The sequence below is a fragment of the Quercus robur genome, chromosome 8 (genome assembly GCF_932294415.1).
Source record: "Quercus robur chromosome 8, dhQueRobu3.1, whole genome shotgun sequence".
Lineage (NCBI taxonomy): Eukaryota > Viridiplantae > Streptophyta > Magnoliopsida > Fagales > Fagaceae > Quercus > Quercus robur.
In genome coordinates, this window is record NC_065541.1 from 7,124,792 (window position 1) to 7,268,970 (window position 144,179).

The 144,179-nt window shown below is 37.1% G+C and overlaps 3 protein-coding genes and 2 pseudogenes across 7 annotated transcripts; all 5 read left to right on the forward strand.

Moving 5' to 3' along the window:
• Nucleotides 1–8,733: 8,733 nt before the first annotated feature.
• On the forward strand, nucleotides 8,734–79,572 carry LOC126694384 (ABC transporter C family member 3-like). Of its 3 annotated transcripts, XR_007645750.1 has the most exons (11): nucleotides 8,745–11,479; nucleotides 11,842–11,928; nucleotides 12,037–12,681; nucleotides 12,899–13,063; nucleotides 13,535–13,829; nucleotides 15,417–15,631; nucleotides 15,734–16,039; nucleotides 16,203–16,266; nucleotides 16,351–16,590; nucleotides 17,099–17,338; nucleotides 17,373–17,495. XR_007645750.1 is itself a non-coding variant. In XM_050390626.1 (10 exons), exons 1-10 carry the CDS (start codon nucleotides 9,113–9,115, stop codon nucleotides 79,264–79,266), a joined length of 4,497 nt encoding a protein of 1,498 aa, XP_050246583.1. In that variant the 5' UTR covers nucleotides 8,734–9,112; the 3' UTR covers nucleotides 79,267–79,572. The 3 variants fall into 3 exon arrangements, 2 of the variants coding, with proteins under 2 accessions (XP_050246583.1, XP_050246582.1); XM_050390626.1 differs by lacking the exons at nucleotides 16,203–16,266; nucleotides 16,351–16,590; nucleotides 17,099–17,338; nucleotides 17,373–17,495 and adding exons at nucleotides 78,240–78,303; nucleotides 78,387–78,626; nucleotides 79,154–79,572 and having other exon boundaries at nucleotides 8,734–11,479; XM_050390625.1 differs by having other exon boundaries at nucleotides 17,099–17,495.
• A 2,928-nt stretch (nucleotides 79,573–82,500) lies between these two features.
• On the forward strand, nucleotides 82,501–89,725 carry LOC126694385 (ABC transporter C family member 3-like; annotated as a pseudogene).
• Nucleotides 89,726–98,672: 8,947 nt separating this feature from the next.
• LOC126694386 (ABC transporter C family member 3-like) lies at nucleotides 98,673–106,630 on the forward strand (annotated as a pseudogene).
• Nucleotides 106,631–113,353: 6,723 nt separating this feature from the next.
• Nucleotides 113,354–119,687, forward strand: LOC126694381 (ABC transporter C family member 3-like). 3 transcript variants are annotated; one of them, XM_050390621.1, is made up of 10 exons: nucleotides 113,362–115,920; nucleotides 116,140–116,226; nucleotides 116,339–116,974; nucleotides 117,161–117,325; nucleotides 117,617–117,911; nucleotides 118,054–118,262; nucleotides 118,379–118,684; nucleotides 118,858–118,921; nucleotides 119,005–119,244; nucleotides 119,351–119,687. In XM_050390621.1, the coding sequence occupies exons 1-10, from the start codon at nucleotides 113,392–113,394 to the stop codon at nucleotides 119,458–119,460; spliced, it is 4,641 nt and encodes a 1,546-aa protein (XP_050246578.1). In that variant the 5' UTR covers nucleotides 113,362–113,391; the 3' UTR covers nucleotides 119,461–119,687. The 3 variants fall into 3 exon arrangements, 2 of the variants coding, with proteins under 2 accessions (XP_050246579.1, XP_050246578.1); XM_050390622.1 differs by lacking the exon at nucleotides 116,140–116,226 and having other exon boundaries at nucleotides 113,361–115,920; XR_007645749.1 differs by lacking the exons at nucleotides 118,054–118,262; nucleotides 119,005–119,244; nucleotides 119,351–119,687 and having other exon boundaries at nucleotides 113,354–115,920.
• Nucleotides 119,688–136,442: 16,755 nt separating this feature from the next.
• On the forward strand, nucleotides 136,443–141,180 carry LOC126694387 (receptor-like kinase TMK4). The gene is made up of 2 exons (XM_050390627.1): nucleotides 136,443–138,673; nucleotides 140,683–141,180. The coding sequence occupies exons 1-2, from the start codon at nucleotides 136,570–136,572 to the stop codon at nucleotides 141,117–141,119; spliced, it is 2,541 nt and encodes an 846-aa protein (XP_050246584.1). The 5' UTR covers nucleotides 136,443–136,569; the 3' UTR covers nucleotides 141,120–141,180.
• The last annotated feature ends 2,999 nt before the right edge of the window (nucleotides 141,181–144,179 follow it).

The following is a 144,179-nucleotide window of genomic DNA, read 5'->3' on the forward strand; positions in this document are numbered from 1 at the left end:
GCACTAAATTTATAAAATTTGAAAAGACTTCTCATCTTTGTAGAAAAGATTTTAATGAGGTAAAAACTGAAAAAGCTGATCTGTTAGTCAAACTAGACGAGAATACAAGGTTAGTTGAGACTCTTGTTGTGGAGAACATCTCATTAGAAGAGAAGGTCAAGAATCTTGAGATTGAGCTTAGTCAAGCTAAAACTCAAATAGAGAGGATGTCTAGTGCAAAGCTTGATGAGGTCTTAAGTGCTCAAAAGCCTAGTTCTGATAAGACTAGCTTAGGATATGCTGTCTCCTCCGGCCCCTCCTCTTCCACGGCTTCTAGATCAAGGATTGTCTCTGTGCCCTAATCTGAGAAAGGTGATAAAGGTATGAAATCTAAAAATAAATTTTCTAATTCTAAATCCTTTGTTAGGCCTCATGTTTGTCACCATTGTGATGTTTCTAAATACATTCGTCCTAATTGCTTTAAGTTGTATCCTCATAAGCAATTATCCAAACGGTCACAGGTTTCCTCTCAAGGACCTACACCTTTGTTTGGAGAGTTATTATAAGCTTTAAGCTTTTTAACTCAATTTCAGGAGAATTTTAATTTTTCTATGTCCTTTAGTAGACATACTAGGACACGAGCCTTTTCATCTTCATGACCAAAGACTCGTGCTGTGTGGGTGAGAAATGAGCCTAAGACTTAATTTTCTTTTCTGTTTGTCCTCTACTTGAATTCTTCTATCTAAAGTAGGACTCTTTTTGCTTGATTTCTTATCTATTTTTTGAAATCATGCTTTCATGCATCTGCATTTTTCTATCATGCCTTCATGCATCTGTATCTTTCTATCATGCCTTCATGTTGTTTTTCTATTTTTATTTGGTTGTTTAGTCTTTATTTTTTTGGTTTTCAAAATAAAAGAGAAAAATCAGAAAAAATACCAAAACAATGTGTTTGTGTACATTGTTACTTGTGTACCTTGGATGACCATTGAAACAAAGTTTTCTAAATTTTGTATTTTTTGTAACTTAGATGAGCATCTCTATGTACAACTAAGCAAGTGAGCTTTGTGGTTCGTGTTTGTGATGAGTAAGATTAAGTAATCTCTTGTACATAACACTCATATCACTCTTTTTTATGGGAAGGACTAGAAAATCCTAAGAGAAATGCATAAATAACCATCTCACCACTTTTACCCACCAATCATGAAATGACATTTGTATGCCTCGGCATAACAAAAGTGCAATGTCAAACGCTTAACATCATTGGGTATTTCTTTTCTCTCTACTATATGCCCATGCATGATTTGCTTAAAAGAAAAATATGTAAAGGAAAATAAAAAGCAAAAAGAATCAAAATGCTTTTAAATATGATTGCAAGCGTGTATTCTAGAAGATGTGGGAGTTATAGGATGTACCTCGAAGGTGATGGTCCCCATCAAACAGTTATGATTGTGTGCAAGTTAAAGTGGTTTTGTCATATCTCAAATCGTTATAACATGTATACACTTATGCAATCTTGTGATATTTTTCACACACAACACGCAATATTCTTTGCTACTCTTGATACATGTGCAGGTACAATGTGATTTGGCTATCACAAGGTTTTACATGTGTTAATGTATGCTCATTAAACTGTCTTGACTTATTTTTGAAATATAAAATTGGTTAGATTTGTTTAGTGTGTGTATGTGTTTTGGATCTAAATGTTTTACATTTTTTCTTGTTGAGAGATGTTTTTGAAAGCTTAAGATGTTGTTTAGATCCTTGGTTGAGTTGGATACTTGATTGCATTCATATCTGTGTTTTTTCCCTTCTTGAAAAACTGTTTTTAAACAATCTCGACAGCTCCTTGACACCTAGCTTATTTGTCAAGATCTTAAGCTGTTTCTTATCGTAATCTTGACACCTCTCGACAACTAGGTGGATCGATTGAGAAAGCTCCTGACCTCTCGATAACTTCTCGACAGTTGGTGGATCGATCGAGATCCTCTTGCATGCATTGTTTTTCACATGTTTTGCATCTTTCTTTTATCTTATCATCCATAGCATCTTGTTTCATTACATTCATACATTTATATGGATTCTTTGTGCCCCCTTGATCATCTTTATGTTTCTCGGGTGAAGCTTTATAGCATCTTATATCCTCTGTCAATCATGACAAAAAGGGGGAGAAATTGTGGATAATATGTGGTTTCTTTTTGAAGATTCTATATGTTAGGGGGAGAAATACATGCCTTTGTAAGGGGAAGATGTGTTTCATGTTGTTAGGGGGAGTGCTTACCTCTTTCTTCTTGTACATCGGTCTTGTGACCATGTTTACATACATTGTGATTATCTTTGAGATATAAATATATATATATATATATATATATAATGATGTATGTTTTCTTCGCCTACCTTTACATGTGTTGTTTCTTTTCCTTCTTTATACACATGGTTCTTATTACTTGTATGCAATCTATTATTTCTGTTTCACACAAAGATGCCTTAATGAGTTTTGTTTAAAGTGTTTCAGAAATACAGGTTATCAAATTCTTCTTGCCATAAACTCTCTTCTTGCAAAGTTTTTCAAGAGTTTGTGTTAGGATAGATTTTATTGTTTTCAACAAGTGAATATGATTTGGTTGATTTATGACTTCTCTCATATGTTCATTTGTTTGTTGTGGTTTTGTCACGAATTGCCAAAGGAGGGGATTGTTAGGACACATGTGATTCATGTGAGGAACATATGTCAATATTTATGTAATTGGCTAATTCTTTGACAAAACGCACTTTACTTGTAATTGGGTAGATCTAGAATGTGTTTAATACTTCAAGAAACATGTTATTCAAGTATAGTATTAAAGCTATGAAGATTAGACCAAGAAAAAAGTGAAGAAGGGTTCTTTATTAAAGCTGGACAGATAGCTTGACAATTGCTCGACAGATAGCTATCCATCGAGATTTAATGAATGAAGCTCGACAGATTCTCGATCGATCGAGGTATTTATCGAGGTTATGGGAATTCAGATTTTCAGATCTGATTTTCGGTCCATGCTTATGAATTTGTGTAGGCTTTCTTTTCTCAGAACCCTAGACCTATATAAGGCTTATTTTAAAGGTCATCACATAAGATAATACAAGGAGAATATATGCAAAAGATGACCGATGCCTTATTATCTCTGAAATAAGCTACTGTGTCTTTGCGCCTTAGGGTTTTGTAACCAAGTGCTTCTTGATCTTCATTGTTAATGAAGTGAAGAACTTTGCAGCCAAGAATCTTCTTCTAGTTGGTGATTAAGTCGCATACTGGGATCTGCGCAATTGGTTAATCACGTACTGGGATTCGTGCATTAAAGGGTGGCGTTCATATATTGAAGAGTTCAGAGGTTCTGAAACGGTAAAAGGTTTTTGCTGTGAATTTATCTACGGGGATTGTAAAGTCTAGGGACAAACGTTTTGTACTAGATCTGAAACTTCTCTTTTCTATAGTGGATTGCTTTTCGTGAAGGTTTCCCCCCAGGTTTTTTAATGTGAAATTAGTTTGTTTCATTGGGTTTCCTAGGTCATCATATCTTGTCTTATTTATTTTTCCGCTGCATGATTTTGATATGATATTGATGTTTGTTTGTTTTAACAAGTTTTATTCATAATAAATCTAATTAACAACTTGGGTTTAAAACTTGTTAATTCTATCAATCGGGGTCTAAATTTCCTAACAAATAACAAGGACTAAATTGAATGCTACTAAAATGTAAGGACTAAATTGACTGTGACTCCAAAATGTAGAGATTAAAATGATGTTTTTCCCTAAATATAATTAGAGAGTAAAATATAAGGCAGTGTTGATTACACGCCATGTATTACACACATCGTACACATATTTCATTTAATATATATTGTAAGGACTAGTTTTGGAGCCTGGGCACACCAAGAATAGTGGAAGCTATCCCAACAAGCCCAAAACAATAAATTTGTTAGAGAATAAATCTTACAAGCAAACTACTAAACTAAGTAAGTGGAGGCCTTAGATAGATTGGGTTCAAGATAATAGGATTAAACAAACAAATTGACAAAAATATCACTTCTCGTTTGGATCTGAGGATAAAATGTTCTCATATTGATCAAGTTTTTCTACCTACAAAGTGTTCTTCTCTCTTTCCTTTCTCTCTTTTCAAGATTGCATGCCAATTTTTTTATAAAGGTCATTTTCAGCCTTCCACCTGTTCAATTTCTAAGAAATCTCTTAGATGGTTGTCCCATTAAGGCCCTCCTGGAGGTAATAAAAAGAGCTGTGAGCTAGGAAGACACTGTTCAGGTGTCATTTCTCCATAAATGCGGCTAGTTCAATTGGTGCAGTACATTTAATGTAGTGGTGGCAATCACATTCCCAGATATTTCTCCTTTCCATTGCTACTACGGCTCTGCTACTTCACCTGAAACTTATCTTTCCAGAAGGGTTGACTTCCTAAAACACTCCTGATGTGCCTTTGTTCCTCAGGAACCTCGGTTACTACGTTAGTTTCCTCTTTTCTCCTCGACCTTCTGGCATATCTTTGCATGGACCTTTTAACCATCCTCTAGACATGGTTCATAACTAAAAAAATGTGCTTAAATTACTTGCCCTCACACACACACACACACACACATATATATATTATGTTCTTTAATTAAATTTAAACACGTGGTTGTATTGGTCAATAAAGTACATACAATGTTATCTCTTGCAAAGAAAAATAAATTCAAAATAACTGTGCTTAAAAAATAGTACTAGTCACATTCATAACTATTTTGTAATTGTAGTATAATGTATAATTTGTTCTCTAAAAGTTGTTCAAAATAATTTGTTCTCCCTAAAAATTAAAAAATTTCTAAAAGTATTTCATCTTTCTTTCTTTACCAATATATATATATATATATATATATATTTTGCTGAATAATCTCTACCAATATATTATTCTATTATTTTGGGTGTGTTTGATTGATATTATTTCTTTATAAGGTGGTTCATATTCTTTGAAATTACGTTATAGAGCACTTTTTTTTTTTTTTTTTGGTGCAACTAAACTTTTTATGTTTCAAATAAATCATTCAACTTACTCATTTTCTCAAATGAGATTATTATGATAGTAAAAAATCATAACAAAATTGCAGTTAATATTACTCAAATAATTAATAGATACACTCAAATGCATAGCCACTTTTTTTTTTTTTTTTTTTTATATATATATATATATATTCAAATTCTTACTTCCAAAATAGCTAAGTATTAACTCAAACAAAAATTAAACCAAAACTTTCCATTAAAAAAAAAAATCAAACCAAAACTATATGAGGGAGAGAGACTACTTGTGATGGAAAACTAAAAAATACAACACTAAAATGTAGTAACTCAAAATAGAGTTTTAAAAAATATAATGATTTATCAACCTAAAGTGGAGTTACAAAAAAGAATAAAAAATCAAGAGTCAGAGAGAGAATAACAAATTCATAGAAAATAAAATGAGAATAAAAAAAAAGTAAAAAAAAGAAAGAAATAAATACCAAATTATCCAAGTCATACTATATAATAGAATAACATTATATTCTTATATACTACCTTTATAATGCAATATGATAACATCTATGAAATCAAAGAAAAGAAAAATGATAACAACTTAAAAATACAAAACTAAATCACATCAACCTAAAGTAGAGTTTTAAAGAATACAAAAATTCATCAATCTAAAGTAGTGATACAAGAAAAATAAAAATAAAAATAAAAATAAAAAATACATAAAAAATGAAGAAAAAAATTTGAGAGAAATAATATTTTATGTGTGGGAAAACTATGCATAGGAGAGAGAATTGGAAATTTAAAGTAAGTTGATATGAATAAGAAGAGTAAAAAATAAAGGAAAATAAAGGGACAAAGGAAGAATGATAATGTAGTTAGTAATAGAGATATGAAAAGGTAAAAGGGAGGGGAAAAAGTTTGAAAAGTATAACAATAAGTTGAGATATTAATATGAAGAAAAATAGTTAAGAGAGAGAGAGAGAGAGAGAGAGAGAGAGAGAGAGAGAGAGAGAGAGAGAGAGAGAGAGAGAGAGTTGGAAGTAGATAAATGAGGTGTAAATGACCCAAAATATAACTAACTTTTACCCATTAGAGTCCAAAGAAAAAGTCATATAATATAATACATATATTTATAAAAGGAGGGCGTCCAATATTTTATAAGGGTTACATACAACTATACACACAACCGTAACTCACGATTATATATATATATATATATATAGGGTTAGGTTCAAGTTACACCTTGTGTAACTTTAAATAATGTTACATCACTCAATATTTTTTAATTAGATATGAATTTTGATAAATTCATCATTGGATTACATTATCTTCCTATATTCTTCATGCTTACAAAATTTAAAGATGATCAAAGATCAATAACCATGTTATCAATTAATTATTTAAATTTAAGTTTTTGTATTTTTAATTCTTTTTATTTATTTATTAATTTTCCAACTTATTGTTATACATTTACTAACTTTTTGCCTCTCGGTCCTTTTTACCTTTTCATCTTCCCACTATTATCTACCTTAATATTACTTTTCTTCTATCTCTTTATCATCCTTTATTTTTGACTTTTCTTATTCCTCTCTTCTTACTATAAATTTACAGTTCTCTTTTCCGTTCTATTAATAGTTTTTTCACACATAAAAGATTATTTCTCTCTCTCTCTCTCTCTCTCTCTCTCTCTCTCTAACATTTTCCACACAGAAAAGGTTATTTCTCTCTCACATTTTTTTTTATATTTTTCTTTTACCTCTATTTTAGGTTGATGAATTTTTGTATTATTTGTAATTCTATTTTGGGTTTATGTGATTAAGTTTTGTATTTTTAAGTTGTTATCTTTTTTTATTTTCTTTGATTTCATATATGTTTTCATATTGCATTATAAAGATAAGATAGTATATAAGAATATAATGTTATTTTATTACATAACATGACTTGGATAATTTGGTGTTAATTACTATATATATATATATATATATTTTATTTTTACTTATCATTTATTCTCATATTATTTTCTATAAATTCTTATTATTCCCTCTCACATTTTCTCTTGAAAAAGTGTTTATTCTCTTTCTCTTGACTTTTTATTCTTTCTTATAGCTCAACTTTGTATTGATGAATCATTGTGATTTTTTAAAACTCTAGTTTGGTTTCATACATTTTGGTGTTGTATTTTTTAGCTCTCTATCATAAGTAGTCTCTCTCTACAATAAAATTTAGAGAATAAATTATACATATGTTTTGATTATCATGATAATCTCTTTTAAGAGAATGAATCATTTATTTAAATAAAAATTATACATACATATATATATATATATATATATATATATATATATTTATTTTGCTTAAATGCATAATCAACCTTATGCAATTCATTTAAAAGTAACAATGTTAAAACAAATGAATAACTACCCTAAGGATTAGAATTGTATATTCATAATATTTATGTTTAGAGAGACTTTCACTTAAATTTAACCGTATCAAAGTGGACTAAAATGTGACTCAACAAAAGTATAGCAACAATAAATGCTATGCTTAAGATTTTAAATATTATGAGTTTGAGATATATAATATATATATATATAATAAATTTGGATTTAGATTAGATGATTTCAACCCAAACATGTATATGTAAGTGCACAAAAATAAATCAAAGTGGACCAAAATGAACTAAAGTGATCCAAATAGACCGAATTGGACCAAAGTGAACTGAATGGCCCAAATAGAGTTGAAGTAGATCAAAGTGGACAGAATGAACCGAATAGGACCAAAGTGAACAGAATATGACCAATGTGGACCAAATAGAGCCAATGTGGACTGAATGGACGAAATTGGACTAAAGTGGACTAAATATGACCGAATGGACCGAATAGAACCAAATAGAATTTTATTGGACAGAATGGACTACGTAGGAGCGGATAGGAGACCGAAGAGGACATAATGGACCGAATAGAACCAATGTGGACCGAATAAAACTTTTGAATATTTATCTTTTTTATTGCATTTTTAGGGCTCATAATTAATTCTAATTTCTAATGTCTATTTTAATATTTTATTTGTATTTTTTTTTTATCTCAAAACTAAAGAGTTTAGTCCAAATATAATAGAATTTCATAATTTACTACTCTAGAATTATGAAAAAAAAAAAAAAAGAATTTTTGAGCTAAACTTCAAAAGAAAACCTACAAAAAGAATTAATTTGAGGCCCAATTAGTCTAAATTGGACTAAAGGGGGACTAAGATTAACCGAGTGGACTGAATTGAACAGAAAAATAGACCGAATGGACCAAAGTAGACTTAAGTGGACTGAATAGATCGAGATTGTTTAATTTTTAGGGAGAACAAATTATCTTCAAAAAAATTTTAGAAAATAAATTATACATTATATTACAATTAAAAAATAATTTATTGATTCTCATGCATGGCGTTTATCTGTGACTAGTTATCATATTTGTGAATAATGAAATTGTATTTTTGGAAACATAATTTTACGAGTTAACTATCAATGCAGAATGCTATTTAAGAGATAACTGAAATGGGGTTTTAAAAAAAACACGATTTCGACCGCACCGTATGTGTAACTATCAATGCTATTTACCAATTTTACAGTTGGCCAAAGAAAAAGTCAAGTGGCCGGGAGGCGTTCTATAGTCTCCAGTTATGTCCAGTACAGCGATACAAATGAAAAGGTTTTGAGTCTTTTCCGGGACTCCAGGTTGATTTTTCTGTCTTTGCGTTTGTTTCTCTCTTTCATTTTATATCAATAAAAAAAAATTTCCTTTCGACCATAGAAAGAAAAAGAAAAGCTTTTTTTTCCCCCCCTCATTTTTGCCATTTCCTAAGCTTCTTTATCAAACACGATCAGACATGCATTTGAGTCGCTCTCCAACAACGTAGGAGTCTTTTGTCGCCACTTTTTACGATGAAAGCCGGCTTTATTTTCGCTCTATGTTTCAGACTCTCATTTGGGACTATAGTTTTATAAATATGATGAAATCTTTAAACTTTAACATAGATAGATATTGAATCCAACCAACACCCACAAAAGCTCCACCAAAACTGGAACTTGTTCAATTCTCAAAGCACGGTATGTCAATCTTGTTCTCACACAACTACTCTTTAATCATGTACTCAGGTACTGATTTTCACATGAAACCAGTTTTACTACGTGGGTTTTCTGGTTCTTTACACCTGCTTTTGTTATTTGTGTTGTTTATCAAGTTGGTATGCAATAAATTCAAAGTGGGTCATAGTGAAGGTCCAAAGGAAAGGTTTAAGAACATCAGGTGTTTGTACTATAAACAGGCTCAAATTTGTTGTTTGGGTGTTTCTGTGTTTAGTCTAGTGTTGTGCTTGTTGAATTACTTTTATTGGGATAGAAATGGTTGGTCTGATGAAGGGCTAGTGACCCTTTTGGATTTAGCGCTTAGAACACTGGCTTGGGGTACACTTTGTGTTTATTTGCGTACCCAATTGTTTAATTTAGGTGAATCAAAGTACCCTTTTTTATTGAAAGTTTGGTGGGGTTTCTTCCTCAGCATTTCTTGTTATTGTCTTGTTATAGATATTGTTCTTTATAGAGAACATGTTAGTTTACCAGTTCAAAATTTAGTTTCCGATGTCGTGTGTGTCATTTTGGGTTTGGTTTTCTGTTATGTGGGTTTTAGTGGGAAGAAGGGTGAAGATACCCTTCTTGAAGAACCTCTTTTAAATGGGGATTCTAATACCCGTAATGAAGTTGAGTCAAATAAGTCTAAGGGGAGTGAGAATGTAACCCCTTATTTGAATGCTGGATTTTTCAGCATTCTTACTTTTTCTTGGATGGGTCCTTTAATTGCAATTGGCAATAAGAAGACGTTAGACCTTGAGGATGTACCTCAACTTGGTCCTAGTGATAGTGTATTTGGGGCCTTTCCAACTTTTAAAAATAAGCTTGAGGCAGAGTGTGGTACAAGTAATGGAGTGACCACACTGAAGCTGGCAAAGTCATTAATCTACTCGGCATGGAAAGAGATTCTTTTAGCTGGCCTAAACGTGCTGACATTCTCACTGGCTTCCTATGTTGGACCATATCTTATTGAAACTTTTGTTCAATACCTCAATGGGCGGAGACAGTACAAGAATGAGGGCTATGTTCTGGTTTCAGTGTTCTTTGCTGCAAAACTTGTGGAATGCATCTCGCAGAGGCACTGGTTCTTTAGGGTGGCACAGGTTGGAATTAGGGTTCGATCAGTATTGATTGCATTGATTTATAATAAAGGTCTAACCCTTTCATGCCAGTCAAAGCAGGGCCACACTAGTGGAGAGATCATCAATTTCATGACTGTTGATGCTGACAGAGTTGCTGATTTCAGTTGGTATATACATGAAACTTGGATGATTCTTGTTCAAGTTGTTATTGCGATGTTACTTTTGTATAAAAATCTTGGGCTTGCTTCAATTGCGGCTTTGGTTGCAACCATACTTGTTATGTTGGCTAATGTTCCTTTGGGAAGATTACAAGAAAAGTTTCAGGACAAGTTAATGGAATCAAAGGACAAAAGGATGAAGGCAACATCTGAGATTTTAAGGAACATGAGGATTCTCAAGCTTCAAGGATGGGAAATGAAGTTTCTATCAAAAATCATGGAGCTCAGAGGGACAGAGGCGGGGTGGTTGAAGAAGTTTCTTTACACTTCGGCATTTACCAATTTTGTCTTCTGGGGTGCTCCTACATTTGTGTCCGTGGTCACTTTTGGTTCTTGTGTGTTGATGGGGATTCCACTTGAGTCGGGGAAGATCTTATCTGCACTTGCAACGTTTAGGATTCTTCAGGAGCCCATCTATAGTCTTCCTGATACAATCTCAATGATAGCTCAAACGAAAGTGTCCCTTGATCGAATTGTGTCCTTCCTTTGTCTTGATGACTTGCAGTCTGATGTGATAGAGAGGCTTCCAAGAGGTAGTTCTGATACAGCAATAGAGATTATTGACGGGAATTTTTGTTGGAATTCATCTTCGTCAAGTGCAACATTAAAAGATATAAATTTTAAAGTGCAACAAGGCATGAGGGTTGCTGTTTGTGGGACTGTTGGCTCAGGCAAGTCAAGTTTGCTTTCCTGTATCCTGGGAGAAGTACCTAAGATATCTGGGACTGTTAAGTTATGTGGGACAAAGGCATATGTTGCTCAGTCACCTTGGATACAGAGTGGCAAGATTGAAGAGAACATATTGTTTGGTATGGAGATGGAAAGAGAAAAGTATGAGAAGATCCTTGAAGCGTGTTCCTTGAAGAAGGACTTAGAAATTCTCCCATTTGGTGATCAAACAGTCATCGGTGAGAGAGGAATCAATTTGAGCGGTGGGCAGAAGCAAAGGATCCAAATTGCGCGTGCTTTGTACCAAGATGCTGATATCTATTTGTGTGATGATCCGTTTAGTGCAGTGGATGCTCATACAGGATCCCACCTGTTTAAGGTAATTTATTTTTCCTAATCTAATTCTATTATATTCAGTGTTAAATGATTTTCTACATTATTATGTATATATGGATGTCTTTTATTTTATTTTTTTTCATTTATAAGTTACACAAGAACCTAGTGGATTTTGAACCAACGACTTTACCCTCCTGCTGTTTTAATGTTAGAAGGAATTCCCATTTGAGCAGGACCTCAGTGACTGTTTTGTACATTAATTTATCGATTTACACACTTGAAGATTGGTTCTTGTGTGTGAGTTGAGGTACTTCAAAATCTATGCAATAGCATTTCCCTACGTTTGTTTTGTATTCTGTGGTGGTGCCTAAGTTCTTTTAAATTATATGCACTTCTATATGGCAGGAATGTTTGCTGGGACTTTTGGATTCAAAAACAATTGTTTATGTTACTCATCAAGTGGAGTTCTTACCTGCTGCTGATCTTATCTTGGTGAGCTATTCAAATTTAGTTTCCTTCCAGCCTTTAATTTATGAACTTTACTTGGATGGAATGTTCCCTTCTTTTCTTTCTGGGAGTTAACTTATAAGTTGTTGTTAGGTGATGAAAGATGGTAGGATTACTCAATCTGGAAAGTACAATGATATTCTCAATTCAGGAACTGATTTTATGGAACTCGTGGGAGCACATAAGGAAGCTTTTTCAGGACTTGATTTCACCATGGCTGGGTCGGTTTCTGGAAGTATGAGCAAGGAAGCTGGAAATCTGGACAGTACTAATTGGGTTGTGGAAAAACAAGAAGATAAAGATGTTCAAAATTGTAAAGAAGATGATGTAGTCAGTTCAAAAGGACAGATTATCCAAGAAGAAGAGAGGGAGAAAGGTGGAGTTGGGTTTTCAGTCTATTGGAAATTTATTACTATGGCATATGGAGGAAGTCTTGTGCCAATTATATTGCTGGCACAAGTTCTCTTTCAGACCCTTCAAATTGGTAGCAATTATTGGATGGCTTGGGCAACTCCTGTCTCAGAGGATGTGAAACCTTCAGTTGATAGCTCTACCCTAATGATTGTTTATGTTGCTTTGGCCATTGGAAGTTCTTTTTGTGTCCTTGTGAGATCCATGCTTCTTAGAACAGCTGGATACACTACTGCCAATCAACTCTTCAGCAAGATGCACTTCTGCATTTTCCGTGCCCCCATGTCATTTTTTGATTCCACTCCAAGTGGACGAATCCTAAGCAGAGTAAGTGGAAAAATGCTCGTGATTCTTCTTTGTTGGGTTCTTCACGCTTTGTTTCCAATATTTTATATATCTTTGTTCTTAAGCTTATGTAATGCTGCCGCTTCTTCTTATCCTCTCTCTCTCTCTCCGACACACACACACAGACATTAACATTTTTTTCAGATAAATATAATAGCTTTTAATATTTTGTCTAAATTAACAGTATGTTTCCTTGTAGGCTTCTACTGACCAAAGTGCAGTGGATTTGTCTATTCTAAATCAAATGGGGTCAGTTGCCTTCTCAATTATCCAGCTTCTTGGAATTATTGCTGTAATGTCTCAGGTTGCGTGGCAGGTTTTCATCATTTTTATCCCAGTTATTGCAACCTGCATCTGGTATCAGGTATACCTTTCTCAAAATATTGTCTTATGAATTCTGCTGAAAAATGGCCTAATCACATATCTTAGACGACATAAATGACATTACCATGTTATCATGTTACAATATTTTTTAATTTTTTTTTTTCTTCATTTTGTGCTTTTTATATGATATAAGCTTTTGTAGATTAAATGTAATAACTGTATGCAGACACTTGCTGTCATTTTTATATAAAATTTCTTGAAGTTGTTAGATAAATAATAACTTGTTGAAGAATTTTATTTTGTTAAGATAGATGTTGCCAAGTTGCTAGATTGTAGTGTATTTTGCTGTGCCCTTTTTACACTTTAATTTTTAGAATTTTTTTGTTAGAACTATGGAAAGACTACTAATTACAAGCATCCATCAAGCCCAACTCCTGTTGTAATATTACAGTGTATTGTTGTCATTTTTTCTTTTGAAGAGATTTGTTCACACAAACTTGTAATCATGCAGCAATATTACATACCTTCTGCACGAGAACTATCAAGATTAGTTGGAGTGTGCAAAGCTCCAGTGATACAACATTTTACTGAAACAATTTCAGGCGCAACAACCATCAGGAGCTTTGATGAAGAATCAAGATTTAGGGACACAAATATGAAACTGGCAGATGCAAATTCTCGGCCAAGATTCAATATTGCTGGTGCAATGGAGTGGTTGTGCTTCCGCTTGGATATGTTATCTTCCATAACATTTGCGTTCTCCTTGGTCTTTTTGATCTCTATACCAGAGGGAGTCATTGATCCAGGTTAGTAATTCCCATCTAGTGTCTTACTAACGGTCTGTTTGTAACTGTTTTTAAGGTAATGATGTGATTGTGGGAGTGTGACTACCTTTCACAGGCATTGATGGCCTTTCTTAAGACCCTTTTTCTTGGGATTTGGCTCCATGTTCAAAAGGATGTGGTTCATAATTGACTCAATAGAGTGGAATGGAATAGAATAGAATACATTTAGGCAAATGGAAAGGAATGGAAAAGAAAGTAAAGAAATGAAATTAAGTAATTTTGTTTGGAAGTTCTAAAATAAAGGAGTAGAAGGTAAGTAGCTTTATTTGAGAATAATATATAGAAAAATGAATGGGATCATTTAACCACAATATTACTAATAGAACCTTGTTCCAAAATAAGGGTTGAATATATAAGGGTATTTTGATAGTTCTAGTGAAAATTTCATTAAACCCCATTCCATTCACTCTAATTTCTCTCAATTTTGGGGGAATGTAAAATTGAGGTTTTGAGGTAATAGAGAGGAATGAGTGTTCCCTTCTACTTATTTCATTTCCTCCTACTAAAACTTCTAAACAATGGAATGGACTTTCCATTCTCCATTAAAGCTCCCAAACAAGTGAAATGAAGGAAAATTCTAAAATTGTTCTTTTCATTCCTTTCCATTCCATTCTTTTCCCTCATTCCAAACAACCTGTAAGACTACTGAATTATACTACATCAATTATCGAAAAAGATGTAAAATAACAAGTGGAAAGCAGCAAGTTGCAATTGAACTAAGGATTTGAGAGAACTACCAAATAACAAGTTTTCTGTAAGGCTAAGGGATTCAAAAATCTACCAGTCTACAAAGCTACCAATCTACCACTAGAAGTATGAGAAATAGTAAACTATTATTACACAAGATTTGAAGGATTTTATTCAACTATGAACTACAAATTTTCCATGAGTCTAATAATGCATCATAAATGACAGAGTAATGATTACAAACAGACTGCTTACTTGCATTAATCCCTTACACTAATTTCTAAACTAGAAATATAGGAAATAAGATAACAAGTGAGACATGTCTTCAATGAGTGAGTCATGCCCTTTCTTCATGAAAATCCCTCCTTTTATAGAGAAAAAGTTGTAGTTATTTCCAGTCAATAACTACCCAACAAAGCAAGGGAGTAGTTTATTCACTTCTTTGTGACTACCTTTCTTTTTCTCCATGTCTTCTACTTGAGTGACAAGTGGCTTCAAGTCTTCTATGTAATTAGCTGATGCGGGGAACCAAGATTTTATGTTTTAATTTGCAATTGATATTGTTTTTTAATTTGAATTTTGAATGTGGTTATTAATGTTGAGGGTTTTTAGGGATTTAAATTAGATGTTTTTCATATTGGTGTAATCCCCAAAACCCTATTTAACTAGTAGATTGTATTTATCATAACAGAAAGACTGACAAAACCCAAGACATAACTTGGTAGTAACATGGGCTGCAGTGTTACACTCTCTTTTGACCCAATAGAAAGAACAACAGGAAAAAGACTCAGTAAAACATAAAGTTACTCAAACAATAGTTTCTAATTGTTTTTTTTTTCTTTGCTTTCCTTTTCCCTGAAGGCATCGCGGGCTTATCTGTGACATATGGACTTACTCTAAACATGTTGCAAATGAGGGTAATATGGTTTCTTTGCCAAATGGAGAACAAAATTATATCAGTAGAAAGAATGTTTCAATACACTTGTATCCTAAGTGAGCCAGCTCTCGTGATAGAAGAAACTCAGCCAAATCATTCTTGGCCATTGCATGGAGAAGTTGATTTTCATGATCTTCAAGTTAGTTCTTTGCTATTTATCACCAAATAAAATCATACTATGTATAGGTTCATTTATGACCATGTTTTTTTGAGATGTATATCAACTAATCGTGCAATGTAGGTACGGTATGCCCCACACATGCCACTTGTATTACGTGGCCTCACATGTACTTTCCCTGGAGAAATGAAAACTGGCATTGTAGGGCGAACAGGTAGTGGTAAATCAACTCTCATACAAACACTTTTCCGGATTGTTGAACCTGCTGCGGGTCAGATAATGATAGATGGCATCAACATCTCCGTGCTTGGACTACATGATTTGCGATCTAGACTAAGCATTATCCCTCAGGATCCAACTATGTTTGAAGGGACTGTAAGAAGCAATCTGGATCCACTTGAAGAGTACACAGATGAACAAATTTGGGAGGTAGATTTGTTTCTTATTTGGTAATTGAAAGAATTCTCTTTTTATTACATTTTCCTCATAAATTAGGCATGCACTACTATTCGGATTTGTTGTCAATAGATGGGACCTGTTAATGCAATTTATATAAGTTTTAGTTATAATTTTTCCCCTTAAATTGTTTTAGGCTCTGGAGAAGAGTCAACTTGGAGATGAAGTTAGAAAGAAAGAGGGAAAATTGGATTCTACAGGTTCGTCTTTTGCAGCTTCTTATGTAAAATATTTTAGAGTTACGTTGTGGAAACATATTGCTTATATTCTTATGGACAACGCAGTTAGTGAGAATGGAGAAAATTGGAGTGTGGGTCAGAGGCAGCTGGTCTGCCTTGGCCGTGTGCTGCTTAAAAAAAGTAAGGTATTGGTGCTTGATGAAGCTACTGCATCGGTTGATACAGCTACAGATAATCTAATTCAGCAGACCCTCAGGCAACATTTTTCCAACTGTACAGTCATTACCATTGCACATCGGATAACTTCCGTTCTTGATAGTGACATGGTTCTGCTACTAAATAATGGTTGGTATGACCATACAATTTTAAATTACTCCTATAGCCTTTGCCTATTTAGTTCTTTCATGGTTAGAATGATTTCATTGTAATCCTATGGTGAGATAGAAAGGAATATGTGAAAGGGTTAGATATCATTCTAGAAACCAAATCCTTCAAAACTATAAAGGATTCCTTGAATTCACAAGAAAGACTGGAATCCACCAAAATAGAGACAATAAACTAACTGAACTTTTATTGATAAAATATGATTTTAATTGTCGTTTTATAGATTACAGCATTGAAAGCTTCCAAAAACTTATTTTCCTAGTAAAAACATTTTTATAGAAATTCTAAATCATGCATTTCATGATAGGGCTCTAATTTAACTAGAAAACCCTTAAAAATTATCTAAAATCAAGGAAATAAAACCCAACTAATATGACTTTGAAAATTACATAAAAATTTCAAAAAATTAAGAAATGATAAAAATGGACTCTATATTTTGTCTTAGAAGCTCTTCTTAATCTTTGTGTAGGGCTTATTGAGGAACATGATTCTCCAACAAGATTGCTTGAAAACAAATCATCATCTTTTGCTCAACTTGTAGCAGAGTACACTGTGAGGGCAAATTCGAGCTTTGGGAAGTAAAGTTGTTGAGATTATTTGTGATTTGTTTGACTCTGGCAACTTTGTTGACAATGACTAAAATTAAGTGTTTTTGTTGTCCTGTTTGAACTGTGAGAAGGATATCAGTGGGATTTAGGTGACCTAGCTAGTTAGTGATTACTTTAGTACATTTCAGATAGGAGATTGTAATAATGGTTTTTGACAAGAGTAACTAAGTTGTAACTTTTATGCTTGAAATGGCACTATATGTGTTTTTGGCATATTCTATCAACAAAGATTTGTCCAGCTCGTTAGGCTTAAGAGAATATATCTTTTATTTCTGTTCCTTCCCTTAGTATTCATCTTGTTGAATTTGTTAAAGTACTCTCAGTTAAGGTATCATCGAACCCACTGAAGTGAGTTTTATCTCCTGGGATAGAAATATTGGTTAACAATCAATAACTCAAGGAAGTGAGACTTAGGAACCAGACTGATTGGCCTTGTTGAGTCTTTACACGCATACACTCAAAATTTGGTGAAAAAAGCAACACCAAATGAGATTTAAAGGCATTAATCCTTCACCTCACCTCAATAAGAAAAATATAATTTTATCAAAATTCTAAAAACATTAGGTTGGAAATGTGACATAACTGTCAATGAAGCAACTCCTCTTTCAATATAGAACTCTACTCCTAAAGCATCACCAAAGAGGATTAAGTGGACAAAAGTGGACCTAACTAAAATAGACTAAATGGACCAAACTATACCAAATGGGACCGAAGTGGACTAGATGGACTAAACTGGACAAAAAATGGAAAGAGTGGACCGACGTGGACCAAATGGAGCAAAGTGGACCTAATGGACCTAATATACCGATGTAGACCAAAATAAACCGAATGGATCGAAATAGACTGGATGGACTGGAATGCTACATTGATGTGGTTTAACATGAGCATAGCAACAATAAATACTATGCTTAAACTTTTAGATATTATGTAGATTCCATATTTTGATGGCATATCATACACATAAGACTTGAAGATTTTTTTGCATATGCAAAAATTCCTAACAAGGTGCAACTTGTATCGTGAAAACTTGAAGGTGATGTAGCAATTTTTTTTTTTTTTTTTATAGATATTTTCAACTTATGGTGTTCATTCCTAATGATAACTCTTTATCATCAGACCACGATACCAATAATTTTTTGGTGTAGGCAGGGCACAAATCTCTTATTCAACTATTAGAGATTTTATCAGTTTAGCTAGCTGGAACTCACTTGTGATGCAGCAACTTGGTGGAACAATATACAATATTTTAGAATGCGAAGAGTTAAGTCTAGAATTTCCTTTTGCCTAGAATCAATGGATTGATGATTAATTTTTTCTTTCCTAGTGATTACAGCGAAACGTTATTTTATACAAGCACTTAACATATGCAAGAAAATTTATATAAAAGAAGTAATAATAAAGAATTGGACTCCCAATTATCCTAAAAAAAATATAAAAAGATTCAATTAAAAGTTAGTTTTAAAAAAAAAAATTGAAAAAAAAAAAACAAAAGGAATAACTTTTTTTATTTTATTTATTAACTCACAAATGCACACTTAATGGTTATGTGATTAAAATATAAGTGTATGGAAAAAAAAAATGCTCCCCTTGTGTATGTTTGGAAATGAATAGGTAATGAGATAAGAAAGTTAAAAGAAAAATATATTTTTCTATCCTTTCTTTTTGGTATGTGAAGCAGCGAAGGAAAGTAAAATTGAAAAAAAAAAATAATGCTATTTTTTTTTTTATAACTTTTAGGCCCTGATAAAATAGAGAAAGTGATGAAAGTTTATGGGCAAAAATGTAATTGACAGGCTATTTAAAGTCAAAAAAAAAAAAAAAAACACTAGACCCGGGCTAATTATTTTCCTTAACCTTCTCAATTTTCTCTTTTCTAATATGAACCAATCAGAGGAAACAAAAACTTTTCCTTCCTATTTCTTTCTCTTCCTTTCTCTTTTACTGGTTCCAAAAACAACCTTAACTTATAAAATAGTATGTATTTGTCAATTTATGAAGCACTTAAGTTATAATCCTTTAGACATCCATGAAACAACTTTTAGAAATGCTAAAAGGTATTTGCCAATAATTTTTATTATCAATACATATATTTCTACCAACCGCTTCAAAGGATTTTTAAGAAAAATGCCGAAAAACTTTTAACTTTGAATTAAAAAAAAAAAAAAAAAGGTAAAATTCAAAAATCATCCCTTAGATTTGGGCTAATACCAAGAACTACTAAAACTTTTTAAAAATATCCAATTTGCTCCATAATCAGAAACAATCCTTAACACTGTTTGAAAGTTTTATACTTTTCTAAGTCTTCTACTTCCTTCGAACAAGTAGTCTTGACATCATAGGTCTAACAATAGTTACATTATGAAAATTCTATCACAAGAGAGTGTCTAGGTACGTAGTCAATGGTGAACAAATTGGAACTAGAGATGAAGAAGGAAGCAGGAGTAGGGGAATTTTTAACTAGTTTCAAGCGACTTTTGTGCTTAGGGAACAAATTGGATATTTTTAAAAAGTTTTGGTAGGACTTGACACTAACCCAAAATCTCAGGGATAATTTTTGTATTTTATCCCCAAAAATTAAAGTTTTGAATTTGAGTAATGCGTTCAAAGTATTGCATGCTTTTGTGTTGGCATGCCTACTTGTCAAGATTGATCTATCAAAATTTTAGGCTTTCAAATAATATATTATATCTAATATCTAATAAAACATATTAAGCTAAAAACCTTGTAACTCAATGGTATTAGAATTGAGATTAATTGCCAATTCAATTTTTTTTTCTTCTTTGTCATATAATCTCTTTTCTAATATGAAGTGTAGATAAAGAGGTTTCTTCCTCTTTTATTCTATCGGTAAATGTTTTATCTTTTTCAATATTGAACGTGTTAGTTATGACATGATCCATATTCTTTTAAATCTGGTGGTTGTGTTTTTTTTTTTTTCCTTCATTACTTTCGTATTTTTGTTTCCAACTTCACTTTCAATCACCATTAGAAACTGAAAAAATTGTTTCATATTAATAATGCATTAAAAGATCTTCATATTCAAGATAACTAGTTCATATATATATATAGTTAATTATTTCTTTTCTTAACAAAAAAAATTTGGGTCTTTATAGAGATGCCTTCAATAGTTTAAGGTTTCTTTAACATTTTCATGTTTCAGTATATTTGCAGTTGACTTCTTGTTGAAGATCATTATATCTTATGATTCATATAATTAATCGAGGGACTTCGTTATCACCATGACTGTTCATTCCATCAAGTGTAATTTTACTAACTAAATTTTTCAAAGTCTTTTTAGTCTTTTTTTTTTATTATTATTGTTATTAAAAATCAAAATCAAAATCAAAGTTATGAAAGTTTTCTTAGTCTTTTATTATTATTATTATTTAAAAAAACAACTATCGTTACCAAATTGTTTTAAATTATTATTTCAAACTCAAATTATAAAGATAGTTGAACACTTGAACTATTTCACATTCGGTGATCTCCACTAAAGGGATAACTGCCTTTTTATAGGTTAAGAGAAAACAAAGATGACAAAAAGGCTAGTAGTTGTTGTTGTTGTTGTTTTTTTTTTTTTTTTTGCCAAAATGGATAGTTCTTTCTAGCTGACCGACTTTAATAAAATATCTATACTCTCACAAATTTTAATAAAATAACTTCATTATTGTGAGCTAGTATTAATTGTTACTTTGCCTTAAAAACATCGGTTAACTTTTTCCTTTCATCATTCTATAGTTTAGTTTGTATCAAAACAAGTGTAATATATATAGTATATATATACCACTCTTTTTTATGTATGTTTGTGAAACTTTCTTTTAAAAACTTGAACCTTAACTTTTACTCCCTATATTTCACTTCCCTCAAGTATTTATATACTTGTATTATAATCACGCTAAGGGTGCACAAATATAGTATATACCATTGGGTGCTGCTGAATTGTCTCTTAAGGTTTTCAACATTAAATGGTGATTGTATATGGTCATTAATGGTGATTTGAGAACTAGTTATGCCTTGGTTCCAGCTGTAAGGGCTGGATTTGTCATCACACTTGAATTGTGATCACCACGCTAAGGGGTGTATAGATATAATCTAGTATATACCATTGGATGCTGTTGAATTGTCTCTCAATTTTCTGTGGAGGGCGTGCAGGGAAGCTCTGTTGAAGTGGGCCGTGTGTGGGTATTCTCCCTGATAATAGTGAAATCCCTGCAACTCCGTGGACGTAGGCAAATTGCCGAACCACGTAAATATTGTCTTGTGCGTGTGATTATTTTCTTTGACGTGTGTTTTCTCTATTTGTTTTGTTTCTCACAGGTTGGAATTTTGGTTAAATTCCCAACAACTGGTATCAGAGCCTAGGGTTAGGTTTGAGTGGGAGCAATGGCAGAGGAAGCAGGAAAGGCGTCTGGAATAGAAAAGTTTGATGGCACAGACTTCGCATATTGGAGGATGCAGATTGAAGATTATCTTTATGGGAGGAAATTGCATCTACCTCTTTTGGGGACAAAACCTGAGGCTATGAAGGCTGAGGAATGGACTCTTCTTGACAGACAGGTACTAGGAGTCATCAGGTTAACTCTGTCTAGGTCTGTTGCACACAATGTTGTAAAGGAGAAGACCACAGCAGATCTGATGAAGGCTTTGTCTGGTATGTATGAAAAGCCGTCAGCAAACAATAAGGTGCACTTGATGAAGAAACTGTTCAATCTGAAGATGGCAGAGAATGCATCAGTAGCAAAACATCTGAATGAATTTAATACTATCACAAATCAATTGTCGTCTGTAGAAATTGATTTTGATGATGAGATTCGTGCTCTGATCGTCTTGGCTTCTTTGCCAAACAGTTGGGAGGCAATGAGGATGGCAGTAAGCAACTCTACAGGAAAGGAAAAACTCAAGTACAATGATATACGAGATTTAATTCTGGCTGAGGAGATTCGCAGAAGAGATGCAGGTGAATCCTCAGGATCTGGTTCTGCCCTAAACCTTGAGACAAGAGGCAGAGGTAATAACAGAAATTCAAATCGGGGCAGATCAAAATCCAGAAATTCTAATCGGAACAGAAGTAAATCTAGATCAGGCCAACAAGTACAATGCTGGAATTGTGGGAAAACAGGTCACTTTAGGAATCAATGCAAAAGTCCTAAGAAGAAGAATGAAGATGATTCTGCTAATGCTGTAACAGAAGAGGTACAGGATGCATTACTTCTTGCAGTAGACAGTCCACTTGATGATTGGGTTTTGGATTCAGGAGCTTCGTTTCATACCACTCCACACCGAGAAATCATACAGAATTATGTTGCAGGTGATTTTGGTAAGGTGTATTTGGCTGATGGTTCTTCCTTGGATGTTGTGGGTATAGGAGATGTTCGAATATTGTTGCCCAATGGGTCTGTTTGGTTACTGGAGAAGATTCGACATATTCCTAACCTGAGGAGGAATCTGATTTCTGTTGGACAACTTGATGATGAAGGACATGCAATACTATTTGTTGGTGGTACTTGGAAGGTTACAAAGGGAGCTAGGGTATTGGCTCGTGGAAAGAAAACTGGTACTCTGTACATGACCTCAAGTTCAAGAGACATAATTGCAGTTGCTGATGCAAGTACTGATACAAGCCTATGGCACCGAAGACTTGGTCACATGAGTGAGAAAGGGATGAAGATGCTGCTGTCAAAAGGAAAATTACCAGAATTGAAGTCCATTGATTTTGACATGTGTGAAAGTTGCATCTTAGGAAAGCAGAAAAAGGTGAGCTTCTTGAAAACTGGCAGGACACCGAAGGCTGAAAAATTGGAGTTAGTACACACTGATTTGTGGGGGCCTTCTCCGGTTGCATCCCTTGGAGGTTCAAGGTACTACATCACTTTCATTGATGACTCAAGTAGAAAGGTATGGGTTTATTTTCTGAAAAATAAATTAGATGTATTTGAAACCTTTAAGAAGTGGAAGGCCATGGTTGAGACAGAAACAGGTTTAAAAGTAAAATGTTTGAGGTCAGATAATGGAGGAGAGTACATAGATGGAGGGTTCAGTGAGTATTGTGCTGCACAGGGAATTAGGATGGAGAAGACCATTCCTGGGACACCACAGCAGAATGGTGTGGCTGAGCGCATGAACAGAACTCTCAATGAGCGTGCTAGGAGTATGAGGTTGCATGCTGGACTACCAAAAACTTTTTGGGCTGATGCTGTTAATACTGCAGCTTACCTGATAAACCGAGGACCTTCAGTTCCCATGGAGTTCAGACTTCCTGAGGAGGTTTGGAGCGGTAAAGAGGTAAAGTTTTCACACTTAAAAGTTTTTGGTTGTGTTTCTTATGTTCATATTGATTCTGATGCTCGTAGTAAACTTGATACAAAGTCTAAAATATGTTTTTTCATTGGCTATGGTGATGAGAAATTTGGCTATAGGTTTTGGGATGAACAAAACAGGAAAATCATCAGAAGTAGAAATGTGATATTTAATGAACAGGTTATGTACAAGGACAGGTCAACTGTAGTGTCAGATATTACAGGGATAGATCAAAAGAAATCTGAGTTTGTCAACTTAGATGAATTGACTGAAGGTACTGTCCAGAAAAGGGATGAAGAAGATAAGGAGAATGTAAATTCACAAGTAGATCTGAGTACACCTGTAGCTGAAGTCCGCAGATCTTCCAGAAACATTAGACCTCCACAGCGTTATTCACCCACTCTAAATTATCTCCTGTTGACTGATGGTGGTGAGCCAGAGTGTTATAATGAAGCCTTGCAAGATGAGAATTCAAGCAAGTGGGAGTTAGCCATGAAGGATGAGATGGATTCCTTGTTGGGGAATCAGACATGGGAACTGACTGAATTGCCAGTAGAAAAGAAGGTTTTGCACAACAAGTGGGTATACAGAATAAAGAATGAGCATGATGGTAGTAAACGTTACAAGGCCAGATTAGTTGTTAAAGGATTCCAGCAGAAGGAAGGCATTGACTACATAGAGATATTTTCTCCAGTTGTGAAGATGTCAACAATCAGACTGGTACTGGAAATGGTGGTTGCAGAAAACTTACATCTTGAGCAGTTAGATGTGAAGACAGCATTCCTTCATGGTGACTTGGAGGAAGACCTTTACATGATTCAGCCAGAAAGGTTCATTGCTCAAGGACAAGAGAATTTAGTCTGCAAATTGAGAAAGAGCTTGTATAGCCTAAAACAAGCTCCTAGACAGTGGTACAAGAAATTTGACAGTTTTATGCATAGAATTGGGTTCAAGAGATGTGAAGCTGATCACTGTTGCTATGTTAAGTCTTTTGACAATTCTTACATCATATTACTGTTGTATGTGGATGATATGCTTATTACAGGGTCTAGCATTGAGGAGATTAATAATCTGAAGAAGCAATTGTCCAAACAGTTTGCAATGAAGGATTTGGGAGCTGCAAAGCAAATCCTTGGTATGAGAATCATTAGAGACAAGACTAATGGTACATTGAAGCTTTCACAGTCAGAGTATGTGAAGAAAGTTCTCAACAGGTTCAACATGAATGAAGCTAAACCAGTGAGCACACCCTTGGGTAGTCATTTCAAGCTAAGCAAAGAACAATCACCGAAGACAGAAGAAGAAAGGGACCATATGAGCAAGGTGCCTTATGCCTCAGCTATTGGCAGCTTGATGTATGCTATGGTGTGTACAAGGCCAGACATTGCACATGCAGTGGGAGTTGTAAGCAGATTCATGAGTAGGCCTGGAAAGCAGCATTGGGAGGCAGTCAAGTGGATTCTGAGATATCTGAAGGGTTCATCAGATACATGTCTTTGCTTCACAGGTGCAAGTTTGAAACTGCAGGGTTATGTAGATGCTGATTTTGCTGGTGATATTGATAGTAGAAAGAGTACTACTGGGTTTGTTTTTACTCTGGGTGGTACAGCTATATCATGGGCTTCAAATCTACAGAAGATTGTTACTTTGTCTAGTACAAAAGCTGAGTATGTTGCAGCAACTGAAGCTGGAAAGGAGATGATTTGGCTACATGGTTTCTTAGATGAATTGGGTAAGAAGCAGGAGATGGGCATTCTACACAGTGACAGTCAGAGTGCAATCTTTCTTGCCAAGAATTTGGCTTTTCATTCAAAGTCGAAGCACATACAGACAAAATACCACTTTATCCGTTACCTTGTTGAAGATAAGCTGGTAATGCTTGAGAAGATTTGTGGATCTAAGAACCCGGCAGACATGTTGACTAAGGGTGTCACTATTGAGAAGTTGAAGCTGTGCGCAGCTTCAATTGGTCTTCTAGCTTGAGGACAAGAGGATGAGTTGCAGGGATGAAGGACTATGTTATGGAGGATTGTGGTTAATGTTTGCAGCTTGTGAGCCCTTAAGGGCTAAGGTGGAGCTGATGGAGGAGTCTGCTCGTGTAGCTTGATCAATTCAAGCCAAGGTGGAGATTTGTTGAAGTGGGCCGTGTGTGGCTTGAATTGCCACAAGCCCACGTCCACCTATTGAACAAATCCTATTTGTAATAGGATTTTTTACTTAGCCGACTTTACATAAAGTAATATATATATATATATATATATATTATATTTTAAGGGCTGCCGTGAGATTAAAAAAGAAAGAAGAGAATTGATTCAAGGAAAATTCCAATTAACCTAGTGAGCAAGCCGCATGAGAGAAAATAGAGAAAATAGAGGCAGTCAGTTTCTATTCTTAATTTTTCTGTGAGAGAGTGCTAGGGTGTAATTGGGATTTGGGTTTCTTGAGAGTGTTCTTGTGCACTATTGTATTCTCCCTGATAATAGTGAAATCCCTGCAACTCCGTGGACGTAGGCAAATTGCCGAACCACGTAAATATTGTCTTGTGCGTGTGATTATTTTCTTTGACGTGTGTTTTCTCTATTTGTTTTGTTTCTCACAGGTTGGAATTTTGGTTAAATTCCCAACAAGCTCTACCAGTCAGGAAAAATTTGGTCCGCAGGAAGATCCTTGATGATGAAGTTTGCTGCCACTGTAACGTGAAGGCTGAGGATGGTTACCACGCTTTGTGGGACTGTTCTGCACTCTCAGCCATCTGGGAAACTGACTTAATTTGGCTGTTTTGCAGGTCTAAGAAATTCTCAAATTTTTTTGAGCTTGCCAGGTTCATGTTGGAACAAGACAAGAATCCTGAGATGTTTGCATCGATCACATGGACCATTTGGACTCGTCGGAACCAGCTTCGCACCAGCAGCAGACCCTTCCCGTTAGCCCAGGTCGTCCCTTCAGTTAGGCAGATGCTTCATGAGTATACAGAGGCAAACCAAACAGCAACGATGCAGTCTCTCCCTCCTCAACGTTCTCAGCCTAAATGGGAGCCTCCGCCTCCACCGCTCATCAAAATCAACTTTGACGGTGCGCTATTCAAAGATACAGAGGAAGCAGGATTGGAAGTTGCCGTACGTGACTCTCATGGAAAAGTTCTTGCCTCCCTGGCAGAAAAGATCAAAATGCCATCAACATCCGACGAAGTTGAAGCTCTTGCAGCCGTTCGAGCTATCACCCTTGCTATGGACCTCAATCTACCCTCTTTTATTGTCGAGGGAGACTCCGAGGTGGTTATTTCAGCCTTAAGGAAAAAAGAAGACTCTTTTTCTTCTTTTGGCCATTTGATTTCTTCCGTTAAGCAATTTTTAGTTTACTGTAATTGCATCTCATTTTCTCATACCCGTAGATCGGGTAACTCAGTTGCTCATTCTTTAGCCAAATTCGCAAAAACTATTGATGGTGTGTTAGTGTGGATGGAGGATGTTCCACCACCCGTTTTAGATGTACTTTTAACCGACTTTGGCTGATTTCTTTTCTAATAAGATGGAGATGAATTCTCAAAAAAAAAAAAAAAAAGAATTGTCTCTCAAGGTTTTCAACATTAAATGGTGATTGTATATGGTCATTAATGGTGATTTGAGAACTAGTTATGCCTTGGTTCCAGCTGTAGAGGCTGGATTTGTCAAATTTCAGCCTTTGCATCAACCTCTATCATGGACTCATGTGGGCTCATAGATGCTCCAATTCGAAGCCCAGTTGTGTAGCCTCCCATGGGAATTATATCAGATTAGTCTCGTGTCTTCTTGAAGGCCGAGGGTACCACATAGCATGAAAATTTAAGACTCATCAATTTCATTATATGAATATCCCATCATATTAGACATCCAAGACAAGTAAGTCATCTAATTCAGTTTGGTTTCTTTTATTTCCCCTAAATTCCTAATGAAGATAATTTACGATGAGAACAGCCAATAGTTAATTTATTAATTTTTTTATAAAAATATTTTATGAAAAAAAAAGTAATTAATTTTTTGACAATTTTTATATTTTTCATAAAAATTTGTATCAAAATTTTCTTTTAATTGTCTATTAACAAACCCTAAAAATACCCATTAACCAAACTCATTTACAATTTTTTTTTTAATCTGAAATTAGAATCATATTCTATCATAATTTAACCATTTACAATTTAACCATTAGTGTGTTGTACTTGTATACTTTACTAGAATAAATTAAGACTTTCTTATACCCTTTAGAACAAAGTTTAATTACAAAATTGGTTGTAACCTAAAATTATAACCTTACTCAATTTCATTAACATTACTACCTATTTCAAAAATTTAACCATTGGATTGCATGTTCTTTATACTCTTAATACAGATGTCAAATTTTGTGCCAATTGGATATTATTTACCATATGATCTATAAGATTATATTTTATGCATAATTTTAAGCTACAAAAACTTGTAATTTTAACAATATATTGATGACATAGCTATTGATCTTTAATTTTTTAGAAACTTAATTTGTAAGTATGAGGGATATAAAAAGAAAATGTAATCCAATAGTTGATTTGTCAAAATTCACCTCCAAGAAAAATATATTGTGTAAGGTTGCTCTCTTAAATTACAACTAACTTTGTAGCTAAATTTTGTCCTAATCTTTAATCTTTTTTTTTTTTTTTTTTTTTATTTGTTTTTTTTTTTTTTGTTTTTGTTTTTTTTTTTTTTTTTTTTGGGCTAATCAGGACAAGATCCTCAACACCGTGCTAATCAGAATAAGATTTTCATCAACCAAGATTTTTTTTTATTTTTTTTTATTTTTTTATCGAGTTGGTGCATAACTTTCTAAGCAATCAATCAAACTTCAAACAAGAAAATTTGGCTCAAACCACCGAAAATTCTACGTTCACATATGATAGACCCGGCATAATTCCTTCAGGCAACATCCTCGTCTAGAAGAGGGGCCATTGGACGAGGGAACTATCAGTCTTCGTCCTTAACCGTATCTGTCGGACGGAGAAAAAGCCATTAACTCGCAATTAATGGCAAAGCATTACCCAACAGCAATGAGTCTCCTTACCCTTGGAGAGATGAAGATCATTTCATTAACACCTCACGGAGGCGTTATAGATACCACATTGAAGCCCCCATTAAAACACCTCCAACGACTAGGAGAAGGAAGCAAGTGTATATATACAAGCACCTCAGGACCTAATGAGGTACTTAGTTCTAACCCAGATACTTTGATACTTTGATATTGAGCCCTCTTTTCTCTCTCAACTGTTTGACTTTACTATCGGAGGTCTTGTGGCAGGCACCACGTCGGTGTTCCTTTCTTCATTCATTCTTGCAGGGCTTTGGCCGATCTTGGATGGCTCTCTTTTTGGACGATCATTTCAACTGACGATTTTAGCATCATCAATTTGGCGCCATCTGTGCGAACGGCATTTTCGTACCTAGGTCTGAGAGCGTAGTTCCATTCAATTCACAAGTTCAGATGGAATCCAACAATCCCCAAGATCCTGAAACATTAGCTTTGCAAATCCAGACACTCACAGCCAGCATAGAGGAGCTTACTAGACAGAACCAGGAGATGAGGCTGTGACTGCAGCAAGAGGACAACCGTTCTAAGACCAATTGAGATGACGATGGAAATAGCCAAAGAAAGAATGATTGCCGATGACCAATCACTCTAGAAGGAGCGAGCTCAGACCTTCTCTGGGGAATGAGAAAGGAGATGGACTAGCTGAGGAGTGCAATCAAAGCAAAAACAAACTGGAGCCTAGACCGAATGGTCAGGAGGAAAGATTCACCCTTCACCACGGCAGTCCTGAAATGCCCAATGCCCTTAAAGTTTCATCTACCACAGCTTGAGCCGTTTGACTGGTTGAAAGATCCTTTGGATCACCTCAACACATTCAAGACGACTTTGGGTCTTCAGCAGCCCCTTGACGAGATATTGTGCCATTCTTTCCCCACTACTCTTAAAGGAGCAGCGAGAGAGTGGTTCACTAAGTTACCAACATCGTCCATCGACAACTTCAAGCAGCTAGGCAACTCCTTCTTATGCCACTTCGTCAGTGGACAATGCCCGAAAAGGCCGGCAGACCATCTACTTACCATTAAACAAGTCAAAAAAGAGACCCTAAGGTCGTACATGAAACGTTTCACTCAAGAAACTTTAGAGGTGGATGAAGCAGATGACAAAGTACAGTTGAAGACCTTTAAAGCTAGATTGAAGTCTAGGGAGTTTGTGGTCTCACTTGTAAAGAATCTCCTCGAACAATGGCAGAAATGCTCTTGAAGGCGCAGAAGTATATGAACGTAGAAGATGCCCTAGTAGTAATAGAAGAGGTAAAGAAGCCTAAGGAGAGGGAAAGAAAGGAAGACGCCCGGAGAGGATGAAAAAGAGAACGGACAGATCGTCAAAATATTGAAAGGAACAGACGAAAAGATGATAAAACCTCTTGGACGATAAAATTCACTCCTTTAGTCATGCTTGTTGATCAAATTTTGGTGCGGATTAAAGATGAGCACTACCTTAAATGGCCTAGGCCATTACACTCGTCACCTAATGTGCGTTACAAGAAGAAATACTGCTGCTTCCACAAGGATCACAATCACTACACGGAAGATTGCAGAGACCTAAAGAAGTAGATAGAGGAGGTCATACGAAAAGGGAAGTTGCAAAAATTTGTAAAGAAGGGAGACTCCAATAGGTCCAAGGATGGTAACAAGGACAAGCACGAAGTCTCTTAGAGGGAAGAAGACCACATGTCCCTTCGTCCACAGAGCATGATAGGGGAGATAAATATGATCACAGGAGGACCATTCATAAGAGGATTGTTCAGATCTCTCAAGAAGTCATACCAGATGTAGGTGAACAGCATCCATAGTATACCACCCCTAAAGTAGAGACAGTCGGACAGGGATATTTTGTTCTCGGAAGAAGATGCTAGAGGAGTGAAACAACCCCATGATGACCCGTTGGTTATTATGCTCATGATTGAAGGATTCAATACTAGGAGGATTTTGGTAGACAATGGGAGCTCAGTGGATATCATTTATCTTTCTACTTTCCAGTAGTTAAAGGTCGACCCGAAAAGACTTCGTCCATTCAAATCCCTCATCATCAGTTTTAGTGGAGACAAGGCGTACTCAAGGGGGATAGTAACACTAACGGTCACGGCTGGCTCATACCCCCTCTAGGCAACCAATCAACAGAACTTCTTGGTAGTGGACTCACCTTTGTCCTATAATGTAATCATAGGAAGACCCATCCTCAAGCGTTGGAAAGTGGCCACTTCCACGTATTGCCTAAAAGTGAAGTTCCCAAATGAAAGAGGGATTGGGGAGATAAGGGGAGACCAAGTGTTTGCTTGAGAATGCTACTAGGCAGTGTTGGCTTCAAAGGAAAACAATACATGGATAATTGAAGAGAAGATGCAAGAAATCGTGGAAAAACTGGAAACGATTGAATTGGTGGAAGGAAATCCTGCAAAGACGACCTAGGTAGGGACAAGCTTGAACCTCCAAACGAGGAAAGAAATCATTAGCTTTCTGAAAGATAACCTGGATGTGTTTGCCTGGAGTCATGAAGACATGCATGGCATACCGGCTAACATCATTCAACACTGCCTAAATGTGGATCTAGAGAAGAAGTTCATCCAACAGAGAAGAACAGTCTTCGCCCTTGAATGAAACAAAGCAGTCATGGATGAGGTGGACGAGGTGGACAAGCTGCTCACTGCTAACTTCATCAGGGAAGTCTATTATCTTAAGTGGCTAGCCAATGTCATCATGGTCAAAAAGGCGAACGAGAAATGGAGAATGTGCATCGACTTCACATATCTGAATAGCGCCTACCCAAAGGACAGCTTCTCCTTACCCAAAATCGACCAGCTTGTAGACTCAACAGCTGGACACAAGCTCCTCACCTTTATGGATGCCTTCTTCGGGTACAACCAACTACAGTTGACTGAGGAAGATTAAGAGAAGACTACCTTCATCACCAGCCAGGGGCTCTATAGCTATAGGGTTATGCCCTTTGGTTTGAAGAGCGTAGGAGCCATATACCAGAGGCTGGTAAACCATGGTAAACTAGATGTTCAGCAAGCAAATTAGGAGGAACGTGGAAGTGTATGTGGATGACATGCTCGTCAAGAGCAAGGAAGAGGAGAATCATTTGGACGATCTTAAGGAGACGTTCAACATGCTCAAACACTACAATATGAAGCTAAACCCGGCTAAATGCGCCTTTGGGGTATCCTCTGGGAAATTCCTCTGTTTCATGGTGTCACAGAGAGGAATAGAGACAAATATAGAGAAGGTGAAAGCCATCCTCAAGATTTCCTCCCCAAAGATGATCAAAGAAGTGTAGTCCCTCACAGGAAGGGTGGCAGCCCTTAACAGGTTCGTCTCCAAAGCAACGGACAAGTGCCTCCTTTTCTTTAAAACCTTGAAGCAGGCTTTCATCTGTATAAACAAGTGCGAAGTGGCATTCTAGGAGCTAAAGGGTTACCTGAGCAATCCTCCACACTTGAGTCTATCCAAAGAAGGTGAAGACCTGTTCCTGTACTTAGTAGTGTCCACGACCGCGGTGAGCGCAGCCTTGATCAGGGAAGAACAAAGGGTGCAACGCCCGGTGTACTACATCAGCCAGGCCTTCCAAGGAGCTGAAACCTGGTACCCGCGAATAGAGAAGATCAACTCCACCCTAATAGTGGCCTCTAGAAAGCTTCGTTCGTACTTTCAAGCGAACCCGATCATAGTAATGACGGATTAACCCATTAAGAAAGCGATGAATAAACCCGAGGCTACAGGATGAATGATACGGTGGGCCATTGAGCTTAGTCAGTTTGATATAGAGTATTGACCCAAAACGGCCATAAAAGCCCCAGCGCTGGCAGACTTCATAGTATAGTTCACCTCCCCGAACTCAAAGATAGCCCAGAAGAACTAACTCTCTGGACGATCTATACGGACGGGTCATCCACTTAGAAGAGAGGAGGAGCAGGTATTGTCATCCACAATTAAAAGCTCGAAATTGTGTTAAAAACACAAGAGCTGTTTAGACCCCCAAATCAAATTTACGGCTCGATAGATTTTACACTAACTTAATTCTAAGTGCGGAATAGTGTAAATGAGAGCGGGTAAACAAACAAGCTACTCTAACACATATTCATATAAACACAGCAATAAAATGAAATGTAAAAGAGTAGAGAAGAAGAATGCAAACACAAATAACACATCGATGTGTTATCGAAGAGGAAACCGAAGAACTCGGCGAAAAACCTCTCCACCACCCTCCAAGTGGTAATCGATCCACTAGAAAATCAATTGGGATACATGGGTTAGCAAGAGACCCTCCAAGCTCCTACTCCAACAAGGCTTCTCGGAACCGTGTCTTGTTTAGCTCTCTAGATCCCACAACAAGCTCCATGTTGCATCTGCCATCCTTGGCTTCTTCCAATGCTTCCTAGCAGCACCAAACGATCACTTGATACTTTGAAAGGGTGTGTTAAGTGTTTGGGCTATGAATCTCTCAATGGTATGGAAATGGAGAGGTAGGAGTTGAGGAAATCCACAAGCTTATGTGTAGAGATATATGGGTATGATAATCTTTAACTCTCAAGGTGTTTGGCTAGGGTTTTCTCTCAGAAGCACTCCTTAACATTTGTGGGTAATGTGGATATATATAATGTGGGTACAGAAAGTGTGTATCAGGTAGTACAGTCTAGCAGAACAGAATGTCTCATAGGTGTCCCACGAGAAGACCTTACCCGCAGGATACTCACGAAACACAACTGTCTCCATCTGTACTGACTCTTCGCATTCCAATCATGTGCAAGGCACATGCTTCACTTCACGGGATGCTTAGTCGCGAGCTACCAGTGAGAAATCTTCTGGCTTCAATTACTTGAGTCTTCACACTTTCTCTCTATCACATAACCTTTACAATCAAATCCCATAATAAATACAGGGTACAAAAGATTGAATAAAATTACAGTCAAATTTGGCATGGAATAAAAGCCAATAGAATACATATTTGTAAATCATGAAGACTCAAGCAATTGAAGCCAGAAGATTTCTCGCGGGTAGCTTGCTACTAAGCATCCTGCGAAGTGAAGCATGTGTCTTGCACATGACTGGAATGTGAAGAATCAGTATAGATGGAGACAGCTATGGTTCGCGAGTATCTCGTGGGTAAGGCCTTCTCCCGAGACACTCGCAAGACATTCTGTTATGCCAGACTATACTACCTGATACACACTTTTTGTACCTACACTATATATACCCACATTACCCACAAATATTAAGGAGTTCTTCTAAGAGAAAACCCTAGCCAAACACCTTGAGAGTTAGAAATTATCATACCCATATATCTCTACACATAAGCTTGTGGATTTTCTTAACTCCTACCTCTCCATTTCCATACTATTGAGAGGTTCATAGCCCAAACACTTAACACATCCTTTCAGAGTGTCAAGTGATCGTTTGGTGTTGCTGGGAAGCATTGGAAGAAGCCAAGGATGGCAGATGCAACATGGAGCTTGTTACGGGATCTGGAGGGCTAGACAAGACACGGTTCCGAGAAGCCTTGTTGGAGTAAGAGCTTGGAGGGCTTAGGTACAGCAGGTAGATTAGGCTTGGAGGGTCTCTTGCTAACCCATGTATCCCAACTGATTGTCCAGTGGATCGATTACTGTTTGGAGGGCGGCGGAGAGGTTTTTCACTAAGGTCTTCAATTTCCTCTTTGATAACACATCAGCGTGTTATCTGTGTTTGCATTCTTCTTCCATACTCTTTTACATTTCATTTTACTGCTATGATTATTTGAATATGTGTTAGAGTTGCTTGTTTGTTTATCTGCTCGCATTTACACTATTTCGCACTTAGAATTAAGTTAGTGTAAAATCTATCGAGCCATTACTTTTATTTGGGGACTAAACAGCTCTTGTATTTTTTAACACATTTTCGAGCTTTCAATTGGTATCAAAGCTCGAAATTGTGTTATTGATCTTACTTTTCCTGTTATGTTTTTTATTGTGTTCAAAATTCAAAAACCCATAAAAATTGAAAAATCTTCAAAAAGTTTGATCGCTTATGTTGTGTATATCACATGTGAGTTTGGCCTAGTACCTTCGTACTAATGGCGTAGTGCATTTACGAGCCTAGCTTGTTATGTATGCACATTTATCTGTGTGGGAGAAATCTTGAAATCTATGTGTGATTGTTGTAAATAGATCTTCAAGCTTGTCATGAATGATTGATCAATAGTCTTGATGGCCTTGATACTTGCATAGACTTGTGCCTATATCTCTTCCCACTTTATTTTTATGTTTTTTGCTATAGAGCTCTCCAAATGCAAATCTCCAAATGAAAAGAGATAATGAGCTGCAAAAGCCTGTCGCACATACTAGCATTTGACTAGGAAAAAGGGAAAGCGACTTTTGTATTAAAATATATGGTGCTCAAAAAGCCAAAGGCTAACTCTACATGTTGGCATATCAAAAATTTCAAGCACCGATCTCAAAAAGAGATGTATAATCCAAAAAGGATCAATTGTTATGATTTATGCAGAAGCCAAATGAAAGGCTTCTAAGTTTTTTAATCATTCTCTTGTGGGAGGTCATATATGTTCATTTCTATAATTGAGATTGACCACTTGATTTCGTACCAGTTGTGTATGACTTGATTGAATTGATCATTGAAACTTCACTCTGATCTATGGACTATTCCACATTTGATACTTACACATAATACACAAGACTTTTTTCAGATAAGACTTATCTCATTTGTGTGATTGTACATGTTCAAATGTGATGTGTATGCTCAAATACTAGCTGATCAAATACAAAAAGATTTTTGAGTGTTTTATATGTTTTTGAAAGTGATTTTATACTTTCATGCTTTTAGTTCAAAATGCTTTTTATTTATTTATTTATTTATTTTTTTGTGTTTTTCTTCAAAAACTGGTTCAGAGGTCTTTTCGCGAGAAGCTCGTGATTGAGAGCTTCCCATGAAATGTGCTTAAGGGAAATTAAAAAGTCACATTTTCATATAGAAAGTCTCACTATTGCCTCGCGAGTATTTCGCAACTAAACTCTTTTCGTGAAATGTGTTTTTAGGCAAAAACTGGAAATTTCTAAATTTCATATAGAAGCTATCGCGACTGGTTCGTGACTAAGAGCTTCTTGCGAAAGCTTCAGTATGTCTCGCGACTTTCTTGCGATTGTCTCGCTACCATTTAACCCGCGAAAAACGTGTGTTTTCAGTTTTTATGTAGCAGATGTGACAGGTTTTCAAACATTCTCATTTCCCTCACTAAGCCTCTCTCGAACCCCCTTTCAACCCAAAATCATTTTTCACTCAAACCCCATCATTTTCAGGCAAAAATATCTACAAAATCTCTTCAAGGTATGTTTTCCTAAACATTGTCTTCATTTGTGTCTTAGATTTTGCAGAAATTTAAGTTAGGGTTCAAAAATTGGGGATTTTTGAAATTTGGGTTGGAGTTCTTAGTTTTTTTGAAAATTTTTCAAAATCTTTGTTTGGGCTGAGTCCCATTTGTTGTTTGTGTCTCTGTGTTGGCCCCTTGTGGCAATCTTCATTATGTTCATACATTTTTTCATCATTTGTATACTTTGTTGCATGTTAGGTGTTTGACAAAATGTCCTAGTGACATTCTTGTGTTGAATTGGACTCAACTGAGTTCCAATCCTTGGTTTTTTTTTTTTTTTTTTTGGTTCATGTTGATTATGTTTTGGTCAGTGTTTGTGTGTTTTACACACTATGTCCTTTTTGTGCCTCAACGCCATGCCATGCACACTCTAGGCTCACCTCATGCATCTTATGCTGCATCCCCATGCATCACATGCTGCACACACATGCATCAGCACATGCTCAGCACAGACACACACATGCATAGTGATTCACTTCATGCATTTTGCTGTTGTTTACATGGTTGAACACTTATAGCATGCTGTTTTGTGTCTGTTTGCTCTGTTTTAGGTTGTTTTACCTTTGTTTTGAACTAACTTGAATCTAATCGAGTTTTGTGTTCTATGTTTTTGTTTTTGCACTTTGTTCCTTTCTATTTCTGTGCTCTCCTATGCAGATGTCTCCGTTTAAAAGCTCAGCTGTGAAAGGAGGCTACAACAAAGGGAAAGAGCCAGTAATTGATGTTGATGAACCTTCACCAAAGTCAAAGAGAACTCGCTTTTCAATAGGAGTCTATGACCTTGATTTGTTCAGTTCTTATGCTGCATTCCAGACCTACACGAGCCAGTTTCGAGATGCTCCATTACTGGTTGAAAGGGCCGCTAATCAACACTCTTTCCTAGATACGAATATTCCAATATGGTTTGCCACCAATCTCCAATATGGTTTGCCACCAAAGATTGGAATTTTCTTCTCTCAAATCTTGAGGATGCATACGAAAACTTAGTGAAAGAATTCTATACAAATGCCATTGTTGAAGGAGATGAAATCAAATGTTGGGTGAGAGGAAAGCGGTTCTCAGTCACACCTGTCTACTTGGCCGAAATTCTACACATCAACAGGCCAATATTACCTATCCCACCAGTATATGATGAACTAAATCCGGATGAGGAGATTCTTCCGGAAGCTTTAGGAGCTACTTTGGAATTCTCCTCCAATGGGAAGTCAATAAGTGTGGCATCTCTTTCTCCTGAATTAAGGTTGCTCACGATGATCATGTTTAGCAACCTTTACCCTTTGTCCAGCACCGGTTACATAAATCTTTGTCGAGCATTATTCTTGCATGATCTGATCTCTGACGTAGAGATTGATGTGTGCTCTGATATTTTCCACATTGTGGTAAAAACGGTTGACCAGACTGCTTCAAGGAATTGTATTCCTTTTTGTCGCCTTATCTCAAGGATTTTAAAGCTCAAAGGTGTACATCCTTCAAAAGATGAGTGCCCTTATCCAAGGCCAAGTCCAATTAATATTTGCACTCTCCATGCAAGCATGAGTCACACTAGAAGAATACCAAGTAAGAAAGTCATGCTACTTAGGGAAGCTCAAGTTCTACATCTAATGTTTATGATGAACAGCTAGACAACATCATGGCTACTCTCCAAGTGATTACTACCAAGATATCCGGACTAGCTACCATCATGCACTCCTAACACATTCGTTTCGACACTAAGTTCACATCTCTTTAGACTCAACTGGACCAAATTCAAAGGAAGCTAGAGGAACATGATACCTAGTTATTCCATGACAAAAAGGGGGAGATGGTGTCATTGTTAGGGGGAGTGTAGTGATAGGGGGAGTGCAGTGAAAGAGGGAGGAGAAGATAGTAACTACTGTTTGGTTTACTTGTGTTTATTTTTAGCTTATATAACTGCTGGTTTATGTTTATGCTTTTACTGCGTTTGCTTAAAACTTCAGCACACTTTGGTTTTAATTTCAGTTTGTTTGTGACTATCTCAATGCTTTGTAGCATTTTTTTGTGCTTTTAAGATATTGCCAATATGTCTTGAGTACTTTACACTTATGCCCTAGTAGGATCTTATTCCTAGATGCATATACTTCACGTATTTTGCATTGGTCGTGTGTTGGACATACAAGTGATCAGAAGTGATTGCTCTTTGTTTGCATGTCCGGATGAACACTTACTTGCTAAATGTTCATTGTAGTCATTCTTTAATGACTGAACTTGTTTGATCAAGTTTTTGTTTACATGATATCTAATGTTTACATACTTGATCGCACTATGCTTGCTCATGTTCATACCTTATATTCAACTTGTCATAAGCTTAATGAAAATTTTGTTTGTGTGCGAGTGTTTCAGGTTACAGATATAAATGTGCAAGTGCTTCATAGTTTCTAGATTTGGTGTGAGTGAGTTTTGCCATTATTCCCAAACTCACTTTTAAGTCTAGAGTCTATTTTAGGGGTTTTGTCACGGAATAACCAAAGGGAGAGATTGTAAAGTTGTGATTTACAAATATGTATTCTGTTGGTTTTTATTCTGTGCCAAATTTGATTGTAATTTTATTCAATCTTTTGTACCTTGTATTTATTGTGGGATTTAATTGTAAGGGTTATGTGATAGAGAGAGAGAGAGAGTGTGAAGACTCAAGCAATTGAAGCCAGAAGATTTCTCGAGGGTAGCTTACGACTAAGCATCCCGCGAAGTGAAGCATGTGCCTTGCACATGGCTGGAATGCGAAGAGTCAGTACAAATGGAGACAGTTGTGTTTCGCGAGTATCTTGTAGGTAAGGCCTTCTCGCGAGACACTCGCGAGACATTCTGTTCTGCCAGACTGTACTACCTGATACACACTTTCTGTACCCACACTATATATACCCACATTATTCACAAATGTTAAGGAGTGCTTCTGAGAGAAACACTAGCCAAACATCTTGAGAGTTAGAGATTATCATACCCATATATCTCTACACATAAGCTTGTGGATTTTCTTAACTCCTACCTCTCCATTTCCATAACATTGAGAGGTTCATAGCCTAAACACTTAACACACCCTTTCAGAGTGTCAAGTGATCATTTGGTGCTGCTGGAAAGCATTGGAAGAAGCCAAGGATGGTAGATGCAACATGGAGCTTGTTGCAGGATCTAGAGAGCTAGACAAGACACGGTTCCGAGAAGCCTTGTTGGAGTAGGAGCTTGGAGGGCTTAGGTACAGTAGATAGATTAGGCTTGGAGGGTCTCTTGCTAACCCATGTATCCCAATTGATTGTCTAGTGGATCAATTACTACTTGGAGGGCGGCGGAGAGGTTTTTCGTTGAGGTCTTCGATTTTCTCTTCGATAACACATCGTCATGTTATCTGTGTTTGCATTCTTCTTCCCTACTCTTTTACATTTCATTTTACTGCTATGATTATTTGAATATGTGTTAGAGTAGCTTGTTTGTTTATCCACTCGCATTTACGTTATTCCGCACTTAGAATTAAGTTAGTGTAAAATCTATCGAGCCGTAACTTTTATTTGGGGGTCTAAACAACCCTTGTATTTTTTAACACATTTTCGAGTTTTCAACCTCCCTTAGGGGGACACTTTGAAGTACGGAGTTCAACTTAACTTCCCTGTAATCAACAACGAAGCGAAGTTCGAGGCCATACTGACAGGGCTAAAGATCGCCCAGGCACTTGGAACAAAAACTGTCTTGCTAAAAAGCGATTCACAGCTCGTCATAGGGCAAGTCAATGGAGATTTTGAGGAAAATGAGTCAAGGATGTAGAGATATCTAAAGTTGACAAATCAATTATTTGGCAAGTTTGATTGGGTAAAGTTTGCTCAAATCCCACGGGATCAAAATGCAGAAGCTGACGTAATAGCCAGGAGTGCATCATTAGATGATTAAGCGAGGTGATTGATTGGAGATTGGAAAAGAAAAAAATCTCCCAGCATCAAGGAATTCCAAACATTTCCAGTGCACACCCATTCCGGCTAGACAAGTCCAATCCTATCCTATCTTAAGTAGGGGTGTCCATGAGTCGGTCCGGGTCGAGTTTGTGCCTGACCCGGACTCGACCCGAATTTTTCGGGTGGGTAAAAATCGAAACCGAAACCGACCCATTTTAATGGTCGAGTCATCCGGTTCGGGTCCATCAGGTTTCGGGTTGGTGTCGGTTCGGTTTTGAGTTTCGCCGCCGGTTCCGATATTTCACCGAATCGGTCTAGATCTAGCCGATATTTAGCTAGATCTGTCGAATCTGGAGTAGATCTTGACGAGATCTCGCCGGATCTGGTGGATTTCAAGTAGATCTTCGTCGGAAAATAAAAAATATCGTCGGATCTGGTGAATTTCAAGTAGCTCTTTGTCGGAAAACCTTTCAATCTCACCAGATTTTGTTGATTTTATGGTCGGGTCTGGTGGCTCGGGTTTTTGGGGAGGAAACCCATTGGCTGACTCGAACGGATTGGGTTCTGTGGGTGGCGACCCGTCGCTGATCGTCGGATTGGTCGGTTCGGGTGGTGGCGGTTTGGGTTCGGCGAGTTGAGTGGGTGAACGGGTTCTGTGGACGCCCCTAATCTTAAGGATGGATGATTACCTCCTAATCCTGACGAAGCTAAAAAGATCAAGAAACAAGCGGCCAAGTTCACTATGCTAAATGATAAGCTCTACAAAAGGGGTTTCTCGTAGCCCTACTTGAGATGCGTTGAAGAAGAAGAACCTAAGTACATTTTGGAAGAGGTTCATAAGGGAATTTGTTGCGACCACATGGGGGCAAAGTCTCTTGTAAGGAAGATCATGAGAACAGGCTATTTCTAGCCAATGATGCAACAAGACACAACAGATTTCATCAAGAAGTGTGACAGTTGCCAAAGGTATGAGAACGTCCAACAAGTCCCAGGGGAGAAAATGACGGCCATCACTTCGCCCTGGCCATTTGCATAGTGGGGGATTGACATCATGAGACCTTTGCCACAAGGAAAGAAGTAAGTAAAGTTCTTACTCATCGCTATTGACTACTTCATGAAGTGGGTAGAGACAGAAGCACTAGCCACGATTACAGAAGCAAAGGTACAAAATTTTGTGTGGAAATATATTGTATGCAGGTTCGAGATACCACAAACGATCATCTTGGATAATGGTCGTCGGTTCGACAATCAGGGATTCTGGTCATTCTACTCAAGCCTTTGTATTAAAAACAAATAATCCTCCCTAGGACATCCTCAAGCTAATGGACAGATTGAGGTAACGAATCGAACATTGCTGAAGATCATCAAGGCCTAATTAGTGGGGGAAAATGGAGGATGTCCTAAGGAGTTACCAAGCACTTTATGGGCTTATAAAACCACAGCAAGAACCCTAACAGGTGAGACACCTTCCAACCTTACTTATGGCATAGAAGTAGTCATCCCCATTGAAATAAGGCTCACCAGCCTCAGGAAGGAGTTCTTCGATGAACACAGCAATGACGACCAATTGAAACTGAACTAGGATTGTTTAGACGAAGTCAGAGACAAAGCTTCTCAAAGAATGGCCAAGTACCAACAGAAGATGGCCGAATACTACAACCAGAAGGTGAAGCTCAAAATATTCGACATTGGAGACCTCGTCCTATGAAGAGTGACGCTTGCAACAAAGGACCTAGCACAAGGCAAGTTAGGGCCAACATGGGAAGGACCATACAGAGTCGTCCACTACTCTTGACAAGGAAGCTATCACTTGGAAGATTTGGACAGGAACAAATTGCCTCGTCCTTGGAACGTTGAACATCAAAAGAGGTATTACAAGTAGGAACTGCAGCCCATTTGTAAGCAATCTGTAATGTCTTATGATTTTTAAAGTAGATTAATAAACGTATTATTTAGTGTTTTACGTATTCTGCCTATCTTTTTCCTCACGTCTGAACTAAATTACTGACTGGACGCAAACTGTCCAACCAAGTTAAAATGATAAGATTCCTTAAGTGGATGTAAATCGTTTTAACCAAAAAAGAAAAGACGATAAGATCCTTGAACGGATGTACATCGTCCTAACCAAGTTCAAATGATAAGATCCCTAAGTGGATATAAATCGTTTTAACCAAAAAAGAAAAGACGATAAGATTCCTTAAGCGAATGTACATCGTCCCAACCAAGTTAAGATGATAAGATTCCTTAAATGGATGTACATCATCCCCACCAAGTAAAGGTGATAAGATTCCTTATAAGGATGTACATCGTCCTGGCAAAAGCTAAGACGATAAGATTCTTTAAAAGGATGTACATCATCTTAACAAAAGATACGATGATAAGATTCCTTGAATGGATATAAGTCGTTTAACTGAAAACTAAGGCGACAAGGTTTCTAAAATGAATGAAGGACGTCCACTAAGTTAAAATGAAAAAAATTCATAAGTGGGCAAAATTTTTTCTAAGTCCCCAAATGGATGAAAATCATGCCCCAACAAAGCAAATACGACAAAGCACAAGTCATGACAAAACAAGAAGTGCAAACAAGAAGTATTCGCAAGCACAATGAACACAAGGGAAATAAGCGCATTTATATATATATATATATATATATATAAAGAGTTGTAAATTGTTCAAAAGCCCCAAAACAAGCAGGGCACCCAAAATAAAATAATAATAATAAAGGGAAAAGCAGGTAATAAAACAAAGAAACTAAGCCTTAGGAGCATCAGTCCTTCCTTTTTCAGGCACTAGAGGATCCTCGCCAGTAGATGCAATAGCTTGGACAGCTTGAGCAGCCTACGCTACCTCATCTTCCTCTATCTCCTTACCAATGGCTTCAAAGTCCAGATCCTCCAAGTCTGTCTCTAGACCATGCTTCTCCAAATGTCTTCTCAACAACTCAAATCCCTTGAAATACCAGCCGAACAAAATGGTGTTATATTCGTCTGTGAGTTGAAAGTCATGGATGGCCTTGGCCACGACACTTTTCACCTTCTAGTTGGCTGCCACAAGTTGCTTGTCCCTCTGCTTCACCAACAGCTTCTCTGTGCTCAACTTCTTAAATAAAGCCTGGATTTTCTCCTTGGACGTGTTGTTGATGTCCATCACCCTTATCAATTCTTTCCTCAAACCAGAAGCTTCAACCTCTAGTGCCTCCGCCTTGGAAGTGGCCATCATGACCTTTTCCTCGTTCATCAAGTACTATGAGGTAATGTGCATCATCTCCCCCAACACCTGGCAACCAAAACCGCGCAATAAGCAAGATCAACTGAGATAATTTATGCTTATGGACAAGGAAAAGAGGAAATGAAAGAAAGTTACCTGGATGAGCTTATGAACGTGGCGGCTTTCCATCTCACAGAAAGGCACGCCTGAGATTTCCTTCAATTCCTCGGGCGTCACAACCTCTTTGTTTTCCAATTAATAGTTACTAATTGACATTTGATTCTCTCTCTCTCTCTCTCTCTCTCTCTCTCTCTCTCTCTCTCTCTCTCTCTCTCTCCATAAGGAACCTACTGTTTTCCAAAATTTGATGATGATTTTATTGCATTAAACATGCATTGTAGCTTTTTTTTTTTTTTTTTTTTTCAAAAAAGGGATTTTAAAATTTTCTAACTTTATTTCTTATGTAATTTCTATTATTACATGAGAACATCTCCTTTTAGTTATGAATTAGAGTTTGATTAGTTTTAAGTTTAAATATATTGCTATGATTGTATTTAATTATTGATTATTGATTCAATTTTTTAAATGAATGTAACAGTTGAATTTATTGCACTATAAAGTTTTTAATATTCTCCATATTGGTCATATTTATTTTTTATTTTTACTTCTCCTTACAACCTCTTTGTTTTCCAATTAATAGTTACTAATTGACATTTGATTCTCTCTCTCTCTCTCTCTCTCTCTCTCTCTCTCTCTCTCTCTCTCTCTCTCTCTCTCTCTCTCTCTCTCTCTCTCTCACGGTCTCGGCAACCTACTGTTTTCCAAAATCTGATGATGATTTTATTGCATTAAATATGCATTGTAGCTTCTTTTTTTCTTTTTCTTTTTTTCATTTAATATAACTATTCTTTATATTATATTTGGTTTGACATCCTTATTATTATTATTTTTTAATTTAGTGTTTCCCAATTGGCATATATTTTGTATTATATTTTTTCTTTGATGTATTGGGTTTGAGAATGAGGGTGTCCCTAGTACTACTCCACTTTATGAGGACACTTTTATTTATTGAATTTAAGTAAAATTTTAAATTTTAAATTTTTTTAAATAAAAAGGAGAAAAAATATAAATAATTTAATGATATGGAAGATGTGGGGAGATGAATAGTGATATTAAGGTAGAAGGTAGTGGGGAGATGAAAAGATAAAGGTAAGGAAAAAGCTTGGACAAAGCATAAATGTAAAAAAAAAAAAAAAAAAATTGATGTGGAAGGATAATTTTATTGATTTGAATTTAAATAAAATATTCCATTTTTAATTATTAAAAAAAGAGAGAGAAAATAAAAATAATTTAATGATGTGGAAGATGTAATTGAATTTAAATGTTGAATAACATAAGATGAGAAGAAAAAAAAAAGTAAAAATAAAAATATATAACAATAAGTACCAATAAAGAGAACAATTGCACATAAAAGTTTTTTTTTTTTTTTTTATGGGAAAAAGATTTTTGTTTTTTTATTATAACTCTAATTAAGATTGATGGTTTTTTTTTTTTTTTTTTTTTTTTTTTTTTTTTTAATTTCCCATCGAAAAGTCTTTTCTTTCCCTTTTATATTTTTGATTGAATTTTGGTTTGGATTAATACTTAGTTGTTTTTGGAAATAGGAATTTGAATATGCCTACCAGTTTTTTGACTAATAAATTATTATAAAATCTATTTTTTATTTCTTCAGTTTTATTTTAATTTTGGTTAAGTTAACATTGTAATTTTGTGATGATTTTTTATTATTATGATAATTTCCTTATTCCTTAAGAGATGAGTTCTATATTAAGCAAATGTAACACACTACAACAAAGTTAGAAGAATATGGTTCACCTTAAAAAATATTAATGAAATACACAAAAAATATTAAAATGATATATTTGTAGAGATAAAAAGATTTAAAAAAAAAAGCGTTTTTTTGTTGTTGTTGTTGTTGTTGTTGTTGTTGTTGTTGAGGAAAAGACAATGCTTGAAGTAATTGTTACTTTTTATATATTACACTTCATTGCATAATATTTATATTCCCACACATCGCGCGAGTTTGCGGCTAATTTCCTATAAAAACTAAATGATTCTACAAGTCTTCTATTGGGAATAAATGCTAAACTTAGGTTGCTAAATGCAAATGTAGTAGAAACATGGTGAGAGAGAATAATGGGTTGTGCTTATGGTTAGTGTAATAAGCATGTGATTTGATTGTGGGATTCCTTTATAATCGGATTTTTTGTTACTCTTAGAGCAAACAAAATGACGCCCTTATCCCCACCCAAAATGTTTTCCTATAATGACAAGCTCTATCTTTTAACCTCAAGAAATACAATGCAATGGCCAAATGATATGCCCCGTTAATATATTGTCTCTAATCAAATAAACAAAGGCTCATATCCCCTTTAGGTACAGTTTTATATGGAATTCAATTGTTTTCAATTTTTTCTTTTCTCTACAAGAAAGAACCATCAACCTTAACTAACCAAAAAAAAAAAAAAAAAAAGAACCATCAACATTAATTAGAGTTATAAGTAAGAACAAAAATAGGATAACATTTTGTAAGGTTGAATTTATTCAACCATCTAATTGGCTTTATTCCGTGCCAAATTTGCTTGTAATTCAGCATTTAGTAACCCTGTATTTAGGTGGGTTTGTTGTAAGGGTAGTGAGTGAGATAGAGTGAAGTTTGCTCAAGAGTGTGCAAGAAAACAGAGACTCGCGGCTGGGACTCGCGGGTGGACTCGCGGCTGCAAGCCGCCAGAAGCTGCACACGTGCCAAGCATGCTGGAAGATGAACAGTCATGCTAGCTGGAGCACTGCAGGACAAAACAGGACAACTGGCCATACGGTTAACTCGCGACTGGATCTCACGACTTGGTCAAGCCGCGAGGTCAAGCCGCGAGCCACCCCTGTTTTGTAAAACCTGACGTTTCACATTCCTCTCCCACTCCAGTATAAATACCCCTTTAACCCACGATTGAAAGAGAGCTTCCAGAGAGAATTTTGAGAGAGAAACCCTAAAGAAAAACCAGATTGCTTCACCCTCAATCTCTACCTTAGAGTCTCTTCAAATTCCTCAACTCTCTTCCTCTCCATTGTCAAATCCTTGAGAGGCATTATACCAAACCTGGTTCTCACCATTATCATCTCTGTGAGTAAGTCGTTTGGATTTCTGGGAAGCAGTTAGGAAGGAGCCAATCTTCATTGGTTGATGCTATGGTATAGTAGCGGAATCCGGGAAGCTAGAAAAGAAAAAGGTTCGGCGCAACCTCGTTGGAGCAAGAAGCTTGGAGGGCTTAGGTGCACTGGGTAGATTAGGCTTGGAGGGTCTATTGCTGTCCTTGTATCCCAACTGTATTTTCTAGTGGATTGATTACCGCTTGGAGGGCGGCGGAGAGGTTTTTCACCGAGGTCTTCGGTTTCCTCTTCGATAACACATCGCGTGTTGTCTTTGTGTTTGCATCTTCCTTCCTCTCTATCTTTGCCTTTATATTATCTGCTGTGGTTTTATTATGTTATGGCTTAGATAGATTTTAACCAATTTCATATTATAGCATGTGTTAAGTTTCCGCACATTAGTTGTTTGACATATTGCTTGAATTGGTTAAGTTGTAATTTGGGGGTCTAAACGTTCAAAGGTGTTTTGTACACGTTTTTGAACTTTCAATTGGTATCAGAGCGGGTACACTGCTGTTGGTTTCATTACCATTGTGTGATCCTTGACTCCCTTTTGAGATGGATAGGTCTCAATCCCTAAATGCACCTCCATATTTTGATGGTAGTAATTATGCTTTTTGGAAGGTTCGTATGAGAGCTTTTCTGTGTTCTATTGATGAATCCGTTTGGGATGCTGTTGAGATTGGTTGGACCAAACCTGAGGCAGCCAAATCCACATGGGATAAGGCAGCACTTGCTGCATCTAATGTTAACAGTAAAGCACTCAATGCTATTTTCTGTGGTGTGTCTCCAGATGAATTTCACAGGATTTCTCACATTACCATTGCCAAAGAAGCATGGGAGATTCTGGAAACAACTTATGAAGGCACGAAGAAAGTGAAAGACACCAAGTTACAAATGCTGACCACTCGGTTTGAGGAACTCAAAATGAGTGAGGATGAGTCTTTTGACTCTTTCTAAGGCAAGCTAAATGAGATGGTTGTCAGTAAGTTCAACTTGGGGGAGAAAACGGAAGACTCAAAGATTGTAAGGAAGATCCTTCGATCATTGCCGGAAAGTTTTCGTGCTAAAGTGACAGCCATTGAAGAGAGCAAGGATCTTGACGACATCAAAGTACAGGAGCTGGTTGGTTCTCTGCAGACTTATGAGATGTCGCTGCCCAATCAACGGAAGAGTAAATCCCTTGCTCTAAAGACCATTAATGAGAAGGTGGAAGATCAAGACTCATCGGGAGAAGATGTGGTTGACAAAGATGTAGCCTACCTTGTCAAAAATTTCAGAAAGTTTTTGAAATTCAAAAATAATGGCAAATTTGATGATAAAAGAAAATTCCAAAGTTCTGGAAGGGAGAAGAGGGATTTCAAAAAGAAAGATGGAAAAGAATCCCAACCCACACAAGGTGTCACTTGTTTTGAATGTAACGGGCATGGACACTTTAAAAAGGAATGTCCGAATTATTTGAAATCGAAAGGCAAAGTGTATGCCACGACCTTGAGTGACTCGGATTCGTCTGACTCAGAATCTGAAGAGAGCTGTGATGGAGAGGGGAACTATTCAGCTTTTATGACTATCGCTCATGTTGAGTCTTCAGACGAGTTGAATCTGCTTGTACGAGACCTTGGAGAACATAGTGATGATGAATCACTAGGAATTGTTGAAGAATCAGATGCTGAAGAAGATGAAAGCACAACAAATCTTCAAGAGAATTATAACTCACTCTTGGAGAAGTCGGGTGAGTACACAAGGGTGGCCAAGGCTGCTGTAAGAAAAATGAAGAAGGCTGAGGAGGACTACAAAAGTCTCCTAATTCGATATAGGGAGGCCAAATGTGAGATAGAAACACTGAATGGAGAGTTGTCCGAAGCTTACACAAAAGTGAGATTTCTTGAGAATGAGGTTGTGCAAGCAAATGTTAAAATAGAGAGGGTCGCCACCAAGAAGCTAGATGATGTTATCTCATCTCAAAAGAGCTTTTCAGACAAATCCGGATTGGGATATACTGGAGGAAGTAGTTCATCTGGAAATGTCACTAAAGAAGTGAAGTTTGTAAAGGCCAAAGATCCAGTTGTAACTGACCCTACTGGTGAGAAGCTCGAGGTGGAGGAGAAGAAGAATGTGGTGAACCAACGGATGCTGAATCCCCGTAATCAGTCTGTGGGCAGGTCTGAATCTCGTGCCAAGTCACGTCCACGACCACAAAGAGGTCCTAGAGGAACTTATGTGTGCCATTATTGCGGACTTCAAGGGCATACTCGACCAAATTGCCAAAAGCTTAGAGCAAAGAACAGTGCAACTCCTCAAAGGTCAGGAGGACCCAGAAATGACAGGAGAATTTGGGCAGGTGATCAATCTAGAGATCAAAATGGAGATCCCGGAATGATGAACGTGATGAAGATGATTGGTGCATTCACCAACTGCTTGGAAAGCTTCTCACGAAGGTTTGAAAGCCCTAACTCTCGTACCCAATCCTATAAGGAAATCACCTCAAACGCAAGTGACGTGTGGGTGAAAAAGGGTACTCATGCATAAGCATTACAACATGTCCATGCATTAATACTTCCTATGCTTTGCGACAATGTTTGTTTGATTTGTTTGCTGTTTTTGATGCTGTTTGTTTGCTCATCTACTTGTGATTTTTTTATTTTGTTTTATCAATCTTTTTGTTTCTTGTGTCAAAAATCCAAAAATCACATAAAAATTAGAAAATCAAAAAGCTTGATTGACTTTGTTGAGTTTTGTCTCAAAACTTGTTTTGTCTTGTACCTTTGTGCTAATGGCTTTGTGCATTTTCGAGCATTGCTTGTTTACATGCACTCATATCACTGTGAGAAAAATCTTGAAATCTATGTGATTGTTGTAAATAGATCTTCAAACTTGTCATGAATGATTAGTGAATGGTTATGTTGATCTTGAGACATGCATAGACTTGTGTCTATATATCTTCCCACTTTTTATTTTTGTTTTGATAAAAAGAGCTCACCAAATGTAAATCTCCAAATGAAAAGAGATATTGAGCTGCAAAAGCCTGTCGCACATTCTAGTATTTGACTAGGAAAAAGGGTAAGCGACCTTATATTAAAGTGAATGTTTATTCAAAAAGCCAAAGGCTTGTTCATTAAGGTGAAATGCCAAATATTACTCTCACAATGAGAGGTGATTGCCTCAAAAAGATCAAAAAGATCAAATGTTATGATTGAAAGTGGAGTCAAATGAAAAGCTCCAAGTTATGTTATCAAGTTGTGTGGGAGGTCATATATACATATTTCTATAATTGAGATTGGTCACATGATCTAGTGCTAATTGTGTATGCCTTGGTTGAATTGATCATTGAAGCTTCACATTAGACGAAGGACTATCTCATTGTTGGTATCCACACACAACACACAAGTTTATGTTCAATAAATGCCATATTCATTTGTGTGATTGTACTTGATGAAATGTGTTTTCACATGCTCAATCTTTGTTAATTCAAGCACAAAAAGATTTTTGAGTGTTTTAGGTGTTTTTGGAAAGTATTTTGTTTGAAAAATCTGAAAATTTCAAAAATACTGTTTTGCCCTGTTTTGGCGGCTCAGTCGCGGGTATGTCAAGTCGCGAGATCTAGTCGCATCTTCGCTGGTCATTTTTGGCGACTTGTTCGCGAGTGGAAGGTCCAGTCGCGAGGTTCACTCAGAGATTTTCGCGGCTCAGCTCGCGACTCACTCGCGGGTAGACCTTCCAGTCGTGAAAAACACTTAGAAAAATTTTTCAAAATTTTGTTCTTGAGTGTTTTGGCGGCTTGAGCTGGCGACTGTGTGGCGACTTAATCAAGTTGCGAAAATCGCGTGTTTTGCAGAAACAGGAGCAGTTTTTAAACCTTTTTCAGTTTTCCCTCGAACTTTTGTAACTGTTCATCTTCTCTTTAAACTGTTTTCCTTCCAAACACTTCGTGAATCCATTTTTCGAACCTCATTGGTGCTTCATTTCTTATCCAAATCATCAAGAAAAGGTATGGGTTTTGCTTTCTCAATCTCATTTTTTTTTTTTTTTTCTGCATATTTCTGTTACTGTTTGGACTGGTATTGTATTCGTTATACTTATCTCTTTGTGTAATGGGTATGGCATGTCTTGTTTGATATTGTTCTCACCTGTTTTCATGCTGAGCAGTCACAATGTGTTTTTCATTGTTCTGATTTTTGTCTATTATTGAATCTGAGAATCTTTTCTGAAATGGGTTTGGTGTCTATTTGACTTACTCTTTACACTTGCTTGAGTATTGTTGTTGGTGTTTGGTTTTGGTTACTGAGTTTTTATAATAACATAATGTTTGTCTCTCAACCACGTGCTCCAGTGTGGATGTTTGGTTTCTTCATGTTGAAATATTTTCCCCTTGTTCATGTCTCTGATGGAGTGAATTATGTTATCTGCTCTAAATGTTCAAATGATGTATCTGTTTGCATATCATGGTCATGTTAACCTGTCTCAATGACAGTTTTGTCAGTTGTGCTGTCTATCTATGTCTTGGTGCACTATCACCAATTTTGATGCAAGTGTTAGTTTATGCTTCTGTGTATTGTTGGAAGTTTTGGTTAGGTCTGCACTATCTTCAGTTTGTGTTTATATATTGAAATATTGTTTACACTGAACCTTGTTGACAATCATCTTGTGGGGTCTTGTTGTTTGGTTCTTTTCTGTTGGCCTGTTCTCTTGCAGATGTCTCGTCAATCTTCCAGGGGTAAAGACATTGTTGCTGACGAACCAGCAACACCAGTTGCTAAAAGGATTCGTCTATCATCTCAGGCATCTCAAGATCCCAATGAGGATAGGTTCAGACTTCCGCTTAACTCACACGCCTACTCAAATGTGTTTGACAAGTCAACCACTATAGTGGAACGGGTGGTAGAGTTCAACACTTTAGGGACCACTTTCATCCCTCGAATCTTTGAGAATCGAGATTGGGCAAACTTGTTCGGGAACTTTGATGATCCAATGGATGAGCTGGTCAAGGAATGCTTCTCCAATGCAACTGATCTTGGACCTCAACTCATTTTCTAGGTCAGAGGAACAGAGTTTAGTGTTACCCCAGACTCCATCGCAGATCTTCTCAGCATCACCAGACCTCAGAATGTGAATTTAACTCCTTATGATGAACGAAATCCAGAGGTTGGAGAAATTTTACAAATCCTAGGACACGATCATGAAGTATCCAGTGCAGGAACATCCATCAGCATCGCAAAGTTTGCACCTGAGCTGACCACACTGAAGTTGATCATGTTCACCAATCTCTACCCACTGTCCAACACTACATTCATCAATCTTGGGAGAGCTCTATTTCTGTGTGACCTCATTACGGGAGCCCCCATTGATATATGTGCTCACATCTACTACACCTTGAGGAAGACCGCGTGTCGATCTGCAGCTCGAGGAATTATTCCATTTTGCAGTCTCGTCATGAAGCTCATTCTTCGTGCAGGCATTATTCCTCCTGCAGATGGTAAAATGTTGACTCGTCAACGTCCCATTTCCTTGTTCACTCTTCAAGCGAGCAGAAGTCACTCCTCTAAATCACCAAGAAGTGCTCACATCTCTCCGGTTACTCCATCTGCCCCTGACTCAGAGACACCTGCACATACCACATCTACATCACGTGCTGTTCCTGAAGCTTCACCGGCTGGTATTCCGCAAGCACAGACTGCTCCCCATACTGACAGAGTCGGCAGTGTACTTGAGCATATTCAGAAACGCGTTGATGAGCTTGTGTCACTTCTCTACTCCACAAACAACCATGTCCAAATGCGCCTCGAGACTATGGAGAATCAGCTAGATGAGATTCAACGAAAGTTGGACGAGAGTCTTTAGCTATTCGTGACAAAAAGGGGGAGAGCATTCAGTAAGGGGGAGAAAAGTTCAAAGGGAAGTGTGCATAGTGATAGGGGGAGTACACACATACTTTTGTTTTTAAGTCTTATTCTCTAAACTTATGGTTTTAGGTTTATGTTTGTTGGGTACTTTTAGTGTTTTTATGGTTTTGATACACTGTGTTTTGGTGTATAGCTGTTCCTAAATCATAACTTATACTCTTGGTTTAAACTTTAATATATTTTGATGATGTTATTCAGGATGTTTTTGTGTTTGTACCCATGTGCTTTAGTAAGCTTCTAGGGTTAATGTTTTATGCATAGTTTGTAGGCTTTATAGTATGTACCTTGCTTAATGCAGCCTTTATACTATGTTGAAATCAGTACTTTAATCTAAATGTTCTGCATTTTGGTTTATGTACTGTCACTCTTGTGCCCTTGTAGGATTGTTCCTAGATGCATATGCCTTGTGTGCTATGCATTGGTTGAGTGTTGAGCATACAAGTGTCTTGCCTTGTGCTTGTTAACTTGTATGTCCTTGTGTTCATTCCAAGTGTGAATGAGCACTGTGATCACTACTTTGTGGTGTTCACTTGGTTGATCAAGCCATGGTTTGTTTATTAACTCCATCTTTGCTTGATCACATATTGCCTGTTTCATATGCATTTATAGTTTTCTGCTTACAATGATCATGGTGTATTGTTGTGTTTCAGGAGTATTATGTTCATATGATTCAAGTGCTTCACAGCTTCTAGAGTTAGGTGTGAGTGAGTTTTGTTCAACTGTTCCCAACTCACATGTTAAGTCTAGAGTCTGTTTTAGGGTTTTGTCACGGAATAGCCAAAGGGGGAGATTGTAAGGTTGAATTTATTCAACCATCTAATTGGCTTTATTTCCGTGCCAAATTTGCTTGTAATTCAGCATTTAGTAACCCTGTATTTAGGTGGGTTTGTTGTAAGGGTAGTGAGTGAGATAGAGTGAAGTTTGCTCAAGAGTGTGCAAGAAAACAGAGACTCGCGGCTGGGACTCGCGGGTGGACTCGCGGCTGCAAGCCGCCAGAAGCTGCACACGTGCCAAGCATGCTGGAAGATGAACAGTCATGCTAGCTGGAGCACTACAGGACAAAACAGGACAACTGGCCATACGGTTAACTCGCGACTGGATCTCGCGACTTGGTCAAGCCGCGAGGTCAAGCCGCGAGCCACCCCTGTTTTGTAAAACCTGACGTTTCACATTCCTCTCCCACTCCAGTATAAATACCCCTTTAACCCACGATTGAAAGAGAGCTTCCAGAGAGAATTTTGAGAGAGAAACCCTAAAGAAAAACCAGATTGCTTCACCCTCAATCTCTACCTTAGAGTCTCTTCAAATTCCTCAACTCTCTTCCTCTCCATTGTCAAATCCTTGAGAGGCATTATACCAAACCTGGTTCTCACCATTATCATCTCTGTGAGTAAGTCGTTTGGATTTCTGGGAAGCAGTTAGGAAGGAGCCAATCTTCATTGGTTGATGCTATGGTATAGTAGCGGAATCCGGGAAGCTAGAAAAGAAAAAGGTTCGGCGCAACCTCGTTGGAGCAAGAAGCTTGGAGGGCTTAGGTGCACTGGGTAGATTAGGCTTGGAGGGTCTATTGCTGTCCTTGTATCCCAACTGTATTTTCTAGTGGATTGATTACCGCTTGGAGGGCGGCGGAGAGGTTTTTCGCCGAGGTCTTCGATAACACATCGCGTGTTGTCTTTGTGTTTGCATCTTCCTTCCTCTCTATCTTTGCCTTTATATTATCTGCTGTGGTTTTATTATGTTATGGCTTAGATAGATTTTAACCAATTTCATATTATAGCATGTGTTAAGTTTCCGCACATTAGTTGTTTGACATATTGCTTGAATTGGTTAAGTTGTAATTTGGGGGTCTAAACGTTCAAAGGTGTTTTGTACACGTTTTTGAACTTTCACATTTAACAATTAAAGAGAGAATTTTTTTTAAAAAAAAAACAAATCTAAATGGCATTAACCAATGTGGAGTTTTAAAGAACTCTTGGTTTACCTAGAATATAATAGAGAAAATAAAAATGAGACTAATACTAATTCTAGGAAACATATATAGAGAAATAGAAATAAGGATGCTAATTATAGAACATTGGCAATACCATCAATCCAGTTTGAAGCTTAATCATAGCTCCACTAATTTGCTGACTTTCAACTTTTGGCTGGTATATATTTAGGTGTTCTCCAATGCCGTAAAATTCCTTATTGTCTGGTTTTACTTGAATTCCAACAAACTACCCAATTAAATTAAGTGAGAAAATGAGCATAATGATTCTAGCATAGAAAAAAAGAAAAAGAAAAAAATAAATAAAGAATTCCCAGAGATTAGTAATTTGGCATAAATAGAAGAATGTATAAAAAATTCATCAAAAAATTGAGAGAGAGAGAGAGAGAGAGAACCTTTTTTTTTTTTTTGTGAGAGAAAACCATGCATAGAATGGAATAGATAGTTACAAAAATTTATAGTAAGAGAGTATGAATAAGAAGAGACAAAATAAAAGAAGATATGAAGAGAAAGAAGAAGAATAATATTTATGTAGAAGGTAGTGAGGAGATGAAAAGATGAAGAATAGTATTTATGTAGAGGGTAATGAGGAGATGAAAAGGTAAGGGTGGAGAAAGGTTGGAAAAAGTATAAATATTAAAATAAAATAAAAAGTAAATGTTAAAAACAATTATAGGAAAATTGCAAAGAAAATGATAATGAGGTGGACGCTAATGTGGCTCAACTGGAGCATAGTAATAATAAATACTACACTTCAGCTTTTAGATATATATAGACGAGGGTTCTCAAGCTTCAAGGATGGGAAATGAAGTTTCTATCAAAAATCTTGGAGCTCAGGGGAATAGAGGCAGGGTGGTTGAAGAAGTTTCTTTACACTTCAGCATTTACCTCTTTTATCTTCTGGGGTGCTCCCACATTTATGTCTGTGGTCACTTTTGGTTCTTGTGTGTTGATGGGGATTCCACTTGAGTCGGGGAAGATCTTATCTGCACATGTAACGTTTAGGATTCTTTAGGAGCCCATCTATAGTCTTCCTGATACAATCTCAATGATAGCTCAAACTAAAGTGTCCCTTGACCGAATTGTGTCCTTCCTTCGTCTTGATGACTTGCAGTCTGATGTGATAGAGAGGCTTCCAAGAGGTAGTTCCGATACAGCAATAGAGATTATTGATGGGAATTTTTGTTGGGATTTATCTTCGTTAAGTGCAACATTAAAAGATATAAATTTGAAAGTGCAACAAGGCATGAGGGTTGCTGTTTGTGGGACTATTGGCTCAGGCAAGTCAAGTTTGCTTTCCTGTATCCTGGGAGAAGTACCTAAGATATCTGGGACAAAGGCATATGTTGCTCAGTCACCTTGGATACAAAGTGGCAACGTTGAAGAGAACATATTGTTTGGTTTGGAGATGGAAAGAGAAAAGTATGAGAAGGTCCTTGAAGCGTGTTCCTTGAAGAAGGACTTAGAAATTCTTCCATTAGGTGATCAAACAGTCATCGGTGAGAGAGGAATCAATTTGAGCGGTGGGCAGAAGCAAAGGATCCAAATTGCACGTGCTTTGTACCGAGATGCTGATATATATTTGTTTGATGATCCTTTAGTGCAGTGGATGCTCATACAAGATCCCTCCTGTTTAAGGTATTTTATTTTTTCTAATCTAATGCTATTATATTCAGTGTTAAATGATTTTATATTTTATTATGTATATAAGGCTGCCTTTTTTTTTTTTTTTTTTTTTTTTTTCATTTATAAGTTACACAAGAACCTAGTGGATTTTGAACCAACGACCTTACCCTCCTGCTGTTTTAATGTTAGAAGGAATTGCTATTTGAGCAGGACCTCAGTGACTGTTTTGTACATTAATTTATTGATTTACACACTTCAAGATGGGTTCTTGTGTGTGAGTTGAGGTACTTCAAAATCTATGCAATAGCATTTCCCTATGTTTGTTTTGTATTCTGCGGTGGTTGCCTAACTTCTTTTGAATTATATGCACTTCTATATGGCAGGAATGTTTGCTAGGACTTTTGGATTCAAAAACAGTTGTTTATGTTACTCATCAAGTGGAGTTCTTACCTGCTGCTGATCTTATCTTGGTGAGCTATTCAAATTTAGTTTCCTTCCAGCCTTTAATTTATGAACTTAACTTGGATGGAATGTTCCCCTCTTTCCTTTTTGGAAGTTTAACTTATAAGTTGTTGTTAGGTGATGAAAGATGGTAGGATTACTCAAGCTAGAAAGTATAATGATATTCTCAATTTAGGAACTGATTTTATAGAACTCGTGGGAGCACATAAGGAAGCTTTGTCAGGACTTGATTCCACCGAGGCCAGGTTGGTTTCTGGAAGTATGAGCAAGGAAGCTGGAAATCTGGATATTGCTAATTGGGTTGTAGAAAAACAAGAAGATAAAGATGTTCAAAATTGTAAAGAAGATGATGTAGTCAGTTCAAAGGGACAGATTATCCATGAAGAAGAGAGGGAGAAAGGTGGAGTTGGGTTTTCAGTCTATTGAAAATTTATTACTATGGCATATGGAGGAACTCTTGTGCCAATTATATTGCTGGCACAAGTTCTCTTTCAGACCCTTCAAATTGGAAGCAATTATTGGATGGCTTGGGCAACTCCTGTCTCAGAGGATGTGAAAATTTCAGTTGGTAGCTCTACCCTAATAATTGTTTATGTTGCTTTGGCCATTGGAAGTTCTTTTTGTGTCCTTGTGAGATCCACGCTTCTTAGAACAGCTGTGAACAGTACTGCCACTCAACTCTTCTGAAAGTTCAAAAACGTGTACAAAAACCTTTGAACGTTTAGACCCCCAAAATACAACTTAACCAACTCAAGCAATATGTCAAACAACAAGTGTGCGGAAACTTAACACATGCTATAATATGAAATTGGTTATAAACTATCTAAGCCATAACAGAATAAAACCACAGCAGATAATGTAAAGGCAAAGATAGAGAGGAAGGAAGATGCAAACACAAAGACAACACGCGATGTGTTATCGAAGAGGAAACCGAAGTCCTCGGCGAAAAACCTCTCCGCCGCCCTCCAAGCGGTAATCAATCCACTAGAAAATACAGTTGGGATACAAGGACAGCAATAGACCCTCCAAGCCTAATCTACCCAGTGCACCTAAGCCCTCCAAGCTTCTTGCTCCAACGAGGTTGCGCCGAACCTTTTTCTTTTCTAGCTTCCCGGATTCCGCTACTAGACCGTAGCATCAACCAATGAAGATTGGCTCCTTCCTAACTGCTTCCCAGAAATCCAAACGACTGTCTCACAGTGATGATGATGGTGAGAACCAGGTTTGGTATAATGCCTCTCAAGGATTTGACAATGGAGAGGAAGAGAGTAGGGGAATTTGAAGAGACTCTAAGGTAGAGATTGTGGGTGAAGCAATCTGGTTTTTCTTTAGGGTTTCTCTCTTAAAATTCTCTCTGGAAGCTCTCTTTCAATCGTGGGTTAAAGGGGTATTTATACTAGAGTGGGAGAGGAATGTGAAACGTCAGGTTTTACAAAACAGGGGTGGCTCGCGGCTTGACCTCGCGGCTTGACCAAGTCGCGAAATCCAGTCGCGAGTTAACCGTATGGCCAGTTGTCCTGTTTTGTCCTGTAGTGCTCCAGCTAGCATGACTGTTCATCTTCCAGCATGCTTGGCACGTGTGCAGCTTCTGGCGGCTTGCAGCCGCGAGTCCATCCGCGAGTCCCAGCCGCGAGTCTCTGTTTTCTTGCACACTCTTGAGCAAACTTCACTCTATCTCACTCACTACCCTTACAACAAACCCACCTAAATACAGGGTTGCTAAATGCTGAATTACAAGCAAATTTGGCACGAAATAAAGTCAATTAGATGGTTGAATAAATTCAACCTTACAATCTCCCCCTTTGGCTATTCCGTGACAAAACCCTAAAACAGACTCTAGACTTAACATGTGAGTTGGGAACAGTTGAACAAAACTCACTCACACCTAACTCTAGAAGCTGTGAAGCTCTTGAATCATATGAACATAATACTCCTGAAACACAACAGTACACCATGATCATTGTAAGCAGAAAATTATAAATGCATATGAAATAGGCAAATATTAGATCAAGCAAAGATGGAGTTAATAAACAAACCATGGCTTGATCAACCAAGTGAACACCACAAGGTAGTGATCACAGTGCTCATTCACACTTGGAATGAACACAAGAACATACAAGTTAACAAGCACAAGGCAAGACACTTGTATGCTCAACACTCAACCAATGCATAACACACAAGGCATATGCATCTAGGAACAATCCTACAAGGGCACAAGAGTGACAGTACATAAACCAAAATGCAGAACATTTAGATTAAAATACTGATTTCAACATAGCATAAAGGCTGCACTAAGCAAGGTACATACCATAAAGCCTACAAACTATGCATAAAACATTAACCCTAAAAGCTTACAAAAGCACATGGGTACAAACCACAAAAACATCCTGAATAACAGTTTACAAAACACAATATATCAACTTAAAGAAAAAAAATGAAACTGAAAAAGAATGTAAAGACACTCCCCCTTAAGTAATATTCTCCCCCTTTGATCATGCCCATTCACTCCCCCTTTTTGTCATGGAATAGGCTAGTCATCCTCTTCCAGCTTTCTCTGAATTTGATCCAATTGAGCTTGAAGAGAAGTAAGCTTCATATCCCATCGAGTGCTGTGATGGTGTAGAGAAGCTGTGAGTCCAGACACTTTTGTGTTCAACTCGTGGACAGAGGAAACAATGCGACCAAGTTTCTCATCTAGGGAGAGAGTGCTAAACTGAGAGTCACTGTAAGATGCAGAAGATTCTGGTTTGGCTCTCTTCCGACTATGTCCAACGCTTGCATTGAATGTACGCATGTTGATTGGACTTGGTTTGGAGAGAGGAGTTTCATCAGCCGTTGGATAAATTCCCTTTAGCTTCAAGATCCGTGAAATGAGACTGCAGAAAGGAACACATATCTGAGACTCATTTCGAAGAACCGTTTTGCGCAGAACATGAAAGATATGAGCACAGATGTCTATTTCCACGTCAGAGATTAGATCATGAAGAAACAAAGCACGTCCGAGGTTCATATACCCAGTGCTTGATAGAGGGTACAAATTGTGAAACATCACAATTGTAAGCACTCTCAGCTTTGGAGAAAGGGAGGAAACACTGATGGATTTGCCATTGGGTGAGAACTCCAAGTCTTGACCAAGACTTTCTTTGAGAAGCTCCTCATCAGGACAGAGATCATCATAGACTGGGGAATGTCGGAAAATGGGTCTGTTGATGTGAAGAATTTCTGCCAGATATGTAGGAGAGACAGAAAAGCTCTTGTTCCGAACCCAGCACTTAAGTTCATCTCCTTCCACTATTGCGTTAGCATAAAATTCTTTTACTAACTCTTCATACACGTCATCCGGATCAGATAGAAGGTAATTCCAATCCTTGTGAGCAAACCATTTCGGAATGTCAGTGTCATGAAGTGAGGACTGATCCAAAGCTCTTTCTAGTAATGGTGTGGCATGTAGAAAGAAATTCTCATATGACTGATAGGCTGCATAAGATCTGAACTTGTTGGGATCGAATCTTCTTGATGAAGAGCGAGTCCCTTTTGGCTGAGGTGGATAATCATCAACATCAATTACTGGTTCCTTCCCTTTGGAACTACCTCCTTTCACAGCAGCTTTCTTGAAAGACGACATGACTCGTCTGCATTATGAACAAAGGAAATGACAGAACACAATCCAACAAACTAAATTAGCAGTGGGTTAGTGAAATTTTAGGGACAATGAAGAAACCCTAATAGCTGGATGAGAATGGTCAGAAATTAGCAATGAGGGACACCAATGGCCCAAATTTGAACTACACAGTATAGGGAGACCAAATAGAAACACATAACCAGCTGGAAAAGGACTAAATTCAACAACACATCAACATGATACCACACAGGATCATAGTGAAATACGATTTCAACAGCAGATCAGACAAAAATAGCTAACCCTAGCTAAGCACATGATGAAGAACACAACCACCAACATAAACTAGCTCAAAAACAGAAACACAAGCATCCAAGCAAAGCATGAACAAAGAATAATAGTTGAGCTAAAAACCCATCACAAAATCACAATCAAATGTGAATAAACCAGAGGGAAAACCATAACAACAAGTAAAATAGAGTGCAGGACAGAAACCCTTACCTGTTAGTCGACTATTTTGAGCTGAAAAGAGACAAGTATTGGAGATCGAAAATGGAGGCACGGTGACAAAGTGTAAGAGCAGATGAGAAAGACAATGAACAGTCACAAAAAAAGATCGAGGGAAAAATAAAAAGTTTAAAAACTGCCCCTGTTTATCCAAAATACGCGATTTTCGCGACTGAATCGAGTCGCCAAAGAGTCGCCAGATCAAGCCGCCAAAACACTCAAGGACAAAAAGTTGAAAAATTTTTCTAAGTGTTTTTCGCGACTGGAAGGTCTACCCGCGAGTGAGTCGCGAGCTGAGCCGCGAAAATCTCTGAGTGAACCTCGCGACTGGACCTTCCACTCGCGAACAAGTCGCCAAAAATGACCAGCGAAGATGCGACTGAGGCTAGCGACTTGACATACCCGCGACTGAGTCGCCAAAACAGGGCAAAACTGGATTTTTTGAAATTTTCAGATTTTTCAAATAAAATACTTTCCAAAAACACCTAAAACACTCAAAAATCTTTTTGTGCTTGAATTAACAAAGATTGAGCATGTGAAAACACATTTCATCAAGTACAATCACACAAATGAATATGGCATTTATTGAACATAAACTTGTGTGTTGTGTGTGGATATCAACAATGAGATAGTCCTTTGTCGAATGTGAAGCTTCAATGATCAATTCAACCAAGGCATACACAATTAGCACTAGATCATGTGACCCATCTCAATTATAGAAATATGTATATATGACCTCCCACACAATTTGATAATCATAACTTGGAGCTTTTCATTTGACTCCACTTTCAATCATAACATTTGATCTTTTTGATCTTTTGAGGCAATCATCTCTCATTGTGAGAGAGATCTATAACATTTCTCTTTGAAGAACAGGCCTTTGGCCTTTTTGAATGAACATTCACTTTTAATATAAGGTCGCTTACTCTTTTTCCTAGTCAAATACTAGAATGTGCGACAGGCTTTTGCAGCTCAATATCTCTTTTCATTTGGAGATTTACATTTGGTGAGCTCGTTTTAGCAAAACAAAAATAGAAAGTGGGAAGATATATAGACACAAGTCTATGCATGTCTCAAGATCAACATCACCATTCACTAATCATTCATGACAAGTTTGAAGATCTATTTACAACAATCACATAGATTTCAAGATTTTTCCCACAGTGATAAAAGTGCATGAAAACAAGCAATGCTCGAAAATGCACAAAGCCATTAGCACAAAGGTACAAGGCAAAACAAGTTTTGAGACAAAACTCAACAAAGTCAATCAAGCTTTTTGATTTTCTAATTTTTATGTGAATTTTGAATTTTTGACACAAGAAACAAAAATGATTGAACAAACATAAAAAGAAGCAACAGTATTCACAAATGGACAAACAAACAAGAAACATGTTGCACAAAAAGCTAATCAAAAAGGTGTGTGCCCCACCACAGATAGATTTATCATATTATAAATATGTGAAGCACACAACACACAAGAGAGTCAAGGAATTGTACCAACACCAATGGTCTTACGGAGTGATTCAAACCGTGGACCATCGAGAGGCTTGGTGAAGATATCCGCCTTTTGATTGTCGGTGTGTATGAACTCAAGACACACAACTCTTTCCTCTACCAAATCCCGAATGAAATGGTAACGTATCTCTATGTGTTTGGATTTTGAATGCTGAACAGGATTCTTGGAAAGATTGATGGCACTGGTGTTGTCACAGAAGACACACATCGTTTCTTGAGGAATTCTATAATCATGAAGTAATTTCTTCATCCAAAGAAGCTGAATGCAGCAACTTCCAGCAGCGATGTATTCTGCTTCTGCAGTAGATAGAGACACTGAATTCTGCTTCTTGCTCATCCAAGAAACAAGATTGTTACCAAGATAAAAACAGCCGCCTGAAGTGCTTTTCCGATCGTCTACACTGCCAGCCCAGTCAGCATCTGAATACCCAGCAAGACAAGCATTTGAGTCTTTTGAATACCACAGACCATAGTTTGCAGTACCATTCACATATCGAATGATTCGCTTAGCAGCAGTCAGATGAGATTCCTTCGGATTAGCTTGGTACCTGGCACAAACGCCCACACTGAAAGCAATGTCCGGTCTACTGGCTGTAAGGTAGAGCAAACTTCCTATGATGCTCCTATACAATGTAGGACTTACTTCAACTCCCGATGAATCCACATTCAGTTTAGTGGAAGAGCTCATAGGAGTGGAGGCATGTTTTTTGGAGTCTAGTCCAAACTTCTTGACAATGTTTCTGGCATACTTCTCTTGAGATACAAATATACCCTCATTCTGTTGTTTGACTTGAAGACCCAAGAAGAATGTGAGCTCCCCCACCATGCTCATCTCAAACTCCTTCTTCATCTCCTCAGAAAATTCAGTAGCACGATCTTCGATAGTTGCCCCAAACACTATGTCATCAACATAGACTTGTGCCACAAGGAGATAATCTTCATCATTTTTGACAAACAGAGTTCGATCGGCGTACCCTCTCTTGAAACCTCTATCTAGAAGATAATGTGTAAGACGATCGTACCAGGCTCTAGGCGCTTGTTTTAAACCATAAAGTGCTTTCTTCAATCTTAATACATGATCTGGAAAATGAGGATCCTCAAATCCTTTTGGTTGCTCAACAAAAACTTCTTCATTTAGATATCCATTCAGAAAAGCGCACTTAACATCCATTTGATAAAGTTTGAAATTCAAAGTGCACGCAATGGACATGAGGATTCGAATGGATTCGAGTCTTGCCACCGGAGCAAATGATTCATCAAAATCCACTCCTTCTACTTGTGTGTATCCTTGAGCCACTAACCGAGACTTGTTTCGAATTATCTCTCCATCTTCATCAGTTTTGTTTTTAAAAATCCACTTTGTGCCTATAACATGAACGTTCTCAGGCTGTGGAGCAAGTTCCCACACATCATTCCTCACAAACTGATTCAGCTCTTCATGCATTGACTCAACCCAATTCTCATCTTGAAGAGCCTCTTCAACCCTTTTTGGTTCAAACTGTGCAAGATAAAAGTGATATGTTACATGATTGGCTAGCAGAATATTTCCTTTCTTGAGGCGAAGACCGTCGTCAAGTGATCCTATGATATTACTTTCCGGATGATTCTTGATAACTCTTGAAGATGGCCTTTTTGAAGTGGAAACTTCATCACTACGAGAGATAGGAGGATGAACTTCTGGTGGAGTAAGAGGACTTGAAGTTCTAGACATCGATCTCGTTTCCATTCTTGGGTTGATGGGAGTCGATTCTACTTCTGGTATAGGTTCTTCACCTTCTATATCCAGAGCTTCTACCTCAACATCAGGCTCTTCGGTGCTCGGTCCTTCTACATCATCAATCATTTCCACCTTAGGTAAGGCATCATCAATCTTGACATTTATGGATTCCATCATAGCCTTTGTTCTCTTGTTAAACACTCTATACGCTCGACTTGTAGTAGAGTATCCAAGAAAAATACCCTCATCACTTCTTGCATCAAACTTCCCAAGATTCTCTCGATCATTTAAGATATAGCATTTACTTCCAAATACCCGGAAATACTTCACTTTAGGCTTCTTCCCATTCCATATCTCATATGCAGTCTTCTTTGTACCAACTCGAAAGAAAATCCTATTGCCAATGTGACACGAAGTGTTGACAGCTTCTCCCCAAAATTTTTGAGGTATTTGCTTGTTAAGCAACATGACTCTTGCCATCTCCTGAATTACACGATTTTTTCTCTCTACCACTCCATTTTGTTGTGGAGTTTTGGGAGCTGAAAACTCTCTTTTAATACCATTCTTCTCACAGAAGGACTCGAATCTTGCATTCTCAAATTCTCTCCCATGATCACTTCTAACTTTGGCTATCGGAATCCCCTTTTCATTTTGTAGTTTCTTGCACAGAATCTCCAACTTCTCACAAGCTTCTGATTTTTCTCTAAGGAATTCAACCCAAGTGTATCTTGAGTAGTCGTCCACAATGACCATAATGTATCTCTTCCCCCCTAGGCTTTCAGTTCTGGTGGGCCCCATTAGATCAACATGAAGTAACTCCAAGCACCGAGAGGTGGCTATCACATTTACCTTGTGATGACTTGCCTTAGTTTGCTTCCCCATTTGACATGCACCACAAACGATCTTCTTCACTTTTCCAAACTTAGGAAGTCCCTCGACTGCTTCAAGTTTGGAGACTTTTGCTACTTGTTTGAAGTTGGCATGCCCAAATCTGTGATGCCACAGCTCCAACATATCCACACGAGCACTTCTACACGATATTGGTGCCGTGGGAACTATTCCATAACAATTATCTGTAGTCCGATTTCCTTCCAAAACCTGAATCCCCTCTTCATTGATGATCAAACATCCTTTCTTAGAGAATTGTACTAGGAAATCGTCATCACAAATTTGAGTGATGCTTAGCAAATTTGCCTTCAGCCCTTTTATGAACAGTACATCTTTCAACAGAGGCAAACCAGGTATCTCAATGGTTCCTTTTCCTAGGACTTGAGCATGGCTTCCATCACCAAAGGTCACATAGTCACCAACTTTTTCTTTGAGTGACTTAAACAGTGACTTATCCCCTATCATATGGCGAGAACACCCACTGTCAAGATACCACAAACATGCATTAAACACCTTCAATGAGGTATGCACAAATAGGTTCACATGTGACAGACATTCTTGACCTTCAAACACAAACTCATCATCAATTTTCATGCTTCTTTTAGATTGATTTTTCATTTTCAGATTCTCAATCATCTCACACAACATTCTATTCTTTCTTTTATATTTCTTAATCAATGATTTAGATTCAGATATGCTACTGTGTAAGACAAGATTCTGATTTTCAAGAAATTCCAGCATGTGAACAATAACTCTAGCATGTTTCTTAGTTTTTAATAACTTTACAAGATCATCAGTAAGACACCTTTCAGACATATGCATAGAGTCATTTTCACAAACACTTAAGCTACAATTCAGCATGGTATAAACCAAAACAACAATCACAACTCAGGAGTCTAGGATCACACTTAGGTAATAAAACCACAACAAGTGTACCCGCTTTGATACCAATTGAAAGTTCAAAAACGTGTACAAAACACCTTTGAACGTTTAGACCCCCAAAATACAACTTAACCAACTCAAGCAATATGTCAAACAACAAGTGTGCGGAAACTTAACACATGCTATAATATGAAATTGGTTATAAACTATCTAAGCCATAACAGAATAAAACCACAGCAGATAATGTAAAGGCAAAGATAGAGAGGAAGGAAGATGCAAACACAAAGACAACACACGATGTGTTATCGAAGAGGAAACCGAAGTCCTCGGCGAAAAACCTCTCCGCCGCCCTCCAAGCGGTAATCAATCCACTAGAAAATACAGTTGGGATACAAGGACAGCAATAGACCCTCCAAGCCTAATCTACCCAGTGCACCTAAGCCCTCCAAGCTTCTTGCTCCAACGAGGTTGCGCCGAACCTTTTTCTTTTCTAGCTTCCCGGATTCCGCTACTAGACCGTAGCATCAACCAATGAAGATTGGCTCCTTCCTAACTGCTTCCCAGAAATCCAAACGACTGTCTCACAGTGATGATGATGGTGAGAACCAGGTTTGGTATAATGCCTCTCAAGGATTTGACAATGAAGAGGAAGAGAGTAGGGGAATTTGAAGAGACTCTAAGGTAGAGATTGTGGGTGAAGCAATCTGGTTTTTCTTTAGGGTTTCTCTCTCAAAATTCTCTCTGGAAGCTGTCTTTCAATCGTGGGTTAAAGGGGTATTTATACTAGAGTGGGAGAGGAATGTGAAACGTCAGGTTTTACAAAACAGGGGTGGCTCGCGGCTTGACCTCGCGGCTTGACCAAGTCGCGAAATCCAGTCGCGAGTTAACCGTATGGCCAGTTGTCCTGTTTTGTCCTGTAGTGCTCCAGCTAGCATGACTGTTCATCTTCCAGCATGCTTGGCATGTGTGCAGCTTCTGGCGGCTTGCAGCCGCGAGTCCACCCGCGAGTCCCAGCCGCGAGTCTCTGTTTTCTTGCACACTCTTGAGCAAACTTCACTCTATCTCACTCACTACCCTTACAACAAACCCACCTAAATACAGGGTTGCTAAATGCTGAATTACAAGCAAATTTGGCACGAAATAAAGCCAATTAGATGGTTGAATAAATTCAACCTTAAATCTTCAACAAGATGCACTTCTGCATTTTCCGTGCCCCCATGTCATTTTTTGATGCCACTCCAAGTGGACGAATCCTAAGCAGAGTAAGTGGGAAAATGCTGCTGATACTTCTTTACTGGGTGCTTCAGGCATAGTTTCCAATATTTTATATATCTTTGTTCTTCTGTTTAAGTAATGCTGACACTTCTTCTTATCCTTTCTATCTCTCTCTCTCTCTCTCTCTCCATGACACACACACGCATTTACACACGGAGACAAAAACATTCTTTCAGATAAATATTATTGCTTTTAATATTTTGACTAAATTAATAGTATGTTTCCTTGTAGGCTTCTACTGACCAAAGTGCAGTGGATTTGACTATTCTAAATCAAGTGGGGGCAGTTGCCTTCTCGTTGATCCAGCTTCTTGGAATTATTGCTGTAATGTCTCAAGTTGCATGGCAGGTTTTCATCATTTTTATCCCAGTGATTGCAACCTGTATTTGGTATCAGGTATACCTCTCTCAAAATAGTCTTATGAATTCTGCTGGAAAAATGGCCTACTCACATATCTCAGATGACGTAAATGACATTACATGTGATATCATGCTACAATATTTTTGAAATTTTTTTTCTACACTTTGTGCTTTGTATATGATATAAGCTTTCGTAGATTAAATTTAATAACTGTATGCTGACACTTGCTGTCATTTTGAAATAAAAGTTCACCAAGTTGCTAGATAAATAATTACTTGTTGAACAATATGTTTTTATTAAAATAGATGTTGCCAAGTTGCTAGATTGTAGTGTATTTTGCTGTGCCTTTTTACACTTTAATTTTCACAATTTTCTTTGTTGTTATGGATAATCTACTAATCATAAGCATCCATCAAACCCAACTCCTGTTGTAATATTTTTGCGCTTTTTTCTTGTGGAGAGATATGTTCACACAAACTTGTAATCATGCAGCAATATTACATACCTTCTGCACGAGAACTATCAAGATTAGCTGGAGTGTGCATAGCTCCAGTGATACAACATTTTACTGAAACAATTTCAGGAGCAACAACCATCAGGAGCTTTGATGAAGAATCAAGATTTAGGGACACAAATATGAAACTAGCAGATGCAAATTCTCGGCCAAGATTCAATATTTCTGGTGCAATGGAGTGGTTGTGCTTCCGCTTGGATATGTTATCTTCTATTACATTTGCATTCTCCTTGGTTTTCTTGATCTCCATTCCAGAGGGAGTCATTGATCCAGGTTAGTAATTCCCATCTAGTGTCTTACTAACAGTCTGTTTGTAACTGTTTTTAAGGTAATGATGTGATCGTGGGAGTGTAATGACCTTTCACAGGCATCGATGGTCTTTCTTAAGACCTTTTTCTTGTGATCTGACTTCTTGTTCAAAAGGATGTGGTTCATTATTGCCTCAATAGAATGAAATGGAATAGAATAGAATCCATTTAGGAAAATAGAAAAGAAAGTAAAGAAATGAAATTAAGTAACTTTGTTTGGAAGTTTTAAAATAAAAAAATGGAAGGTAAGTAACCTTGTTTGGGAGTAATATAGAGGGAAAAGAATGGAATTATTTAATCACAGTATTACTATTAGACCCTTGTTTCAAAATAAGGGTTAAATATATAAGGGCATTTTGGGAGTTTTAGTGAAAATTTCATTAAACCCCATTCATTTCCCTCCTTCCAAACAAATTATAAGACTAATGAATTAGACTGCATCAACTCTCGAAAAAGATGTAAAGTAACAAGTAAATCGATGGAAAGCAGCAAGTTGCAATTGAACTAAGGATTTGAGAAATCTACCAAATAGCAAGTTTTTTGGAAGGCTAAGGGATTCGAAAATCTACTAGGCTACAAAGCTACCAATCTTCGACTAGAACTATGAGAACAGTAAACTACTATTACACAAACGATTTAAAGGATTCTATTAAACTATGAAATACAAATTTGCCATGAGTCTAACAATGCTTCATAAATGGTAGAGTAGCGATTACAAGCCAACTACTTACTTGTGTTAATGCCATACACTGAATTCTAAACTAGAAATATAGGAAATAAGATAACTAGTGAGACATGTCTTCAATGAATGAGTCGTGCCCTTTCTTCATGAGAATCCTTCCTTTTATAGAGAAAAAGTGGTAGTTGTTTACAGCCAATAACTACCCAACAAGGCAAGGGAGTAGTTTATTCGCTTCTTAGTGACTACCTTTCTTTTTCTCTATGTCTTCTACTTGAGTGACAAGTGGCTTTAAGTCTTCAATGTAATTGACAAGTGACATTTATTTCAACATGTAACAAAAATAGGGAGGCAGTTTTTTTTCCTACCAATTAATCACTGCTCAAGATAACAAGTAACTAGTCACCACATAGCATAATTGTCAATCACATATGGCGTAGGTAAAAAACTTATCAAAAAAAAAGTAAGTAAAAAACTTACACATGGCATAGTTGCAATCTTACATGTTTATCATTTCTAAGATTACAAGTGGCTTTATGCCAACTTGATATTATTTTTATGGTATGATCAGAGTCCTTGCTATTGATTTAAAAAATTGGTAAAGGAACTCAAACGATAGTTTCCTAATTGTTTTTTTTTTTTCTTCATTTTCCTTTTCACTGAAGGCATTGCGGACTTATTTGTGACATTTGGATTTAATCTAAACATGCTGCAAATGTGGGTAATATGGAATCTTTGTGAGTTGGAGAACAAAATTATATCGGTAGAAAGTGTAAGGTTGAATTTATTCAACCATCTAATTGGCTTTATTCCGTGCCAAATTTGCTTGTAATTCAGCATTTAGTAACCCTGTATTTAGGTGGGATTGTTGTAAGGGTAGTGAGTGAGATAGAGTGAAGTTTGCTCAAGAGTGTGCAAGAAAACAGAGACTCGCGGCTGGGACTCGCGGGTGGACTCGCGGCTGCAAGCCGCCAGAAGTTGCACACGTGCCAAGCATGCTGGAAGATGAACAGTCATGCTAGCTGGAGCACTACAGGACAAAACAGGACAACTGGCCATACGGTTAACTCGCGACTGGATCTCGCGACTTGGTCAAGCCGCGAGGTCAAGCCGCGAGCCACCCCTGTTTTGTAAAACCTGACGTTTCACATTCCTCTCCCACTCCAGTATAAATACCCCTTTAACCCACGATTGAAAGAGAGCTTCCAGAGAGAATTTTGAGAGAGAAACCCTAAAGAAAAACCAGATTGCTTCACCCACAATCTATACCTTAGAGTCTCTTCAAATTCCCTTACTCTCTTCCTCTCCATTGTCAAATCCTTGAGAGGCATTATACCAAACCTAGTTCTCACCATTATCATCTCTGTGAGACAGCTGTTTGGAGTTCTGGGAAGCAGTTAGGAAGGAGCCAATCTTCATTGGTTGATGCTACGGTCTAGTAGCGGAATCCGGGAAGCTAGAAAAGAAAAAGGTTCGGCGCAACCTCGTTGGAGCAAGAAGCTTGGAGGGCTTAGGTACACTGGGTAGATTAGGCTTGGAGGGTCTATTGCTGTCCTTGTATCCCAACTGTATTTTCTAGTGGATTGATTACCGCTTGGAGGGCGGCGGAGAGGTTTTTCGCCGAGGACTTCGGTTTCCTCTTCGATAACACATCGCGTGTTGTCTTTGTGTTTGCATCTTCCTTCCTCTCTATCTTTGCCTTTATTTTATCTGCTGTGGTTTTATTTTGTTGTGGCTTAGATAGTTGTTTAACCAATTTCATATTATAGCATGTGTTAAGTTTCCGCACACTAGTTGTTTGACATATTGCTTGAGTTGGTTAAGTTGTTTTTTGGGGGTCTAAACGTTCAAAGGTGTTTTGTACACGTTTTTGAACTTTCAATTGGTATCAGAGCGGGTACACTGCTGTTGGTTTCATTACCATTGTGTGATCCTTGACTCCCTTTTGAGATGGATAGGTCTCAATCCCTAAATGCACCTCCATATTTTGATGGTAGTAATTATGCCTTTTGGAAGGTTCGTATGAGAGCTTTTCTGTGTTCTATTGATGAATCCGTTTGGGATGCTGTTGAGATTGGTTGGACCAAACCTGAGGTAGCCAAATCCACATGGGATAAGGCAGCACTTGCTGCATCTAATGCTAACAGTAAAGCACTCAATGCTATTTTCTGTGGTGTGTCTCCAGATGAATTTCACAGGATTTCTCACATTACCATTGCCAAAGAAGCATGGGAGATTCTGGAAACCACTTATGAAGGCACGAAGAAAGTGAAAGACACCAAGTTACAAATGCTGACCACTCGATTTGAGGAGCTTAAAACGAGTGAGGATGAGTCTTTTGACTCTTTCTATGGGAAGCTAAATGAGGTGGTTGTCAGTAAGTTTAACTTGGGGGAGAAAATGGAGGACTCAAAGATTGTAAGAAAGATCCTTCGATCATTGCCAGAAAGTTTTCGTGCTAAAGTGACAGCCATTGAAGAGAGCAAGGATCTTGACGACATCAAAGTACAGGAGCTGGTTGGTTCTCTGCAGACTTATGAGATGTCACTGCCCAATCAACGGAAGAGTAAATCCCTTGCTCTAAAGACCATTAATGAGAAGGTGGAAGATCAAGACTCATCGGGAGAAGATGTGGTTGACAAAGATGTAGCCTACCTTGTCAAAAATTTCAGAAAGTTTTTGAAATTCAAAAATAATGGCAAATTTGATGATAAAAGAAAATTCCAAAGTTCTGGAAGGGAGAAGAGGGATTTCAAAAAGAAAGATGGAAAAGAATCCCAACCCACACAAGGTGTCACTTGTTTTGAATGTAACGGGCATGGACACTTTAAGAAGGAATGTCCGAATTATTTGAAATCGAAAGGCAAAGTGTATGCCATGACCTTGAGTGACTCAGACTCGTCTGACTCAGAATCTGAAGAGAGCTGTGATGGAGAGGGGAACTATTCAGCTTTTATGACTATTGCACATGTTGAGTCTTCGGATGAGATAAATCTGCTTGTACGAGACCTTGGCGAACATAGTGATGATGAGTCACTAGGAATTGTTGAAGAATCAGAAGCTGAAGAAGATGAAAGCACAGCAAATCTTCAAGAGAATTATAACTCACTCTTGGAGAAGTCGAGTGAATATACAAGGGTGGCCAAGGCTGCTGTGAGAAAAATGAAGAAGGCTGAGGAGGACTACAAAAGTCTCCTAATTCGATATAGGGAGGCCAAATGTGAGATAGAAACACTGAATGGTGAGTTGTCCGAAGCTTACACAAAAGTGAGATTTCTTGAGAATGAGGTTGTGCAAGCGAATGTTAAAATAGAGAGGGTCACCACCAAGAAGCTAGATGATGTTATATCATCTCAAAAGAGCTTTTCAGACAAATCCGGATTGGGATATACTGGAGGAAGTAGTTCATCTGGAAATGTCACTAAAGAAGTGAAGTTTGTAAAGGCCAAAGATCCAGTTGTAGCTGACCTTACTGGTGAGAAGCTCGAGGTGGAGGAGAAGAAGAATGTGGTGGACCAACGGATGCTGAATCATCGTAATCAGTCTGTGGGAAGGTCTGAATCCCGTGCCAAGTCACGTCCACGACCACAAAGAGGTCCTAGAGGAACTTATGTGTGCCATTATTGCGGACTTCAAGGGCATACTCGACCAAATTGCCAAAAGCTGAGAGCAAAGAACAGTGCAACTCCTCAAAGGTCAGGAGGACCCAGAATTGATAGGAGAATTTGGGCAGGAGATCAATCTAGAGATTAGAATGGAGATCCCGGAATGATGAACGTGATGAAGATGATTGGTGCTTTCACCAACTGCTTGGAAAGCTTCTCACGAAGGTTTGAAAGCCCTAACTCCCGTGCCCAATCCTATAAGGAAATCACCCCAAACGCAAGTGACGTGTGGGTGAAAAAGGGTACTCATGCATAAGCATTACAACATGTCCATGCATTAATACTTCCTATGCTTTGTGACTATGTTTGTTTGGTAAGCTTGTTGTTTTTGATATTGGTTGTTTGCTTGTCTACTTGTGAATATTTTTTATTTTGTTTTATCAATCTTTTTGTTTCTTGTGTCAAAAATCCAAAAATCACATAAAAAAAAATTAGAAAATCAAAAAGCTTGATTGACTTTGTTGAGTTTTGTCTCAAAACTTGTTTTGCCTTGTACCTTTGTGCTAATGACTTTGTGCATTTTCGAGCATTGCTTGTTTTCATGCACTCATATCAATGTGGGAAAAATCTTAAAATCTATGTGATTGTTGTAAATAGATCTTCAAACTTGTCATGAATGATTAGTGAATGGTTATGTTGATCTTGAGACATGCATAGACTTGTGTCTATATATCTTCCCACTTTTTATTTTTTGTTTTGCTAAAAAGAGCTCACCAGATGTAAATCTCCAAATGAAAAGAGATATTGAGCTGCAAAAGCCTGTCGCACATTCTAGTATTTGACTAGGAAAAAGGGTAAGCGACCTCATATTCAAGTGAATGTTAATTCAAAAAGGCCAAAGGCCTATTCTTTAAAGTGAAAAGTCATATATCACTCTCACAATGAGAGATGATTGCCTCAAAAAGATCAAAAAGATCAAATGTTATGATTGAGAGTGGAGTCAAATGAAAAGCTCCAAGTTATGTTATCAAGATGTGTGGGAGGTCATATATACATATTTCTATAATTGAGATAGGTCACATGATCTAGTGCTAATTGTGTATGCCTTGGTTGAATTGATCATTGAAGCTTCACATTAGACAAAGGACTATCTCATTGTTGATATCCACACACAACACACAAGTTTATGTTCAATAAATGCCATATTCATTTGTGTGATTGTACTTGATGAAATATGTTTTCACATGCTCAATCTTCGTTAATTCAAGCACAAAAAGATTTTTGAGTGTTTTAGGTGTTTTTGGAAAGTATTTTGCTTGAAAAATCTGAAAATTTCAAAAATACTGTTTTGCCCTGTTTTGGCGGCTCAGTCGCGGGTATGTCAAGTCACGAGCCTCAGTCGCATCTTCGCTGGTCATTTTTGGCGACTTGTTCGCGAGTGGAAGGTCCAGTCGCGAGGTTCACTCAGAGATTTTCGCGGCTCAGCTCGCGACTCACTCGCGGGTAGACCTTCCAGTCGCGAAAAACACTTAGAAAAATTTTTCAAAATTTTGTTCTTGAGTGCTTTGGCGGCTTGAGCTGGCGACTGTGTGGCGACTTAATCAAGTCGCGAAAATCGCGTGTTTTGCAGAAACAGGAGCAGTTTTTAAACCTTTTTCAGTTTTCCCTCGAACTTTTGTGACTGTTCATCTTCTCTCTAAACCATCTCCCTCCCAAACACTCCGTGCTCCCATTTCCAATCTCCATTGTTGCATTCTTGTAGCTCAAAATCGTCAAGTTACAGGTATGGGTTTTCAGTTTTACACTCTTTTCTACTTAATTTTGTGCTTTTACCCTTTGATTTTTCGCATATGTTTGTGATTTTGAAATGGGTTTATGTTTCGGTTTCTGCTCCTTGTTTATGCTTAGCTTGTGGATGCTGTTACTATAGTTTGTGTTGTTGATGGTCATATCCTTATTGCTCTTCATCTTGTGCTTAGTTAAGTGTTTCTTTTATTTTAATCTGAACTTTGAGCTGTTGAGTTGTTTCTATTGGTTCATTTTGAGGTTGTGTGTTTTACTGTGCTAAATTTGCATGTTTTATTGTGTTAATCTATTGGAAGCTTCTGTTAGGCTCAATATACTGTTTGTGTGTCATATCATTTTTCCATTCTGTCTCAATGTCATTTATCTGCCTTTAGGATAGTTTCACCATGTTGTTCATGTGTTTCCTATCCTAGGCTTGGTTTATCCATGTGATTGAACTAAGTAGCTTGTTGTTTATGTTTTCAAAGTTCATTTGTATGGTTGATATCTCTTTGTTAATTACATGGCACTGACTGGTTATGCACATATATTGCTCTATGTTGTTGTGGCCTTTTCTGATTGTTCACAGATGGCTCCCTCACCTCAGAAGAAGAAATCTACTGCAAAGAAGGCTGACAAAAGATTAAAGATGGATTCTAAACTGTTTAGGTCAGTTCACCACTTTGAGAGATACAAGGATAACTTCTTGAATGCAGGAATCATTCAAGAAAGATTTGTAGATTTGGAGGACTTAAGGCAAACTTTTATTCCCAGCTGTTTTGAAGGAAGAGGATGGGAAAAGCTTCTGAGTGGTTTCCCTGTTGTGTGTGAACCCTTAATTAGGGAATTTTACTCAAATGCTGTGATAAAGGATAATGAATTAAGTTGCTGGGTGAGAGGTAAAGAATTTGTCTTGGATGCTCATGTCATAGATGATGCATTAGGGCTTGAAGGATTAGATGATGAAGAATTTATCAATTACAAGGATAGGAGTGTTTCTATTGAAACAGTTCAACAAAGGATAGGTGGGCAGAGAGAAGGGAAATGTTTGAATACCACTGCCTTTCCAGTGGACATGAGGTGCCTTACAATAATTATGATGTTTAACCTCTATCCCATTAAGAAATTGACTACAATCAATTGTGCTAGAGCAGTCTTTCTGATGGATCTCAAAGAAAAGAACTTCATAGACATAAGTTCCCACATTTATGACACCATTGTGGATGAGACTAGAACAACCTCTAGGCCTAAATTGATCTTTCCCAGTTTGCTAATGAGGATTTTTAGAAGGAAGGGTGTTCCAATCCCTCAAGACATCAGTCCCATGTCCACACCCTCTGCAATTAACAAGCTTACCTGCAAAAGGATAAGTGTTAGGCTTCCAGGAGAAGAAGATGAAGGTGATGAAGGAGAGGCTGTCCCAATGGAAACAGAAGCAGAGGCAGCAGGGCATGCATCAACCTCAACACCTAGGAGGAGTGGCAAAAGACACAGAGCTTCAACTTCTACAGATACACCTCCAGATGCTTTCCAGATCATTCTGGAAAGGCTTGATGGGATCAGGGTAGTCCAAACTGAGCACTCTGACAGGATGAGAGCCATGCAAGACCAGATTGATGTCTTGGCTGCTAAACTTGACAGCTTCACAACTCAGCATAACCAGTGACCCTTTGGCCATTCCTGTCAAAAAGGGGGAGAAGTTCATTGATGATTGAGAAGCAGAAAAGCAGCTCTTAAGGGGGAGTAATTAGTTGAGGGGGAGTTGCCAAAAACAGAAACTTTGTCTATATATGTTTATGATTTGGGTATTCTTAGTGTTTTTATGGTTTTGATACACTGTGTTTTGGTGTATAGCTGTTTCTAACTCATTTCATATACTCTTGGTTTAAACTTTAATATATGTTGATGATGTTTTTCAGGATGTTATTGTTTTGTACCCATGTGCTTTTGTAAGCTTTTAGGGTTAATGTTTTTTGCATAGTTTGTAGGCTTTATGGTATGTACCTTGCTTAATGCAGCCTTTATACTATGTTGAAGTCAGTACTTTAATCTAAATGTTCTGCATTTTGGTTTATGTACTGTCACTCTTGTGCCCTTGTAGGATTGTTCCTAGATGCATATGCCTTGTGTGCTATGCATTGGTTGAGTGTTGAGCATACAAGTGTCTTGCCTTGTGCTTGTTAACTTGTATGTCCTTGTGTTCATTCCAAGTGTGAATGAGCACTGTGATCACTACCTTGTGGTGTTCACTCAGTTGATCAAGCCATGGTTTGTTTATTAACTCCATCTTTGCTTGATCACATATTGCCTGTTTCATATGCATTTATAGTTTTCTGCTTACAATGATCATGGTGTATTGTTGTGTTTCAGGAGTATTATGTTCATATGATTCAAGTGCTTCACAGCTTCTAGAGTTAGGTGTGAGTGAGTTTTGTTCAACTGTTCCCAACTCACATGTTAAGTCTAGAGTCTGTTTTAGGGTTTTGTCACGGAATAGCCAAAGGGGGAGATTGTAAGGTTGAATTTATTCAACCATCTAATTGGCTTTATTCCGTGCCAAATTTGCTTGTAATTCAGCATTTAGTAACCCTGTATTTAGGTGGGATTGTTGTAAGGGTAGTGAGTGAGATAGAGTGAAGTTTGCTCAAGAGTGTGCAAGAAAACAGAGACTCGCGGCTGGGACTCGCGGGTGGACTCGCGGCTGTAAGCCGCCAGAAGCTGCACACGTGCCAAGCATGCTGGAAGATGAACAGTCATGCTAGCTGGAGCACTACAGGACAAAACAGGACAACTGGCCATACGGTTAACTCGCGACTGGATCTCGCGACTTGGTCAAGCCACGAGGTCAAGCCGCGAGCCACCCCTGTTTTGTAAAACCTGACGTTTCACATTCCTCTCCCACTCCAGTATAAATACCCCTTTAACCCACGATTGAAAGAAAGCTTCCAGAGAGAATTTTGAGAGAGAAACCCTAAAGAAAAACCAGATTGCTTCACCCACAATCTATACCTTAGAGTCTTTTCAAATTCCCTTACTCTCTTCCTCTCCATTGTCAAATCCTTGAGAGGCATTATACCAAACCTGGTTCTCACCATTATCATCTCTGTGAGACAACTGTTTGGAGTTCTGGGAAGCAGTTAGGAAGGAGCCAATCTTCATTGGTTGATGCTACGGTCTAGTAGCGGAATCCGGGAAGCTAGAAAAGAAAAAGGTTCGGCGCAACCTCGTTGGAGCAAGAAGCTTGGAGGGCTTAGGTGCACTGGGTAGATTAGGCTTGGAGGGTCTATTGCTGTCCTTGTATCCCAACTGTATTTTCTAGTGGATTGATTACCGCTTGGAGGGCGGCGGAGAGGTTTTTCGCCGAGGACTTCGGTTTCCTCTTCGATAACACATCGCGTGTTGTCTTTGTGTTTGCATCTTCCTTCCTCTCTATCTTTGCCTTTATTTTATCTGCTGTGGTTTTATTTTGTTGTGGCTTAGATAGTTGTTTAACCAATTTCATATTATAGCATGTGTTAAGTTTTCGCACACTAGTTGTTTGACATATTGCTTGAGTTGGTTAAGTTGTTTTTTGGGGGTCTAAACGTTCAAAGGTGTTTTGTACACGTTTTTGAACTTTCAGAAAGAATGTTTCAAGACACTTGTATCGCAAGCGAGCCAACTCTTGTGATAGAAGAAAGTCAGCCAGATCATTCTTGGCCATCACATGGAGAAGTTGATTTTCATGGTCTCCAAGTCAGTTCTTAGTTATTTATCACCAAATAAAATCATATTATGTATAGGTTCATTCATGACCATGTGTTTTTTGAGATGTATATTAACTAATGCTAATCATGCAATGTAGGTACGGTATGCCCCACACTTGCCACTTGTATTACGTGGCCTCACATGTACTTTCCCCGGAGAAATGAAAATTGGCATTGTAGGGAGAATAGGTAGTGGTAAATCAACTCTCATAAAAGAACTTTTTCAGATTGTTGAACTTGCTACCGGTCAGATAATGATAGATGGCATAAACATCTCTGTGCTTGGACTACCTGATTTGCGATCTAGACTAAGCATTATCCCTCAGGATCCAACCATGTTTGAAGGGACTGTAAGAAGCAATCTAGAACCACTTGAAGAGTACACAGATGAAAAAATTTGGGAGGTACGTTAGTTTCTTATTTGGTAATTGAAAGAATTCTCTCTTTATTACATTTTCCTCATAAATCAAGCATGCACTGCTTTTAGGATTTTTAGTTAATAGATGGGACCTGCTAATACTATTTGTTTATGTTTTGGTTATAACTTTTCCCCTTGAATTTTTTTAGGCTCTGGATAAGTGTCAACTTGGAGATGAAGTTCGAAAGAAAGAAGGGAAACTGGATTCCACAGGTTCGTCTTTCCATCTTCTTATGTCAAATATTTTAGAACTATTTTGTGGAAATATATTGCTTATGTTCTTATGGAAGATGCAGTTAGCGAGAATGGAGAAAATTGGAGTGTGGGTCAATGGCAGCTGGTCTGCCTTGGCCGTGTGCTGCTTAAGAAAAGTAAGGTATTGGTGCTTGATGAAGCTACTGCATCCGTTGATACTGCTACAGATAATTTGATTCAGCGGACCCTCAAGCAACATTTTTCCAACTGTACTGTCATTACAATTGCACATCGGAAAACTTCTGTTCTTGATAGTGACATGGTTCTGTTACTAAATAATGGTTCGTATGGCCATATGATTTTTTTACACTCCTATCGCTTTTGCTTATTTAGTTCTTTCATGGTTAGAATGATTTCATTGTAATCCTTTGGTGAGATAGGAAGGAAAGTGTGAAAGGGGTAGATATCATTCTAGTTATATGAAATCCTTTAAAACCATAAAGGATTCCTTGAATTCACAAGAAAGACTCTAGAGTCCTCCAAAATAGTAACAATAAGCTAACTAAACTTTCATAGATAAAATATGATTTCAATTGTTGTTTTATAGATTACAGCATATTTAAACGCTTCCAAAAAATTATTTTCTTAGTAAAAACATTTCTAAAGAAATTCTAAATTTTGCATTTCATGATAGGGATCTAATTTGACTAGAAAAGCATTAAAATTACCTAAAATCAAGGAAATAAAACCCAACTCATAAACTTTGAAAATTACATAAAATTTTCAAAAAATTATCAAATTATAAAAATGGACTCTATATTTCGTCTTAGATTATATGGCTTAGAAGCTCTTCTTAATCTTTGTGTAGGGCTTATTGAGGAACATGATTCTCCAACAAGATTGCTTGGAAACAAATCATCATCTTTTGCACAACTTGTAGTAGAGTACACTGTGAGGGCAAATTCAAGCTTTGGGAAGTAAAGTTGCTGAGATTATTTGTGCTCTATTTGACTCTGGCAACTTTGTTGAGAATGACTCAAAATAATTGGTTCTATGGTCTTGTTTGAACTGTGAGAAGGATATTAGTGGGATTTAGGTGACCTAGCTAGTTAGTGGTTACTTTAGTACATTACAGATAGAAGATTTTATAATAATGTTCATTGACAAGAGTAACTAAGTTGTAACTTTTATGCTTGAAATGAGTTTTTGGCATATTCTACCAACAAAGATTTGTCCAGCTCGTTTAAGTTTAAGAGAATATATCTTTTATTTCTATTATTTCCCTTAGTATTTATCTTGTTGAATTGTCAAAGTACTCTTAGTTAAGGTATCATCAAACCCACTTAAGTGAGTTTTATCTCTCGGGATAGAAATATTACTTAAGGAAGTGAGCTTTAGGAACTGGACTGATTGGCATGGTTGAGTCTTAACACTCTGTTTTGATACACACACTCAAAAATTGGTGAAAAAAAGGCAACAATAAAGGAGATTTATAGGCATTAACCCTGTATCTCACCTCAATACTTATGTCTCAGTTTTGTTTTTGTTAGTCAGCTTATCTCCACAAATATTTGGGACATCCTACTGACCTTGGTGGTAAGATTTTTCTGTAGATAATTAGCTCAAGTTTTGGAGACGAAGGGCTTGTATTTTGTGAGTAATTATGCATTTAAACTTGATCTTGTATTTGGCACAATCAACTTTCTCATTTAAATTAGTTGGATTAAATATGAAATCATCTAAAAATATTTTCAAGTGAGGAAACGACCTTATCATGAGGATAATTGTGCTAGAGATTTTGCTCAAGAGACCGACCTATTAATCAACATGTTTTTAACTTTAATGATACTAGTCGCAGATTCAAGGGATGTGAGGAAAAAATTGACGACTTTTTTATTTTTTTTTGTTTGGTTAAGTGAAAAAAGAAAATAGTAGATGAGACTTGTAAGTGTTAATCCTAAACCCTACTTAAAATGATGTGATTATTTTCTAACAAAATATAGTCAATATAGTGTATTAGACTTTATAAATTAAGCTATCTATATCTATTATTTGAAAGTGTTTTAAATTTTGTAAAAAAAATTTGGGAACAAAATGCATTTTATATTCAGTTATTATGTAAGACGAGCTATTTTGTAAATAATGTACTTTGTGATTGAAATTTGTTTCTAATACTTTTTACAAATAGTCCATGCTCTATATAAGTCTTGAATGACTTAAAGAAGAAGTAAATAAATCCTTTACTTATTTTTCCCCCAAAAAAAAAAAAAAATATATATATATATATATATATATAGGACTTGTTTACCAATAACCTAATTCTTTACCAAGAACCCAAAGGAATAGAAGAAAAAACTCCATTTTTGCATGAATTTTTTTTTTTTTTTTGGGGTCCTATTTTGATTTTCTACTTTTCATATACATGGGAAATGAAATGGGCAAAAAACGATTTGAGAATTAAATCAAGGTACCATAGCTTCAAAAAAATAAAAATAAAATAAAGGTACCACAATTGTAAACTTAGTCAAACATGTGGAGTAAAACTAACAGATGAAATGATAATTGCATGTGATGCCAGGGGCGCATGATAATGTAGGTAAATAATTTATTAATTGATATTTTTTTTTTGAGAAAAAATTTATTAATTGATTGAATGTGAATCATGTGTTACAATGATTAGTGACCTTCAGAATGCCACAAGTTTCTTAGGGAAATGGGAGAGCGAGTAAATTAAAATATCTTCCACACTTTTGGCCAGAGAATAGAAATAGTAAACTTACACCCAAAAACCCAAAAAAAAAAAATAGTTATTGGATTTGTCAATTTACTTCTCAGTAACGCTATAATCTGAGTCGAGTGAAGCCAATTTTATTCAAGTTTCTGGTGTAAAGTTATTTAATTTTATTTTTAGAGCACTAAATACAAATCAAACTCGAACGTATCTTCTTCTAATTTTTTTAAAAAAAAAAAAAAAAAGACTTGAACACATTTTCATAAATTTATGTCAATGATTAATTAAATTATAGTTGAGAGTATATTTTTGGATTTGATTAGAAAGATTGATCTTAATTTATTAACTTATTTGCTAGAATTCATATATAATTTTTATTAAAGAAATGGAGTATTTAAATTATAAAAAATTTAAAAATACATATAAAGTATAAATTTAGAGATGATGATGATTTGATGATTTTTTGTCCATTTTTTTATCTTTTTTTTTTTTTTTGGTGAAACTTGTTTGCAATTATAACAACGCTTTTTCCTCTCACATAAATAATGAATCCCATCATAATTTATGTTATTGTAGGTACTTTTTGCTTATTGCAAGTCCCACTTTACTTTTTGTTATTTTCCACCTTGGGTAAAAAAATCAATCAATTTATTTATTTATTTTTTTGGAGAAACTTAATTTAATTTATTTAGCTTCTAGCACTTATTTATAGTGCTTCCACTTAAAAAAATTCAGTAAAAAGCTAAATTAGCTAAAACGAACAGTTAACGAGTTTTAAATAAGATGGCAAAGCTTGAAAATGGAGAGGATTTAAAATCCTGAAAGAGTTACCTCCAAAACAAGATTGGTTTAAAGCTAGAGAGAACCTACGGTCAGGAGCTGGCGTATTTTCAGGGGTGAGCAGAGTACATGATTCTCAGGGACAAGTTATGGCATCAATGGCGCAACAAGTCTGGCTCCCTAACTGGGTTGTGGCAGTTGAAGCTTTTGCTCTTCATGCAGAGCAGCAAAAGTCCAGTATGCAACCTGGATCAATGCACTCAAGCACCTAAGGGCCTTTTGTTTTCAATAGTGTTCAACGTGAAGGCAATGTGGTAGCACAAGCTTTAGCTAAAAAAGCACTAGAAGTAGAGGAATTTCACTGCTTGGATGGATTCGGTTCCTGATGACATTGATTGTATTCTATCTGCAGATGCAGATTAGCTTTTGCAGAATAAAAATTCAATCATGATTTCAAAAAGAGAAAATAAATAAAGTTAAGACAAAAAGCTAACACAAAAAAGCAAAAAAAACTTTGTCAGACGGACACATGGTCAGGTCCAACCAGCAGTTGCAGTCGGAGTCAGTGTCCCTACAAGTTCACACCTTTTTGGGTAAAGATGACAAACCCTTCTTTGTGCTGTTCATTTATGAGTAAATGTATGAGTCTTGGTCACCATGACTCATATACAACCCATCTAACACCCATTAAAGCTTTAACAAAAATGGAACTTGTTCAATCCTTAAACCACAGTATATCAATGTTGTTCTCACACTACTATTCTTCACTCATGTACACAGGTACTGATTTTCTCTTTAAACCCATTTTCCTACGTGGGTTTTCTGGTTCTTTGCACTTGGTTTTGTCATTTGTTTTGTTTATCTCATGGGTGTGCAAGAAATTCAAGGTGGGGCATAGTGAAGGTCCAAATGAGAAGTTTAAGAACAGAAGGGGTTTGTGCCATAAACAGACTGTAATTTGTTGTTTTGGTGTTTAGTCTAGTGTTATGTTTATTGAATTACTTCTATTTGTATATGTTAAATATTAGCATTGATACACCATGTTGAATATGCTAGTATAGATGCGGAAGCAAAAGCGTAACACACGAGAGTTACATGGTTCAGCCTAACGGCTTACATCCACAGAGGAAACCCTAAAGGGCTACATCAATAATATATTAGAGTGTAGTACAAATCCTGTGTTACAATGAATCATAACATGTGTATATATAGTAGACTAAACCCTAGACTAATAGACTTCTAGTACAAGTAAGAGACTTGGCTTGCACACAAAGTAGAATTAGGCTTGGGCTTATGCTAATGGGTTAATATATCTCTAACACCTCCTCTCAAATTCAAGATGGAAGCTTGATGAAATCTTGAGATTTGATAAGGTTGAGAAGATCCCTTGAATAAAGTTTGGTTCTGTGACGGTAGTTAAAGGAAGACAATGGTCTTGTAGTGTTGATGCGATTTCTAACGGTAGCTTGACTATACCGGAGAGTTTTGACGGCAACAGTAGGAAATCAAAGAAGATGAACGCAGTGAAAAAAATACCGAGGAAAACAAAGATTGCTCTTAAATATACCGTAAGGACAGAAAACCATGGCCGCAGGAAGGTGGCTCTGATACCATGTTAAATATTAGCATTGATACACCATGTTGAATATGCTAGTATAGTAACATATGAGAGTTACGTGGTTCAGCCTAACGGCTTACATCCACGGAGGAAACCCTAAAGGGCTACATCAATAATATATTAGAGTGTAGTACAAATCCTGTGTTACAATGAATCATAACATGTGTATATATAGTAGACTAAACCCTAGACTAATAGACTTCTAGTACAAGTAGGAGACTTGGCTTGTACAAAAAGTAGAATTAGGCTTGGGTTTATGCTAATAGGCTAATATATCTCTAACAGTATAGAAATGATTAGTCTGATGAAGGTCAAGTAACCCTTTTAAATTTAGCCCTCAGAGCACATGCTTGGGGTGCAGTATGTGTTTACCTGCACGCCCAGTTGTTCAATTCAATTAAATCAAAGTACCCATTTTTATTGAGAGTTTGGTGGGGCTTCTATCTTTGTATTTCTGGTTATTGCCTTGTCATAGATGTTATTCTTTATAGAAAATGTGTTAATTTACCAGTTCAATATTCTGTTTCCGATGTTATATCTGTTCTTTCGGGTTTCTTCCTCTGTTATGTGTGGGTTTTTGGAAAGAGTGAGGGTGAAGATACCCTTCTTGAAGAACCTCTCTTGAATGGTGATTCTAGTGCTAGCAATGAACCAGAGTCAAGTAAGTCTAAGGGAGTTGAAACTGTAACCGCCTATTCAAGTGCTGGATTTTTCAGCAGTCTTACCCTCTCTTGGCTGGGTTCTCTAATTTCCCTTGGCAATAAGAAGACTTTATACCTTGAGGATGTTCCTCAACTTGCTCCCAGTGATAACGTAGTTGGGGCTTTCCCAGCATTTAGAAATAAGCTTGAGATAGAGTGTGGTACAGTTAACAAGGTGACCACATTGAAGCTAGTGAAGGCATTGATCTTCTTCGCATGGAAAGAGATTCTTTTGACAGCCATATACGTGATGATGAACACATTGGCTTCCTATGTCGGGCCGTATCTTATTGACAAATTTGTTCAGTACCTCAATGGGGGCCAACACTACAAGAGTGAGGGCTATGTTCTGGTTTCTGTAATTTTTGCTGCAAAACTTGTGGAATGTATCTCAAAAAGGCATTGGTCCTTTAGGTTGCAACTGGTTGGAATTAGGGTCCGATTAGTATTGGTTACAATGGTCTATAATAAAGGTATGACCCTTTCATGCCAGTCAAAGCAGGGCTACACTAGTGGGGAGATCATCAATCTCATGACAGTTGATGCTGAGAGGATAGGGGACTTTGGTTGGTATATGCATGATCCGTGGATGGTCCCTCTTCATGTTGCTATCGCATTGTTAATTTCATATAAAAATCTTGGGCTTGCTTCAATTGCAGCTCTTTTTGCAACAGTACTTGTTATGTTGGCTAATTATCCATTGGGAAAATTACAAGAGAAGTTTCAGGACAAGATAATGGAGTCAAAAGACAGAAGGATGAATGCAACATCTGAGATTTTAAGGAATATGAGGATTCTCAAGCTTCAAGGATGGGAGATAAAGTTTCTATCTAAAATTACCAAGCTCAGGGAAACCGAGGCAGGATGGTTAAAAAGGTATGTTTACACTATGGCGATGACTACATTTGTCTTTTGGGGTGCCCCCACATTTGTGTCTGTGGTCACTTTTGGTTCTTGTATGCTCTTTGGAATCCCACTTGAGTCGGGGAAGATCTTATCTGCACTTGCAACGTTTAGGATTCTTCAGGAGCCTATCTTTTATCTTCCCGAGGGTATCTCAATGATTGCTCAAAGTAAAGTGTCCCTTGATCGAATTGTATCATTCCTTTGTCTTGATGACTTGCAGTTTGACACAATAGAGAAGCTTCCAAGAGGTAGTTCCGATACAGTAATAGAGATTATTGATGGGAATTTCTCTTGGAATTTGTCTTCCTCTAATACTACATTGAAAGATATAAATTTGAAAGTGCAACATGGCATGAGGGTTGCTGTTTGTGGAACTGTTGGTTCAGGAAAGTCTAGTTTGCTTTCTTGTATCCTTGGAGAAATTCCTAGGATATCTGGCACTGTTAAGTTGTGTGGGACAAAGGCCTATGTTGCTCAGTCACCATGGATACAAAGTGGTAAGATTGAAGAAAACATATTGTATGGTAAGGAGATGGAAAGAATGAGGTATGAAAGGGTCCTTGAAGCATGTTCATTGAAGAAGGATCTAGAAATTCTCTCGTTTGGGGATCAGACAGTTATAGGTGAGCGAGGAATCAATTTGAGTGGTGGGCAGAAGCAAAGAATCCAAATTGCATGTGCTCTATACCAAAATGCTTATATCTATTTATTTGATGATCCTTTTAGTGCTGTGGATGCTCATACAGGATCCCACCTCTTTATGGTAATTTTCTATACTACTCTAATGTCATTACATTCTGATTAAAATGAGTTTTACCCCCCTAATTTATCATATATATTAACTGATGCTGTACAAATTGAAGATGGTTTCTTGTATTCAGTTGGGATACTTGATAATAATTGCACTTTGTGCGGATTTTGTTTTCTGTAGTTGCTGCTTAGCTCTTTTGAAATGGATTTATTTGATACCTATATGGCAGGAATATTTGCTGGGCCTCTTGAGTTCAAAAGTAGTGATTTATGTTACTCATCAAGTAGAGTTCTTACCTTCTGCTGACCTTATCTTGGTGAGCCATTCACATTAAGTTTCTTTCCACCTTTCTCTTTATGATCTCAACTTATGGATGGATTGTCCCTTTTTTCTAGATGTGAAATCAGCTATTACATTTGTTGTTAGGTTATGAAAGATGGAAGAATTACTCAAGCTGGAAAGTACAATGAAATTCTTCATTCTGGAACTAAGTTTATGGAACTTGTGGGTGCACATAAGAAAGTTTTGTCTGCACTTGATTCTGCAAAGGCTAGGTCAGTGTCTGAAAGTAGAAATATGAGCAAGGAAGTTGGAGATATGGGTATTACTAATGGTGTTGCACAAAAAAAGGAAAATAAAGATGTTCCAAATGGCAAAGCAGATGATGTGGTTGGATCAAAAGGACAGATTATCCAAGAAGAGAGAGAGACGGGTAAAGTTGGGTTTTCAGTTTATTGGAAATATATCTCTATGGCATACAGAGGAGCTCTTGTGCCTTGTGTATTGCTGGCACAGGTTCTCTATCAGCTCCTTCAAAATTGGAAGCAATTACTGGATGGCTTCAGCAGCTGCAATCTCATAAGATGTGAACCCTACAGTTTCTAGCTCTACTCTTATAATTGCTTATGTTGCTCTGGCCATTGGAAGTTCATTTTGCATCCTTGTCAGATCGCTGCTACTTTCTACTGCTGGGTTCAAGACATACACTCTACTCTTCAATAAGATGCACTTATGCATTTTCCGTGCCCCCATCTCATTCTTTGATGCCACCCCAAGTGGAAGAATCCTAAACAGAGTAAGTGGAAAATGTTTATAGTCCTTCTTGAGTGGAAGCTTCAAAAGAAGCGTAGTTTACATTTGATATGGTTCTTTCTTCTTCGGTTTAAACAATTCCTCTCTCTCTCTCTCTCTCTCTCTCTCTCTCTCTCTCTCTCTCACACACACACACACACACATACACACACTCTTACACATGCAAATATATTCTTTCATATAAACATGGTGGATGTAAATTTTTTAATTTAATTGGCTGTATGTTTCCTTGCAGGCTTCTACTGACCAAAGTGCAGTGGATTTCAATATTCCACATCAAGTTGGGGAATTTGCTTTCTCGTTGATCCAGCTTCTTGGAATTATTGTAGTAATGTCTCAGGTTGCGTGGCAGGTTTTTATCATTTTTATCCTTGTGATTGTAACCTGTATCTGGTATCAGGAATACCATCTGACTTTATCCTGAAACTGTATAATTTTATGTTTATCATATTGCCTTCTATACATTTTAGACTGCATATGCTACAAGGTCCACTAGATTAAATTTCAAACCTGTATTAGGAGTTTTTCTGTCAACTTGATAAAAGCACACCAAATTGCAAGATAAATGAATACTTTCTAAAAAATGATTTTTCTTAAGATAGATGAATTAAGTTGCTAGGTGAATGTAGTGCAGTTGTTTGTGCCCTTTTTGCTCTCTAATTTTCTGAAATATCTGGGGTTAGAACCATGCAAAGAGCTACAAATGCTAACCATTCATTATTTCTCCCCCATTGTAATATTCAAATGTATGATCATTATTATGTGGAGATTAGTTTTGTAATGAACATGTTATTATGCAGCAATATTACATAACTTCAGCTTGAGAACTAGCAAGATTAGTTGGTGTGTGCAAAGCTCCCGTGATACAACATTTGGCTGAAACAATTTCAGGCTCACCAACAATTAGGAGCTTTGATGAAGAATCAAGATTTAGGGATGAAAATATGAGACTGACAGATGCATATTCTTGGCCTAAGTTCCATAATGCCGGTGCAAGGGAATGGTTGTGCTGCCGCTTGGATATGTTATCTTCTATCACATTTGCCTTCTCCTTAGTTTTCTTGATCTGTATTCCTGAGGGAGTCATTAATCCAGGTAAGTAATTCCCATCTAGTGTACTGACAATGCTTCTTGCTGTTTATTTAATTTGGTAAAGGAACCAGAGTAATACATTTCAAATTGTCATTTTTTTAATCCTGATAATTTTTTGGTTTTCTTTTTTCCTGAAGCCATTGCGGGTTTAGCTGTGACATATGGACTTAATCTAAACATGGTACAAGCCGGGATAGTATGGACTCTTTGCCAAATGGAGAACAAAATTATATCAGTATAAAGAATACTTCAATACACTTCTATCCCAAGTGAACCACCTCTTGTGATAGATGAAAACAGGCCAGATCATTCCTGGCCACCAAATGGAGAAGTTGATATTCATGATCTGCAGGTAGTTTTGGTAAATGGTTTTTTATTACCAAACAACTGAGATATTGTAAAAATTTCGTTCATGACTATGATTTTTATGTGTTCTATATTAGTTAATGATAAGGGGAGTAATGTAGGTACAGTATGCACCACACATGCCACTTGTATTGCAAGGTCTCACATGTACTTTCCCTGGAGGAATGAAAACTGGCATTGTAGGGAGAACAGGCAGTGGTAAATCAACTCTCATACAAGCACTTTTCCGGATTGTTGAACTTGCTGCTGGTCAGATAATTATAGATGGCGTCAACATCTCCTCAATTGGACTGCATGATTTGCGATCTAGACTAAGCATTATCCCTCAAGATCCAACAAAGTTTGAAGGGACTATAAGAAGCAACCTGGATCCACTTGATGAGTATACAGATGAACAGATTTGGGAGGTGGGTTGATTTCTTCTGGGGCGAGTGAGAGAATTCTCTTTTCTAAATTTCCTTGTAAATTGGACAGTCAATGCAATTATTTGTAGTTAACGGGTGGCTCCTGCCTATTATTATTATTATTTTTATTTTTATTTTTTATACTTATGAAATTGCCCCTAAATTTTCCCTTGAATTGTTTTAGGCTTTGGATATGTGTCAACTTGGAGATAAAGTTTGGGATAAAGAAGGAAAACTAGATTCCACAAGTTTGGCTTTTCAGCTTCTTATGTGGAATATTTCAAAAATAGGCAATGGAAACATATTGCTTATATTCATATGGATGCTGCAGTTAGTGAGAATGGAGAGAATTGGAGTGTGGGTCAAAGGCAGCTGGTCTGTCTTGGCTGTGTGCTGCTCAAAAAAAGTAAGGTATTAGTGCTTGATGAAGCTACTGCATCTGTTGATACTGCAACAGATAATCTCATTCAGCAAACCCTCAGTCAACATTTTCTAACTGCACGGCCATCACCATAGCACATTGAATAACTTCTGTTCTTGATAGTGACATGGTTCTGCTACTAAATAATGGTTAGTTTGACCATGTGATTTTATCTTACTTATATTGTTCTTTCATTGTAATGTAATCCTATGGCTTAGCCGATTTCTTTCAATCCTGGTGCAGGGATTATGGAGGAATATGATTCTCCAACTAGATTGTTAGAAAACAAGTCATCATCTTTTGCTCAACTTGTAGCGGAGTACACAATGAGGTCAAATTCCAGTTCCGGGAACTAATCTTATTTGACTCTCGCATGTCAATTGACAATGGCAAAAACTCACTGCTTTGTGATCTTGTTTTGTTGATCTAACTGGTGGCTGCAGTGTGTTTTTGGCATATTGAAAGAACAGATGGTGTGCACTTGATAAATTTCTGATAATAAATATTAATGAGAGTAACTAATAAGTTGTAACTTTTCTATCGTTTTCGTTCAAAAAAAGAAATAAATCCTCCATACTGGGCTTTGTAAGGTTGAATTTAATCAACCATCTTATTGGTTTTATTCCCTGACAAATTTGCTTGTATTTCAGCATTTAGTAACCCTGTATTTAGGTGGGTTTATTGTAAGGGTAGTGAGTGAGATAGAGTGTTGATTGCTCAAGAGTGTGCAAGAAAACAGAGACTCGTGGCTTGATCTCGCGAGTGGCTCGCGGCTGCAAGCTGCCAGATGCAGCACACGTGCCAAGCATGCCAGAAGGTGAACAGTCATGCTAGCTGGAGCACTACAGGACAAAACAGGACAACTGGCCATACGGTTATCTCGTGACTGGGTCTCACGACTTAGTCAAGTTGCGAGGCTAAGCCGCGAGCCACTCTTGTTTTATAAAACCTGACGTTTCACATTCCTCTCTTACTCCAGTATAAATACCCCTTATACCCACAAATGAAAGAGAGCTTCCAGAGAGAATTTTGAGAGAGAAACCCTAGAGTAAAATGAGATTGATTCACCTACAATCTATACATTAGAGTCTCTTCAAATTTCTCAACTCTCTTCCTCTCCATTGTCATACCCTTGAGAGGCATTTTACCAAAACCTTGTTCTCACCATATTCATCACTGTGAAAGGGCTGTTTGGTGTTCTGGGAAGCAGTTAGGAAGGAACCAATCTACATTGGTTGATGCTACGGTCTAGTAGCGGAATCCGGGAAGCTAGAAAAGAAAAAGGTTCGGCGCAACCTCGTTGGAGCAAGAAGCTTGGAGGGCTTAGGTGCACTAGGTAGATTAGGCTTGGAGGGTCTATTGCTGTCCATGTATCCCAACTACATTTTCTAGTGGATTGTTTACCGCTTGGAGGGCGGCGGAGAGGTTTTACGTCGAGGGCTTCAGTTTCCTCTTCGATAATGTAAGGTTGAATTTAATCAACCATGTGTTGGCTTTATTCCATGACAAATTTGCTTGTAATATAGCACTTAGAAACCTTGTATTTAGGTGGGAATCATGTAAGGGTAGTGTGTGAGAGAGTGTGAAGAAATGCTCAAGACAGTGCAGTGAAGCAGAGACTCGCGGCTAGGACTCGCGGGTGGCTCGCGGCTTGCAAGCCGCCAAAAGTTGCTCACGTGTAGAGCATGCAGGGGAGCTGAACAGTCACGCCACCTGGAGCACTACACGATAAAAATCCAGACTGGCCATTAAGTTAGCTCGCGACTTGAACTCGCAACTCAGTCAAGTCGCGAGATCAAGTCGCCAGCTAGCCCTGTTTTTGGAAAAACTGACTCTTCGTATTCCATTCTCACACCAGTATAAATACCCCTCATTCCCACAAGATATGCGTGGCCATTCAGAAAGAAAAACCCTAAGAGTGGTTTCTTCAAAACACCCACCCAATTAGAGAGAGCTACTCATTCTTAGAGAGAAACCTTTGTAGTCTCTTCTCATTCCCTCTCTCATTGTCATACCTATTGAGAGGAGATTTCTATCCAAACACTACCCACACCCATTTAGAGTGTTGAGTGTTTTTGGAGTTTTGGGAAGTATTGGAAGATGCCAAGGATGGCGGATGCTATGGTCTAGTAGCGGAATCCAGTAAGCTAGAAAAGAAAAAGGTTCGGCGCAACCTCGTTGGAGCAAGAAGATTGGAGGGCTTAGGTACATCGGGTAGATTAGGCTTGGAGGGTCTATTGCTGTTCATGTATCCCAACTACATTTTCTAGTGGATTATTGACCGCTTGGAGGGCGGCGGAGAGGTTTTACGCCGAGGGCTTCGGTTTTCTCTTCGATAACACATCGTGTGTTGTCCTTGTGTTTGCATCTCTCTTCCCTTTATCTTTGCCTTTTATTTTCTGCTGTGGATGTGATTTATAATTGGCTTAGATTGATTTCCAATTCTGTTTATAGCTTATATTCATTTTCCGCACACTTGTTGTTTGTCATATAGCTTGAATTGGTTATTTTGTATTTGGGGGTCTAAACGTTCAAAGGTGTTTTGTACACGTTTTTGAACTTACAATTGGTATCAGAGCGGGTTCACTTGTTGTGGTTTAAATACCTAAGTGTGATCCTTGACCCCTTGTGTTTATTTGTCATGGATTGTGCTTTGTATGCCTCTTTGCATGATTTGGTTGGTGATGAATATAACATGCCACGTGTTTGTGAAAATGCCTCTATGAGTGTTAATCCTCATAAGTGTGATGACATGTTATTTGAATCTATGGGTGTTGCTGACAAACTCTTGAAGAAAAATGCTAAGAAGTTTCAAAAGAATTTAAGCAAGTTATTTTGTGAAAATGATGATTTGATTGCTAAGCTCAATGAATCCAACAAATTGGTTGAAAAATATAAAAAACTTGCTGAAGATTCTCTTGAAAAGCTAAAAGAGTTTGAATGTTTGAATATGGACTTGGATGCTAAACTTGTTTTGTCCAACAAACTTGTTGATGAGTTAAAATGTGATAATGAATCTCTTAAGATGCATGCCAAGTGTTTGATTGCTGAACCCATTGATAAAATGGATGATAATATGTGTTGCAATCATGTTGTGGTACCCGATCTTGTGCCTAATGTGTATTCTACCTTTAAGGACAAATCGGTGTACGTTCCTCCACACAAAAGAAATCAAAATGTGGAGAGAAAGACTCTGTTAAGTCAAAGCCTCTGTTTAGGTCTAAACCTAAGGCTTTGGATGGGTCTAAGTTTGTTCCAACTTGCCACCATTGTGGTGTGATTGGTCATATAAGACCTCAATGTCATAAGTTGAAGAGGGAACAAAACCATGTTGCTAGATCCCTTCCTAAAAAGCCTAGTGGACCTAAACACATTGTTTGTCACCATTGTGGTGCTTTTGGTCATCTAAGACCTCAATGCTCTAAGTTTCATGCTTTTAAAAGAATCAAAAGAAAAGAAAAACTTGAGCTTTTTGGAAGTTGTGCTAAAAAGAGTAAACCGGTTTTGAGTGAAAACAGCATATTGTTAAAGAAAATGTTTAATGCTCTTAACTCCTTGACTATGTGCATCTCCGGTTCTCATTCTTCCAACCCTCGTCTCTCTTCTCTTGAGACACTCATTCCAAACAATCGTTCCGTTTGGATGAGGAAGGATTCATATGGTTGAGCTTGTGCTCTTTTTGGTCCTTGATCTAATTCTTTCGATCTTTGTAGGACCCTTCTTGCATTAAATGTCATATCATCATGCATTTAATTGTATGCATTGTTTCGTTTTTTATCTTACTTTTATGTTTTCATTTTGTGTGAGTAAAAATCCAAAACCACATAAAAAGTGAAAAATTCAAAAAGTTTGATCGTATTTGTTTGAGCACATATCACATGTGAGTTTGGCCTTGTATCTTTGTACAAATGGCTTTGTGCATTTTCGAGCTTAGCTTGTTATTTTTGCACTTATATCTTTGTGGGAAAAATCTTGACATCTTTGTGTGATTGTTGTAAATCGATCTTCAAGCTTGTCATGAATGATTAGTCAATAGTCATGTTGGTTTTGATACTTGCGTAGACTTGTGCTTATATCTCTTCCCACTCTTTTATTTTTATTGCTTAAAGAGCTCAATAAATGTAAATCTCAAAATGAAAAGAGATAATGAGCTGCAAAAGCCGTCGCAAATACTAGTATTCGACTAGGAAAAAGGGAAAGCGACTTAAATGAAATTGTATGATGCCCAAAAAGCCAAAGGCTTGTTCGTCAAATTGAAATATCAAAAATTTCAGGCATTGATCTCAAAATGAGATGTTTTGATTCAAAATGATCAAATGTTATGAATTGTAAGAAGCCAAATGAAAAGCTTCAATCTTATGTAATCATTTTCTTGTGGGAGGTCATAAATGTTCATTTCTATAATTGAGATAGACCACTTGACTTAGTACTAGTTGTGTATGACTTGATTGAATTGATCATTGAAACTTCACTTTAGACTAAGGACTATTCCACATTTGATACACACACAACACACTTGCCTAATGTTCAATGAATGTTTTATTCATTTGTTAGATTGTACTTGTCTAAATGTGATGTGCGTGTGCTCAATCTTATATGGATTAATCCAAAAATATTTTTGATCATTTTATATGTTTTTGGAAGTGATTTTTATCACTTTTTGTGTTTATGTTTAGTGCTTACTTTGTTTTTCAATGTTTAAACATGTTCTGGTTTGAAAAACAAGTGTCAGATTTTTTGGCCACTCATTTTGGCTACTTGCGTGAGTTGCCAGCAAGCTGCCAGTTTTGGCTACTCGGTTTGGCGGCTTGCAAGCCGCGAGTTTAAGCCGCGAGTTCATACAGAGAGGTTTCGCAGCTCACTCGCGACTTGGCTCGCGACTCGCCAGTCGCGAGTCGCCCAGAATCAGCTTTTTAAAGAGCTTTTTCGTGGGAAACTTGTTTTAAACCTCTCCCATCCTCTCTAAAACCCCTCTTTCAATATTTTTACATCAAAACCCAACCAATTTGAATGGTTTTTCAATCCATTAACATCTCTAAGGTAATTATAAACTCTTTTCATTGATTTTGATCCTTAGAGTATGTTTTGGAGAGTTTTGTGCTCTTGGTTGGGATTTTCATCATAGGGGTTGGGAAAACTTATTTTTTGTCAATTTTCTTCATGGGATTGGTTTCTTTTGTTGATATGCATTGGTTGTTGGCCCCTTGTGGCAGAAAGAACATGTATTAAGGGTGGATTTCATGATGTTCATGCATTGTTTCACATTTATGTTCATAGTGTGCATGCTAGGTGTTTGATAAAATGCCTCTTAGACATTTTCTTGCTTGTTTGGACTCCGATGAGTACCAAACTTTGGGGTTTCTCATGTTTCCTCATTAGGAACATGTTTGGTTCATTGGTTGTGTATTTAACACACCTTGCCCCACATGTGCATTTTTCATGCATTGGTCATACATTGCACTTAGCCACCTCTTGCACACACTTTTGTTACCCTTGTCATGCCTTGGTCTTTACCATATTTCTTCATCCTAGCATGTCATGCTTACCTTATGCTTTGTAGCATGTTACTTTGTCTTAGGTTTGAGCTTCATTTTCTCATTCATCTTGCACCCCTCATGCATCATTAGCATTGTTCATACCTTCATCTCTTGCCCTCGTTTCTTCTTGACCCTTTGTCTATTCCTAACAAAAAGGGGGAGAGTATACTCTAGAGTATGTTTCGGAGTATTTTGTCATTTCTATATGACTCTTGTTCACATCCTTAGGGGGAGAAATTCTATTTCTCATGCACATTTGTAGGGGGAGAGATATTCCATAGGGGAGATGCATATACCAAGGGGGAGAAGACATTGTGTTAACTAGAAAACCTTGTTATGTTTGTTTTCTTGTTGGCTTTATGGTGATTTGTGTTATGCTTTGGTGTTCTCATTGCATCATGTTTGTGCTTTGGACATGCATATATCCCTATGTGATTATGCTTCATTGAATGCATGTTCAGATGATCATTTGCTTTGCTATGTGATCATTGTAGTCATTTCTATACTTGTTATATTATACTTGTCATTTATTACTTGCTTTACCTTGAGGGTCTAATGTGTTTTGTGCAAGTGTTTCAGGGTATAAGTATATATATGTTCCAAGTGCATCACAGCTTCTCATCACTTTGAAGGGGAGAAATTTTAAGCACTTTTAGTTTATATTGTTTAAGTTTTTATTCAATATAATGTGTTTGTACCCATGTGCTTTTGTAAGCTTTTAGGGTTATGTTTTTATGCATATTTGTAGGCTTTATGGTTTGTACCATGCTTTATGCAGCCTTTTATGCTTTGTTTAAATCAGTACTTCTATATAAATGTATTGCATTTTCTTTTAAGTACTGTCACTCTTGTGCCCTTGTAGGATTTTTCCTAGATGCATATACTTAGTGTATTATGCATTGGTTGAGTGTTGGGCATACAAGTAACTTGCATTGTTCTTGTTAGCTTGTATGTTCAAGTGTTCATTCCAAGTGTGAATGAGCATTGTGATCACTACCTTGTAGTGATTGCTTGTTTGATCAAGCCATAGTTTGTTTCTTAACTCCATCTTTGCTTGATCACATATTGCTTGCTTCATATGCATTTCATGCTTTTCTACATACAATGATCATGGTGTATTGTTGTGTTTCAGGAGATTCATGTTCATATGATTCAAGAGCTGCACAGTTTCTAGATTTAGGTGTGAGTGAGTTTTGCCATTGTTCCCAAACTCACGTTTAAGTCTAGAGTCTGTTTTAGGGTGTTTTGTCATGGAATAGCCAAAGGGGGAGATTGTAAGGTTGAATTTAATCAACTATGAGTCTGTTTTAGGGTGTTTTGTCATGGAATAGCCAAAGGGGGAGATTGTAAGGTTGAATTTAATCAACTATGTGTTGGCTTTATTCCATGACAAATTTGCTTGTAATATAGCACTTAGAAACCTTGTATTTAGGTGGGAATCATGTAAGGGTAGTGTGTGAGAGAGTGTGAAAAAAGCTCAAGACAGTGCAGTGAAGCAGAGACTCGCGGCTAGGACTCGCGGGTGGCTCGCGGCTTGCAAGCCGCCAAAAGTTGCTCACGTGCAGAGCATGCAGGGGAGCTGAACAGTCACGCCACCTGGAGCACTACACGATAAAAATCCAGACTGGCCATTAAGTTAGCTCGCGACTTGAACTCGCAACTCAGTCAAGTCGCGAGATCAAGTCGCCAGCCAGCCCTGTTTTTGGAAAAACTGACTCTTCGTATTCCATTCTCACACCAGTATAAATACCCCTCATTCCCACAAGATATGCGTGGCCATTCAGAAAGAAAAACCCTAAGAGAGGTTTCTTCAAAACACCCACCCAATTAGAGAGAGCTACTCATTCTTAGAGAGAAACCTTTGTAGTCTCTTCTCATTCCCTCTCTCATTGTCATACCTATTGAGAGGAGATTTCTATCCAAACACTACCCACACCCATTTAGAGTGTTGAGTGTTTTTGGAGTTTTGGGAAGCATTGGAAGATGCCAAGGATAGCGGATGCTATGGTCTAGTAGCGGAATCCGGTAAGCTAGAAAAGAAAAAGGTTCGGCGCAACCTCGTTGGAGCAAGAAGCTTGGAGGGCTTAGGTACATCGGGTAGATTAGGCTTGGAGGGTCTATTGCTGTTCATGTATCCCAACTACATTTTCTAGTGGATTATTGACCGCTTGGAGGGCGGCGGAGAGGTTTTACGCCGAGGGCTTCGGTTTCCTCTTCGATAACACATCGTGTGTTGTCCTTGTGTTTGCATCTCTCTTCCCTTTATCTTTGCCTTTTATTTTCTGCTGTGGATGTGATTTATAATTGGCTTAGATTGATTTCCAATTTTGTTTATAGCTTATGTTCATTTTCCGCACACTTGTTGGTTGTCATATAGCTTGAATTGGTTATTTTGTATTTGTGGGTCTAAACGTTCAAAGGTGTTTTGTACATGTTTTTGAACTTACAGATAACACATCGCGTGTTGTCTTTGTGTTTGCATCTTCCTTCCCTTTATCTTTGCCTTTTATTATCTGCTGTGGGTTATGATTTTAATTTAGCTTAGATAGTTTTTCCAATTCTATATTATAGCTTATGTTCATTTTCCACACACTAGTTGTTTGACATAAAGCTTGAATTGGTTAATTTGTAAATTGGGGGTCTAAACGTTCAAGGGTGTTTATACACATATTTGAACTTTCAGGCTTGATTAATGGCATTTTATTCTTCCATACAGTTTTCTCTATAAGTGAGCAAGAATGTCATATGCTTAAGGCTATGCCGTCAAATGGTAGGTCACTTGATCCTAGAACTACATCTACATGGTGAAAAGATGCACTACCATCCATCATCATCAAAATTGAAAAAAAAAAAAAAAAAAAAACCCTTACTGGAAGCAAACATATCATATTCTCCTTTTATTGGAAAACCTAAATTCAAATCAATATCAATATCATCAATATATTCTCATTAAAAAAGAAACTATTATTAATATATCTATTATTTAATCTAATCTAGTATACTATATATAGTTACTGAAGACAATACTAAGAGCACTAACATTGGGGAATGCAAAAAAAGAAAACCTATTTTACATTCTCAAACAACATTTGTTAAGTTTGTGGTTTTCAGTACTTGACACATTTTAGAATCTAGCATTTTATGATTAGGATAGACAATGCCATGTGCTACAACTCAATTTGCAATTTTGTTGACTACTTATTACCATGTGTCAACAATAATTACACTATTTTTTTTTTTTCGAGAAATGTACACTATTAACTTCTTCTATTAACTCTTTCTCAAAAAAAAAAAAAAAAAAAAAAAAAACCTCTTCTTCTAACTTTTTCACATTTTAAAACTTTTTCACATTTTTAGACTTTAAAATGTTGTAAATTAAATATAGCATTTAAATTTGAATGAAACGTTCCAATATAGATGCAAAAGAAAAAAAAAAGTCATTGGAACATTGAGAAATACTACATTCACAATATTTTCATACCAAATTTTAAGTGATAAGTTGTTATTAATTCTAATTTAAATCGATAAGTAAATTACTTTTTTGGCTACTTGTAACAACTAATAACAACTTGTCACTTTTTTTTTTTGAAAAAAAAAAAAAACAACTTTCCACTTAAGATTAATGTTGTAGACATAACATTTCTCTTGAAACCTTTTTTTTTTTTGGCTGAATATTTCTCTTGAAACATTTGAATGGTATAACTTCCATTTTTGAGATCACACTTTACTGTTGACATTTACATTAATATCTCCTCAAATTCTTTCTAACTTTTCTTGAATTTTTTTTAATCCTTTTTAATTACCGATCTTCCTTAAATAAATTGCAATTATCAACCATCCAAAAAAAAAAAAAAAAAATTGCACTTGTCGTTCTAATAATGAAAACGACACCGTTTTTTTGGTTTACCATAAATTCCAAAGAGTGGCGTTCAAACAATCAAACAACGTCTCTCTTTTCGTTCCATTGCTTTTGAAACTCTTTTCACATTCCCCATTTAATTCTACTCACCATTGTTGCTCTCTCTCTCTCTCCTTCAAAACCCGAAACCTCTTCGGATCCTTCATACTTTGCTTAAATAGGTCACCCCACGAGTACAAGAAACTTTTCTTGTGGGGTGTGGGTGTGAAGTAACAATAGCCAGAGTTTTAAAGTAGAATTCTATTTCAGATAAATAAAAGGAAAAAGAAAATTCCACTGATCAATATATTCTTTATAGATTTCCAAACCCTCTCTTTCCCTTCTCTTACCTGTGAAACTGATCGGTCTCAACCAAACGATGACTGCCCTTAAACCTAGCAGACTATCTTGCCATGAGATGGACAAACTTCAAAACAGCCATGCAGGCTCGAAAATGATAAGGTTAGGAGTTGGTTTGATTTCTATTTGCTCTGTTGTTTTGGCATTATAATAATAATAATTGTTGTATTGTAAAAGTCTGTACTAATTTTACCAATTCATGCAGTGTTCAATCGGTATCATCTGCTGAAACTTAGTCCATGGAGCAGAGGCTTGGACTATATATAAAGATTTGATTGTAAATCTTACTTACAAGTACTGAGTCATTTCTAAATTTATTGATTAATAATTAATGTTTGAGAATCTTAAATTTCACTTAATCTATATGTTAAGAGTAAATGATTTTGTCATACACACAGTCGATAGTTTAAAATTGAATACACTTCCCATCTCTGTGACTTATGTCCAGCACAGATATTCAAAGAAGAAAAAGTTTGGTCTTTTACGGAACTCCAGGATGATTTTTTCTATCAGTGTGTGTTTTTATTTTTTCATTTTAAAATCACTGAATTTTTTTCTGCCATATTTATATTCCTAATTTCGACTTTACAAAGAAAGACAAAGTTGAAAATTCCTTAAGAGTGTAAATGTTTCAATCACAGAGAAAAGTCAACATGCGGTTGCAGCCATTCGTGTCAGCATACAGTGCATGAATCCATCTCAATAATCCAAGGAAAGCCAGTTTTGATTCTCTCTCCCATCATCTCTTGTAGAAATACCCCACAGAAGCTCCACAAATTATGAAACTTGTTGAATCTTCAAAGCACGGTATGTCAATCATGTTCTCACACTACTACTCTTCACTCATGCACTCAGGTACTGATTTTCTCATGAAACCAGTTTTCCTACATGGGGTTTCTGGTTCTTTACACCTGGTTTTGTTATTTATGTTGTTTATCTCATGGGTGTGCAACAAATTCAAGGTGGGTCATAGTGAAGGTCCAAATGGAAGGTTTAAGAACATCAGGTGTTTGTTCTATAAACAGGCTCAAATTTGTTGTTTGGGTGTTTCTTTGTTTAGTCTAGTGTTGTGCTTATTGAGTTACTTTTATTGGTATAGAAATGGTTGGTCTGATGAAGGGTTAGTGACCCTTTTCGATTTAGCGCTTAGAACACTTGCTTGGGGTTCACTTTGTGTTTACTTGTGTATTCAATTGTTCAATTCAGCTGAATCAAAGTACCCTTTTTCATTGAGAGTTTGGTGGGGTTTCTATCTCTGCATTTCTTGTTATTGCCTTTTCATTGATGTAGTCCTTTGTAGAAAACATGTTAGTTTACCAGTTCAAAATTTAGTTTCCGATGTTGTCACTGTCATTTGGGGTTTGTTTTTCTGTTATGTTGGGTTTTTGGGGAAGAATGAGGGTGAAAATACCCTTCTTGAAGAACCTCTTTTCAATGGGGATTCTAGTGCTAGTAATGAAGCAGAGTCAAATAAGTCGAAGGGGAGTGAAAATGTAACCCCTTATTTGAATGCTGGATTTTTCAGCATTCTTACTTTCTCTTGGATGGGTCCTTTAATTGCAATTGGCAATAGAAGACATTAGACCTTGAGGATGTTCCTCAACTTTGTCCTAGTGATAGTGTGTTTGGGGCCTTACCAACTTTTAAAAATAAGCTTGAGGCAGAGGGTGGTACAATTAATGGAGTGACGACACTGAAGCTGACAAAGGCATTAATCTTCTCGGTGTGGAATGAGATTCTCTTGACAGCCTTTCTTGTGATTATGAACACATTGGCTTCCTATGTTGGACCATATTTTTTATTGATACTTTTGTTCAATACCTCAATGGGCGATGGAACTTCAAAAATGAGGGCTATGTTCTGGTTTCAGTGTTTTTTGCTGCAAAACTTGAGGAATGCCTCGCACAGAGGCATTGGTTCTTTAGGATTCAGCGGGTTGGAATTCGGGTCCGATCAGTGTTGATTGTAATGATCTATAGTAAAGTTCTGACCCTTTCAAGCCAGTCAAAGCAGGGCCACACTAGTGGGGAGATCATCAATTTCATGACTGTTGATGCTGTCAGAGTTGGTGATTTCAGTTGGTATATGCACGAAACATGGATGGTTCTTGTTCAAGTTGTTATTGCATTGTTAATTTTGTACAGAAATCTTGGAATTGCTTCAATTGCAGCTTTGGTTGTAACGGTACTTGTTATGATGGCTAGTGTTCCTTTGGGAAAATTACAAGAGAAGTTTCAGGACAAGAAAATGGAATCAAAAGACAAAAGGATGAAGGTGACATTGGAGATTTTAAGGAACACAAGAATTTTAAAGCTTTAGGGATGGGAGATGAAGTTTCTGGCTAAAATCATGGAGCTGAGGAAGACCGAGGTAAGTTGATTGAAGAAATATGTTCACACTTCGGCAATGACCTCTTTTGTTTTCTGGGGTGCCCCCACATTTGTGTCTGTGGTCACTTTTGGTTCTTGCATGTTGATGGGGATCCCACTAGAGTCAGGGAAGATCTTATCTGCACTTGCAATGTTTAGGATTCTTCAGGAGCCCATCTATAATCTTCCCGACACAATCTCAATGGTAGCTCAAACTAAAGTGTCCATAAATCGAATTGCATCCTTCCTTCACCTTGATGACTTGCAGCCTGACGTGATAGAGAGGCTTCCAAGAGGTAGTTCCGATACAGCAATAGAGATTATTGACGGGAAATTCTCTTGGGATTTATCATCCTCCAGTCCAACATTAAAAAATATAAGTTTGAAAGTGCAACAAGGCATGAGGGTTGCTGTATGTAGGACTTTTGGCTCAGGAAAGTCAAGTTTGCTTTCCTGTATCTTGGGAGAAGTACCCAAGATATCTGGGACTGTTAAGTTGTGTGGGACAAAGGCATATGTTGCTCAGTCACCTTGGATACAAAGTGGCACGATTGAAGAGAACATATTGTTTGGTAGGGAGATGGAAGGAGAAAAGTATGAGAAGGTCGTTGAAGCATGTTCCTCGAAGAAGGACCTTGGAATTCTCCCATTTGGTGATCAAACAGTCATCGGTGAGAGAGGAATCAATTTGAGTGGTGGGCAGAAGCAAAGGATCCAAATTGCACGTGCTTTGTACCAAGATGCTGATATCTATCTGTTTGATGATCCTTTTAGTGCTATTGATGCTCATACAGGGTCCCACCTATTTAAGGTAATTTAATTTCCTAACCTATTGTATTCAGTGTTTAAATGAGTTTTATTTACAATTAATATGTAAATATCGTTGTTTTAGTATTATAATATTGATAAGTAAATAAGCATCGAGTGGGTTTTGAACTCATGACCTCACCCTCCACCCATTTCAATGCAAGAAGGAAGTGTCATTTGAGTTAGACCTTATTGACTATGTTGTACATAAATTTGTTGATTTATACGTTTGAAGATGGTTTTCTGTGTCTGTTGAGGTACTCCAAAATTCATGAAGTAGCATTGCAATTTTTTAGTTTTGTTTTCTACATTTGTTACATAACTTCTTTTAAACTATATATACTTCCATATGGCAGGAATGTTTGCTTGGTCTTATGAGGTCAAAAATAGTTGTTTATGTTAACCATCAAGTGGAGTTCTTACCTTCTGCTGATCTTATCTCGGTGAGCTATTCAAATTTAGCTTCTTTCTAGCCTTTCATTTCTGAACTTGATTACTCTCTTCTCTATTGGTAACTTAACTTATAAGTTATAACTTGTTTTTAGGACATGAAAGATGGTAGGATTACTCAAGCTGGAAAGTACAATGATATTCTCAATTCAGGAACTGATTTTACTGAACTTGTGGGAACATATGAGAAAGCTTTGTCAGCACTTGATTCCACCGTGGCAGGGCTAGTTTCTGGAAGTATAAGCAAGGAAGCTGGAAATTTGGCTAGTACTAATGGGGTTGTGCAGAACCAGGAAGATAAAGATGTTCAAAATGGGAAAGCAGATGATTTAATTGGGTCAAATGGACAACTTATCCAAGAAGAAGAGAGAGAAAGGTAAAGTTGGGCTATCAGTCCATTGGAAATATATCACTATGGCATATGGAGGAGCTCTTGCGCCATTTATATTGCTGGCACAAGTTCTCTGTCAGGTCCTTCAAATTGGAAGCAATTATTGGATGGCCTGGGCAACTCCTGTCTCACAAGACATGAAACCTGCAGTTGGTAGCTCTACCTTAACGATTGTCTATGTTTTATTGGCCATTGGAAGTTCTTTTTGCATCCTTATGAGATCCATGCTTCTTGGAACAGCTGGGGTACAAGACTGCTAGTCAACTCTTCAGTAAGATGCACTACTGCATTTTCCGTGCACCCATGTCATTTTTTGATGCCACTCCAAGTGGACGAATCTTAAGTAGAGTAAGTGGAAAGTTGTGTTTGATGGTTCTTTTTTGGGTGCTTCTGGCTTAGCTTGCAACTTTTTAAATAAATTTCGTTGTCCACCATTTTAAGTAATTATTTCTTCTTCTTCTTCTTATCTCTCTCTCACACACATACTCACACATTCGCACACAGAAACATAAACAATCTTTCAGGTAAATATAATAGGTTTAAATATAATTATTAAATTAACTTATGTTTCCTTGCAAGCTTCTACAGACCAAAGTGCAGTGGATTTGAGAATTCCATATCAAGTTGCGTCATTTGCCTTCTCGATGATCCAGCCCCTTGGAATTATTACAGTAATGTCTCAGGTTGCATGGCAGGTTTTCATTGTTTTTATTCCAGTGATTGCAACCAGTATCTGGTATCAGGTATACCATCTGACTTTGTCAGAATATTGACTTAAGAATTACTGAAAAATGGCTTGATCACATGGCATCTCAGACTGCATAAAAAAATTACCATTTGTTATCATGCAACATTTGTTTTACAATTCGTGCTTTGTACATGCTACAAGATCTCTTAGATTAAATGTTTTAACTGTATGCTGACAGTTGCTGTCATTTTGACAAGAAAATTCAACGAGTTTCTAGATAATTGAATACTTGTTGAACAATGTGTTTCTGTATATTTTTGTGCCCCTTTTTTACACTTCAATTTTCAGATATTTTTGGGTTTGAACTATGAAAGATCTACTAATTATAATCTTCATCAAAACCCAACTCCCATTGTAATATTATAGTGTATTATTGTCATTTTCTTGTGGAGAGAATTGTTCTCACAAAATTTTAATCATGCAGCGATATTACTTACCATCTGCACGAGAGTTATCAAGGTTAGTTGGAGTGTGCAAAGCTCCAGTGATACAACATTTTTCTGAAACAATTTCAGCTGCAACAACCATCAGGAGCTTTGATAAAGAATCAAGATTTAGGGACAAAAATATGAAACTAGCAGATGCAAATTCTAGGCCAAGGTTCAATATTGTTGGTGTAATGGAGGGCTTGTGCTTCGGCTTGGATATGTTATCTTCTATCACATTTGTTTTCTACTTGGTTTTCTTAGTCTCTATTCCTGAGGGAGACATTGATCTAGGTTAGTATTTACCATCTAGTGTCCTACTAACAGTCCTTCCTCTTGATTGAATCAGTAAAAGAACTCAAACCATGCTTTTCTAATTGTCTTTCTTTTTTGTTTCTTTGCTTTCCTATCTCCTGAAGGCATTGCAGGTGTTAGGTTCTGAAGTTTAGGATTTTATGTATTTAGAACTCTAATGTGTATTGTTGGCAAACCATGATCAAAACAATATGTTTAGAAGTGTTTAAAGCTAGCTCAAAGTTGTGTGTCAATGTAAAGTTGGAATCGAGTTAAAGCAGGAAGCATTGTGCCTTTCGGCCTGGCTCGATCGATCGAAAGACAGGCTCGATCGATCAAAGCTCGGGCAGAATGCTTTTCTGCAGATTCATCCAACTCAGCCCTAGTTGTTTTAAAACGTTTTTAGGGTTTCTTATTTGTCCTAAGTATAAAAGGCAAACCCTAGCCACGTTTTAGTGTTGCTCATATTTGCGGTTTGTGTAAATCTCTTGTGAGATCTAGAGGAGTTTTCCTTTACACAAACTTAGGGTTTTCAAGGAGAAGACTTATCTACGCCTTGATGATCAATTCAGTTGCTGCCATTGAAGCTTAAAGAAAACACAAGCGGATGTGCTTGTAGCTGGTGGTGAATCCAAGAAAGAAGGAGTCCGTGGATTTGGAGCTTGCACGTGGTCGTGTCAGTAAGTTCTACTGGTTGGTAGCAATAAGAAGTCGAGCGTGGGGGCTTGTAAGTCTTATTGTATGAACTTCGATTCTTTCAAGATAGTGGATTCAAGTTTACCTTGAGGATAGCTAGGTCAAATCCTCCCCAGGTTTTTACCGGTTTGGTTTCCTGGGTGATCATATCTTGTGTTATTTATTTTCCACTGCTTTGCATGATTTGATCTTTTATATTGTAATAACCTAGACTTGTTTAATTGGACTAAGTAACAACTTGGCTAATTACCTAGGTTTAATCAATTGTTTAAGGGGTCTAAAAACTATCAGCAGGCTTATCTGTGACGAATGGACTTAATTTAAACATGTTGCAAATGTTGGTAATGTGGAATCTTTGCCAAGTGGAGAACAAAATTATATCAGTAGAGAGAATTTTTCAATACACTAGTATCCCAAGTGAGCCACCACTTGTGATAGAAGAAAGTCTTCTAGATCATTTCTGGCCATCACATGGAGAAATTGATATTCGTGATCTCCGAGTCAGTTCTTAGCTTTTGTCACCAAATAAAATTATATATATGTGTGTGTGTGTGTGTGTATATATTATGTATAGGGTTGTTTATGACTATGATGTTTGTTATATGTATATAAATTAATGCTTATGGTGCAATGTAGGTACGGTATGCCCCACACATGCCACTTGTATTACGTGGCCTCACATGTATCTTCCCTGGAGGACAGAAAACTAGCATTGTAGGGAGAACGGGTAGTGGTAAATCAACTCTCATACAAACACTTTTTCGGATTGTTGAACCTGCTGGTCAGATAATGATAGATGGCATCAATATTTCCTTTCTTGGACTACATGATTTGCGATCTAGACTAAGCATTATCCCTCAGGATCCAACCATGTTTGAAGGGTCTGTGAGAAGCAATCTAGATCCACTAGAAGAGTATACAGATGAACAAATTTGGGAGGTAGGTTGGTTTCTTTTTTGGCAAGTGAAAGAATTTTCTCTTTATTACATTGTCCTCATAAATTACGCAGAAACTGCTTTTAGGATTTGTAGTCAATATATGGGGCCTACTAATGCTATTTATATATATATTTTTGTTATAATTTCTCCACTTAAATTGTTTTGGGCCCTAGATAAGTGTCAACTTGGAGATGAAGTCAGAAAGAGAGAAGGAAAACTGGATTCTACAGGTTTTTCTTTTCACCTTCTTATGTCAAATATTTTAGAGCTAGCTATATTATGGAAATATATTGCTTATATTCTTATGGTCTATGACTCAATGCAGTTAATGAGAATGGAGAAATTTGGAGTGTTGGTCAGAGGCAGCTGGTCTGCCTTGGCCGTGTGCTGCTTAAGAAAAGTAAGGTATTGGTGCTCGATGAAGCTACTGCCTCAATTGATACAGCTAAAGATAATCTGATTAAGCACACCCTCAGGCAGCATTTTTCCAACCGTATAGTCATCACCATTGCACATTGAATAACCTTCGTTCTTGATAGTGACATGGTTCTTCTACTAAATAATGGTTAGTATGACCATATGATTTTGTTTTACTCCTATAGCTTTTGTTCATTTAGTTCTTTCATGGTTAGAATGATTTCATTGTAATCCTATGGTCTGATATAAAGGAAAGCGTGAAAGGGCTGGATACTAAAGGATTCCTTGAATTCAAAATAAAGACTCTGGAATCCACCAAAAGAGAGATAATAAACAAACTGAACTTTTACAGATTATAGGTTTATTTAAACGCTTCCTAAAACTCATTTTCCTAGTAAAAACATTTCTAAACAAATTCTAAATGATGCACTTCATGATAGGACTCTAATTTGACTAGAAAAACATTAAAATTACCTAAAATGAAGGAAATAAAAGGCCAACGCGTGGAAGTTTGAAGATTATATAAAAACATCAAAAAATTAACAAATGATAAAAATAGACTATATTTTGTCTTACACTATATGGCCTAGAAGCTCTTCTCAATCTTCGTGTAGGGCTAGTTGAGGAACATGATTCTCCAACAAGATTGCTTGAAAACAAATCATCATCTTTTGCTCAACTTGTAGCAGAGTACACTGTGAGGGAAAATTCGAGTTTTGGAAAGTAAAGTGACTATGAATATTTGTGCTCTGTTTGACTCTAGCAAGTTGGTTGACAATGACGAAAATTCAGTGGTTTTATGTTTATGCTACTAAATAATGGTTAGTTTGACTATATAATTATGTCTTCTGTTGTTCATCTTTTGCTCAACCTGTAGCAGAGTACACCATGATGTGAAATTCCAGTTTCAGGAAGTTGAGCAACAAAGCTTATTTGACTCTGGCAAGTCTATTGACAATGGAGAAAACTCGGTGGATTTGTGATCTTGTTTGGACTATGCTGTATGATATTGATGGCATTTTTGTTGATCTAACTAGTGGTTGCAGTGTGTTTTAGCCTTTTAGGCATATTGTAAGAACAAATGGTGTATATTTAGTAAATTTGAGATCATAATAGATATTGATGAGACTCAGGAGAGTAACTAAGTTGTAACTTTTGTGCTTGAAATGAAGAATAATGCTCGACCTGATTGATGGCATTTTATTCTTCCATAAAGTAACAACTTTAAAACAAATGAATAACTGACTTAAAGATTACATTGTATATTCATAGCCTTTATGTTTAAAAAGAATTTCACTTAAATTTAGCCTATATCGAAGTGGACTGAAATGTGACTCAACAAAAGTGTAGTTACAATAAATGCTATGCTTAAGATTTTAAATATTAAAAGTTTGAGATTTATAATTGTTTATAATAAATTTGGAATTAGATTAGGTGATTTCAGGACAAACATGTCTTTTCCCATTATGTAGGTGCACAAAAATAAATCAAAGTGGACCAAAATGAATTGAAGTGATCCGAATTGGACCAAATAAGAATGAACGGACCGAAGTGGACTAAATAGGACTAGTGTAGACTGAATATAAACAAAGTGGACAAAATGGACCGAATATAACCAAGGTAGACAAGATGGACTGAATAGGACCAAAGTGTACTGGATGACCCGAATAGAACTGAAGTAGATCAAAGTGGGCAGAATGGACTGAATAGGATCAATGTCGACCAAAGAGGACTAAATAGAACCAAAGTAGATAGAATAGACCAAATAAGACCGAAGTCAATAGAATAGGACTAATGTGGACAGAATAGAGCCAATGTGGACTAAATGGACCGAATTGGATTGTAGTGGACTAAAAAGGATGGAATTGACCGAATTAGACCAAATATAACTTCAGTGGACAGAATAGACTAAATAGGACCGAAGATGACATAATGGACTGAATAGAACCAATGTTGACCGATAAGACTTTTGAATATTTATATTTTTTATTGCATTTTTAGGGCTAATAATTCTAATTTCTAATGTCTATTTGTGTATTTTCTTTGTATTTTTTTAACTCAAAAATAAAAAGTTTAGCCCAAATAAAATAAAATTTCATAATTTTCAACCAAAAAATTAAGAAACAAAATAAATCAATTTAAAGCCTAATTAGTCTAAAATGGACTGAAGAGGGACTAAAATTGATCAAGTGGACAAAATTGGACCGAATTGAAATTGTTTAATTTTTAAGAAGAACAAATTATCTTCAAAAAAAATTTAGGAAATAAATTATACATTATATTACAATACAAAATAATTTATTTATTCCCACGTATCGCGTGAATCTGCGACTAGTTGATAATAACTATGAAATGATGTAATTGTGTTTTTAAAAACAAAATTTTATGAGTTAACTGAAATGGTGTTTTAAATAACACGATTTTGACCGAACTGTATGTGTAACTATCAATGCTATTTATCAATTTTAGAATTGGCCAAAGAAAAAGTCACGTGGGGGGCGTTCATGGGCATAGTTTTACACTGAAAAGGACGGCGTCCAATAGTCTATAGTCCCTAGTTATGTCTAGCACAGTGATACTAAAAACTCACCAAGTGTATAAAATACTTGTGAATGTTTAGGCCCCCAAATCAAGGTTATCGATTACGTACCGTACTGGCCGGTACGGCTGGAATATACCGTACTGGCCAGCAATCTGGTACGCTCGATCCCCTTGTTTCGTACCGGAAAAAATACCGGCCGTACCGGCCAATTTCAGGCAATACCGGCCGGTACCGGGCGTACCGGTCAGTACAAAAAAAAGTTTTTTTTTTTTTTTTTTTTTTTTTTTTTTTAAGTTTTGTAATTTTTGAATTTTTGTTAGGACAGAATGGTAACTTATTTGCATTAACTTATTAGTATTATTTGTTTTCTTAGCATGCAATGGTAACTTTTAAGCTTTCTATTTTATTTTTATTTATTTTTCCCTTTTAATTGATACTAAAGTCTAAAACCATGAATAATTAGTTCTGAATTGAGGAAATGTTTTATAGTAAACTTTTATATTTATTATAATATATATATACATAGACACATACATACATACATACATACATACATATATATATTTTTTTATTTATTTATAAATATAAAAAATAGCGGTAAACCCGAAACGGTACATCGGTATTGACCGGTATCCGAAATATATCGTACTGGTGGCCAAACCGGTACGGCCTCTGGTGCGGTATTGACATCCTTGCCCCAAATACAAATTTTCCAATACAAGCTTATATTCAAACAATATATGTGCGAAATATGAAATATAGGCAATACCCAGATTAGCAAACTACTCTAAGCCATTAATTAATCACAATCAATAGAAATTAAAAGCTAAGAGTAAGGGAAAGAGAGATGCAAACACAAGATAACACCGGCACGTGTTATCGAAGAGGAAACCGAAGAATTTAGTGAAAAACCTCTTCACCACCGTCCAAGCGGTAAATGATCTACTAGAAAATCAGTTGGAATATATGAATAGTAATAGACCCTCCAAGCCTAATCTACCCAATGCACCTAAACCCTCAAAGTTTCTTACTCTAACAAGGTTATGCCAAACCGTGTCTTCTTTAGCTTTACGGATCCCGCAATTTGCCCATTGCATCAACCAATATAAATTGGTTCTATCTTGAACTGCTTCCCAAACACCAAAGAACCTTCTCACTACTTTGAATTTGGTGAGGTAAGGATTTGGTTTATGATCCTCTCATGGGTATGACACTGGAGAGGGTGAGAGTAGAGGAATTTGGAGAATCAAGTGTATAAGATTGTGGATGAATCAATCTTGTTTTTCTTTAGGGTTTCTCTCTCAAAATTCTCTCTCAAAGCTCTCTACATTTCGTAGATATAAGGGTATTTATAGTAGGGTCTGAGATGGAATGTAAAAAGTCACTTTTCAGCAAAATAGGGTGCACGGCGAGTCACTTGCGACTGCGATGAGTTGCGAGTTCCAGTCGCCAATTACCAGACTAGGCTAGACTGTACTTTTTGTCCTGTAGTGATCTAGCTGGCCTTACTCTTCATCTTCCTGCATGCTTCACACGTGTGCTTCATTTTGGTGAGTCACCACTCGCGAGTCAATCGCGAGTCACCTTCTTGTTGCACACTCTTGATTAAATCTTCACACTCTCTCACACACAACCCTTATATTATTCCCACCTAAATACAGGGTTTCTAAATACTGAATTATAAGAAAATTTGGCACAGAATAAAGCCAATACATAGTTGAATAAATTCAAATTTACAGATACAAATGAAAAGGTTTGAGCCTTTTTAGGAACTCCAGGTTGATTTTTCCTTCATCAATAAAAATTTTCCTTCAAAAAACAAACCGTTATTTTTTTCCTCCTCATTTTTGCCATTTCCTAAGCTTCTTCATCAAAACACACTCACGCATGCATTTGATTCACTGTCCAACAACGTAGTCACCAGTTTTTACAATGAGAGCCGGCTTTATATTTTCACTCTGTCCAGACTCTCATTTTGGACTACAGTTTTATAAATATGATGAAATCCTTTTTTTTTTTTTTTTGATTGATGTGATGAAATCTTTAAGTGTGCAAGAATGCATATGTTCAGGGCTATACTTTCAAATGGTAAAAAGATTACTACCAATCTACCATCATCAAAATTGAACTACAGGATAATAAAAAATGATTCGGAAAAAAAAAAAAAAGAAGAAAAAAATTTAGTGAAAGCCAAAAATAATTAGTGAAAGAAGAACAAAAGTTAGTGAAAGCATGCACATCATATCAGATCTATCAATCTTATAGAAAAACCAAAAATAATTATCGATAACAAACAAAAGAAATCATGAAACGTTTTTAAAATTTCAAGAATATTTTGGTAATAAAGTTTTAGTTGAAATAGTATTTTAAATTTCTTGAAACTACTTTATTAGCTGAATTTCAACTAGTAAAACATATCATAACAAATATTAATATACTTATTTTGAGTTAAAGAGCATATTGTATGACATATAGAGCTCACATTATGCACATAACATAAGTGAACAAAACCAAATATTTTCCAGATACAGAAAATGTTGTATTCAATGAAATGAAACGAATATGTTTTATGTACAGAGAGATTTAAATTCATCAGGTAGGTAAACAAACTAATAACAAAATAGATTAAATGACACAATAATCCGAAAGAAATTTTCTAGATAAGAAGCACTGATAATAAGAATAGATGGAATGACGTATGTGGTTTTTCTTTTATTGGGACTATGATTCTGGATTTGAACCTTAAATATTTTTGTTAAAAATACAAAGAAACCATTTTGATTTTCAACTTTTCATAGACACGGAAATGAAATGGACAAAAGAAATGACAATTGAATCAAGTACTACCACAAATATAAACTTAGTCAAACATGTGCGAGGAAAGCTGAAGAAAAGAGATGCTTGTAATGCAAGTGGCATATGAAGATTAAACTGATTAAATTCAATGATTGAAAGGTGATCTAATAGGGACTGGTGACTTTCACAATGCCACAAGATTTTCAGGGAATTAGTGGGAGACTGAGAAGTACATAAAATATATTTTACTATATGGCCAGAAATTATAAATAGATAAATTCTCCAACCATGCATGAAACGACAAGTTTTCCAAATGGCGAAAAAAAAAAAAAAGTAATTGAATTTATCAATTTTCTTTTTAATAATTGAGTCGAGTCATTTTGACTATTAAATCATTAAGATTATTTTACTTTATTTTAGTGAAAAAATCGAAGTTAAACCTTGGAGAATGAGATGCACTTGCCTTGAAACTATCAACCTTGGCAGGATCATCCCTCTCAACTTCGAGTTAGATTAAATATTTTAGTTTGGAACTTGTTTTTGAATAAACTTGAACTTATTTATGTACTACTTGATGATTCCCCCACATATATAAACCATGCATATATAAAGTAAATAAATATTATGACTGAAAATTTCTATAACTGCATAAATCTATATTGATGATTAATACACAAATTGTTTAGAGTATACTGTTTGAATTAATTAGATAGATTTATTTTAATTTATGATCTTATATGATGGCTAGAAATCATATGTAATTTTTACTAAAAAAATGGAGACAAGTCAAAGTTGGTGTTCTGTAGCCATAGTTTTAATTTTTAAGTGGTGAGAAAGACAGCGCCACTCACTTCAGCACAACGATTGAAAGAGGAAAATGTTTGCTTCTGTTCATGAACTTCATATTGATTTTTCTGTCGGTATGCGTTTTTCTTTTTCTTTTTTAAATCACTGAAAATATTTTCAGCTATTTTTTATTTCCCTTTTGACCTTTAAAAGAAAGACTAAATTAATGTTTGACACAGTATTTACAATATTATATTAGATATCTATATTTTTGTGGATATTATGTGAGAGAGTTTGAATTATGTTGGATGTGAAACAACAATGCCCAAGACAAAAAAAAAAAAAAAAAAAAAAAGGAGTATCGCTTAAGATAGTTCAGAGAAGAACGATTAATATACCAGTAGGTAAGAAAGATAAAGGCTAAAAATCACATTATTGAAAGTAATAAAAAAAAAATATGTAAATTAAGAAAGTAACTGAAAATATAGTTTTGGCACAACTTTGTAGTTGTCGTTGACTTTTTGTGTTTCCGGTGTCCTTTTAGTCAATCACACAAACATTGACGCACATGTGGAGAAAAATCAACCTGCAGTTTGCAGGTCATTCTGTTGTTATACATTGCATCCATAATGAGTAAACTGGCCATCATTTTTGGCACAATTTTGTACCACAATAAAAAAAATATATTTATTAAATATTGAGAGCTGGTGTACTCTTATTTAAACGACAACTTTTATTATTTAAATACTATAATACATATTTTTACAATATTTTTTCACCTATTATTTCCATGACAAACAACGTTATTACAAAGCCCATGAATCTTCGAACCATATATGCCCAAGGAAAGCCAGCTTTGATTCCCTCTCTATCTCAGCCTATCATTTCATCCACAACATCCACAAAAGCTCCACTAAAAATGGAACTTGTTCAATCCTCAAAGCACGGTATGTCAATCTTGTTCTCACACCACTACTCCTCACTCACATACTCAGGTACTGATTTTCTCACAAAACCCATTTTCCTACGCGGGCTTTCCGGTTCTTTGCACTTGGTTTTGTTATCTGTGTTGTTTATCTCATGGTTGTGCAAGAAATTTAAGGTGGGGCATAGTGAAGGTCCAAAAGAGAAGTTTACGAACAAAGGGGGCTTGTACTGCAAACAGACTGTGATTTGTTGTTTTGGTGTTTCTGTGTTTAGTCTAGTGTTAAGTTTATTGAATTACTTTTATTGGTATAGAAATGGTTGGTCTGATGAAGGGCTAATGACCCTTCTGGATTTAGCACTCAGAACACTTGCTTGGGGTTCAGTATGTGTTTACTTGCGTACTCAATTGTTCAATTCAGCTAAATCAAAGTATCCGTTTTTATTGAGAGTTTGGTGGGGTTTCTACCTCTGTAGTTCTTGTTATTGCCTTGCCATAGATGTTGTTCTTCATAGGAAACATGTTAATTTACCAGTTCAGTATTGTGTTTCCGATGTTGTCTCGGTTGTCTCGGGTTTCTTCCTCTGTTATGTGGGGTATTTTGGAAAGAATGAGGATGAAGATGCCCTTCTTGAAGAACCTCTTTTGAATGGCAATTCTAGTGGTAGTAATGAAGCAGAGTCAAGCAAGTCTAAGGGGCTTGATACTGTAACCCCTTTTTCAAGTGCTGGATTTTTTAGCAATCTTACACTCTCTTGGCTGGGCCCTCTAATTGCTCTAGGCAACAAGAAGACCTTAGACCTCGAGGATGTTCCTCAACTTGCTCCCGGTGATAGTGTAGTTGGGGCCTTCCCCGTTTTTAGAAATAAGCTTGAGGCAGAGTGTGGTACGGTTAATAATGTGACCACATTGAAGCTAGTGAAGGCATTACTCTTCTTTGCATGGAAAGAGATTCTTTTGACAGCCCTGTATGTGATGATCTACACATTGGCTTCCTATGTTGGACCATATCTTATTGACAATTTTGTTCAATACCTTAATGGGCGCCGACAGTACAAGAATGAGGGATATGTGCTGGTTTCCGTGTTTTTTGCTTCAAAACTTGTGGAATGCATCGCACAGAGGCACTGGTTCTTTAGATTGCAGCTGGTTGGAATTAGGGTCAGATCAGTCTTGGCTACAATGATCTATGATAAAGGTATGACTCTTTCATGCCAGTCAAAGCAGGGCCACACTAGTGGGGAAATCATCAATCTCATGACAGTTGACGCTGAGAGGATAGGTGACTTTGGCTGGTTTATGCACGATCCGTGGATGGCCCTTGTTCAAGTTGCTGTTGCATTGTTAATTTTATATAAAAATCTTGGGCTTGCTTCAATTGCAGCTTTTGTTGCAACTGTACTTGTTATGTTGGCTAATTATCCATTGGAGAAATTCCAAGAGAAGTTTCAGGACAAGATAATGGAGTCAAAAGACAAAAGAATGAAGGCAACGTCTGAGATTTTAAGGAACATGAGAATTCTAAAGCTTCAAGGATGGGAGATGAAGTTTCTATCTAAAATTGCCAAGCTTAGGGAGACCGAGGCAGGGTGGTTGAAAGGGTATGTTTACGCTAATGCTATGACTACATTTGTCTTTTGGAGTGCTCCCACATTTGTGTCTGTGGCCACTTTTGGTGCTTGCATGCTAATCGGAATCCCACTTGAGTCGGGGAAGATCTTATCTGCACTTGCAACGTTTAGGATTCTTCAGGAGCCTATATTTAATCTTCCTGACACAGTTTCAATGATTGCTCAAACTAAAGTGTCACTTGATCGAATTGTTTCATTTCTTCGTCTTGAGGATTTGCAGTTTGACATAATAGAGAAGCTTCCAAGAGGTAGTTCAAATACAGCAATAGAGATTATTGACGGAAATTTCTCTTGGGATTTATCTTCCTCTAATCCTACATTGAAAGATATAAATTTGAAAGTGCAACATGGCATGAGGGTTGCTGTTTGTGGAACTGTTGGTTCAGGCAAGTCAAGTTTGCTTTCTTGTATCCTTGGAGAAATACCCAGGATATCTGGCACTGTTAAGTTGTGTGGGACAAAGGCCTATGTTGCTCAGTCACCATGGATACAAAGTGGCAAGATAGAAGAGAACATATTGTTTGGTAAGGAGATGGAAAGAATGAGGTATGAAAGGGTCCTTGAAGCATGTTCCTTGAAGAAGGATCTAGAAATTCTCTCGTTTGGGGATCAGACACTAATAGGTGAGAGAGGAATCAATTTGAGTGGTGGACAGAAGCAAAGGATTCAAATTGCACGTGCTCTATACCAAAATGCTGATATCTATTTGTTTGATGATCCTTTTAGTGCTGTTGATGCTCATACAGGATCCCACCTCTTCCGGGTAATTTCCTTTCCTACTCTAATGTCATTTTATTCTGATTAAAATGTGTTTTTTCCCCCTTAATTTATTATATTATAAATTGGTGTTCTACAAATTTGAAGATGGTTTCTTGTTGTCAGTAGGGGTACTTGAATATTATTGCAATTTGTTCAGTTTTTGTTTTCTGTAGTTAATACATAGATCTTTTTGAAATGGATTTACTTGATTCATACATGGCAGGAATGTTTGCTGGGCCTCTTGAGTTCAAAAGTAGTGATTTATGTTACTCATCAAGTAGAGTTCTTACCTGCTGCTGACCTTATCTTGGTGAGCCATTCACATTAAGTTTATTTCCACCTTTTTATTTATGATCTCAACTTATGAATGGATTGTTCCCCACTTTTCTATCTGTGAAATCAACTATTACATTTGTTGTTAGGTCATGAAAGAAGGAAAAATTACTCAAGCTGGAAAGTACAATGAAATTCTTAATTCCGGAACTGATTTTATGGAACTTGTGGGAGCACATAAGAAAGCTTTGTCTGAACTTGATTCTGCAGAGGCAGGGTCAGTTTCTGAAAGTACAAATATGAGCAAGGATATCACTGATGAGGTCGTTGAAAAAAAAGAAAATGAAGATGTTCAAAATGGTAAAACAGAAGATGTTGTTGGATCAAAGGGACAGATTATCCAAGAGGAAGAGAGAGAGAAAGGTAAAGTTGGGTTTTTAGTCTATTGGAAATATATTTCTATGGCATACAAAGGAGCTCTTGTGCCCTGTGTATTGCTGGCACAGGTTCTCTATCAGATCCTTCAAATTGGAAGCAATTATTGGATGGCTTGGGCAACTCCAATCTCACAGGATGTGAAACCTGCAGTTTCTAGCACCACTCTTATAAGTGTTTATGTCGCTTTGGCCATTGGAAGTTCATTTTGCATCCTTGTGAGATCCCTGGTACTTTTTACTGCTGGGTTCAAGACAGCCACTATACTCTTTAATAAGATGCACTTATGCATTTTCCGTGCCCCCATGTCTTTCTTTGATGCCACTCCAAGTGGAAGAATCCTAAACAGAGTAAGTGGGAAATGTTTATGGGTATTTCCATATTGAAAGCTTCAAAAGAGTCATAGTTTACAATTTTATATGGCTTTTTCCTTCGGTTTAAACAATTCTCCTCTCTCTCTCTCTCCCACACACACACACACAGAAACATGATTGGTGTAAATATTTTTATTGAATTGACTGTATGTTTCCTGGCAGGCTTCTACAGACCAAAGTGCAGTGGATTTCAATATTCCATATCAAGTTGGGGCATTTGCCTTTGCGATGATCCAGCTTCTTGGAATTATTGCAGTAATGTCTCAGGTTGCATGGCAGGTTCTTATTGTTTTTATCCCAGTGATTGCAACCTGTATCTGGTATCAGGTATACCCTCTGACTTTGTCACAATGTTGTCTTACATTCTTCCTGAAACTATATAACTCTATACATATCAATATCATACCGCCTTCTTTACATTTTGGGCTGTGCACATGCTGCATGCTCCCCTAGATTAAATTTAAAACCTTTACTAAGAGATTTTTTAAAATGCTTTTTCTTAAGATAGATTATTGTCAAGTTGCAAGGTGCATGGAGTGTTTTTTCATAAGATATTCCAATGTATTATAGTCATTCTTATGCGGAGAGAAGTGTTGTAACAAATATATTATTATGCAGCAATATTACATGCCTTCAGCACGAGAACTAACAAGATTAGTTGGCGTGTGCAAAGCTCCTGTGATACAGCATTTCGCTGAAACAATTTCAGGCTCAACAACAATTAGGAGCTTTGATGAAGAGTCACGATTTAGGGACGTAAATTTGAAACTCACAGATGCATATTCTGGGCCAAAGTTCAACGCCGCTGGTGCAAGGGAATGGTTGTGCTTCCGCTTGGATATGATGTCTTCCATCACATTTTTCTTCTCCTTGGTTTTCTTGATATTTATTCCTGAGGGAGTCATTGATCCAGGTAAGTAATTCCCATCTGGTGTAATAACAATGCTCCTTACTGTTTGTTTAATTTGGTAAAGGAATTCGAGTAATACCTTTCTAATTGTCCTTTTTTTTTTAAAAAAAAAAAAAAAAAAATTCTGGTTTCCTTTTTCCTAAAGGCATTGCGGGCTTGGCTGTGACATATGGACTTAATTTAAACATAGCCTGGGTAATATGGGTTCTTTGCCAAATGGAGAACAAAATTATATCAGTAGAGAGAATACTTCAATACACTTGTATCCCAAGTGAACCTCCTCTTGAGATAGAAGAAAACCGGCCAGATCATTCTTGGCCACCAAATGGAGAAGTGGATATTTGTGATCTGCAGGTAGTTTTGGTCCATTACTATTTATTACCAACCAACCGTAATCTTGTTAATAAGGTCGTTCATGACTATGATTTTTATGTGTTCTACATTAATTAATGATAAGGGGTGTAATGTAGGTAAGGTATGCCCCACATATGCCACTTGTTTTGCGAGGTCTCACATGTACTTTTCCTGGAGGAATGAAAACTGGCATTGTAGGGAGAACGGGCAGTGGTAAATCAACTCTCATACAAGCACTTTTCCGGATTTTTGAACCTGCTGCTGGTCAGATAATTATAGATGGAATCAACATCTCCTTGATTGGACTGCATGATTTGCGATCTAGACTAAGCATTATCCCTCAAGAACCAACAATGTTTGAAGGGACTATAAGAAGCAACCTGGATCCACTCGATGAGCATACAGATGGACAAATTTGGGAGGTGGGTTGATTTCTTCTTGGGTTATTAAAAGAATTTTCTCTTTGCTAAATTTGTTTGTAAAGTGGCAATGCAATGCCTTTATGATTTGCGGTCAATGGGTGGCATTTGCTTTTATTTATTTATTTTTTCTGATTTATTCATTGCCTTAAATTTTTCCCCTTGAATTGTTTTAGGCTTTGGATAAGTGTCAACTTGGAGATAAAGTTAGGGAGAAAGAAGGAAAACTAGATTCCACAGGTTTGTCATTTCAGCTTCTTATGTGGAATATTATTAAACTATGTAATGGAAACATATTACTTATATTCTTAGGGATGCTGCAGTTTGTGAGAACGGAGAGAATTGGAGTGTGGGTCAGAGGCAGCTGGTCTGCCTTGGCCGTGTGCTGCTCAAGAAAAGTAAGGTGTTGGTGCTGGATGAAGCTACTGCATCTGTTGATACTGCTATAGATAATCTGATTCAGCAAACCCTCAGTCATCATTTTTCCAACTGTACAGTCATTACCATTGCACATCGAATAACTTCCGTTCTTCATAGTGACATGGTTCTGCTACTAAATAATGGTTAGTTTGACCATATGACTTTCTCTTACTTCTAATGTTGTTTCATGGTTTATATGATTTCATTGTAATCCTATGGCTTAGCAAATTTCTCTGAATCCTGCTGCAGGGCTTATAGAGGAATATGATTCTCCAAATAGATTGCTAGAAAACAAGTCATCGTCTTTTGCTCAACTTGTAGCGGAGTACACGGTGAGGTCAAGTTCTAGTTTTGGGTAAGTTAAGTGACTAAAGCTTATTTGGACTTACTTGGACCGTGCTGAACGATATTGACAAGATTTTGTTGATCTAGCTAGTGGTTTCTGTGTGTTGTAGGCATATTGTATGAACAAATGGTGTACACTACTAAATATCAGATAATAAAAAAGAGTGATAGTGTAGGTTGTAACTTTCATGTTTGAAGTAAGCTACATGCTGGACTTGATTGATGGCATTTTATTCCTCCATACAGTTTTCAAGTGTATACGAAATGCATCTGTTTAAGGCTATGCTGTCAAATGGTAGGTTAAACGTAAGACTTGTGCACTTTTAAGCAAAGGTTTAAGGTGCTTAAGCCCAATCTCAAACACTTGGACAATCCTCTTCCTTTCTAATGTTGTCAAGAAAGAAAATTGAGGATTTTGTGTTTATAAATGAAAGAATGGAAAGCAAGCTCAATGGTTGGAGGAGCAAATATTTGTCTAACGCAGTTGCTCTATAATGAGCTTGACAAGGTTACTTTGATAAGATCAATTGTTCAAACAATCCCTTCATACACAATTTCAACCTTCCAACTACCAATCTTGCTTTATAATAGGCTTGACAAGGTTACCAGGACTTTTTGATGGAATTCTGTTAAGTCAGAAAAATTCTAATTTGCTTTGAACTTGTGGGAATTTGTATGACACCCGGTACAATGTGGGCATTTAGGACTCAATAAGTTTGCTGAGATACATAGAGCATTTTTGTCCAAACTACCACGCAAAATGATCAATGCCATTGTCAAAAGCTTCTTTGAGGCAAACACCAAAGCAGCAATGTTGTCAATTTGGAAGGGAATTTTAGGTGCCAGGGAAACCATTTGAAGAGGAGAATGATTTGTAATTGCAGATGGGAAGAAAGTGAATTTGTGGAAGGATCCATGGATCCTGTGGAATGAGGATTTTAAACCAAAAGCTAGAAGCCAATGACACCTCCAACCCAATGCTAGTTTCAATGCTAACATTGCCAAACAATAAAGGTTGGGATAAATGGAGGCTAGAAAGCTTTGTTTTTTTTTTTTGGGGGTAATTCAGCTTTTATTTATAGAAACAAACACAAATTACAAAGGAAGAGCCAAGATAAACTAGCAAAGGGAAACCTCCCTACTACAGCAACAAAACAAACTAACCATAAAACCAAAGCAAGCCAAAACAGATGGCAAAGCAAAACACACTAACTACTGCCCTAACAATCTAAACAAAAACATCAATAAGGCATCACAACCAGTACCTTTAGCACAGTAGCACATAGACTAGCTCTTTGGCAAAAACACAGCAGCACAAGATTTCAAGGATCAAATTAAAATACTACTTGGATCAATCCCCCAATTACAACAGATGGTAGCATTCAAAACTGACTTCTTGAACTTGGTTTTAAACCCCAACCTAGCTTTGACATCCTTAATGATGCTTCTCTTTAGCTGTTCTTCTATCCAAATTCTTTCTTCATGAACTATGGCATTTCTTTGCAGCCAAATATGGTAGACCGTTGCCCACCAAGCAAGTTTGCAAGCTATTACTCTCAGCCCCTTCCCTTTTAACTCTCTAACCACCCCGAGCAATCAAGTCCTCCCACACAAACTGAGCATTTGAAACTAGACACAACTTCATCATGTCATCCCAAATTCTTCTAGTGAAAGAACATCCAAAGAAGATATGATCTCTACTTTCAAGGCAATTTCTACAAAAAACACATAAGCTGTCACCCAAGTACCCCCACTTGGCCATTCTATCTTGTGTGGACAACTTGTTGATTATAGCTAACCAACCAATAAACGAATGCTTCGGGATAGTTAAATGGAACCAAACCAGCTTCCACCACTAAACTTCACTAGATTTATCTCTAATCTCAGCATACGTTGTAGAGACCCAAAAAGGGGGGGTCTTGCATTCCATGGAATCCCACATTGCCTAGGGAAGTATATGGGAATGTGTTTATAAGGAATGACCTCCCTTCAATGTGTAGAAGCCTTTTCCCCAGTGCAATCTGAGGAAGAAAAAAACCATGAGGGGTATGGGCCCCAAAGTGGAGAATATTTATATAGTTGGGGCGGGGCCGTTACATATGTTGCAACACAAGAAAACTTCCCAGATTTAGTAACTTGCCAAAGGGCTTTATCCTCATCTTTAAGCTCAACAAGGAATAGTTGACACTAAATAGTTACAAGAGCATCAAATCTAGCAAGCCTCCAAATCCATGTCTTATCTTTCAGCACAGAATCCATTTTAGCTTCAAGATTACATGCAGCATCATAAATGACACGAGAACCAAATATTTGAATCAATACCCCAGCAGGATGCCAAAGGTCATGCCAAAGAAATATAGATTTCCCATCCCCTACCTCAAACCTGATAAACTTCCTTACTTCATCCCTCAATTTAAGAATTGCTCTCCAATTCCAGGTACATTCTTGAGGAATTTTTGGAGTCCAAAAACACTTACCTTTGAGAAGATTTGCATGAATCCAAGCCACCCAAAGAGATCCAACCTTAGTAAACAAGCTCCAAATGTGTTTCATTATAGCAGCTCTATTCCAACTAGCAACTCTTTGCAATCCCAGCCCTCCCTCTCTTCTGGGTAAACAAAATTTTTCCCATGCTACTTTAGTTTTCCCTTTGCCAGTACCCTGCCCTTGCCACAAGAAATTATTAAAATTCTACTTTAGAGTCTCGATGACCTTCTTAGGAAGGATAAAGTTACTTGACCAAAATCATTGAATACTATATAGAACAGATTGAAGAAGTTGTAACCTGCCAGCAAAAGATAGTTTCCTTGATGACCATCATTTGATTATGCCTTGAATTTTATAAATAAGTGGCTGACAGTCCTTCAACCTTAATCTGCCAGAGATAAGAGTTAATCCCAAGTATCTAACTGGAAGAGTACCCTCCTTAAATTAAAACACATCCAGAATTTTACATTTTACATCTTGAGGCACAGTTGAGAAGAAAACTTCACTCTTACTTGGATTTATATCCAAACCAGAGGCTACTTTAAATTCTTCAAGGCCCTCTTTTACTAGATTTATTGTGGGAAGATTAGTAGCAGTAAATATGAGGAGGTCATTAGCAAAACTCAAGTGGGTAATCCTCAAGGCTTTGCAATAAGGATGGAACTTAAACTGAGTAGGTTCTTGAATCTTCCTTTGCATGAACCTTGTGAAAGCGTCCATGGCAATAACAAAGAGATAGGGAGAAATAGGATCACCATGCCTAAGTCCTTTACCTCCTTTGAAGTAGCCAACCATGCTTCCATTTAAAGATATAGAAAACCTTGGATTGGTGATGCACTCCCTTATCCACATAACAAACTTCACCGGACAACCAGCAGCTATCAAGCACATAATAATAAAATTCCAATTTATGGAGTCATAAGCTTTCCTTAGGTCTGCTTTAATAGTACATCTACCAAGACCAGAATTTTTGTGATAGCCTTTAACTAATTCATGGGCAAGTAGAACATTTTCTGAGATATTTCTACCTTTAATGAAAGCTGTCTGATTAGAGTTTACTAGAAAATTTAAGCAAGCTTGAAGCCTATTGGCAAGGACTTTGGTGATGCATTTGTACACCACATTACAGCAAGTAATGGGTCTAAAATCAGCTACTGTTGGTGGATTTGGGATCTTCGGTACTAGAGTAATTAGTGTAGAATTTACCTCAGTAAGAAGCTTCCCTGATCTGAAGAACGATGCAATGGCTGCGACAAAATCTTTTTTTACAATATGCCATGCATGCTTAAAAAATTCCACAGTAAAACCATCTGGTCCAGGTGCTCTCTCGCTTCCCATGGAGAATAAAACTTTTTTTTATCTCAATCTTTGTGACCTTTCTCTGCATGAATGACTTCCTATCCTCAGGAATTTGATCTTGGAATAAAGAAGAGACGGTTTGAATCATGGCAGCTTCCTCCACATCATTTGAGGATCCCAACAACTTCTGATAAAAATCAACCACAAGATCCTTGATCTGATCAACTTCTTCTACTCGATTCCCATCACCATCCAGCAAGCATTTAATGGCATTTCTTTCTTGCCTAGTCTTAATAAGGCAGTGAAAATAGGAAGAATTATTATCCCCCAAGTTAAGCCATTTATTCCTAGATTTTTTATTGAAAAAAGCCCCTTCTGCACTACTAATTGAAATGTACTCATGGAGTAATTCATCCTCTACCCTTTTGGATTGCAAGCAACTACCAGAATTCAACAATCTGTAGATATATTTGCTGTATCCATATCTCCACAACCGCAATTCTGTTTACTTGGGCATCAACTCTACCACTCTGTTGATCAATCTTTGCAAATAGATCAAGACATGGATGCCATTGCTCCTTATGCTACCAACGAAACTCTTAGTTCCTGAATTTATGAGAGCAGTAGCACCAATTTGGCTCTCCTGCAGAGTGTCAAGAGCTTCTATGATTCTTTGGTCTCCATATGCATGAGCAACATCCTCTTCATTCTCAAACATGGATTAAAAAAATATATATAAAAAATACAAAAGGTGGGATAATATGCAGAACGGGTCAATGAAAAAGGAGAAAAAAATAATGTTCCAAAAGAATAGAAAAAAGAAAGGAAAATGCTTCAAATATCTATTATTTACTTATTAATTTTTAAATTTTATTTTATTTCAATGAATTATTTTTAGTTTGATATACAAGAACTCTGATAAAGTCTTGTTTGCAATGCTATCAAACCACTGCAATCCCATTTCGTTGAAAAAGCAACTGGATGATTGCATTCTGCCACAAAGGCAATCAATTATTTATGCAAAGTATTAATAGATTTTCAAGAATTTACTTACAATTTTACTTCAGCTAAACTCATCCAAATATCATATTATCTCCCAATTGTCTTGATCATATGATGCTGTACAATATGATAAAACAAAAAGGTTTGCAATTTGTATTGCGGCTAAATAAATATTGGCTTCTCAGCTTGCAAGAAAAATTTACAAACCAAATTTGTGTTTAAATACATAAATCTATAACTATATCTATATCTATATATATCTAAAAATTGAAGCGTAACATTTATTATTACTACACTCCAGTTGAGCCACATCAGTATCCACGTAATTATCTTTTTTTCTTTCCAATTTTCCTATAATTGTTTTTAACATTTATTTTTTTAATATTTACATTTTTCCAACCTTTCTCCTTTCCTTACTTTTTCATCTCCACATTACTCTTTACATTAATATCATTCTTCTTATTTCCCTTCAACTTCCTCTATTTTTGTCTCTTCTTATTCACACCCTCTACTATAAATTTGTCATTATCTATACCATTTTATGCATGGTTTTCCCTCATAATAAAAATGTTTTCTCTCTCTCTCTCTCTCTCTCTCTCTCTCTCTCTCTCTCTCAATTTTTTGTTGGATTTTTTATTTTTTATTTTTCTTGCATCTCTGCTTTAAGTTGGTAATTTTTAATATTCTTTAAAACTCTAATTTGAGTTAATGCGGTTTAGTTTAGTTTTTTAAATTGTTTTTGTTTTTTTTGCTCACTTTGATTGTTAAATATTATCCTATTGCGTTATAAAAAATTAAATATAGCATATAAAAATATAATATTATTTTATTACATAGCATAATTTGGTATTTATTGTAATTTGATATTTATTCTATTACATAACATGATTTTTTACAGTGCTTAATTTAAATGTTTATTGTAATTTGATATTTAGGTGTTTATTAAAAAAATGTAATTTTTTGCAGTGATATTTATTGTAATTTGATATTTATTCTATTACCCATTTTTCTCTCTCTCTTTCTTAAATGGTTTGACTGATCTATCTTTCCACCTTCATATTCTCCTTTCTAACAATAAATTATTAGGTCCATCAAGAGGACTACTGATGTGGTCTTTCCTGACCTCATAACCAATAAAATATTGTTATTTATGCAAATGTGACATCATCTGATAATTTTTAATTTTTATTTCTTGTACTGATTAGGAAACTCACACATACATTTACATAGATGACATCATCTCATTGGTAAAGGAGGACTACATCAACAGTCCTCCTAGTATAAATAATATTTTCTCCTTTCTAACTCTTTCATTTGCCGATGACACCAGTCATGGCCAAGCTCCTAGCCTCCTTTAGAACTGCCCCAAGCAGCTGGTTCACCACCACAGATTGCTGTAAGTGGAAAAATGTTAACTGCGGAAGCAACCGTGTCACCTCTATCAACTTAGTTTCTTAGTCTCTCACAGGGACTTTTCCTTCCAATCTCAGCACTCTCACCAAACTCACCACTCTCTCTCTGGACCTCTCCCTTCCCTTGCCAATCTCACTTCTCTCCAAAGTCTCTACCTTGACAACAAGAACTTCGTCTCCATTCCTTCAGGTTTCTTCCAAGGACACACAAACAGACCTTAACCTTAAGCCAAAACCTTAATCTTGCACCTGGACCATCCTCACCGAATTGACTCAGGCCACTATTTTAGTCACTTCTATGCAATGCAATCATTATTGGGTCTTTAATCTTTATCAGATTTCGTTGGTTCCGTACTCAGTCTTCAAGATCTTTGACTTTCTTACAACAGTCTCAATGAAAGTGGCGGTTCTAAGAATTTTTTTTTTTTTAAGATAAAAAAACTTAAATTATACAAAATTTAATAATAAAAAAATAACTTAAATATATCAACGCATAACAAGAAAAAATAAAAATAAAAACCTCAAATATATGAAGTATTACAACTTCTTTCTATTAACAAAGAGAAGAAGAAGATTATCAAAAAAAAAAAAAAATAAACAAAGAGAAGAAGAATAGAAAAAGACTAGTAAGATAAGAGTAATAATAAAGTAAGAGAATTTTTGGATCCAAATTAGATTTATTAACAGCTTACCACATAAGATTTGTTGTGAAATTATTATAAATAAGTTGTGGATGTAGCACTACTTTTATTTTTATTAAACTCATATTATTGTGATCTGATTTTCATGTTAGAGTTTTCAACAATTTTTTTAAGATGGTCACAATAGGTTAGTTTAGTAAATATATATATATATATATATATATATTGTAGGGACACGAATCTCTAGCGGCCCAATGACGATGCTGGGCTCGCCTACAGAAAATCCCTTACAATAACATTTGTAGAGCGTGGGCTTGAAAGGCCAGCGTTGGGTCGCAGGGCGCTAGTTCGGGCCGGACTTTAGATGAACCAAAACAAGAAAAGGCTTTAATCTGTATATTCAGACCTTACACCTTTGTAACTTGAGGGATTTGGCTCCTCGGATCATGTCCGAGGAGCACTGAAGTTTTCTCCGGTTACCTGGCGGTGGGTTTTCCGGGGTGATGCGCATATACTAGCCGGGCATTTTCCTTCCTGAAGTTTTTCTCAGGAAGTCAGATCGGACCCCCCATCACTTCGTTACCTAACGTCTTCTTTTATACTAGCCTACATTCGTTGTCCCTCGTCCACGTGTAGGGTCGACCTTTCCAGGGCAGATATCTGTCCCATCAATCTAATCCCGAAATTGTGGGAGATGATCAATAAAGCCTAATAATCCGGCTCTGTTAGGTGCGGTGTCATATCAGTGAAGGGTATTAAGGACAACTTCCTCCAAGATATTTTCCGATCTTTCAAGTTAGCTTGTATTCCACTTTCGTCAATGGGATTTTGGGTCTTCCGAGGACTGAGCGGTCTTCGGACGTATCTTCGGGCCACTTTGGGCTCGCTATTTTTGGGCTTGGGCCCTGGCCTCCTTCATTTTGGGGTCTGTGAACTCCCCATAAGCGAGCAGGCCGAACCCACAAACTATTGGGCCCCACATTAGCCCCTCAAAACCCTGCTGTCCAACGTTTTGGTTGGAAAGGTGGGTTTTGGTAATACCGAGCCTTTATTGCGACTCATTTAATTCGGCCCTTGATCAACGTTAGCGACTCTTCACCTCCCCGAGGGATGCGCCGGTCTACAAGATGTTTCCCTCGATTTACGCGTGATGCGCTTATACCGTTTGGTTATCCGTAGCGCGCCTTTAATATCTTCCTTTTACGAGACCTCCCCAATCTAACGGTTACTGATAGCGTGGGGGAATGAAACGGATGCACATTTATTCGCAGATTTCCTTGGGGGATCAGAACGCGTTACGTACCCTTGTCTTACTCCCCTATATAAAGAGAGAAGACAAAAGGTGATTCTCTCATATCTGAATCCCTCAGGCCCTTCTCATAGTTCACTTCTTCCGTCTGGTTATTCCTTATCCAATAATACATCCACCATAGTAGTCAGCCATGAATAAATCCTTCCTTTCTCAGAAACGCCATGCCCTAACAAAACTTGAGATGGCCCGGTTGGAGCAAGGATGGCGGAGACTCAAGATTTGCCTCCCCCCCCCTTTTAGCCAAAATCCGAAGCAGGGACTCGTCACATCCTATTTCCGGTGTGACTGAGTCGAAGACCTCCCTTGTCATCTCCATCCGCTCTCTCATGAGCATACCTAATATGGCTCCCCTTTTCCCTCTTTTGCTCCTTTCTTTTTCTTTTCATTTCTTCCCTCTTCTTCTCCTCCTTCCTACTCATGTCTTCCATCTTCTTTTTCCTTTGCACTCCTCAGCGACAAGAGCTTGCTGAAGTGCTTCCATGTGTTCCAATTCTTCTTCCTTCTCCTTCTCTTTTTCTATACAAGGTTCTCCTTCTGATATGAACAGTACTGAGGCAGAGATTTTAGAGAGACTTTGAAGGCAAGTTTAAAGGACACCTGGCGGTTTACTTATCTGTATTACGGATGTTATTACTGCTTCGGCAGTTCATTTTTTGTATAAGCTTGCTTAAGCCCTTCTTTGTACGTTGTAATAATTTTTATATTAATAAAAGTTACTGTTATTCTATTTCGCGTGTTCTGTTTACATGTTTTAATAAATTTGCAAGTTCTGCTCGGCACAGTAGTATAGCATTTGAACCAGTGACAACTAAGGCCAAAATACTCGCTAATAAAAAGACGCCATAATAACTTTAACAATATTATCATTCGGCATAACAATCCGACCAGTGAGAAACGAGACTTACCTTGAAATTAGTCGAGATGGGGACTAAGTGCTCAATAAGGTGTAAAAAATAGTTATCCGAGGACTCGTCGCCCTCCCAATGCACAATTTCCTTAGGCTAACGATTATTAGTTCGTTTCGCCATCTTCTTAACACACTGGCCTTTACCTTTTCCAGTATTTGGGCCGAGGAATTTGTCCATCCGAGCAGTTGATTTCACAAAAGGCCTGAGTCCGAGGACTTTGCAAAGCCTGGGTTTTACTTAAAACTTATGCTTTTTCTTTTATGTACTTGGCTTCCCCCTAGACTTGAGTCCGAGGACCATGCAAGCCTTAGGTTTTGTCCAAAACCTCTATGTCTTTGGTTTCCCCATAGGCTTGAGTCCGAGGATCATACAAGTCCCAGGTTCTGTCCAAGACTTTTATGCCTTTGGTTTCCCCATAGGCTTGAGTCCGAGGATCATACAAGTCCCAGGTTCTGTCCAAGACTTTTATGCCTTTGGTTTCCCCATAGGCTTGAGTCCGAGGATCATACAAGTCCCAGGTTCTGTCCAAGACTTTTATGCCTTTGGTTTCCCCATAGGCTTGAGTCCGAGGATCATACAAGTCCCAGGTTCTGTCCAAGACTTTTATGCCTTTGGTTTCCCCATAGGCTTGAGTCCGAGGATCATACAAGTCCCAGGTTCTGTCCAAGACTTTTATGCCTTTGGTTTCCCCATAGGCTTGAGTCCGAGGATCATACAAGTCCTAGGTTCTATCCAAGACTTTTATGCCTTCGGTTTCCCCTTAGGCTTGAGTCCAAGGATCGTACAAGTCCCAGGTTCTGTCTGAGACTTTTACGTCCTTGGTTTCCCCATAAGCTTGAGTCCGAGGGCCGTACAAGTCCTAGGTTCTGTCCCAAACTCTTCGAGTTCAGATTCTCCCTTTCATCAGGCATTTCATAAGGCGCCGAGCAGGGGTCGTCCTTGGCGACGGCTATTTCTCGGCAGGGGCCGCAGTCCCTGGGTCCTCACGCAGAGCGGGCCTGGGCCGCGAATTCACTTAGCCCACGAATTAAGAGATATTTCTGCAACCTCTGGCCACGCGGTACTCTCTGACGTCACAATGATCGAGGTGCGCCTTTACGAGGCTTCTTTAATCTTGGGGCTGCAGTTGACGTTGGAAGTTGAGCCAGAACCCTTTTATCTGTAGCGTTCCTTGGGACGCCGCGTGAGTTGACTGCCATCACCTTGTCTTTTCAAATAAATGGAAGGGAGAAAAAGTTGCTTTATATATACGCACAAATCCTTAAGTTTTCTCCCACATCATAGCTTCCTTATCCGGAGCTCTCCTCCCTTAGCATAACGTGTTTAAGGCCAGGGTTGGGAAGAAAGAACTTTCTCTGCCGCTGATACGCCGTGCCTTCATGAGACTCAGAATAGTACGGTATGGGCACAGGAAGCATAAGTTCAGGAGAGTACTCCATTTCGTCCACGGGGGGGGGGGGGGGGGGGAAAGGTGTCTCTCCCTCTTTCAGTCAAAATCCGAAGCAGGATCTGTTCATGCCAGAATTTTGGTATGTCAGAAGAAAGATTTTCCGCCATCAGTGCCTCTGCTTTGCGGCAGGCGTATATTTAGAGAAAGCCCCTCAACCTCCAACTCCCTGCACCTTTCCTTCAACGGTGTCAGGCTCAAGTTGGGTCTCTTTTGCTGTTTGAGTTGTGGGCATGTGAAAGCATTGAGGAAGAACAAGGTCTTGGGGCTGTAGCCAACCTCTCCTCTGACCTACTTCCTCAGCTTCATTTTATTCTTTTGTATCTTCCTTTCTTTTCGGTTATGTAATGAGCTTTGACGCAAACTAATTCCAGCTTTCCATTGTACGCTGTACTATTTCTTTGTTTTAGTGATAATGGAAATTTCTTTACTTGTTTTGGATACTGTTCCTTTGATTACACTACTTTGTGAGTGAGTGTGCCCCATGCGTGTGTTTCTTTCAGAATATTTAGAGCAAAATAGCTTGAAACATAATCTAACTAACTCCAATTTATCAATACTACCAGGCATTATATCGATAACTCACAGTAAATCAAACTTAGGAAACTAACCGGGATAACAGTCGAATATTCTGTGATAAGCGTGTGAACACCGTCCAAGGCTGATAATCTCTAAATAATCCATCCGAGCAATCGACTGGGAAGTAGGGAACTCCGATGGTGTTTTTGTGTACTTGGTTTCCCCATAGACTTAGGTCCGAGGACCATGCAAGGCCTTGGTTCTGTCCAAAACTTGTAAGATTTCTTTTTTGTACTTGGTTTCCCCATAGGCTTGGGTCCGAGGACCATGCAAGGCCTTGGTTCTGTCCAAAACTTTTAAGATTTCTTTTTTGTACTTGGTTTCCCCGTAAGCTTGGGTCCGAGGACCATGCAAGGCCTTGGTTCTGTCCAAAACTTGTAAGATTTCTTTTTTGTACTTGGTTTCCCTATAGGCTTGGGTCCGAGGACCATGCAAGGCCTTGGTTCTGTCCAAAACTTGTAAGATTTCTTTTTTGTACTTGGTTTCCCCATAGGCTTGGGTCCGAGGACCATGCAACGCCTTGGTTCTGTCCAAAACTTTTAAGATTTCTTTTTTGTACTTGGTTTCCCCATAGGCTTGGGTCCGAGGACCATGCAAGGCCTTGGTTCTGTCCAAAACTTGTAAGATTTCTTTTTTGTACTTGGTTTCCCCATAGGCTTGGGTCCGAGGACCATGCAAGGCCTTGGATCTGTCCAAAACTTGTAAGATTTCTTTTTTGTACTTGGTTTCCCCATAGGCTTGGGTCCGAGGACCATGCAAGGCCTTGGATCTGTCCAAAACTTGTAAGATTTCTTTTTTGTACTTGGTTTCCTCATAGGCTTGGGTCCGAGGACCATGCAAGGCCTTGGTTCTGTCCAAAACTTGTAAGATTTCTTTTTTGTACTTGGTTTCCCCATAGGCTTGGGTCCGAGGACCATGCAAGGCCTTGGTTCTGTCCAAAACTTGTAAGATTTCTTTTTTGTACTTGGTTTCCCCATAGGCTTGGGTCCGAGGACCATGCAAGGCCTTGGTTCTGTCCAAAACTTTTAAGATTTCTTTTTTGTACTTGGTTTCCCCATAGGCTTGGGTCCGAGGACCATGCAAGGCCTTGGTTCTGTCCAAAACTTTTAAGATTTCTTTTTTTGTACTTGGTTTCCCCATAGGCTTGGGTCCGAGGACCATGCAAGGCCTTGGTTCTGTCCAAAACTTGTAAGATTTCTTTTTTGTACTTGGTTTCCCCATAGGCTTGGGTCCGAGGACCATGCAAGGCCTTGGTTCTGTCCAAAACTTGTAAGATTTCTTTTTTGTACTTGGTTTCCCCATAGGCTTGGGTCCGAGGACCATGCAAGGCCTTGGTTCTGTCCAAAACTTTTAAGATTTCTTTTTTGTACTTGGTTTCCCCATAGGCTTGGGTCCGAGGACCATGCAAGGCCTTGGTTCTATCCAAAACTTTTAAGATTTCTTTTTTGTACTTGGTTTCCCCATAGGCTTGGGTCCGAGGACCATGCAAGGCCTTGGTTCTGTCCAAAACTTGTAAGATTTCTTTTTTGTAGTCTTTTCTCTATAGTTATTTATTTTTCGAAGGTTAGCCCCTGGGCCAGGGAGGGGAGAGTTGGCTCGAGGCCGGAAGCCCCTAGAGCTGCCCGCTCCGTTAGCAGTGCAAGGCGTAGCCCTTAGCAGAAGCTTATGGCGGAGCAACAACTGTACGTCGCCGGAGATGGGAAAAACTCATGAATCTCTGCTTGCTGGAGAGCTGACTCATGCGCCACCCGTGCCAACGCGCAAGCCTTCCCACAGACGGCGCCAATTGTAGGGACACGAATCTCTAGCGGCCCAATGACGATGCTGGGCTCGCCTACAGAAAATCCCTTACAATAACATTTGTAGAGCGTGGGCTTGAAAGGCCAACGTTGGGTCGCAGGGCGCTAGTTCGGGCCGGACTTTAGATGAACCAAAACAAGAAAAGGCTTTAATCTGTATATTCAAACCTTACACCTTTGTAACTTGAGGGATTTGGCTCCTCGGATCATGTCCGAGGAGCACTGAAGTTTTCTCCGGTTACCCGGCGGTGGGTTTTCCGGGGTGATGCGCATATACTAGCCGGGCATTTTCCTTCCTGAAGTTTTTCTCAGGAAGTCAGATGGGACCCCCCCTCACTTCGTTACCTAACGTCTTCTTTTATACTAGCCTACGTTCGTTGTCCCTCGTCCACGTGTAGGGTCGACCTTTCCAGGGCAGATATCTGTCCCATCAATCTAATCCCAAAATTGTGGGAGATGATCAATAAAGCCTAATAATCCGGCTCTGTTAGGTGCGGTGTCATATCAGTGAAGGGTATTAAGGACAACTTCCTCCAAGATATTTTTCGATCTTTCAAGTTAGCTTGTATTCCACTTTCGTCAATGGGATTTTGGGTCTTCCGAGGACTGAGCGGTCCTCGGACGTATCTTCGGGCCACTTTGGGCTCGCTATTTTTGGGCTTGGGCCTTGGCCTCCTTCAGTTTGGGGTCTGTGAACTCCCCATAAGCGAGCGGGCCGAACCCACAAACTATTGGGCCCCACATATATATATATATATACACTTTTTTTTTTTTTTTTTTTTGCAAGTTAGGGTGGTCCTTTGACCACCTTGACATCAACGTAAAGCCGCCAATGGTCAATGGCACTTTACCTAAATCCTTCAGAGGATCCAAGATTCAAAACCTCTGGCTTAACAACCAACAAAATGGTTTTCAAACATAAACTGGATTGACTGGTCCGACCAGGTTAACGGTGAACCACTGATGAAATTGTTTTATTTATTTATTATATATATATATATATATATATGTGTGTGTGTGAGAACTAGGCATGTAAGAAATATGAAGTATTATTAAATTTATATTAAATTTACATGATTTTTAGTTTCTAAACTTCTATATCACCCCTCTCTTAATGTATTAAATATAACTAATTTTATTTTCATTACTAAATTAACTTGTGATTTAAGAATAATTCCTTTGCATAGAAATTTACCATTTATGAGGTTTTTTTAAAAAGTTAATTTTATTTTATCAGCATGATTTCTACTTGAATGATTATTATACAATATTTTTTTATGCTTATTTATGTTGTACTATTTTCTATTAACTTTATAATGTACTATTTTATGTTAACCTTATAATATCATGAAAATTTATTAGAAAGTTTGTTTCAATTTTTAAAGATACTTTTAGTCAATTTTTCTAATATTTACAAATTTAATACATTTATTTTATTTTAATTAATTCTAAATTAATTATAACATCATCATTGTTCATCCTCGGTAGAACCTCAGTCCAACCTTAAAATCTTTGAACTTCTCCCTTTACTATTTTTTGAATGGTTCGAGTCTAAAAACCATGATTAAATTCTCCACTTAAATTCAACTTATGATCTTAGAAGCTATAAATACTCACATGAAAATGCATTGGCCAATAAGCCAATAAACCATATATTTGAACTCTATCAACCAATAAGCTCTATGCTTGAATTTAATCCAGAAACCTAAGTTATAACACAAAGAATTATACCCAAGTATATTTCATGTCAATATGAATTGTATAACCCCGATACATCCGGCCTAAAATGAATTGAAAGTTTGACCCAAGGGCATTGTAGTTATTAGGTCATATACAAAACTACGATATCCCTTGTATCCCAGTGTACACGCTTTGAGCATTAGAAAGAAAAGTTTATCAAGGACCTGCTGCGAAAATGGACTGAAACGTTTTGTATTGCCAGATCTTTTTGGGCTAATAAATCTTAAGAAAAGTCAAGTCACTGCATTCGTTGGAGCTCTTCATCAAAATTTAAAGCAGAATATGATATTTGGTCATAAAATTTACATTATTTCATGACGATGAATTTGGGTCTAATTCTTAAGAGCAGTCAAGTCATTGGATTAGTTGGAACTCTTTATCAAAATTTAAAGCAGAATACGCTATTTGTTTCTACAACTTACATTATTCACGGTGAGGCTTTTGTGGCCAATTCTTAAGAGCAGTCAAGTCACTGGTTAGTTGGAACTCTAAATCAAAATTGCGGTCCATTTGGATGGTAATATTTCCACAAGTCCAATAAGACTTTCTGAATGAATAAATGCTTGGAAGTTTATAAGAGCATTCAAATTAGCTCATGCAAAAATTTCTATCTATTTTAACATAAATACCTATTTTATTTACTTTACACAACAATTTTTAAAAAACACTCATATCAAATTATCCAGTTTATACTACACTTCATTATAGTACTAAAAAATAGATTTACATGTGAATAGTAACGACCATGTAAATATACATAGTTATTATGGCAACAATGTAAATTTACACATTTATAAACTAATTGATGTGCATAAGGGGGTCCTTTGCATAGGACTTAGCATTGGCATGGAAAATTCCGGTCATTCCGGTGGAATGGAACAAAATTCAAAATTTTAATGTTAATTGAATTACAAGACTCTTAGAAAAATTTAAATAATTAATATAATATAATTTGTCTAAGACCCATTGAAAGTTTACTAGCCTAATTACTAGATGTTAATTTGGATCCCCAATTTTAATTATAGCTTGATTAATTTTAAACTAATCACAATGGATGCGAAATTTTCGTAATTAACCAACCGAAACAACAATGGATGCGAAATTTTCGTAATTAACCAACCGAAACAACAAAGTAATGCATGGATGAGCATAATTGAACAAAGCAATTAAACAAAGGGCGTAAGTAAAGAAATGCAAACCAAAGATAAAACTAGATGTAATTAACCAGCCACTCCGGTCTCACTACCACAGCCGACCCATTGGATACCTCCTCGAAGTCCCACCCTCAAAGTAAATTTTGATAGTGCCATCTTCCACAACTCTCAAACGGGAGGAATCAGCGTTGCATTTTGAGTCTATCTCCTTTTCTCATGTAAGACGTAAAGCGAATGGCGTAGCTGACAAACTTGCTAAGATAGCAAAGTTTTTCCATGCCCCACGTATGTGGTTTGATGACATCCCCAGTGATGTAACCCAACTTGTACTCAGTGACAGAAGTTTCTGTTGATTAATGAAAATCAAGTTTTGTTTTCTCAAAAAAAGAAAAAAGAAAAGAAAAAAAAGAGAGATGTGTTATCGTAGAGAAAAATCAGAAAATCTAATGGAGAAAATCTTTCTGCGGCCCAACAAGCCAAATCAATACAAGGAAATAATTACATGAATTACAATCAAATAGCCAGTAAATCAACATGAAAAAACCACAACTTAACACCCAGAAACTAAGCCTTGAATCAGTGTCCCTACATTTATAATTTAATGAAACGGAAAATCGTGTCTCTCTAATTCACTGCACGTCATGAGAACAAGTCTCTCTTATGATTTTACCAATCATTCAACCTGAATTTCATGAGTGAATGGGGACTATATTTGATTTAGATGTTAGAAAGTACGTAGAACTTAATTAAAAGATCCTCTTGGCTTCACCAGTCTCTGACACACAATCACCTGCATGTAGTTATAAATAGCCAAAAACATTTTGTGCTATCACAGTTAACTTGGCCCTTTCTTATTTTCAGTTATGTTGTTAAAGATTTGCCTACGTAATAAATAAAATCCCGTGTTGGGTTGTTCCTCAAAAAAAAAAAAAAAAAAAATGTCAAAACTCGTGTCCCGGTGCGATACAATTAGAAAGGTGGAGGTTTCCCTCTATGACTATGAGGTAGCCCGCCACTAAATATCATTCAAAGTCTTTCAATTCTTAAATAATAGTAGTCAACCCACTTGGCAATTATCAAAGATTTGTCTTGTGGTTGGGGGTGACTAATGACTATTCCTGTAGCGGACTTGATCATATTCAAATCGAGTTAACGAAAGACTGTATAGATATGTTTTTATGAGGTGAGTTAACTTGGCCCTTCCAACATGGCTCACATTTCCCTCCTTTCTTGCGTACTAAAAATGAAAAAAAGTCCTATATAACACCCAACAACGCAAACAAAAACCAAACTGAACATCAAGACTGCTAGACTTCAAACCCACTTCTCTTTCTCAAACTCAAATGGTTCAATTGATCTATCTCTCTACCTTCATTTTCTCCTTCCTAACTCTTTCATCTGCCGATGACGCCGCAGTCATGGCCAAGCTCCTTGCCTCCTTTAGCACCGCCCCAAGCGGCTGGTCTAACAGCACTGACTACTGCAATTGGACAAACGTTGTATGCGACCGAGGCCGTGTCACTGATATCGAATTAATTTCTCAGTCTCTCTCAGGCACTCTTCCCTCGGATCTTGGCACTCTCACCCGACTCGAGACTCTTTCTCTCCAAGAAAACTCTTTCTCTGGACCAATGCCCTCCTTTGCCAACCACACTTTTCTCCGATATCTCTACCTTGACAACAACAACTTCTCCTCCATTCCTTCAGGTTTCTTCCAAGGACTCACAAACTTACAGGTCTTATACTTGAGCGAAAACCATAATATTGCACCTTGGACCATCCCTACCGAGTTGACTCAGGCCACTAGTTTACTCAGATTCTATGCTAGCGATACAAACGTTTTCGGGTCTTTACCAGATTTCTTTGGTTCCTTCCCGAATCTTACGGATCTCGGACTTGCTTATAACAATCTCAGTGGCACTTTACCTCAATCCTTAGGAGGATCCAGTATTCTAAAACTCAGGCTCGAAAGGCAGAAAAATGGCTTGTCGGGTACCATCGACGTGTTGTCGTCGATGACACAGTTGTCCCAAGTGTGGCTATTCGAGAACGAGTTCACTGGTCCAATCCCAGACTTGTCAAACTGTACAAGTTTGTTCGATCTTCAGCTCAGTGACAACCAGTTCACAGGCCTCATCCCAGACTCATTGATGTCAATTGCCACATTGAGAAACGTTTCCTTGGATAACAATGAGCTCCAAGGGCCTTACCCACAGTTCCCATCTAGCGTGACTAATCACACTCTTGGTACCAATAGCTTCTGTAAAAACACCCCAGGTCCTTGTGATGACCAAGTGACCACATTGCTTGAAATCGCTGCAGCATTTGGGTATCCAAGCAAGCTAGCCAAATCTTGGACAGGTAACAACGCCTGCGTTGGCTGGACTTCCATTATCTGCGATTCACAGGGTAATATTATCACTATCAATTTTGCTAAGCAGCAATTTGTTGGGACGATCTCTCCTGCCTTTGCAAAACTCACATCGTTGAGGAATTTGTTTCTGGGTGATAACAAATTGACGGGTTCCATTCCGGATGCTTTGACCAACATAACAAGACTTCAGGTTCTTGATGTCTCGAACAATAACCTTTCTGGGTTGATACCAAAATTTGGAGATTCTGTGAACCTAACTACAACCGGTAATCCTTTGATTGGGACGAATGGCACATCGCCTAGTGGGAATAAAGCTGGAATGGGGTCAAGTGGTGCTTCCGTCTTGCCTGGTATGATTGCTGGTATAGTTATTGCTGTGATCGTATTTGTTGTGGTTGTGTTATTTATCTCAATTAAATGTTATGTTAGTAGCAGGCATAGGAAGTTTGGAGGAGTGGTGAATCCTGAAAATGGAGGCACAACTAGTGTACCGAATATTGAAATTTCGATTGAAGTTCTAAAACAGGTGACCAACAATTTCAATGAAGATAACATTCTGGGTAGGGGAGGTTTTGGAGTTGTCTTCAAAGGAGAATACTATGATGGGACTAAAGTTGCCGTGAAAAGGATGGAATCTGCTGCAAGCGGTAGCAAAGGAATCAATGATTATCAGGCAGAGATTTCAGTCCTTACTAAAGTGAGGCATATTCATTTGGTTTCTCTTTTAGGATGCTGTATCAATGGCAACGAGAGGCTTTTGGTATATGAGTACATGCCACAAGGGACGTTAACACAACATTTGTTTGATTTGGGTGAGAATGGGTGTTCACCTCTTACTTGGAAGCAGAGGATTCAGATAGCGATGGATGTGGCACGAGGAGTGGAATACCTGCATACTTTAGCTCCCCAAATTTTCATTCATAGAGATTTAAAGCCTTCCAACATACTTCTTGGGGATGATATGAGGGCCAAGGTTGCAGATTTTGGTTTGGTTAAAATTGCGCCTGATGGGAAGAATCCTGTATCGACGCGAGTGGCTGGGACTTTTGGTTATCTTGCACCAGAATATGGAGGTAACTAAAGCCTAAGATTTTATGTTCTTGTGTCCTAATTGAATTTGATAGAGTATAGTGATAAATTGTCGTTCAAAACTTGGACGATCTCCCAAAATATTTGCACAATCAGGGTAAATCATATTGCTGAGGTAGTATCAGTATAATGTTAGCCAGAGACGGACTAAAGAAAAAAAAAAATCCAAATAGGCATTCATATAGTAGTAAAAAATTATAAATACACAAAATCGTTGTTTTTAAATATATTAAGATGCAATCATTTTCCAATAAAGACAAAAACAAAAACAAAAATAAAATAATGTTTTTTTCAATACTAGACTGGCTAGGAATTTTATTTTTATTTTTATTTTTTAAGTTAGAACATTCACAGTGATAGTGCTAAAAATTTTAACTTTTAGCACATCAAAAAGCTAATTTATCTATTTTACCACCTCACTTTATAATACACATAATATTAAATGTTCTATTTTTTTATCATTTTATTTAAAATAATATATACAACTCATTAAAATAATAAAGGAAGAGAGAGAATTTGAGTTTTTTAATTGAAGGAAAATATATAATTTTAATAAAATATTGTATTTTACTTTTAACAACTTGCTATAGTCAATTAGTATTGTAGTTACAAAAAATTTAGCTTTAGCTTCTCCAATAATACATGATTTTTTGGTTTTTTGGTTGTAAAATAAATTTTTTTTTGCTAAAATACAATCACCGTTATGTTTTTGTTAAGTTTTTGGGTTAGATAATTGCTATTTGGGTGAGACTAACTAGGCTTATCGAGGAGAAGAGAGTCTAAGGTTTTGAAAGGAGGCCCAATTACAAAAATTAAATATATAATAACCAAAAAAAACAAATTGGACTAGGGGAGCCCGGGCCCCCACCTGGGTTCGTCCCTGATGTCAACCGAAGTTTCTATGATACTTGAGTTAGTTAACTTTCTTATTTGTGTATAATGATAATGCCGTAAATATTCTCTCATTCTTGTCATTGACAAAGGAGCTAGTGTTATTAGTAATTTAGTACAACCTTCAATAATTTAGTAATTTAGTGTTATTAGGAATGAATGGGCTACCACCGTGTACCCTTGGTGTGATGGTTACTCCACAAGTATAAGTACTTGTGGGGTGTGGGGGGTAAGGGCTGGGTTCAAGTTTTCAGGAGGAAGCTTCACACACATATACACTTAGATTAGGAAGTCCACATCACGCCCCACTCTCTTATGTCATTAATGCATTGGATGCCATGCAAGTCTCTTTATTTCATTTCCCTAGTCTTAACAAGTTTATAAATATTATTTTCTTCATCCTACCTACCCAACTTGATATATAATTTCTTGTAAATCTTACATTGTACCTTTAGATTTTTGTTATAAACTCAAAATTTAAATAATTAGAAATATAGATAAAGAAATATTGAATTTTATAAAAAAAATTTAAAGCATCAATACACTTACTATACAATTTTCCAGGCATGTTGTTATATTTTTAACACTTTTATATTTTATTTATTTTCTCAATTTATTTTGATAGATTAAATTTTCGGGAAAAAAAATCATGAAGGAATTTCAAAAATATGGAAAAATATTGAGAGCAACTAAGTAAATGAATCTAAGAATGAAAAATAAATTACAATTTACATTTACATTTTATTTTGTATGATAATTGCATTATTTTACATATATATTATTCATACATATTAATATTTTTATGATCAATTCCATTCATGTATTTTAATTTTTCCCAACCTCTCAACTTAAATTTTGACTATGCCACTATATACGTATAATCGACTTTGACTAATTTATTAAAGATCTATAAATGACTCTACGATTTGAGGCTAGGACTTGTTGTTGTTGTTGTTGGTCGTATGTAATCTTTTCTCTTCATGTGCTTGTGTCATACCAAGTTTGTTGACACCAATGTTCACCATGAATATTATTTTCTAGTTAGATGTCACTCGTTGAACCATTACAAGTTAGTATGATGACTTCCTTTCCTTATCAACAGCTACCGGAAGAGTGACCACCAAAGCAGATGTATATGCATTTGGAGTGGTGTTGATGCAACTGATTACCAGAAGAAAAGCAGTAGATGATACTCTGCCAGATGACAACCCTCATCTGGTCACATGGTTTTGCAGGATTCTAAACAACAAGGAGAGCATCGCCAAGGCAATTGACCAAACTATTAACCCTGATGAGGAGACCATGGAGAGCATATATAGAGTGGCTGAGCTAGCAGGACAATGCACTACTCCCAAGCCATACCAAAGACCGGATATGGGGTATGTAGTCAACATCTTAAGCCCTCTTGTAGGGCAGTGGAAACCAACATGTCATAAATTAGAGCACAAATTTCCCACTTTTCACGGAGTAGAGGACATCTATGACTTTGACCAAGACATGAGCCTTCCTCAAGATCTACGAAGTTGGCAAACAATGTAGAACCAACAACTCTAGTCCAAACGCCTATATACATATTAAATTCTTTGTGTAAGAGCCAAAGATATGTTTTTTTTTTTTTTTTTTTTTTGGAGTAATTTTTACTTGTGGAGAGTGAATTAATATAGTATCTCTGTGAGAACTGAGAGTTCGAACTTTTATATTTTGCATTGCAAGCATTTTCATTAGACACTCGACCAACAAAGGTCAAACAAAATGTCTCGGTAGACACTAGATCAATTGAGATTCTCAGACATATTTAAAACATGTATTCTAATGATTTGACCTTTGGTTTTCTTTCTCTTGGTAAACTAAACCCTATCTATTTCACACTATCAAATTTCAGTTTAACCATAACTTTGATTCCAACATCTTTCACTCATCAAATCAGGGTAATCTCATGATATTTTCTTGCATTTACATCATAAAATCATTTAGATTCAAATCAAGGTTTATGAATTGGGGTTGTAACAAGTTTTGATATATATATATATATATATATTAATTTCTTTTTGTTAAATGTTTGTACATAATGGAGTTTTTCACCTTTGGTGCCATTGAGGCCATGTGAGTGTAAATTTTGGACATTTTTGTGGTTGATCCTTCACTTAATCCATGGTTGTTTTCATGTTGCACACCATGTTTTCAACAAGACGCGAGTGACATTTTATTGTGTAACCATCGTTTGAGTGATGTGATTGATTTATAAACCTTGTAATTGGCCTTAATGCATATTTTTTGTCCTGTATTCATGTTCATTTCATCTAGATTGCTTCCATTTAATGAAGCGTCATACGCATATTCATCCCATTAAGTCATATATCAATCCACTTTGCATTTATTTCTTATTTCATTTAGGATCATGGTTTATGTTAGGTTCTAAATGTTTAGAACAATTGGCAAATCATGAATACAAACTTGTCTAGATATAGATCTTAGAGTCTATAGGTACTATTAGACAATGCTCAAGGTGATTCAAGTTAAGATTCAAGAACATATAAGCTGCAGGAAGAAGATTTCATAGTCTGTCTGGTTCGATCGATCGAAAGACAAGCTCGATCGATCGAAAATCGTATCTGCAAAATTTTTAATTAAACCCAAACAGCAGTTCAAGCCCATTTAGGATTAGGGTTTCTAATCTACTTCTCATAGTATATAAAGGAAACCCTAAGCACGTTTTTATAAGGCTTTTTCAGAGAGAAAAGAGTGTGCCTCTTTTGTATTTAGGGTTTTGCTCCTAAAAAACTCTCTTATGTCTTCTATCGGTATTATTCCTTGAAGAATCTCAAGATCCGGTATTGTAGAAATTGTTGTCTTCTCTAGTCATCAAAGGTGCTGATGATCTAAACGTTCAAGGGTGGTCTTGGAGTCACAAACAGGAGAGTTTGTGTTGCTAAACCTTTGAGTGGGATCTCAAAGTCACAAACAGGGGTGTTTGTGTTTTGCAAAGGCAAAAAAAAAAAGGAGTCCGTGGATTCGGAGCTTGTACGTGGTCGTGTCAGTAAGTTCTACTGGTGGGTAGCAATAAGAAGTCGAGCGTAGGGGCTTGTAAGTCTTATTGTATGAATTTCGATTCTTTCTAGTGGATTTGCTTTTTACCTTGAGGATAGCTAGGTTAAATCCTCCCCAAGTTTTTTACCGGTTTGGTTTTCTTGGGTTATCATATCGTTGTGTTATTTATTTTTCTACTGCTTTGCATGATATGATTGTTTGATTGTGATAACCTAGATTTGTTAAATTGGACTAAGTAACAACTTGGCTAATTACCTAGGTTAAATCAATTGTTTTAAGGGGTCTAAAAACTAACAGTTTCTAAAGGCTTTCAAACTATTTCCACGTCAAAGAAGCTTTTTATTCCACCATATCATTAAATACATTCTAAATGATAAAATCACTAGGTGGAATTAGTATTGCAAACAATATAAGCTTATCTTGGTAAATAGAAAAATATTACCATATCAAGTTTTTCCACTTCATGCACCATGAAGGGTTGATGTGCACCTTCTAATTCTTTGTGTGCCTTCTCTACATCAAGTAGGGGGTAATTTTCACTCTCTAGACAAAGAAACATACTTGACCATTAAATAGGTGTATGAAATGGTGAAATATGTGGAGCCTAGTTTATGTTTGATCCAAATTATGATCCGACCCAATATAAAAGTACTACGATTTTAATGGAAGATTTTCTGAGACCTAGTACATGGAGTGAAGGCTTGGGCTAATAGGTTGTGTTGTTTTGAGAGAAACATTGTATAGTTGCGTCTTGTATTTTTTTCTTGAAAATAGTAAATTGCTGCTACTCCGTGAACATAGAAAAATTGCCGAATCACGTAATTTCTTGTCTTGCGTGATTGCCTTATGTGTGTGTTATTTTTCTATCTATTTTTCATCTCTCACAAAAATCTAGGAATTCATGTAAATTCCCAACATTCAATTTACTATACATGGTTCTGGTATTCCAACTCATTGTTTAGACATTGTGGTATTTTCTTCTTGGGGAAAATTACAACTTACCGATACGCAGTTTGGCTAGAATTTAAGTTGTCTACCTGTAGTTTGAAATTATGCAATTTGGCTAGAATTTAAGTTGCCTACCTGTAGTTTGAAATTTGAAAATTTACCTACCTGAAGTCCACTCTATTATGAATCCGTAACCCACCTTTGGACTTTCTCCATTAAAAACATAAAAAAAAAACATAACAAAACCAAAGGAAACAGTATCAAAGAGTGGAATTTGTAAAAATCATAAAAACTTGGTTTAAGAACTTCAATGGAACACACAAATTGGCAATTTAGATGATATTTTTATTCTCTCTCTCTCTCTCTCTCTCTCTCTCTCTCTCTCTCTCTCTCTCTCTCTCTCTCTCTCTCTCTCTCTCTCTCTCTCTCATATCAGTTTGTACCAACATGATATTTATCTCTTTGTCTCTCTCTCTCAGCCAACAGGACATGGTTGAAAGCCTCAAAGGCTTGTTCTCTATTGCTCATTGCCACTGCCACCAACGATAGTTGCTTTCCCTTCCCCTAATTTGTTGAACCCTGAGTTCTCTCTCTCATGCCAAC

Excerpts from the sequence above, each read along its gene's own strand:
- LOC126694384 (XM_050390626.1), top strand. The coding sequence starts at position 9,113 with ATGTCAATCTTGTTCTCACACAACTACTCTTTAATCATGTACTCAGGT. Across the intron at positions 11,929-12,036 it reads CTGCTGCTGATCTTATCTTG|GTGATGAAAGATGGTAGGAT; the intron begins GTGAGCTATTCA and ends AGTTGTTGTTAG. Across the intron at positions 15,632-15,733 it reads TTGATTTTCATGATCTTCAA|GTACGGTATGCCCCACACAT; the intron begins GTTAGTTCTTTG and ends CGTGCAATGTAG.
- LOC126694381 (XM_050390621.1), top strand. The coding sequence starts at position 113,392 with ATGACAAACAACGTTATTACAAAGCCCATGAATCTTCGAACCATATAT. Across the intron at positions 117,912-118,053 it reads TGAGGGAGTCATTGATCCAG|GCATTGCGGGCTTGGCTGTG; the intron begins GTAAGTAATTCC and ends TTTTTCCTAAAG. Across the intron at positions 118,922-119,004 it reads AGGAAAACTAGATTCCACAG|TTTGTGAGAACGGAGAGAAT; the intron begins GTTTGTCATTTC and ends GGGATGCTGCAG.
- LOC126694387 (XM_050390627.1), top strand. The coding sequence starts at position 136,570 with ATGGTTCAATTGATCTATCTCTCTACCTTCATTTTCTCCTTCCTAACT. Across the intron at positions 138,674-140,682 it reads TCTTGCACCAGAATATGGAG|CTACCGGAAGAGTGACCACC; the intron begins GTAACTAAAGCC and ends CCTTATCAACAG.